Raw genomic sequence first — 121,896 nt, forward strand, 5'->3', positions numbered from 1 at the left:
TCTTTTTCTGAATCTCTCTTTCCTAGATTCTCAGTATCTTAATAAACCTAGACCTGCGTCACAGCTGTACCCTGCTAAATATTACACAACTCTCATCTCTCCACATCCTAAATTGTGGCTTATCTAATGTTCCTACAAAGAGACCAGATTCTAGTCGCAGTCTTACCCAGGTTATACCTATCACTTTATCTCCATCTTGTTTTCCCTATCACCTGGAATAGTACAGAAGCCATTCCTGCCTCCGGTCTTACTCCCTTAAACCATTATTTTATGCTACTAAAGTGAACTGCCACAAATGCAAATCTGACTACCACTTTCCTGTATCACTTATATTTTTAATTTTTATTTTTTGTATATTCTGATGTTTTGACATCTTAAAAAACCTTTCTGGCTGAGGAGGGGCCGTTCCTACTGGGGTTAGTTGGTTCTTAGAAATAACAAAGGGCAGGTGCAGCCAGGAGCATGACTTTGATATGCAAACTAACCAGTCCTAAGCCAGACCTCCTCTGTCTGACCCATACACCCCAGGAAACAATAGTCCTTTGCTTTAATCATCCCAGGGCCAGGTACCAGACCACTGGGTCTCTAAATCCCAAAATCCACCAGAATTATTCACACTAGCCAGTCCTAAACTGTTTACCCTTCCCTGCTTTGTATTTTCCACAGGAACTCCAATAAAGACTCTGGCCTAGACTTTCTTTCTTTTTTTTTTTTGAGACAAGAGTCTTGCGCTGTCACCCAGGCTAGAGTGCAGTGGTGCGATCTTGGCTTACTGCAAGTTCCACCTCCTGGATTCACGCCATTCTCCTGCCTCAGCCTCCCGAGTAGCTGGGACTACAGGTGCTCGCCACCACGTCCAGCTAATTTGTTTGTATTTTTAGTAGAGACGGGGTTTCACCATGTCAGCCAGGATGGTCTCAATCTCCTGACCTCATGACCCGCCCGCCTCGGCCTCCCAAAGTGCTGGGATTACAGGTGTGAGCCACCACGCCTGGCCCTCTGGCCTAGACTTTCTACCCTTGTTACTCTATTCTACCTGCTGACAGTCCCCAGTCCTTTCCCACGTGGCCCTGCGTGGCATGCCATGCCTTTTGTTTCTAGGGATTCAAGTATAAATTTCCTTCATAACTATCACTTCTTAATCACTTGATTAAAATAAATTCTGGGTATATTTTAATATACTTTCTAACCTAATCCTTATGATGGCTTCTTATTCCCATAGGATTAAGTCTCCTTATCACGGCATTTAAAAGAGGTCTTTCATGACAGGTCCTATTTACTTCTCCAGCATCACCTCCCATCACTCCTTTCTTTAGATATATGCACTAGAATCAATTATTTATACTCCCCATGGCCTGTGTATTTCATGCCCCTGAACCTTTTTTTCATGCTTTTATTTAAATGCTTTTCCACTTCACATTTACTTCATCATCTGGTTCGCTCTTTTTAACCCATTATGACTGGACCCAGCAGTCAATAGCAGGAAATCTTCCTTGAACCAACAGATCAGACTCTTTGCCACTTTGTGTACTGTCACTTCTGCTAGATCTTCTCCTTTGGCTTCTCTGGATTTTAGGGAAGGCATAACACTGGGCACAAAAGTAAACAACCTTATATAGAGGGCTTAACCAGCTCCCATAGTTATATAAGATCAAATTCCTGTGATAAAACCCATATTCTATACAATTCCTAATGGTTTGTATTGTTACTATTTTTTATTAAATCTGGATATACAATTTGCTGCTACTAAGCCATGAAGTAGGAGCTTTGGCACTGAGCTTGAGTATAAGTTAGAAGGGCCTTGAAGAGACTGTTAACAGGACCCTAATGTCACTTCAGGAAGCTATTGGTGAAGGTTTAAACAAGGTGAGAGATATTACTGGAAACTGGAAGAAAGGTGACTCTTGTGACATAGTAGCAGAAATTTTAGCAATGGTGGAAATTTATTTTCCATGAAACAGTGGAAAATAAGTAATGCTCAACTGCATGATCTCACTAAAGAGGTTTCTAGGCAATGTTGAAGGTGCTATCTGGATTCTTCTAGCCCCTATAGCAAAAGACAAAAGGAGAAAGGCAAGCAAGAGAAAAAATTGTTCAATATGAAGGAGCCACAACTTTTTGGGTTTGAAAAATACTTTCTTTCATTCCTAACCTCTCCAGACAGTGAATGATGCCAAAATTAAGCAATCTGTTCCAGACAGAGCCAATAAAGGGAACTCTTGAGTAAAATGATGAAGATGAAAAGGCATAGCTATAAAAGGCTTTGTTAAGAACTCAGAAAGCTTGGAGGGCGGTTCCAAGATGGCCGAATAGGAAGAGCTCCAGGCTATAGCTCCCAGCGTGAGTGACACAGAAGACGGGTGATTTCTGCATTTCCAACTGAGGTACCAGGTTCATCTCACTGGGGTGTGTTGGACAGTGGGTGCAGAACAGTGGATGCAGGACAGTGGGTGCAGCCCACCTAGCGAGAGCTGAAGCAGGGCGAGGCATCGCCTCACCCAGGAAGCGCAAGAGGTAAGGGAATTCCCTTTCCTAGCCAAGAGAAACCATGACACACAGCATTTGGAAAATTGGATCACTCCCACCCTAATACTGCACTTTCCCAAGGGTCTTAGCAAACGTCACACCAGGAGATTATATCCCACACCTGGCTCGGAGGATCCCACGCCCATGGGGCCTCCCTTATTGCTAGCACAGCAGTCTGAGATCTAACTGCAAGGTGGCAGGAAGGCTGGGGGAGGGGCGCCTGCCATTGTTGAGGCTTGAGTAGGTAAACAAAGCATCCAGGAAACTCGAACTGGGTGGAGCCCACTGCAGCTCAAGGAGGCCTGCCTGCCTCTGTAGACTCCACCTCTGGGGACAGGGCATAGCCAAACAAAAGGCAGCAGAAACCTCTGCATATGTAAATGTTCTGGTCTGACAGCTTTGAAGAGGGTAGTGGTTCTCCTAGCACGGAGTTTGAGATGTGAGAACAGACAGACTGCCTCTTCAAGTGGGTCCCTGACCCCCAAATAGCCTAACGGGGAGGCACCGCCAATAGGGGCAGACTGACACCTCACATGACCAGGTACCTCTCTGAGATGAAGCTTCCAAAGGAACAATCAGGCAACAACATTTGCTGTTCAGCAATATTCACTCTTCTGCAGCCTCTGCTGCTGATACCCAGGCAAACAGGGTCTGGAGTGGACCTTGAGCAAACTCCAACAGACCTACAGCTGAGGGTCCTGACTGTGAGAAGGAAAACTAACAGAAAGGACATCCACACCAAAACCCCATCTGTATGTCACCATCATCAAAGACCAAAGGTAGATAAAACCACAAAGATGGGGAAAAAACAGAGCAGAAAAGCTGAAAATTCTAAAAATCAGAGCACCTCTACCCCTCCAAAGGAGTGCAGCTCCTTGCTGGCAATGGAACAAAGCTGGACGGAGAATGACTTTGACGAGTTGAGAGAAGAAGGCTTCAGATGATCAAACTTCTCAGAGCTAAAGGAGGAAGTTCGAACCCATTGCAAAGAAGATAAAAACCTTGAAAAAAGATTAGACAAATGGCTAACTAGAATAACCAATGTAGAAAAGTCCTTACATGACCTGACAGAGCTGAAAATCATGGCACAAGAACTACATAACAAATGCATAAGCTTCAGTAACCAATTTGGTCAACTGGAAGAAAGGGTATCAGTGATTGAAGAGCAAATGAATGAAATGAAGTCAGAAGAGAAGTTTAGAGAAAAAAGAGTAAAAAGAAACAAACAAAGCCTCTAAAAAATATGGGATTATGTGAAAAGACCAAATCTGCGTCTGATTGGTGTACCTGAAAGTGACGGGGAGAATGGAACCAAGTTGGAAAACACTCTGCAGGATATTATCCAGGAGAACTTCTGCAACCTAGCAAGGCAGGCCAACATCCAAATTCAGGAAATACAGAGAACGCCACCAAGATATTCCTTGAGAAGAGCAACTCCAAGACGCATAATTGTCAGATTCACCAAAGTTAAAATGAAGGAAAAAATCTTAAGGGCAGCCAGAGAGAAAGGTTGGGTTACCCACAAAGGGAAGCCCATCAGACTAACAGCGGATCTCTCGGCAGAAACTCTACAAGCCAGAAGAGAGTGGGGGCCAAAATTCAACAGTCTTAAAGAAAAGAATTTTCAACCCAGAATTTAATATCCAGCCAAACTAAATTTCATAAGTGAAGGAGACATAAAATCCTTTACAGACTAGCAAATGCTGAGAGATTTTGCCACCACCAGGCCTGCCCTACAAGAGCTCCTGAAGGAAGCACTAAAGTTGGAAAGGAACAACCAGTACCAGCCACTGCAAAAACATGCCAAATTGTAAAGACCATCGATGCTAGGAAGAAACTGCATCAACTAATGAGCAAAATAACCAGCTAACATCATAATGACAGGATCAAATTCACACATAATAATATTAACCTTAAATGTAAATGGACTAAATACTCCAATTAAAAGACACAGACTGGCAAATTGGATAAAGAGTGAAGACCCATCAGTTTGCTGCATTCAGGAGACCCATCTCACATGCAGAGACACACATAGGGTCAAAGTAAAGGGATGGAGGAAGATCTACCAAGCAAATGGAAAACAAACAAACAAACAAAAGGCAAGGGTTGCAATCCTAGTCTCTGATAAAACAGACTTTAAACCAACAAAGATCAAAAGAGACAAGGCCATTTACATAATGGTAAAGGGGTCAATTCATCAAGAAGAGCTAACTATCCTAAATATGTATGCACCCAATACAGGAGCACCCAGATTCATAAAGCAAGTCCTTAGAGACTTGCAAAGAGACTTAGACTCCCACACAATAATAGTGGGTGACTTTAACACCCCAGTGTCAACATTAGACAGATCAATGAGACAGAAAGTTAACAAGGATGTCCAGGAATTGAACTCAGCTCTGCACCAAGCGGACCTAATAGACATCTACAGAACTCTCCACCCCAAATCAACAGAATATACATTCTTAACCTAAGATCAGAGCAGAACTGAAGGAGATAGGGACACAAAAAACCCTCCAAAAAATCAATGAATCCGGGAGCTGGTTTTTTGAAAAGATCAACAGAATTGAAAGACCTCTAGCAAGACTAATAAAGAAGAAAAGAGAGAAGAATCAAATAGATGCAATAAAAAATGATAAAGGGGATATCACCACCAACCCCACAGAAATACAAACTACCATCAGATAATACTATAAACACCTCTACGCAAATAAACTAAAAAACCTAGAAGAAATGAATACATTCCTGGACAAATGCACTCTCCCAGGACTAAACCAGGAAGAAGTTGAATCCCTGAATAGAACAATAGCAGGCTCTGAAATTGAGGCAATAATTAATAGCCTACCAACCAAAAAAAGTCCAGGACCAGACAGATTCACAGCCGAATTCTACCAGAGGTACAAGGAGGAGCTGGTACCATTCCTTCTGAAACTGTTCCAATCAATAGAAAAAGAGAGAATCCTCCCTAACTCATTTTTTGAGGCCTACATCATCCTGATACCAAAGCCTGGCAGAGACACAACAAAAAAAGAGAATTTTAGACCAATATCCCTGATGAACATCGATGCAAAAATCCTCAATAAAATACTGGCAAACCGAATCCAGCAGCAAATCAAAAAGCTTATCCACCATCATCAAGTGGACTTCATCCCTGGGATGCAAGGCTGGTTCAGCATATGCAAATCAATAAACGTAATCCAACATATAAACAGAACCAAAGACAAAAACCACATGATTATCTCAATAGATGCAGAAAAGACTTTTGACAAAATTCAACAGCCCTTCATGCTAAAAACTCTCAATAAATTTGGTATTGATGGAACGTATCTCAAAACAGTAAGAGCTCTTTATGACAGACTCACAGCCAATATCACACTGAATGGGCAAAAACTGGAAGCATTCCCTTTGAGAACTGGCGCAAGACAGGGATGCCCTCTTTCACTCCTATTCACTCCTTTTCACTCCTATTCCACATAGTGTTGGAAGTTCTGGCCAGGGCAATCAGGCAAAAGAAAGAAATAAAGGGTATTCAGTTAGGAAAAGAGGAAGTCGAATTGTCCCTGTTTGCAGATGACATGATTGTACATTTAGAAAACCCCACTGTCTCAGCCCAAAATCTCCTTAAGCTAATTAGCAACTTCAGCAAAGTCTCAGGATAAAAAATCAATGTGCAAAAATGACAAGCATTCTTACACACCAATAACAGACAAACAGAGAGCCAAATCATGAGTGAGCTCCCATTCACAATTGCTTCAAATAGAATAAAATACCTAGGAATCCAACTTACCAGGGATGTGAAGGACCTCTTCAAGGAGAACTAAAAACCACTGCTCAATGAAATAAAAGAGGACACAAACAAATGGAAGAACATTCCATGCTCATGGATAGGAAGAATCAATATCGTGAAAATGGCCATATTGCCCAAGGTAATTTATAGATTCAGTGCCATCCCCATTAAGCTACCAATGACTTTCTTCACAGAATTGGAAAAAACTACTTTAAAGTTCATATGGAACTAAAAAACAGCCTGCATTGCCAAGACAATCCTAAGTCAAAAGAACAAAGCTGGAGGCATCATGCTACCTGACTTCAAACTATACTACAAGGCTACAGTAACCAAAACAGCATGGTACTGGTACCAAAACAGAGATATAGACCAATGGAACAGTACAGAGCCCTCAGAAATAATACCACACATCTACAACCATTTGATCTTTGACAAATTGACAAAAACAAGAAATGGGGAAAGGATTCCCTATTTAATAAATGGTGCTGGGAAAACTGGCTAGCTATAAGTAGAAAGCTGAAACTGGATCCCTTCCTTACACCTTATACGAAAGTTAATTCAAGATGGATTAGAGACTTAAATGTTAGACCTAAAACCATAAAAACTCTAGAAGAAAACCTAGGCAATACCATTCAGGACATAGGCATGGGCAAGGACTTCATGTCTAAAACACCAAAAGCAATGGCAACAAAAGCCAAAATTGACAAATGGGATCTAATTAAACTAAAGAGCTTCTGCACAGCAAAAGAAACTATCATCAGAGTGAACAGGCAACCTACAGAATGGGAGAAAATTTTTGCAATCTACTCATCTGACAAAGGGCTAATAACCTACAAAGAACTCAAACAAATTTACAAGAAAAAAACAAACAACCTCATCAAAAAGTGGGCAAAGGATATGAATAGACACTTCTCAAAAGAAGATATTTATGCAGCCAACAGACACATTGAAAAAAAGCTCATCATCACTCGCCATCAGAGAAATGCAAATCAAAACCACAATGAGACACCATCTCACACCAGTTAGCATGGCGATCATTAAAAAGTCAGGAAACAACAGGTGCTGGAGAGGATGTGGAGAAATAGGAACACTTTTACAGTGTTGGTGGGACTGTAAACTAGTTCAACTATTGTGGAAGACAGTGTGGCAATTCCTCAAGGATCTAGAACTAGAAATACCATTTGACCCAGCCATCCCATTACTGGGTATATACCCAAAGGATTATTAATCATGCTGCCATAAAGACACAAGCACATGTATGTTTATTGCAACACTATTCACAATAGCAAAGACTTGGAACCAACCCAAATGTCCATCAGTGATAGACTGCATTAAGAAAATGTGGCACATATACACCATGGAATACTATGCAGTCATAAAAAAGGATAAGTTCATGTCCTTTTTAGGGACATGGATGCAGCTGGAAACCATCATTCTCAGCAAACTATCGCAAGAATAGAAAACCAAACACCACATGTTATCGCTCATATGTGGGAACTGAACAATGAGAACACTTGGACACAGGAAGGGGAACATCACACACCGGTGCCTGTTGTGGGGTTGAGGGAGGGGGAAGGGATAGCATTAGGAGATATACCTAATGTAAATGACGAGTTAATGGGTGTAGCACACCAACATGGCACATGTATACATATGTAACAAACCTGCACGTTGTGCACATGTACCCTAGAACTTAAAAGTATATAAAAAATTAAATTAATAAATAAAAAGAACTCAGGAAGGTTAAATATGCTGTCTTACCAATAAACAATAGGGTCCCTAAAAATCTTAATGATAATGTCTCACAGCAGTTTCACATGGGAACCCAAGATAGAGGCGGGCCATCCGAAAGAGATTTGTGGGTGTGGCTTTTGTCAGATAGAGTAAATTATAAACTGTTTTAAAAGAAACCCATGAAGTTTTTAAATGATTTGCATCAGGTTGGATTGAAAAGGACAATAAAATGAAAAGATAAACCTTCATGCACTGTTAGTAGGAGTGTAAAATAGTGTAGCCACTGGAAAATCTGCCAGTACCTCAAAAGATGGAACATAGAGGTACCATATGACCTAATAATTCCACCCCTAGGTATATACCCAAGAGAATGAAAACATATCCACATAAAAAGTTGTACACAGATGTTTATAGCAGCATTATTTGTAATAACCAAAAAGTAGAAACACTGTAAATGCCCATCAGCTGATGAGTGGAAATGTAAACTGTGATGTATTCATACAATTGAATATTATTTGACAACAAAAATAAATGGAGTGCCAGTACATGCTGTAACATGGATAAGCCTTTGTATTAGTCTGTTTCGGCAGTTCTGTAAAGAAATACCTGAGACTGGGTAATTTATAAATAAAAGAGGTTTAATTGGCTCAGAGTTCTGCAGGTTGTAAAGTAAGTGTAGTAGCTTCTGCTTCTGCGGAGGCCTCAGGAATTTTCCAGTCATGGTGCAAGGCAAAAGAGAAGCAAGGCACATTTCACATGGCTGGAGCAGGAGGGAGTGGGGGGAGGTGCCACTGCTTTTAAACAAACATCTCACAGTAACTCACTAATATGAGAACAGTACCAAGAGGGAAATCTGCCCCCATGATCCAGTCACCTCTCAACAGGTCCCACCTCCAACACTGGGGATTACAGTTTGATATGAGATTTGGGTGGGGACACAGATCCAAAGCATCTCAACCATGAAAACATGCTAAGTAAAGTAAGCCAGTCACAAAAGTCCACATGTTATATAATTTCATCTATATACAATCCCCAGAATAGGCAAATCTATACAGATAAAAAGTAGATTTATGGTTGCCTAGGGTTGGGGTAAATGGGAGGAATGGAAAGTGATTCTTAAAGGCTTCAGGCTTTCTTTTGGAGATGATGAAAATATTCGAAAGTGGATTATGGTGGTAGTTACACAAGTTGGTAAATATCCTAAGGAACCATCAACTTGTATACTTTAAATGGTTGAATTAATGGTATGTGAATTTTATCTCAATAAAGCTGTTATCAAAAAGGAATTAAAATGAAGAGAGGCCCTTGAACTTCTATGGACAGGAAGCAGACTGAGGAAAATATTTGGCAAACATGGGCTACATTTTATGGAAAAGGAAAGAAATTCAGAGGATGGAATCAGGAGCCCAAATAGGGGAACCAAAAGCTAATCCCAGGCAGTACATGTGGGCGGGGTGCAGTCGCTCACTCCTGTAATCCCAGCACTTTGGGAGGCTGAGGCAGGTGGATCACTTGAGGTCAGGAGTTCAAGACCAGCCTGGCCAACATGGTGAAAGCTTGTCTCTACTAAAAATACAAAAATTAGCCAGGCATGGCGGCATGTGCCTGTAATCTCAGCTACTCGGGAGGCTGAGGCAGGAGAATTGCTTGAACCCAGGAGGTGGAGGTTGCAGTGAGCTGAGATCGTGCCACTGCACTCCAGCCTGGGTGAAAGAGCAAGACTCCATCTCAAAAGCAAAAAACAAACAAAAAATGACAACCTTGTGCCTCATTTGATTTCAGAATTGCTATAAACCAGTGGCTACTTTGTTCCTCTGATTTTTCCTTTTTTTTTTTTTTTTTGAATGGGACTAACTATTGCCTGCCGTTTATTTTACCTATGTTGTATTCTAGGTACATGTGGACAGATAACTTGTCTCTTTAGTTGATAGGTCTTCAGGTCAAGATGAACTGCACTCAAGCTGAACTCAAGGAACTGCCTCAGAGGAGCTTCATCCACCTTCGTACCTAACTTAGATGACAAGATCTTTGGACCTGATGTTCTAAATAGATGAAACTTTTGGGGAAGGGGGTTTTGCAGGAAGAGTGTCTCTGTTTTGCACATGGGAGGAATGTAAACAGCTCATGGCTACAGTGTGGATTGTGGTGGGTTTTAAAACATGTCCACAAATTTTTGGTTACTTGCTTTCAAGAGGCAGAGTCTAATTTGTCTTCCTTTGAATATGAGCTCGTTTCTGTGATTTGGTTCTAATGAATAAAATGTGGTAGAGGTGATTCTGTATGACTTCTGAAGTAAGGTCATGAAAGTAATACAGCTTCCACTCCACTTTCTCTCTTGGGATGCTTACCCTTCAAACCAAGCCACCATGTTGGGAGGAAGTCCAAGCCACATTGGAGAGGCTGCATGTAGAGGCTGATCACCCTAAGGCCCTAGCTAACAAGAAGTGTCTACCACCAGATGTGGGTTAGTGAACCTTTAGATGGTTTCTGCCCCAGACTTTGAGCTGCTATAGCTGTCACTAAGAACTATAGGCAAGCCCTGCCCAGATTAAGATTTGTCAATAAAGGCCGGGCATGGTGGCTCACGCCTGTAATCCCAGCACTTTGGGAGGCCAAGGCAGGCGGATCACGAGGTCAGGAGATCGAAGCCATCCTGGCTAGAACAGTGAAACCCCATCTCTAGTAAAAATACAAAAAATTAGCTGGGCGTGGTGGTGGGCGCTTATAGTCCCAGCTACTTGGGAGACTGAGGCAGGAGAATGGCGTGAACCGGGGAGGCAGAGCTTGCAGTGAACTGAGATCGTACCACTGCACTCCAGCCTGGGTGACAGAGTGAGACTCCGTCTCAAAAAAAAAAAAAAAAAAAAAAAAACAAAAAAACAGATTTGTCAATAAAATAAATATTTTAGGCCATTAAGATGTGTGGTGGTTTGTTTCCCAGTGATAGATAACTGGAACAGGCAGTATGAATAGGATTGATTATATATTGGAAGTAAGGGAGAAGAAACACTCAAGAATGTTAACCAGGTTTTCTACATTCAGCAGATTAACAGAAAGCAGTGTCAGATGGTATTGATTTGTTTACCCACTTAAAGCAGTAACAAATTTCCAGGGTTTGGACAGTGTCAGCTGGGATGCTAGCCACCCAGTAGTTACTTAAGAGGTGATGATTGTCATGGATTTTTTTTTTTAAACAAAGCCTTGTGATCAGTTTGTTTTGATAGTAACAGCTTTATTATTCTTAGGAAACAAATAATATCAAAGTAAAGAAGACAAAGCATAGGTTTGGAAGAGGGAAGGCAAACAGCAGTGATTAAGAAGCTGAAAAATTATTTTATCTGTCATTCTAGCAACTGAAAGTCACTATTAGCACCTCTTGATTTACTGTTATGATATTGATATTCATTATAATCCCTTAAAAAATTTAATGATCCTTTTTTAGAATTCTGGCACTTGCTTTTACTCTCTTACTGGAAGAGGTCTTGTCTCTAATAGCATTCTCTCAGTGAGGCCTTTCCTGGTCATCCTGTTTAAAATTGTAAACTTCTCATTTCCCACACTCCCTATTTCTCTTTTCTGCTTAGTTTTTTTCCCTTGGCATGAAATCACCATCTAACATAGTAGATTTACTTATCTGATTGTTTTTCTTCCCCTACTAGAATGGAATTTCCTTGAGAACAGAAATTTTTATCTTTTTCATTCACTCCTGCAACAGTGTTGACTATGTAGTAGGTGCTCAGTAAATATTTGTTGAATAAATAAATAAAGTGATTTCTGAATGCCAAAGGAAGGATTGATTTCTGTTCAGATCACTTTCAGTGCAGAATGTATTTTATAATGTTTAGGTTTTTGGAAATCCACATCTAAGTGTGTCACATACATGTGTAATCCTAATGCCTCTAAGATGCATCCTATCTGGGTGCTGATGGGGTTGTGATAATAATAAAATGTTACTGGCCACAGCTCCCCTCCCTCTCCTTTTTGTTCCTGTTTTAATGTTTTACTTGGAAATTTTTAAACATATGCAAAAATAATAAGACTAATATAATGAATGTTGATATGGTTTGGATTTGTGTCCCCTCCAAAATCTCATGTTCAATTATAATCCCCAGTGTTGGAGATGGGGCCTGGTGGGAGGTGATTGGATCCTGGGGGTGGAGTTCTCGTGAATGGATTAGCATCCCCTCAGTGCTGTTCTGCTGATAGTGAGTGAGTGAGTTATCCTGAGATCTGATTGTTTAAGTGTTAGCACCTCCTTCCTCTCTGTCTTCCTCTGGCTCTGGCCATGTGAAGTGTTGGCTCCCCCTTTGCCTTCCACTATTATTGTAGGTTTCCTTAGGGCTCCCCAGAAGCTGAGCAGATGCCAGCACCATGCTTCCTGTATAGCCTGCAGAACTGCGAGCCAATTAAACCTCTTTTCTTTATAAATTACCTAGTCTCAGGTATTTCTTTATAGCAGTGTGAGAATGGACTAATACAACCCCCTATGTGTCTATTACTCAGCATTAATAATTATCAACATTTTGTCAATCTTTTTTGATCAGTTTCTTCCACCCAGTTTTCCCCTAGATTATTTTAAAGAAAACTCAAGATATCATTTTATTTCACTTGAAAATTTCAGTATGCATTTCTGAATGTTAAGCACATTTAAAATAAATACTACCACCTTACCATTTTCACACGTAACAGAATTAATTTCTCTCATCTAATAGCCCATGAACAAATTTCCCTGAGATGTTTGTATTCAATTGAAGATTCAAATACAGTCCAGACATTGCATTTAGCTGTTATTTGCCCTAAGTTTCACTTACCTCATAACAGTTTTCCCTCCTTTTTATTAATGCCTTTCATTTGTTGGTGAAACCTTGTGACATGGGACCAGGGACCAGTCCTGTAGAATCTTCCATGTTATAGATTTGACTGAGTGTTTCCCTATAATGAACTTAACTTATTCTCTGGTTCTCTTTTTTTGTAAATCATAGTTAGATCTTGAAGCCATGATTAGATTCAGATTTAATTTTTGGGCAGGAACATTTCATAGGTGGTGCTTCTGTGTACTTTTTTAATTCATTACCTCATAAGGCTTATAATGTGATTGTCTCAATTTTATTGAAGCTAAAATTGATTAGTGGGTTATTAACCTGATCACTTGATTATAAAGTTCCTCATCAACCTTTCATCGAATACTTTTAGTCTCCAATTATGATTTTTGCATAGCTCCATTATTTTATTAGAATTTGCAAAAATTGTCATTATTCTAAAGTTATTTTTTCTTTCTCATTTATTAGTTTTGATTCTTGTGAAAAAGAACTTTATTAACTATTAAGATATATTTAAGTACAGTTTGTACTGGAAGAGCAGAATACATGCTTATATTTTTTCCTTTATCAATTTTCAGACTGAGTTGGTGCACTAGTAATTCCCAGTGTGAGTAATGTTTCTTTTTAAAAAATGCCATATGAACTCAGATTTTAATGTATTTTGATATGTCTCAGTCTACTGTAGATTATTTTTTTCTGATCCTTAATATTTTCCATCTTAGACTAGTGGGAGCTCCTAGAAATTCACTTCTGTGTCTTCATTAATCTCTAATAACTTCAACATTGCGGTATAAGCTATCTTAGGCTTACCTGATACATTTCCTGCCCCAAACCTGGACCAGGTACTTTCCCTTCATATCTTTCACATGGGAAAATAATCTAATGCTTCCCGCCTTCAACATGGTGGATCTCAGAATGTTCTTGCTTCTATGACACACCAATTCTGTAATTAGAGGTTCTAAAGCTGTATAATAAAGAACTCTAATCTCTAATGGTTACCTTCTTTGTTTTCTACTTCTTTTCCAAGATCATGACTGAGAGATTGTTAATAAAAGCATTGAGTGGTGGTAAAAACACGAAGATCATTACTTTGAATGGGAAGAAGATGACAAAGATGCCCTCAGCATTAGGAAAACTGCCCGGCCTGAAGACTCTAGTCCTTCAGAATAACCTAATCCCTAAAGTGTGCCCAGAGTTACGCACCTTGACCCAGGTGAGGAACAGTGTTTTGTTGTTGTTGTTTGGTTTTGAAGATGGAAAACAGGAAGAGAGAAAAAAGAGGTAAGAGACAGAACAATAACACTTCGATCTGTGGAGACTTCGGTCTCTGGAGACTTAATGTGGAGTGTAGCAGGAGAGGCATCAGAAGGCTTTATCCCTTAGGGAATTCCATGTGGTAGGGAGAGGAGTTTCAATTTATTCATGTGCTCTTTGGCCCATGTCTGGAATCAGAGGACTGGGTCTCTGCCACACTCATCTTTCTAGAGGCTGTCATCTGGAAAGGGGTTGGAAACCTGGATCTGCTCATCTACCTTGGGGGCTCACATCTGGAAGTAGTTTTGAGGATCCAGGAGATGATGTTCACCCTGGGGACTGTCCTGAAGCTTTTGCTTATGGAATGAAGAGACATTTAGGATGTAGGAAGGGAGTTCCTTTTCAATTTCCTAGGGCAGGCTGAAACTTTGAAATGGCGTGTTGGCAGGGAATAGGAAGGAAGGGACATTTATTTCTCTTGAAATAGTCTTTAAAGGAAGGTTAATATTCTAAATAAAAAATATTCTTTTTTAAAGAGCAATAGCTGACATGAATGAATCCCAGATGCTTGTGTTAAACCTTTCTGCCTAACAATGTGAAACTCTAGCTGCCAAAAATCTTGAGGTTGAGAGAAGGCAAGGGATATTAACTTGGTAATTTTCTTTTTGTTCGCTTCTGAATTGTCATCAGCACAGGAAGAACCTATAAGCAGCTAAGGCATTATAACTCATTAATTTTGAATTTACAGTTCCAAAAAATAAATCTGTATTTTCTTACTTTCACCGTACCTCATTTCCTTTTAGGTTTAAGAAATTGAGTTTGTAATCTGCAGTTGTATCTTTGTAAGAAATAGGGTAACATTTACAAATTCCCCACTTCATTAGTAATTGCAGAAAGTACACTTGTAGTTACAAGACAACAAGGACTTGGAATTTTTTAATAAGAAAGAGGAGTTTCTACGCAAGAGAATTTGGGACTTGATTGAGTCATGAACCTATTCTCTCCTTCTATTTGAATTTATTTCCATTAAAGTAATACCATTGGTTACAGAGAATTAAATATTACAAAAAGTGTATAACAAGAAGCTATCTTCTGTCCTACTTCCCCTCATCTCCAATCCTGATCTTCATATATAACCACTTTTAACTCATCTATTTTCTTGATTTGTCTATATTTGGCATCATTTTTCTTCATCTTCTAGATAGTTATATTAATGTATCTATTGTATATTGGCCCACATCTGGAATCAGGGGATTAGGTCTACAGGTATCTTTTACATGTAATGTTACTACACCTTTATTTCTTCCTTCATCAACTGCAGTCTCTTTTGACTCCCCACTTCCCCACTTCGTAAGATGACAGTGTCAGCCTCTGTAATCTACCTTCAGCTGTCCTTTCCTCTCCTCCCTCACAAACTCTGAAGTTTTTACTTTTATAAGACTTAGAGCTTTTATATTGTATTAAGTTATAACCATAATTAAGTATTTGTTTTGTGTCTTGGATAACTCTTAACTTCTAAAAATATATATTACTAATAAATAAATATTCACATGGGGTCAATTAATCTATGATTCTATTTTCTTTCTTATATGCAATTTTTGTTCCCTTAGGGTTTCTAATAACCTTTCCTTTGTTCTTGTGCCTTAGCTTTATGGTGGCCTCATTTTATTTCAAACTCGACCATATTATTTTTTTCTGTCAAATGTACTTTTCCTTGAGAGACTTCCCTCTAAGACCCTCCATCCTCTGCCCCAATCTAAGTTGATTGCTATCTAGGTTTGCTAGATACCGTCAGCCAAAGACATTCACTTTGTTGCTCTCTTAAATTGGACCCACTGTTTCCTGTATCCTGTATTTTCCTTTCTTGGCTTGCTCTCTTAGTTTTTCCAGGAGTCTCGAGAAATCATCCTAGTCTGGGTATGTGGTAGTTAAATTGTTTGATCCCTTGCATATCTGAAAATGTCTGTATTCTTGTCTCACACTTGGTTAATAGTTGTTTAGTAAAAAGTTACAGATTCCAGAATATATTTCCATAGGAAAAAGCCCCAAGAGTCTGATTATCATTACATTGTCTTCTTGTGGCTCCCTTTATTACTTCTCTTCTTATTCTTCTATTTAGGGGTAACCTAAATGTTGACTTCTGTTTGTTCGCACTCAGTTCCTTCACCAGGGAGCTGGCTCAGCCCAGTGCTTACTTTTAAAGAGGAAATTACACCATTAAGAATTCAACTGATTTGAAACTAGGCTGCTTATAGTCTAGCCTATCTTTAAAGTACTTTAAAAGTCAGATTCAGGCCAATGGCATATGTTTAGCTGTTCATGAGCTAGCAATTTTTCTTATATAGGGTCTTAGAGAGATTGTGGAATTTTGGAAAAAAAAAAAACTTTTTCCCCTGTGTGATGGGAGTTCTAGAAGCATGCTAGATGAAATGTGCTAGAAACCCTTAAAGAATGGTTGTAGATTATCATACAGTTCAGATGTACAGCTCCATCCCTCTCACAGTTGGTAATAAAGGGCAGATGGCCTGGTGCGGTGGCTCACATCTGTAATCCCAGCAGTATGGGAGGCTAAGGTGGGTAGATTGGGCTCAGTAGTCTGAAACCGGCCTGGGCAACATAGTGAGACCTCCTCTCTACAAAAAAATAAAAGTAAAAAATTAGTCAGGCATGGTGGCACGTGCCTGTAGTTCCAGAGGATTGCCTGAGCCCAGAATATGGGAGGTTGCAGTGAACTGAGATTACACCACTGCACTCCAGCCTGGGCTGCAAAGTGATTCTGTCTCATTAAAAAAAGGAAAGGCAGATGAAGGTTTCAAAGAAAGAGACAGCTTAGAGAATTGAAAAGAGCCCTAGATGAGAGTTTAGAAGTGCTGGCACAACTTAACTGGTTGAACCAGCTATATACAAGGCACTTAGTTTCTTTGGGCCTCAATTTCTGCCTAAGCATTGAGGACCATCTGTGTCTCAGGCACTCAGAACTGGTGATTCAGCGATGAGCAAAACAGATGGAAATCTCTGCCCTCGTAGAGTTTATGTTCTAGTCAGGAGTGATGTAAGAAACAAAGAGGGAAAATAGGATGTGAGGTGGTGATTAGTGTTAAGGGGAAAAATAAAGCAGAGAAAAGGGGCAGGGCGTATTGTGTCATTCAGCTGACCTGACTGATGCCACAGAGTGTCTTGTGGGCTTTATAACTTGGTGATGTATATATCAAAATTCAGTGATTATAATTCTTATTCTAACAGTTTTCTCTAAAATTCCCGTGTACTTTTAAAGTTAATTTGAACTCTTTCTTATGTTCTATAGTCATACCCTTTATCGATAATGTTTAAAGCTACCCATCTACCTATGACTTTTGTTTCATTTTGTTTTATGTCTACTGTGTTTATCTTTTGAAGTAGCCTTTTATCATCATATGAAGCCCAGTTTGCCCCAGTATACTGATTTTTTGGTCACATTTCCCACAGAATGTGAAGTATTAAAATAGTCTTGATTTTTTTTTTAAATTCCTATAACAAAAATACTACTTTTAAATTTCTTTACTCGCAAAATGGTAACAGAATAACATCAACCATTCAGTGGGAGCCAAGTGTAGTATCAGGAGCTTATCATTTTCTACAACTTGCAAGAAAGTTATTACCCTCATACCGTTAATAAAACGTAGGGTTCAGGAAGAGGTTAAATTATTTGTCAAAGGTCACTCAACCAGTAAATATAAAATGAGGTCTCCTTGGAGGTTGCTCTCAGATCTGTTGTTGCTCTCAGCTCTATTGTGTTATTTATTATTCTATATATTTACTGTGAAATTTATCAGGGTCTGGTGTTCAATTTATAGTTCTTAAAAACTGAGTTGCCTAAAGATGACTGCTTTGAACACTACATGCATTGTCCCCTCCTCCCATTTGTTTGCATATTTTTTTTTCTTTTAAGAGATAGGTCTTGCTTGTCACCCAGGCTGGAGTGTATTGGTGTGATCACAGCTCACTGCAGCCTTGAACTCCTATGCTCAAATGATCCTCCTACTTCAGCTTCCCAAGTAGTTGGGGCTACAGGCGTGTGCCACTACCCCTGGCTAATTAAAAAAATTTTTTTTTGTTTGGAGACAGGGTCTCACTTTGTCTCCCAGGCTGGTCTTGAACTCCTGGCTTCAAGCAATCCTCCCACCTCAGCCTCCCAAAGTGCTGGGATTATATGTGTGAGTCACCCTACCTAGCCCATAGTGATTCTTTTATTATGTTTATTATTGTTGTTGTTATTGTTATGATTTTAGAGACAAAGTCTTGCTCTGTCACCCAGGCTGGAGTGTAGTGACGTGATCTTGGCTCACTGCAACCTCCACCTCCCAGGTTCAAGTGATTCTCCTTCCTCAGCCTCCCGAGTAGCTGGGATTACAAGGTGCCTGCCACCATGCCTGGCTAATTTTTTTGTTTTTTAAGTAGAGATGGGGTTTTGCCATGTTGGCCAGGCTGGTCTCGAACTCCTGACCTCAGATGATCTGCCCACCTTGGCCTCCCAAAGTGCTAGGGTTACAGGCGTGAGCCACCACACCCGGCCCATAGTGATTCTTTTAACAAATATTTATCATTCATTTTCTTGCATCTATGCTGTTCCCCAGGATATAGATGTGCACAAAGTGTGGTCCCTGCCTTCATGTTTGGGGATTAAATTAAATGTTTTTATATTTAAAGCTCCATGGCTGGCATGTAGAAGCTTTAAATACATTTATGATTAGTGTTACCATTATGATATAACTAGCAACAATGATAAAATGAGGGGGTAGGAGTTCTTTAGTAAATAACCTACTTTAGATCCTACTTCCATTTTTCTTTGCTAATTTAACTAGTGAAGCTGTGGAAAATTTCAGTCACTTCTAATGACAATGAAAAAAATGGGTTAATGTCCTATAATTTGTGGTGAATGCATTTGGACTGTGACTCTTGAAGTATGGGGATGTCAACAATTTTCAGACAAACACTTTATGAATTTTGAGGGCAAAGATATTGTCTTGTCCCTATTGCTTTTTACTTACTAACTCATATAATGTCAACATGAGTGAAAAGGAAGTAATTTTCAAAGTCCAGCTTAACCAAACACATGTAGGAACAAAGGTTCCTCATAGGTAAAACAAATAGCCATCATCGCTAATTGTGTGCAGCATTGTTGACATGCATCGTAAAGTCCAATGGCAGTGTGGCAAAGTTCCCCTTAAGCTGCTCACACGTGCAGCCGACCAGGACAAAGATATGTTCTGCCATAGCTTTTTATTTGGCCATAAACAATTGACAGTAAATAAGACCAACTCTAACCAGATTTGAGTAGTTTATAAACTTACTAATTGTGTCCTTAATCTCTCCTTTTCATACTTTTGCTGTCCTTAATGACCCTTTAACCCAATCAACTTCATTCATTCATACATTAAACAACTAATTATGTGTGCCTGCAGTGGAGTAGGCACTCTACTAGGTGGTAGCAGTACAAAAAGGATCAGAATCATTCATATGTCCCTATTAGGTGTGGACCACGGAAGCCAAAGGATCGGACATCCCTGATAAAGAACAAGTTATGCAGAGGAATAGGAAAGGAATGACCATGAGCAAAGACTTCCCCTAACTCTTCCTCCCTGGGCATTCTGGTCTCACTTTCTAACCCAAGCAGAACAGAGAAGATCCATGTCCCTTATACTGTTTGTCAGCGTCAAGCCTTTCTCTTCTCCTGTTCCATACACTTAAAATCTGTTCTTTCTTCATCAGTAAGGTAATGCCTCCTATTTCCTAAGCCTTGCTCTCAAAACAGGGATTCATTATCCTGTTTTGTTGTGTCCTTTCCTGGTACAGGGACACATAGTGAGTACCTTCTCTCCAGGAACCGTTCACATCTCCTTTGCCTGTCCTTTCATGTTGAGGCGGGTATTAGGTCTCCTGAACCCCCTGCTGGAAATCCAGTTTCTCTCTCTGCTGGCAGGCATCTAGAAAAGACCCAGGCCTCTTCTTTCCTTCACCAGTGATGTAGAACAACTGATATACTCTATCTGTAGACCTGCCTTGACTCATCTGAAAAGTGGGCCTCGTCATTCTTAGCTCCTAAAGTTGCCATCACTGTTATCTACCTAATATAGAATGCCTTATCCATTTTGGTTCCATAGAAAATTTTAGCTGAACCTTCATTAAAACTTCCAAACACTTAAGATTTTACATTTTAATTGAATGTCATTTTAATTGAATGTTAAGATTTTACATTTTAATTGAATGTCATTTTAATTGAATGTTAAGATTTTACATTTTAATTGAATTCTAATAATTTGAAACTCTTGTCCTTCCTTCTTATTCTTTCCTTATGAAGCTTTTGATGGGATATTAAAAGGTAATGCCTTGATAATCTTTTACTGTTAATGCCAGTAGAAAATCCTCCTTATATTTCATGACACTGAGCTTAACTTTGGGATTTAAGGGGCCAGCAGTAAGAGGTTGTGGGGATCTCCATGAAATATCTAGAAATTAGATAACATGCTGACCCATGGAAACTTCCTCTCAGTTTCTAGTGAAGTTATAATTGTTTTGAGAAATATGACTTTGTTAAGAAGTTACTGCAAAATTAAATAGTAGCTTTGAAATTGGTAGTTACTCATATAAATAAATTCCTTCAGGAAGAGCTGGACTCAGAAGCAGTTTGGCAGTTGTATTGAACAGCAGTTTTAAGAATGCCACAGATTTATTTAAAAAAAGGTATTGATAAGAATTAGCAAATTGAACCTCCCCCATACCTTGGCCATACACATGCTAATTCAAAAATGTAAAATCCAGTTATTATTCCCTCATTAATTTGATTCAATTACTTTTACAAAATAGCTTACAGAACCTGACACATGTATACTATTTGATTATAGTAAATATGAATATTCACTCTTAAGGAAGTTAAAGATTTGTATTTCACATAGTAGTTCAAACCTATTTATACATCTTATAGGCAAATAATCTAATAGTTTATTCCAAAATGGTATAACCATGATTTAGTTTTGGAAGACAGTCTTCCAGATAAAGATGGACATTTGAGAATTTTTTTTAATACTTAGAAAGGTTTTATCTTGTCAGGTGCAGTGGCTCATGCTTGTAATCCAAGCACTTTGGGAGGCTGAGGTGGTGGGGATCCCCTGAGGTCAGAAGTTCAAGACCAGCCTGGCCAACATGGTGAAACCTCGTCTCTACTAAAAATATAAAATTGGCTGGGTGTGGTGGTACATGCCTATAATCCCAGCGACTTGGGAGACTGAGGCAGGATAATCGCTTGGACCTGGGAAGTGGAGGTTGTAGTGACCTGAGATCTTGCCATTGCACACCAGCCTGGGCATCAAGAGCAAAACTCTGTCTCAAAAAAAGACGGGGGCGGGGTGGGGGAGGTATCTAAGTTAGTCAAAACCAAGTAATTAAAATATAAAATAAGTAGCGTAGAGTTTTCTAGTGATAATTAATAGCTACAAACATGGAATAATTAAACATTAAGAGAGGCTGTCTGGTCCAAGTTCTAGGCCTACATATGATATGCACTACATTGAATTGAATATAGGGGTTAGTGAGAATGAGCAGAAGGCTAGAATAAAGAAAGCATGCAGCTCATTAGAAGGAAATAAATCAAGCTGGACAAATTAGAACAGATTGAGCTCAAAAGATATTTGATTTTGAAAATAAAAACTGATGTGGATCCACAGTGACTATTCCATAGTTTGAGTCTTTACAGAGATGATCCAAGCAGGCATCATTCAACTAATATTTATTGAGCAACTATTATATTCCAGATATTGTTCTTTGAATGCTAGATGAATCACAGAGAGACCCTGTCATTGGAAAATTTCCAATTTAATAGTAGAGGTAAAATATACATGTGAATCATGGAATCAACATAAATGTCCATCAATGATAGGCTGGATAAAGAAAATGGTACATGGTACATATATACCATGGAATACTGTGCAGTCATAAAAAATGAGATTATGGGTCGGGTACAGTGGCTTGTGTCTGTAATCCCAGCACTTTGGAGGCCAAGGCAGGTGGATCACGAGGTCAGGAGTTCAAGACCAGCCTGGCCAAGATGGTGAAACCCCGTCTCTACTGAAAATACAAAAAATTAACTGGGCACAGTGGCAGGTGCCTGTAATCCCAGCTACTCTGGAGGCTGAGGCAGGAGAATCGCTTGAACTCAGAGGGTGGAGGTTGTAGTGAGCCGAGATCATGCCACTGCACTCCAGCCTGGGCGACAGAGTAAGACTCTGTCTCAAAAAAAAAAAAAAAAAAAAAAATTGAGATTATGTCATTTGCAGGGATATGGATGGAGCTGAAGGCCATTATTTTTAGCAAACTAACACAGGAAGAGAAAACCAAATACCACATGTTGTCACTTATAAGTGGCAGCTAAGTGATAAGAACATATGGACACATAGAGGGGAATAACACACACTGGGGCCTATCAGAGAGTGGAGGCTGGGAGGAGAGAGAGGAGCAGGAAAAATACCTAATGGCTACTAGGTTTGGTACCGGGGTGATGAAATAATCTGTACAACAAACTCCCATGACACAAATTTACCTATGCAACAAACCTGGACATGTATGTACCTCTGAATTTAAAAGTTAAAAAAATAAAAAATATATATACACAAGTCCTTATAATATAGATAATAATAATTGATAATTGATAATGGAAAGTACATTGTGCTATGCAAATACAAAAGGAGGATGCTTTCATGGGGAAGATGGTAAATCTCAAGGGGAAGCATTAAGCATGAAAATATGTTATAATTATTGGAGAACCAAGATACTGTTAGTATTTAATGAAAACAAAATCCTGAAACACATTATTACTGCAGAAACAATAAAGAATTTTTATCCAGCAAAATTAACGTCCTGCTGTGGCCATTTTTCTCATTCCATGAAAATGTCATTCAGAAGTGGCTGTGACCTGGGACCTCAAAGCCGTGAGCTCTCTGCATGTACTTGTGCTCCAGACCCAGCTCTGCTGCTGCTCTGCATGCACTTGCACCTCAGACAGTGGCATCTCTGTGGCCCTGTCTGGACCGCAGAGGTGGTCCTCTGACATGCCCATTTGCTGGACCTAACACCAATGGGCATCCCCTTGGCCACAACCTCCCCTGATAGAAGGAAAAGAGATCAGCAGCACTCCAGCACCTTTTACCGCCGAGGACCCCAATATATGCAAATCAATCAATGTGATACAACACATTAACAAAACGAAAGGAAAAAAAAACCCAGCTCATTATCAAAATAGATACAGAAAAAGCATTTGACAAAGTTCAGCATCCATTCATGATTAAAGCTCTCAAAAAAATAGGTATAGAAGGAATTTACCTTAACACAGTATAGGCCATATATGAAACTCCCACAACTAACGTCATAATCAGTGAGGAAAAGCTGCAGGCTTTTCCGTAAGATCTGGTACAAGGAAAGAATACTTACTTCTCTACTTTTCAACATAGTACTGGAAGTCATAGCCAACAATTAAATAAGGAAAAAAAAAAGGGCAACCAAATCAGAAAATAAATAATGTTATCTCTGTTTGCAAATGACATGATTGTGAACATAGAAAACTCTAAAGACTCAACTGAGTCTAAAGACTCAATGAAAAACCTGTTAGAACTAACAAATGAATTCAGTCAAGTTGCAGGTTATAAAATCAACATACAAAAATCAATCATGTTTCTATACACAAGGAATAAAGTATCTGAAAAGGGAATTAAAAAATCAAACCATTTACAATAGCCATAAAAATAATAAAGTGCTCACGAATAAACAACCAAACAGGTCAAAGATTTATACAAGAAAAATTATAAGACATTAATAAAGGAAGTTGAAAAAAATACATGTAAATGGAAAGACATCCCTTCTTCATAGATAGGAAGAATTAATATTTTTAAAATGTCCATATTACTGGAAGTGATCTGCATATTCAATGCAATTTGTATCAAAATCCCAATGGTATTCTTCACAAAAATAGAAAAAAAATTCTAAAATACATATGGAACTACAAAAGAACCTGAATAGCCAAAACATTATTGAGCATAGACATGAAAACTAGAGGCATCATACCTCCTGATTTCAAAATATATTACAAAGCCACAGTAAACAAAACAGTATGGCTTAGGCATAAAAACAGACGCATAGACCAATGGGACAGAATAGAGAGCCCAGAAATAAATCCACATATGTATGATCAACTAATGTTTGAAACATGTGAGAAAAAGGGACCAGGAAGGAACTGTGGCGAACTGGTAGCTCATACATGCATAGTCAATAGGGGACATTGACAATAGGGGACAGTCCATCCAGTCCCCAGCACTGGTGAATTTTTGTCACAGCAGGATTGTATATTTAAAGGTTCTGTGGAAGCAAATACTATTTTTTTAAAAATACTGTGTCTATTAGTCATACCGGTTTCTGAGCTAAGAGTTTAGGCTTAATTCAGCAAATGGGGTGCATTGCTCTTTACATACTAAAGTATGCAGGAATATTTCTTTAAACTTTTCCAATCTAAATGTTTCTTAAATTTTTGCCCAAACATCTGGGAAGATATACCAGTCTCTTAGTTTCTATCAGATATCTCCCTTTTTGTAATTTGTAAATCAAAGTGATTTTCTAAATTCAGTCAAATAGGAGAGGAAAATAGAGTTGCTGTTGGTAACTGTGCCTCATAACTATGGTTAGCGAGTTCTGAGGGTGAAACAAAGCTGACCCTGGAGTTGCGCCTTGGCACTGCCAGCAAGACTGCTTCAGGTTCCTTGCCCGTGGTTGACCCTGCACATGGAGATCCTGCCGATCCCACTTATATTTATAGGTGTCACTCCTGCAGGTAAGCCTAACATACATGGCTCTTCACCGTGAGCCAGGTAATGAATATATGTGTGTAATTTAATCATGATTTATAATCTATTAAATTTAATATCCCATGCCTAATAAGAGAGTGCTTGTGAATTTAGAAATATTTGAAAAAATGAGTTAGAAATTAAGAAAATAAGCAGGTTTAAAATTTGAAAACCAGTAAAGTATCAATATGTGTGTACGTGTATATGTGTGTGTGTGTATCAGGTGTTTACTGCATTTCTAGCACCATACCTGGTGCTAATTAAAAGATTATCATTTAATAATATCTGCTGTTTGCCTGGCACTTTATTAAACTGTCTCTAATCCTTAAGACTACCCTAAGAAGTAAATGCTAGCATCCCCATTTTTATAAAGAAATAGAGGCTTAGGAATTTGAGTGACTTGTCCAAGATCACATATCTGGTACATTGCATAGCAAACAGACTGTGCTTTGCCTACTGCACAATACAGACTCAAGAGTGTACACATGATAGGACAAGGATATTTAAAATAAGAATTCCATGTGTTGTATTCCATTTCATTTTGTGAGCATGTGTATGTGTGTGAGCATATGTGTCTGTATACATATATATATATTTGTATCATGTGCATATGTATGATCATTCTGAGCAATAGTAAATTCTTTTTAAAGATACGCAGTATATTATTGAAGACAGTGCAGGGTAGAAGTTAGGAATACAGACCATAGAATGAACCTATGTCATGTTTCACCATAAATCATAGCCTGGACTTCAGATCCCTTTTCTGTAAGATCAGGGTTATTGCGAGGTCCACATTAGACAATGTTCTGCTTGGCACAGTGTTTTATATCTTTGGCACATAATTTATATTTAAATTAAATATTAGCCATTTGTATTGTCATTAATAGATTAATCAGTATGTTTTCTTCTTAAATTTCTTGTCTTCTTCTCTCCTACTTACAAAAAAAATCACTATACATTGAACCTAGATTCTATAATTCAAAGGCATCAATGGACATTGAGATGCTTGCCTCATATCCAAGATGTAAGAGAAAGTGCACATGCCTATTTTAAGGCAGGCCACAGATAGGCTATAACTTTCAGTTATGAGTGGGTCAATACAATCAAACAAATCAAATAAAATTTAGTAAGAGCATAGACAGACAGTATTTGGAGCAAGTATACAAAGACATAGAAAAGACTATCTACAGGGAGGTTAGAAACTTTTAGGATATACTGGGTAGATAAATTTTAGGTTCATCTTTTGGGAAGCTGTTTAGATGTAATCTAACAGGATTGAATTAAGGAAATTTAAGTCATAATACATCCATTCTTTGTATCTTTTGCTATGTAATGCTACAGGCAGGCAGTAATAAGTACTAGGTTGATTGCAATGAGATAGAACTGAAAAAGGTACATCTGAAAGGATTTTTAAAACTAAAATTTGGTGGCAGATTGAATTTAGGTGGAGGGAGGGAAAGATGTTCTAGGTAGCTCCAATGTTTGGCCACAACGGGTTTATGAGAAGTGGCAGAAACAGATCTAGTTTTTCCAAGGGGCATAGTCCAGTTTTATACTTGGAATTTAGAGTGATCCGCTGGAGATATCTTAGAAGCCAAAACTAACAAGATCCACTTTTTTTTTTTTTTTTTTTTTTAACAGGGATAAATGTAAATTCCTACATTAGATTAAGAAATGAATTCAATTGCACAAGTCCAGGATGTGGGATATCTGCTTGACAGTTAGCTTAGGGGTTTTTGTTGGCCACAGACAAAACTAATTATTCACCAACAATGTGCCCTGTTGCTGAAAGAGTACATGCCATGTTAGGCTGCATAATAGAAGTGTTGTCATGCGCCTAAGGGAGACCTGTGGTTCCACCAGCATATATGCTATGAGAGCTGATTTCTTGTCTTACCATAGACTCCATGTTTTCAGAGAGGAGTGCTCACAAAAATTAGAGAGTGGTCAGTATGGTCAGGGGTCTGGAAATTATGTCCTGAGGGAAATAGTTAAGGGGAAAATGGAACAAATTAGAGGGAATATGATAGCAATCTTCAAAACTTTGAAAGATTGTCATGTGAGAGAGAAGGAATGCAAATATTTATTATGATTGCTGTGAGAAGAATTGGGTAGAAATTTCAGAGAACCTAAACATTAAAAATTAGATATAGATAGCTAGATCTTCCTAACAAGATAAAAGTGCTACCCATTAATGGGTGTGCTCATAGGGGAGGTATATAATTGCCCACCTGCATTCTGTATATTGGTCTATGTGACTTGTAAAATTTCCTTCTAGGCAAGGTGTGGTGGCTCATGCCTGTAATCCCAGCACTTTGGGAGGCTGAGGCAGGCTGATCACTTGAAGCCAGGAGTTTGAGACCAGTCTGGCCAACATGGCAAAAATCCCATCTCTATTAAAAAAAAAAAAAATAGCAAAGTATAGTGGCACATACCTGTAATCCCAGCTACTTGGGAAGCTGAGACATGAGAATCGCTTGAACTCAGTAGGCAGAGGTTGCAGTGAGCTGAGATCATGCCATGGCACTCTAGCCTGGGCGACAGAATGAGACTGTCTCAAAAAAAAGTTCTTCTAATTGTTAGTTGCTATAATTCTGTGGCTCATGGGTCTATGAGTAGCAGTGGTGTCTTTCAATCTATAGCAATCAGTAGCAATGCTGTCTTTCCATCTATAACCATACCAATTTCCAAGGGACAGAGAATACCAATAGAACTTCATTCTATATGTAAATTATTGAAGAGATGCAAACTTTAAAGCTTATCAAATAGTTGTCCGTCTTATGACTAAAGCCTTCCTTCAGGAACTACACATAACCATAGAGAATGTTACTAATGAAACACTGTAAATTCTTTCTGGATATCTGCTATTTCTGCAGCTCTTTGTTAGTAAAACACCATTTGAAACAACTTTGTCAAAGCATTCCAAACATCTTACATCAAATATCATCTTCTCAGAGTCCTTCTCTAATGACCCTATCTAGTCCTGAGTTACTTTCGATCACATTATCCTGTTTTCTTTTTTTTCATATTTAAGACTAACTACTAACACACTATTTATTTGGTTTTTTATTTGTTGTCTGACTCACTTCCCAACATAGAAGCATTGTAGAGAGGGATCTTGTGTGTCTTGTTCACTCTTCCTCTAGCATTCAGAAATAGTACCATAATAGACATATCTTAAACGCAATTGAATTAATGAAACATCTAGGTTGGGGCTTGAGGTGTTTCTCAAAGGTAACTCAATCCTTGCTACAGTGTTTCTGGACCTTTCTGTATAATTTAAGTAATCTACACTGAAGCTCTGACGTATTTGCCATGGTGACAGAGTATAAATGCTACTACCTAGTCTTTAATTTAAAATGTAAATTTAAATTTATGAATTTAAAGGCAATCAGTGAATCTTCCTTTGGTTATCCTATGCTATGAACACTATTCCCAGTCCCACTCACATGATTTGAGTTTTGACTCTGAAATACTTTACAATTTGAGGTTTTTATGTGTTCCCTCTTCCTCTTCTCCAAGCTACATTCTTGGTTGCAGAGCTCAGAATTTCACATGGTAGCTTTTTCCAGTCAAAGGACCATGTAGTTAATGCATTATCCAGATAAAATGTCTTTTCCTAGGTCATCTATCCATTTTACAATATCTTGGGAACTAAGTGGGATGAGATAATCAACTGTGGTTGTTGCTCACCCTACTACATTCGCCTAGATTGCCTTTCAAAGTGACCCTTTCCTTTTCCTCAAACCTCCTAATCTCTTACTCTCAGCAGATGGCTTTGTTTCATATTTCCTTGAGAAAACAGACATCATCCTTCAGGAACTCTCTCATGTTTTCATCACAAATTCATCTACTTATCTGATCCTCACTCACCCTTTCTTACCTTCCTTCCTACTACCCTTGATGAAGAGCCCTTACTCTTACCTAAGGCCAGCACCCACTTGTACTTTGTACCTATTTCATCTTCTAAAGGATTTTGATTCTGTGAGTGTCCCCATATTTAAGGCATGAGTTTCTAATCCTTACAGGGTTATTTCCATCAGCACATAAATAAGCTAATCTATCATTTGTCTTGGGCCAGGGGGAAACTCCAACTTCTTCATTTTCTAGTCTCCCTTTATAGCAAAAGTTCTTACAATAATTGTCTATTAGTCATTGTCTTTGCTTTCTCACATTTTCTGCACAGCCCACTTCAATCAGACTTTCTTCCCCAACACTTCACCCCTATTTTCAAGGTCACTAATCACTTTCCGATTGCTAAATCCAGTGGTTATTTCTATGCTTTAATTTTATTTAGTCTTCCCCTGGGATATGTCCCAAATCTTCCTTCTTAAAATACTTTTTTGTTTCTTTTGCTTTTCCCTTGGATTCTGTTACACTATATATCTTGGAAATCCTGAAACATAAGATTTTTGTAATATTGAGGCATTTCTCTCAGAAGAAACCTGTCTGGGAGTGAGGGAATCTGGACAGGGCAGGGAAAGAACCTGAATAAAGTGGTGGTTCCAGGAGAAATGTAGTTTCAGCCCAATCCCTTCAGAGCTTTGGGGCATGCCCTGTAGCACAGAGGCAAAGGGGTTGGGCTGTTATGTCCTGGCATCTGTCATGGTCTAGCAGCTGTCTGGGAGGATGGAGCAGAGGCACAACATTCCAGGTAAAGCACTTCCTTGCAGTTAAGGGAAATTCTTCCAGGAAGGGTGCAGAAGAAAGTCCTCATAGGATAAATTCATGGTAGCTGCGAATGGAGCACTGCTCAGCTGTGGGATGCGGTGTACCAGTTGCTTTAAGTGGCCTATCTTTCCCTTCTACTTCAGCCACTCCTCAGTCACTTCCTCTGCTGGGCTCACATTCTCATCTCTTACAATCCCACATGATGCCTTTTACTTACTGAAGGCTCACAAATTGATTCTGTGTTCTTGATTACTCCAGAAAACCCTAGAATTACATTTACAACTCCTACCTGACATTGTCATTTAAAGATCTAAAAGGCTTCTTAATTTTAACTTGGATAAAACTAAACTCTTGATTCCTTGTCCCTCCTCCAAACCTGCACTTGTCCCAGTTTCCCCATCTCAGGTGCTCAAGTTCCAAGTTTAGGTGTTATTCATGATCTTCTATTTATCTTACATCATACAACATTCTGGCTCTTCATCCAAAGTATATCCCAAACCCATCCACCTCTCTCCAGGTCCACCACCCACTACCTAGCTCAAGCCATTGCCTCTTGCCCGCACCACTGCAGTATTGCCTCTGCGTTCTCTTTGTGTTTCACTTCTTGTTGCCCCTGCAGATTCTGCTGTACAGATGCCAGGATGATCCTGTTAAAACACATGTCAAATAATGTTACACATATGCTTAAAACCCTACAGTCATTTCTCACTGAACTTAGAGTAAAATCCCAACCCCTTACCCTGGTTTATGAAACCATATGTAATCTGGCCCAAGTATACCTTTCCAACTTCTTTTTTGGCTGAGTGTTCCTCTACCTACAGTACTCAGCCACATCAGCTGCATCTCCTGGCCTCCTCTACCACACCAAGAACGTGCCTCCATTGGGGTCTTTATTTTGACCATTTCTTCTTCCTTATTGTCACTCAGATCTCAGTCTATATATCAACTTCTAAGACAGGTTCTCCTGATCAATCACTTTCTCCTCACTCTTTAAATTGTCTCTAGAACACTTAACACTGTCTGTTATTTTTGTATTAATTTGTTTAGCCATTTATAGTCATTGGATGGTTACTTTCTTACTGTGTAAGTGCCTTGAGGGCAAAGATGTTACATGTCTTATGCACGCAATGAATATTTTTTAATGAGTGAATAAATGAATGGCAACCCACCTGCTTTAAGATATATGTATTCACTTAGAATACATATTCTGTGCAGTTTAGACTGCATATTTAAAACTGTTTGTTTATGGATATATTTCTAAGCATCAAAAAAACCCACAAAAGAACAAAACCAAAACCAAAACTGAAACCCACCCTTCTTTACAGTCAAGATTGATTATAATCTGTGATTTCCTTTTGACATACGATGAAATCTAGTTACTATGTACCTTCATATATCTGGGCCAGACCCTTATATTCTGTAAAACACAATGACAAAAATATATCTAACTCATATGTAAGAACTTACCACATAACATGCAAAATGAGCACTGTACGGTATATACCCTCAGAAATACACAGAAAAGCATCGATAGTGTGGGAAATTACAAGCTGTTTCTTGTTTACTTTAAAAATATATGTTACCATCCTTTTTTTTAGGTGATAATTCACCATGAGTCTCACACTTCTGCACATTCTGTAAACAGAGGCACTGACTGGCTTTGTTTTGGACCAATTTTTCCAGTATAATTACATAGCAGACGGCCTTGGAGATTAGGAATAGTATCTTCCTCTGGACTGAAGGGCATGGTTACTGCCCATTATAAAAGATTCAGGGTCCCTAAACTCATTGTTCCTGTTCAGTAACACAGCTTACTTCACATCTAGGTATCTCTTTATGTTCTTTGCATTTTCAGTGCAAAAATAGTAATATTCTGGACACTGCTATTGCTTTAAGTAATAAACGATCCCTTTTATCTTTCCCAGGGGTCTCATGTTTTCTACCAGCATTCACGAAACTGCGGCAGGTTCACTTGTTAGCTTGTAAACTGGGTAAAATCTTGGACCTTTCACAATGCCTGACACATTCTTGCATATCTTGCCAGTCCTCATGGAGATTTTCTTGGGCTCTCAGTACTACTAGACTGCTGTGCATGTTTCACTGAATTTAGGCAAAAGAATGAAATCTACCTCGTTTTGGGAGAGACTTCAAATAGTCACTTTCATAGGCAAATAATGGATCCCCAAAGATGACCACACCTAATCCCCCGATCCTCTGAATGTGTTAGGTTATATGACAAAGGGGAATTAAGGGTGCAGCTAGAAGTAAGGTGGATAGTCAGCTAACCTGGAGAACGGAAGTTACACTAGATTATCCAGGTGGACCCAGTGTAATTATGAGGGTTTTTAAATGTGGAAGAGTCAGCATTAGTGTGATGTGATTTGAAAAAGACTTAACCAGCCACTACTGACTTTAAAGGTACAAGTGGGGCATATAAGCCAGGGAATGGAGGCCAACTCTGAAAGTTAGGAAAGGCAAGCGAACAGATCATCCCCTGGAGTTTCTAGAAATGAACACCAGCTTGATTTTAGTCAGTGAGACTGTTTCTGATTTCTGATCTCCAGAAATACAAGATAAATTTGTGTTGTTCTAAGCCACAAAATTTGTGGTAATTTTTTATAGCAGTTGTGGGAAACCAATGCAGTTACAGACTCTGGATAAAATAGCTACATGAATGTATTTTAACTTCACATTTACAATAGAAGAAGACCTCCAACATGGTAGTAGATGTATTATACTATTATAAATTAGGATAATGGTAATTCTCAGACAAAAGCACATATGCAAGTGAAAACTTTACCATGAATTCCTAGGATGAGAAATTTCATTTTAATATCAATGTATATTTCTTTGTATTAATTTAAATCATTGTCTTATATCCATAACAAGTACTAGGTGACATTTAAATATAAATGGCTTAAATTTTCTTCTTAATTTTTTTGGTTTTATGTAAATTCATTAGTTTGTTAAAACTTCCAAGATTCCTTTTATTTGGTCTTACTGTTAAAATTCTAAAGTATGCAATTGGTAATTAAACCTGAATAGTAAATTATGTTTGGGAGTAAAATAAAAGACTCTTTGTATTTTGGAAAGTACAATTAGATTTTACAAAGAATATTACTATATTTTTGGGAACAATCCTGTCACTGATTTATTGGATTACAACATCAAGGAGGAACTTTTTAACTCCCCTTATGTGGAGTTCTTCCTGGGCCTGACCAATCTGTTCTCTGTAGGACAGATAACTGTAGGGTAGATCTTGTCTACCCTCATTATACCATTTCAATAGTTTCTTTTCTAAATTTTGTGATCATACAGAGTGACATCAAAGTTAAAGGCCCTCCTGAGGCTGTATACATGTAATAGAGTGGTCTTATTGGCCTACATGAGATAGCTCCTTTGGGAATAGTATGTCAGGAGGACCTCAGATCTTTGGCTCTGTTTCTGTTTTCAGTAACTTAGTTCCTTTGCTGAGTGTTTAATAGTTTGATTCTATAAGTCACAAGGTTCGGATACTCTTAAGTTGCTCAAATGATTTATAAATGGATCATCCATTTATAAATTGTGGTTTTACATATCCTTGGGATGGTTTGTAATATAATTTTAATGAACTTAACTGCTCTAATTAAAAATTAAATTGTGTTTTAATTAACATAAAGTGAGCATGAAGCTCAAATGAACTTTATTTATAAACATAATTTTAGGTGTAAGTGAAATAATTGTTTTAAATATTTTGAAGTTTTCTTAGGTTACATAGATCTGAGCAAGGGGGCTTAAATTATTTCTTTTTTTCATTTGAAGTTGGATAATACATGAGTCCATTAAACCTCTATATGTTTGCAGTTGACAACACTAAATCTGGGAAACAACCTTTTAGAAGAAGTTCCGGAAGAGATGAAATATCTTACATCTCTGAAGACTCTCCATTTATCTGGAAATAGGATCTGCAGATTTGCACCTGGAGCCTGTGGTAATTTAGTCAACAAGGAGCAACATTATAGCATCAAATTTAATCTCTCATATTTAATAATATGAAACTGAAATGAAAAAGAATTTTGCATGTTTAGTCTTTTTTTTTGTGGGAGGTATTTACATACTACTCTTGAAATATAGGAGGAATGGCCGGGCGCGGTGGCTCACGCCTGTAATCCCAGCACTTTGGGAGGCCGAGATGGGCGGATCATGAGGTCAGGAGATCGAGACCATCCTGGCTAAACCGGTGAAACCCCATCTCTACTAAAAAATACAAAAATTAGCCAGGTGAGATGGTGGGCGCCTGTAGTCCCAGCTACTCAGGAGGCTGAGGCAGGAGAATGGCGGGAACCCGGGAGGCAGAGCTTGCAGTGAGCTGAGATCCGGCCACTGCACTCCAGCCTGGCCAACAGAGCGAGACTCCGTCTCAAAAAAAAAAAAAAAAAAGAAAAGAAATATAGGAGGAGACAGCATTTTTTAAAAAAGTATTGTATCATATGTTTATTTACATGTAGACCTAAGAAAATAAGTAAGCATCAGTGTTAATGAATTTTCCTCTTTGTAGAATCAATATAAAGTCAGATGGTGAATCTGGGGACTCTTTTCCCGAGCCAGAGATAATTCTGTTGGAAAGTCAAATCAAGTAAAGCTCTACCGTAGCTTTGTTCTTTTCACTTTTTATTCTGTCTTAGATATTAAGTCACACTTTTTGATCAAGATACTAAATTTAAATCAATTTGGGGAAAATTTTAAAGAAAATATATGAGATCCAATAAGTAGCATTTTTTTCTTTCTTTTTCCCATTAAGTAATAATTTCTCCATTCAAGATGACGCTATTCTTATTTAATATTCCTAGAGTGGGCTTAAGGACAAATGTATGACAAAGCGATCTAGATGGCTTTTATAGCTTTATCAACTAATGCAAGGTACTTCACCACTTTCTGTGTTGGTCCTTAGTAGTAAAACTAGAGAAATATTATAAAATTTATAAATTTCTATGAACTTTTGAGGCACAGGTGCTATATATAATCATTGTAATCTTCACACAGAGTTTATTAACCGCATTACCACATGCAGCAATAAATTAGGGGTTATATTTGGCAAATAGCACAAGTAGACTCTAGTACTGTCTTTTTAAAGGTACTTTAAAATCTTAGGTCATATATCTTGGAAAAATATTCTTTTCCAAAATAATAGATGTAACAAACAATTATTAATACTTGAACACATTATATATGCAAAGCCATAGACCAGAATTCAGTTACAAATTTACCTTGAAAGAAAACAGTTTACACTAAAAATGTTAAGGTCATGCAAATCAATAGATAATAATATTTTATGACCTATACTGAGGGGACAGATGTAAGTGCAACCTGATATACATAAACAATATTGAACATACTAATTTATACTAATTAAGGCTCTATAAGGAATTTTCTATCATGTTGCCTTTAAATTTGAGATAAGTTCAGTATATGTATGTCTGTATCTATATCTATATAGATATATTTTATATATGTATGTAAAAATTTTTTGGAGTGCTCTTGAATGTCTTTAGTGTCTATATTTCTTTTTAAAAATAATTTTTTTTAATTGACAGTTAACAATGGTACATATTCATGGAGTACATAGTGATATTTTGATACATATAATATATAGTGATCAGATCAGGGTAATTGGCATAGCTCTCATTTCAAACACTTATCATTTCTTTGAGTTGGGAACATTCTTGATTTGGGGTTGTTGAACTTTGAAAATCCCATGTGATTGACCTAAGTTATGTACTATGTCAGGTCCTGATGATTCAAGGTCAGAAGTAGTTTGATGTCAGGGAGTTTAATGCTGCCCAGCATGGGTCTGAACAAACTTGTTGCATTACATGACCCTGTTTCCCTGACCAGAGCAGATTGATCAGGGCTGGAGTTGTATTCCAAACTAAGCTTGTCATATTTTCTCTTTCTTGGGAATTGTGATAGAGTCTAAAACAGTTTAATTGGTTTGAGATAATTACATGACCTTAGGCAGAGGTTGCAAACTGGTGGCCCATGGGCTGAATCTGGTTCATAAATAAATTGATTCTATTTTGTTGGCCTTTAAAAATCTTTGAATTAGGGGCTCATGTTTTCAAATCAGGAGAGTTCACATAGAAGTCTGGATCTCTGGCTTTTTTAAAAAATCTGTTTTAAAAAAGAAAGATTTAGCAACACTGCAGTTGCATTCCCATATAACAATTGCCAGAGCTGGCTGAATGGTGGTGGCCCTGTCTGACATGGCATGGGATTATCATTTTGATTCCTGTGGACAAGCGAGTTTGAAAGCTCTGTCTTCCCTGTCTGTGAACATTCAAATTCAGAAGTTGTAATATGGTAATGAGTACATAGAAAAATAGAGCAAACATGTTCAAAAGAGAGAATGGAGGGAGGAAAGAGAGTGCGAGTAAGATATTATAAATATGAAAATGAGAGAAGCTGTAATGAAGAACTAAACTATATTTTCTGCAGAGATATTCAGACAGTACATTCTTAGGTTCTGGGTGCCTTTTAGCTTCTGATTCCAGTTTTGATGAGCCTAGTTGCATCCTCATTCCTCAGGCACAGTGATGTGAGTTAGATCTGTAACTTTGTGATAAATCACTCCTTTTTGCTTTAGCTAGTTTAAGAGGGTTTCTGTTACCACCACCAAAAGAGCCTTGGCCAAGGCAATAACCAGAAGGAAAATAAAGGTATGTAGAAAAGTAGAAAGTGACTAAAATTATCTAACAGATGGCTAAAGTGACTAAAATTATTTTTCTAACAGATGGCTTACAAAATTTAATCCTGCTTAATCTGAACAACAATCATCTTATTCAGCTTCCTCAAGAAGTCAGCAGGTAATTTTGTTTATAGCAAGACTTGGTTAACAATCACGCCCCTCCTCTATCCCCACCCTGGTCATTTGAAAGCGTTATGCCTAGCAACAAGTCCCTGTGGGATTTATACATAGCAAAGAGGGATCTGAAGGACTGAGGCAAGCCACTAATTTTAAGCAGATGATTCTTTAAACACTTTGGAGAAATGAGAAACAGCATGACTTGGTAATCTTTAGTGTAAACATTGGACTTTGAAACATAAAGTTCTAAAGCTGATGGTCTCATTGATTTCCCACCTCTGAGGTTCTTGGAGCTTGGATAGCCACAGAATTGGGCACATTAAATGTTATTTCACATGTGTATTGTAAACCATTTTGAGTTTGATGGAAAAGGTAATATAAAAACTAAGGATTTAAAACTGCTATGTCATTTTCATTTTTAAAAACCCCACATTCTATTGTCATTAACCAAAAAAAAAAAAAAAAAAAAAAAAAAAAAAGCTGTTTTTCCTTATCCTGCACATCTGCACAGACAGAATGCCTTTCTGGAGCCAGCTGAGAGCCTTGTCCTTCTGTAGGCAAAACATGCTCTTGGGCTTTTCCTCTGACAGATGGAGAGAGAACTCTGTTCAGGTTTACTTTGGAGACTCCCTTTATTGCCTGTTGAGCAGAAACAGATGTATCACAGAGCAAGAGCATCCAGAGTTTTAAAAGAGAATACAAAACTTTGAACAGTCCTCAACACAGGGCTCTCTGCAGCACCTAACATCTATTCCAATTTACTTGTCTGTACCTCTAGCCAATGCATTAGTTTTTTCCAAATATATTTTTATAAGGAAAGCAATATTTTAAGTCAGAGCAACTAGAAAAGAATTGAATCAATCTAATTTCTATAGAAGATAAATATTTCCAGCAATGAAAATGCCATGCTAATAGTTGTCTGCTTGTTTTTCTATTAATTCAGCTTATCAATTGATTTATATATTGATGATGATATAATTTAAAAAATCCCTTGGGAGATCTTGTGAATGAGGTTCAGGGCATATCTCTGTGCAACTAGATGTATGCCTTTGGGCAAGTAAGTTAACTGCTTTGAACTGCTGCTTTCTCATCTCTGAAGAAAGAATTTTGAATAGATGAACCTCAAAGTTTTTGCAGCTATAACATGTTATGATTTCACAATTTCATACACTTATCTCTGTTTGTAATACAAATTACAATATTCAAGGAATCATGTAAATCTAAGGGAGTATGTTACAAAGATGAAAGAATGCTTTCACTGAAAAAAGTAGGATTGCAAAGTGTATAGGTCTATTCTGTTTTATAGTTAACTCTGGGTTGTCTGTATTCTGGCCGTATCCTATCCTAGATATTGACTAATTGATCATCTGTTTAAGCAGAATTCCATTTTCAGAGCCGAGGAAAGTTTCTTCACCTTTCTATATCTTAACATCTTCATCTGCAAAATGAGGATGATGATAGTGTTTTCTTCATTGGACTGTTTTGATGGTTAAGCGAATTCATACAATATACAATATATTTAGGGTTGAGCCTGGGACATAAAAGGTATTAGGGTTGAGTAAGTGCTCAATGGATGTTAGCTTTTATTATTATTGGTTATTATTTTTATTCTAGCTTCTTTCCATTTCCTTTGTTCACTCATTTCCAGAGACAAAAGAATGACTTCTTAGTGGATTTGGGTGAAGCATTGAGCACGTGTAGTTTGACATTCTCCTCTTTTCCTGCCATGAAGTAAGCAGCAGCCTCAGCAGGAAAGGTTGTGAAGGGGTGGAATATTTAATACAGAGGAGGACTAGCAGGGACTCAGAGTGATCATGTCAGCTCTGTGCTGATGTTTAATTTCCTTCTCTCTAAATCCTATATCTTATTTCTCAATTTATTTAGAACTTAGGAGAGGGAAAAGGGAGTTTTGATTTTTGACTTGTTTAAACTACAGTTCATGGACTTGGAGTCAAGTTTGGGCAGGTAAGAGTTTTACACCTAAACAATTCTGTCATGGGCAGCACTGCACAGGCACAGGAGGAGGACAGCATGGGCATCCTGGTGACAGAATGGGTTTGGAAGACAGCGAGAGAGAGAGAGAGCAAGGGACTAAGTCGGCAGGCTCAGTTCTTTCTCCAAATTTGTCCATCAGTGAAGTTGTTCTTCAATCTCCTGGGGAAGACAGATGTCAAGGAGAAGCTGCAAGTGTATCTCCTGTAGATGTTCTTTGGAAAAGTAGAACATCTCCCTGCTTTGTGGAAATAGAAACAATGGCAGATGTTTGTTTCTCTCCCTCCTCTTTACTCACACAAATGAATGATGGACAAATGAACAATAGGATGAGCTCATTTTATTGCCTTGAAATAACAAAAAAGATGAAAAGCCAACTCCCATGATATAGTAAATCAGATATAATAAAAATAATGATTATAAAAATGATTAATGAGGAAAATTCCCCCTTTCCCCACAGGACCTGCTCCACACATTTTCACTCCATTTCGGTGCTGAGTTGTCCTTCTTTGACCCTTTATACTGCAAAGAACTTCACTTCCTGTTTTCCTGAGAAATTTGAGCTCCCTCAATTCCCTTCTTTCCAGCCTCTTTCTCTCCATTGTTCTATTTCTTTCCTCTCTCTCTCTTGCTTCTTTATTATCTCTCTCTAAAGTGTCCTGTATCTATTGCTTTTGCTTCCTGTGTAACACATTGTAAATTCTCTTCTGTCTTCTCCATTCTTTTTTAAAAATTATTATTATACTTTAAGTTCTAGGGTACATGTGCACAATGTGCAGGTTTGTTACATATGTATACATGTGCCATGTTGGTGTGCTGCACCCATTAATTCATCATTTACATTAGGTATATCTCCTAATGCTATTCCTCTCCCCTCTCCCCACCCCACGACAGGCCCTGGTGTGTGATGTTCCCCTTCCTATATCCAAGTGTTCTCATTGTTCAGTTCCCACCTATGAGTGAGAACATGCAGTGTTTGGTTTTCTGTTCTTGCAATAGTTTGCGGAGAATGATGGTTTCCAGCTGCATCCATGTCCCTACAAAAGACATGAACTCATCCTTTTTATGGCTGCATAGTATTCCATGGTGTATATGTGCCACATTTTCTTAATGCAGTCTGTCATTGATGGACATTTGGGTTAGTTCCAAGTCTTTGCTATTGTGAACAGTGCTGCAATAAACATACGTGTGCATGTGTCTTTATAGCAGCATGATTTATAATCTTTTGGGTATATACCCAGTAATGGGATGGCTGGGTCAAATGGTATTTCTAGTTCTAGATCCTCGAGGAATTGCCACACTGTCTTCCACAATAGTTGAACTAGTTTACAGTCCCACCAACAGTGTAAAAGTGTTCCTATTTCTCCACATCCTCTCCAGCACCTGTTGTTTCCTGACTTTTTAATGATCGCCATGCTAACTGGTGTGAGATGGTGTCTCATTGTGGTTTTGATTTGCATTTCTCTGATGGCGAGTGATGATGAGCTTTTTTTCATGTGTCTGTTGGCTGCATAAATATCTTCTTTTGGGAAGTGTCTGTTCATATCCTTCGCCCACTTTTTGGTGGGGTTGTTTTTTTCTTGTAAATTTGTCTGAGTTCTTTGTAGGTTCTGGATATTAGCCCTTATGGTTTGAGATTGCAAAGTACCTTTCTCCATCTCCCTGCTTCGCTCGGTTCACTCATTTTTTGGGTAGTTTCTTTGCTTCAGCAATTTTAGTTTAATTATCCCATTTGTCAATTTTGGCTTTGTTGCCATTGCTTTGGTGTTTTAGATGAAGTCCTTGCCCATGCCTTGTCCTAATGGTATTGCCTTAGGGTTTTCTTCTGTTTTATGGTTAGGTTCATACTCCATTTAAGTCTCCTAATCCATCTCAGAATTCTGGTCACCTTGGCGCGAGTGCGTAAGGAAGCGAGCCGTTTCAGCTTATGACATACATAGCCATGCTTCCAAAATCGCTTCTTTATTAAATAGGGGAATCCTTTTCCCATTTGTTTTGTTTCAAGTTTGTCAAAGATCAGATGGTTGTAGATGTATTGCCTCTTTTGAGGGCTCTGTTCTTGTTCCTATTGGTTTACACTCTTCGCGCCTTTGAAAGACTTCCATTAAGCTACCAACGACTTTCACAGAATTGGAAAAAACTGCCTTGAAGTTCATGGCATGGAACTAAAAGATCTACATTGCGCCAAGAGATAACTTAAGCCGTAAAGAACAAAGCTGGAGGCATCATGCTACCTGACTTCAAACTATACTACAAGGCTACAGTAACCAAAACTGTCTTCTCCATCCTACCGTAGATCATTTTCAAAAGTCGTTACTGTCCTTTACATAGTCAAATATAATGACCTTTTTTTTCTGCTGAATAAAAATTACATAAAACTATTCAATGCATTTTGGCAAATGTACACACACCAATAACATGTAAAACATTTTCTTCAGCCCAGAAATTTCCTCATGCACCCTTCCAGTGAATTCTTACCTCTCATAAGCAATCAATATTCTGATTTCTGTCTTCTTTACAAATTAGTTTTACCATTCCTAGAACTAAATAAATGGAATCATATAGTATATACGTTTTTGTGTCTGTCTTCTTTTGCTTAGCATATTTTTTGAGACTCACATAACAGTTGCATTTATTAATAGTTCATTGGTTTTTTTTGTTGTTGTTGTTTATTTATTTTTTGAGACAGAGTCTGGCCCTTCTCACCCAGGATGGAGTGCAATGAAGCGATCTCAGCTCACTGCAATCTCTGCCTCCTAGGTTCCAGTGATTCTCCTGCCTCAGCCTCCCGAGTAGCTGGTATTACAGGTGCCTGCCACCACACCCAGCTAATTTTTGTATTTTTAGTAGTGATGGGGTTTCGCCATATCAGCTCGGCTGGTCTCGAACTCCTGACCTCAAGTAATCGGCCTGCCTCGGCCTCCCAGTGTTGGGATTACAAGCATGAGCCACCATGCCTGGTAGTTTTTGTTTATTCTGAGTAGCATTTCATTGCCGGAATATGCCCTAAATTATTCATCTTTTCTCCTATTGATGTATACTTGGGTTTTTTCCAGTTTAGGGCTATTATGAATTAAGTTACAATAAACATTATTGTACACATCTTTTTGTAAACATGTTTAATTTCATTTTCGTTTAAATTTCTAGGAGTAAAATGGAAATTTATTTCTCATAGTTCTGGAAGTTGGGAAGTGAAGATCAAGGTGCTGGCAGATGTGATGTCTGGTGAGGGTGTACTTCCTGGTTCATAGAGTGCCACCTTTCTCACTGTGTCCTCACATGGTAGAAGGGACAAGGAGTTCTCTGGGGCCTTTTTTGAGGACATTAATTACATTTATGAGGTTTACCCCCTCATCATGACCTAATCATCTCCCAAAGGCCCCGTCTGGTAATACCATCACAGTGGAGATTATATTTTAACATATGAATTTTGAAGAGACACAAATATTCAGACCATAGCACTATCATTTCTCTAATACCATACGATCTTGATTGCTGCAGCTGCATTGTAAGTTTTGAAATAAGGTAATGTGAGTCTTTTGATTTTATTCTTTATAATAGTTTGGCTATTCTAAGCCCTTTGAATTTCCATATGCATTTTAAAATTGATTTGTCTTTTTTTTTTTTTTTTAATGTGGGGTCTCACTATGTTTCCCAGGCTGGTCTTAAACTCCTGGGCTCAAGCAATCCTTCCACCTTCACCTCCCAAAGTTATGGGTTTACAGCCATGAGCCACAGCACCCAGCCCGAGTCAAGTCTTACACAAAAAAAAGCTGTCAAAATTTTTAGTTGGATCTATTATTGAATCTATAGATCAATATTAAAAAGTTGATATCTTAGCAATATTTTTCTTTTCTATTCCTGAATATAATGTATCTCTACTTTCATTTAGAGCCCCTTTACATTCTCTCAGTCATGATTTATAGTTTTCAGTGTAGAGGTCCCTCATGTCTTTTGTTATATGTACTCTTAACTATTTCATGAAGGGTTTTTTATACATTACTATAAATGGAAATCTTAAACTTTTATTTTCTAATTGTTTGTGGCTACAATATGGAGATACAATAGATTTTTAAAATATTGACTTGGTAGTTTGTGACTCTGTGTTAGTTCTACTAGTTTTGTTTGTTAGTTTGGATTATCACTCTTTAACATTTAAACTTTTGACCATCTCTTCAATTTTGAAATTTTCTTCTCTCACACCTTCAGAGATCCTTGCTAATCTGGTTCTTCTTCTACTTCTCTGGTCATAACTTTGCTGGGTGCCTTTAATTTTTAATGGTCAGTTGTTTATATTTCTCAAGAATCTTTCTATTGGCTTCCTCTCTTTTCTCTCTGCCCATTTTCTTTTGTTTTTCCTGTCAGTCCCATGTATTCATATGGCTTCTACTGTGTATCGAGAAATCTATAGAATCCTCAAAATTCCCTTTGCTAGCACTGATGACTTCCTAACCTCCAGTCTCCCATTTTCAACTGCCTAAAAATTTAGTTCCCTCATTCTTACATTACTTCAATCTTAACACACTTCAACCTTGAGATCATTACATGTTTTCACTCTTAGCTTTTCAAACAGACACACCTGCATTAGAATTTTGACATTGTTACCTACCAGATAGGTAACTTGGGAAATTTATTTACTGCCTCTAAGAATGCTTTATTTTCCTCACTTTTAAAATAAGAGTAGTAATTCCAACCTCAGAGTTTTGTTGATGATTAAATTTAATGCACAGGCATGTAGTTGTGCTTAGTAATGTTAATTCCCTTCTGCTTCCTTATTCATAATATTTTTTCTTAGCTTACTATTCTCTCTTATTGCCCTATTTTATAAGTTCTTTTATTCAGGGCCAAATTCAAAATGTCAATTCTTTAGAAAAACTTGCAATATGCTTCAGGAACCATATCTGCAATTACAGAATCAAATTTCCTTAACCTTTTTCTCCTTAGCCAATGGTATTTGCTGTTCTCAGTTTATGGCTCTATTTAATATCTCCTTCTAAACCATGACATCCAAAAGGGCAGAATTTGTGGCTGATTCATCTTTGAACTTCCACAGCAATTGAGCAGTACTCATATCTATTTGGTACTAGGTATATTTATGTCTATGTATGCTTATGCCTGTACCTGTATCGATCTGTATACATAGGTGTGTCCATGTTCTCCTTGTCTTCTAGCTTTCTCTTGGATATGAGCAATGTATATGTATAAAGGAAGGAAATAGAATTTTCTTTTTCTTAAATCTAGGTTTTGATTACCTAACATACTTTTAACATAAGCCATCTGATTACAAAAGGTCTTTAAAAATGAAATTTCAGCAAAAACTTTTTATACTTATGATTCACAATAGTTGTAAACACTTGACTGAAGAAAGCTCAGATGAGCTACAAAAAATAAACTTACACATGGCTTCTGCTCAGTTGGGCCTATATAGTGGACTCTGTTATTCTTGTGAGTTTCATTCATATACTTTGGTGTTTTTTTTTTAGATTAAAAAGTCTTACTTACATGAGTATAAATTATAACCAACTAGTCAGCATTCCTAGAGAACTTTGTTTTCTTAAGAATCTTGTTGAACTTCAACTTAACTACAATCAGCTGATATGCATACCTGAAGAGATTAAGTTCTTGAAGAAGCTTCAGAAATTTTTGCTAGCCAGAAACAACATTGGAGTTTTGCCAGAGGTGAGCAAAACGTGGAACCACACCACTTTGTTGTTGGAGAAGAGCTCAACATGATGGGAGGTGGTTATAGATTAGATTTGGGTATCTGAGTATAAGCCACCACTTGCTTTCCCTCAGATTAAATGTAGTCAGTTCCCAAATCCCTATGACAGAGGAAGGCTATAATTTGAATTATCCCACATAGCTAGGGCTGCCAGATTTAGTAAATACAAATATAGAATGCTCACTGAAATTTGAATTCCAGACAAGCAATGATTAAATTTTTTTGCTATAAGTATGTTGCAAATATTTCATGGAATAGACTAAAAAACATATTTATTGTTTGTCTGGTATTTCTTTTCTTTTTTTTTTTTTTGAGACAGAGTCTCGTTCTGTTGCCTAGGCTAGAGTACAGTGGTACGATCTCAGCTTATTGCAACCTCCACATCCCAGGTTCAAGTGATTCTCCTGCCTCAGCCTCCTGAGTAGCTGGGATTACAGGAAGATTACACCACGCCCAGCTAATTTTTGTAATTTAATAGAGACGGGTCTTCACCATGTTGGTCAGGCTGGTCTCAAACTCCTGACCTCGTGATCTGCCCGCCTCGGCATCCCAAAGTGCTGGGATTATAAGCGTGAGCCACCGTGCCAAGCCTTGATATTTCAATTTAAGTGAGCATTATATATTTTATCTGGTAACCATGTATACAGAACAAAATACAAGTTCATTTTGGCTTTGGAATTTGTACTGGCTCTCCTCCTTTTTTCCTTCATATTCACTCTCTGTCCTGCCTTCTGCTTGGGAGACTGACCTGTGTGGGCAGCAGTGAACTCCTTTGTCTTCTGGTTTCCTCTTGGATGTGGCAGATGAGAGGCACTAGCGGGAAGTGACAGGGCAGGAGGATAGCGAGTAGTTGATGGTATTCAACTACTTGAATTGTGGGTTGGCTGTGTGCCTTTCTGGAAGGCCACAACTAGTGAACTAATAACATACTTACATGGGTAGATAGATAGATAGACAGATAACTGGATAGATAACAGGGGATTTATTAGGGGAATTGGCACACATAATTATGGAGACTGAGAAGTCCTACAGCAGGCTATCTGCAAGCTGAAGACCCTGGAGTGCTGGTAGTGTGACTGAGTCCAACTCTGAAAGCCTCAGAACCAGGGAAGCCAATTGTGTAATTCTCAGTTGGAGGTCAAAGGCCTGATTACTGGAGGTGGTGGCTGGAGGGGAAGGGTACTGGTGTAAATCTTAGAGTCTAAAGGCTGGAGAGCCCAGAGTTCTGAGGTCCAAGGGCAGAAGAAGAAGTGTCCCAGCTCCAGAAGAGAGAGGAAATCACTTTTTTTCATCGAAGTCACTAACTGACAGGATGGTGCCCAGCAATACTGAAGATATATCTTTCCTACTCCTTCTACTGACTCACACACCCATCTCCTCTAGAAACAACCTCACACAGACACACCCAAAATAAAGCTTTACCAGCATTCTAGGTATTCCTTAATCCAGCCAAGTTGGCACCTAAAATTAACCAACACACTAGACTTCTTGTAGTTCTATCCCAAACAACTGTTTGCTCTTAATGGAACATCATTTGTTCCAAAGAACTCAAAGAATCTCAGCTTAAACTTCACTTTTTCCAGGAAGCCTTTCCTGACCTCCTAATACCAAATTTTCCACATGTCACTGTTTCCTTAACCCTTCGTAACACTTCTCATTCTCATAGCACAACTTTGCCCTTGCCTATTTGTGAGTTTTTAAACCTTCATTGAATACTCGTGAGGGGTATACACATGTAAAGATTAGAACAAGGCAGCAACAAATATCAACAGCAATAATAGTGGCAGTCATGGCAGCAAAAATGAACAAATGAAAATGAAAGAGTCGACAGCAATGGAAGTAATGCTATGAAGTGTTTTCAAGTAGGGTGGGAAACCCTTATATCATAACATGAGATACTGAAGGAACACATTGGAGTCTGAAAATCTCTGCAGCTAATACAATACAAAGGAGAGTATCATGGCAATGGAAGATTATGTAGGACTTAAGAAGAGAACTCCCTTCAAGGATTTGCTGCCTAGCTGTAGGGAAGGGAATTGCAGACAGCCTCTAGCTGTTAGCTCTTTCAGGGTCTGCCTTAGCTGCAGAGAGCCTCTTTTCTTGCCCAAGGTCATGCTCTTCCTAAAGCATTCTGCATCTTGTGACCTAACAAGGGAGGGATATAAAGGCTTGGCCATTTCTGCCTGATAGAGAAGAATTTGGATGGGCAACAGCCCTCTGGAGCTCCCCACCCACCTAAACAAGATTCTATTGTGTCTGAATCCCACCTCAACTTCCCCATCTGCTCAGTCCTGCTTCCTGACCCTGCCTTTTATAGGGGTGATCCCTAATAAACATTTAGCACCCCAAATTCCATCTCAGCATCTGCTTCCAGAGAATGAAACCTGAGATAACATGTGACAAAACTGAAGAGGAAGAGTACTGGCATGACTAAAGAGGCATATCATCTCCCTAGGGAGAGGTATGATCATCAATATATGAGTGATGTTTTAGAAATATCACTATAAGTGGTTGGGACTGTTTAGTAAGTCATACCTCTATTTTTCCATTTTTAAGTTTTTTTTTTTTTTAATGTTTCCACTTAAAAAGAAATAATACTTATCCTTTGCTTGCTAGTAGAAACACCAGAACCCAGATGCATTATAACAACCGTGTGGTTACTATGGTAATGAGCAGTCACATTTGCCATGTAGTAGAGGCGGTAACAGATCTTCTTTCTTTTATAAGGAAAGGGTTGTGTTAGCACAGGGCTAAGTAAAAGGTAGATGCTTAATAAATCCTGGTGGAATTTTTAATAGAGACAATACTCTAGGATTACATCTGTTTTCTGTTTCTCAACGTCTTTCTATTTTTAATAATTGACAATGTCTACTGAGTGCTCACTACATAGTAGGCCTTTAGTAAGCACTTTCAGATTCGTAACTCATTTAATTAATTCAACAACCATATGACTTAAGGGCTTCTATTAGCATTTTCATTTTACAAATGAAGAAATTGAAGTACAAAGAAATTAAGAAATTTGCCCATAGTTATAGTACCTGCCAGAGGTGAGATTTGAATCTAGAAGTAGTGTAACTCACAGTGGCCATGTTACATTGCCCCAGAGTGGTCAGAGGAAATGAAGAATTCAAAGATATCTGGCAGTCCAGGATATGGGGATCTGCTTGGGAAGATGTACTGAAGAATTGGTCGGTACAGTGATTAGAAAGACGGCTGCCTTCGTCATGTTGGAGCTTTAAAAAAATTTATGATTTTCCTTATGATTTTGAATATTAGATTAAAAAAATCTCTTCTGTTTTCTGACACAGGAACTTTGTGATCTTAAAAAACTAAGAATCCTAGACATAGCTGGAAATATTATTCAGATATTTCCATCAGGAGTAAGTAGAGTCAACTTTCATTATAACTGAAAAATAATGTTGTTTATGCTATTGAGAATAGAAAAAATATGGGCAGACAGTAAAATCTGTAGTAACTGCAAACTTAAATTATACAAATGACTCAAAGATTTGCTTTTAGAATTTCAAAACCTGTTCTCTCTTGTTTCTTTCTTTGTGCTCTGTGCCTGCTGAACTTGTTTGAACTAAGTGAACTCTGATTGCTATCATAAATATTTTAATATATCAGCTATGATTAAATTTTTTGGTTATTACACACTGCTTTTGGTCACCTCTGACTTTTTGAAAATATTACTTTCCAGAGCATAAATTTTTATCCCTTGTAATTAATCCAAGGGTGACACTTTTGTTAGTTGTTTTTAGGCCATAAACAATGAAAAATGCACTTTTTTCTCATTTGAAAATGAATTTTGACCTCATTTTATTTCAAATACGGTGAAACTGTTTGTCTTGGCAACTCCTAACTTTTGAGAAAGAAATGTCAGTTTTCCTATTGCATTTTTATATCCAATTGAACATGCTTAAATTCATGGGAATAATGAGAAGTCCATCTATCCAGAAGGTATTCAATGAATAGTTATTGACCCATTAATTATTTTTCCTGATTTATCCACTCTAAATTGAGGTTTCAGTCTTTTTCTGCCTCCTAGAGCAATATTTTATACTGAAGGTAATTCAAATATAAAAAAATGAGTGTAAAGTCTGTGTTTTAGAAAAAAGTATACAGTTTTTAAATTGTGGCAAAATATACACAACGTAAAGTTTACCATTTTGATCATTTTTACTTGTATAGTCCACAGTACTAAGTACTTTCACATTGTTGCACAACTATTGGCATCATCCATCTCTAGAACCTGTTCATCTTCTCCAACTGAAATTCTGTATCCATTCAACTCTAACTCCCCAGTCCCTTTGTACACCTATTTTAGAAGTTCCTATAAATACTTTGAAATACGATATTTCCCCCCTCCATGGCAACCACAAATCTACTCTATGTCTCTGAATTTGACTACTCTGGGTACCTAGAGTACCTAGAGTAAGTGGAACCAGATATTTGTCCTTTTACCACTGACTTATTTCACTTAGTAAAATATGACTAACATTAATTTATCTTATAGAATGTGTCAGAGTTTCCTTCCTTTTTAAGGCTGAATAATATTCAGTTGTATGTATATACGACATTTTGTCTATCCACAGGTATCTGCCCACCTGTGGGACCTTGGGCTGTTTTCTCATTTTGGCTATTGCTGCTATGAACATGGGTATACAAATATTTGTTCTTTATCTGCTTTCAGATCCTCTGGGAATATACTTAGATGAAATTGTTGAATCATATGATAATTCTATGTTTAATTTTTTAAGGAATCACCACAGTGTTTCAAAAAATGTGTAGATTTGAATGTTTAGTAAAAATAGGCTATTGTTAATATTGACCCTGAAAATGCGACATGGTTTTTTTTACCCTCTGTGTCTTAATTTAACTCTCTGTGTCCTGTGACGCCTCCCTGACTTCCAAAGCAGCCTTCTGGTGCCACTTTTTCTATGGTATCCCTGGTGCCACTGCTACTTCTATGGTACCTTCTGTTGCCACTTTTTCTATGGTGTTTCTATGGTATGCTTGAGCAACATAATGGAGTAATTCATTTCAAGTCTTTCTCGCTTTTGGATGGTAAGCTTCCAGAGAAAGAATACTCTTTTTTTCCTCTATACCTGCAGTGTCTTGAATTTTAACTCAATACATATTTGTTAAATGAACAAATCTAACTAACGTTCTTAAACTTCATTTATTTTTCACCTTAGTAATCTGTTAATTGTTTCTTCTATGAAGTGATTCTGTACTTAACAATTCTGATAAAACATAATTACTTAGATCTCAATAATTTAGAGTAATTTTGACAGATCTGAGTTGGTTTCATCTGTGTAGTACCTATTTCAGAAATTTCTATAAACACTCTAACGTAAGATGATCTGCAAACTCATCTGAGCTTTGGTACAACCATTTCAAATTATTTTGGTTCAACTGATTCAAAATCAAAGTTTCCCACATTAAAAATATGGCACAAGTGGTGGACCTAGAGGATAAATGACTGACTCTAGGTCACACTATGATTATCAGTGAAAGAGAGTAAGTTTCAAAGTAATGGTAGAGAACATTCAAAACAAGCCATACTTTTTGTGAAACAGAGTAGTGTAGAAGTGAATAACATAGACTTTGGAGTCATATACACATGAGTTTAAAGCACTAATTTCCTATTTTCTAAATTTGTGATCTCAATTTGCTTAATTTCTAAGAGTTGCTGTTTCTTCATCTATATAATGACAATATTAAAACCACTAACCTCATAAGGTTGTTATGTCAAGCAGTGACTATGAAGCATTTTGTGCATAGTTGGTTTCCAGGAATGGAAACTATTATATGTTGTGTATAAAATATATACCAATAGTGAAATACTAATAAGTAATATATAATTATAGCAATCATATGCTCTCTACTGGTGATAATAAGAAGCATTAACCTTGTGAAGTACATTTTTAAAAACATTTTTAAACTATGAGAATATTCAAACATACATAAAAACAGACAGAAAAGCAAAATAAAGCTCTGCGTACCCGTTACTTTTAAGTGTATTCTTAACTCAAAGATTTAAAACCGCATTGTGCATAAGTGCCTTTGAGTAGTTTATTTTGCTGCTTTATAACTACTTTTTAAAATAAGTATTTATTTAAGAGTGTTTTGCTATTTTATGATTTAAATAAATTTGGTGTACAATTTAGAAAATGCAATTTTTTTAGAACAGTTTTTTTTCTTTGAAATTCACATGGCATTTGAACATTTGAAACTGTATTTTCTTTCTTTTGAAATGAATTTATTTATACACAAAAGTGAGTCATTTAAAAAAAACATTAAGTAAATGGTGGCACAGGCAGCATGCAGCCCATCATGGTGCTATTTTGTAGCTATGGTGAAAATCATGAAAGAGGTGAATGACTGATGTTTGGAAAACTCTGCTAGAATATTCATTCTGGGTGGTTGGACTGCCTGAGGGAGAGGTCAGGGTCTGCCTGAATTGGGCATTCTTGGTGGGGGAAGCAGCATGTACAGATTAGTGTGAACGTGTTAGGAAGGGTGGGAAGCTCGTATGATAGTGGTGCAGGGTACTGGGGTGATACAGAGGCCTTCCTCCGAGGTCAGGCTATGGACTTTGACTCCCAGGGGGAGAATCCAGGGGCGGATGCGTTGCAGGGAAGTGACAGCAGGCCAGTGTTTATCAGAAGGTTGGAACCACTGCTAGTAGAGATAGTGCTGTCCGGTGGGCAGGGCCCCAGGCCTCCCATCGTGAACTCTTTCCATTCATCCCCAGCTTAGGTGCAGAGCCACGGATCCTAATTTTCACCAGGACTTTTGTATAAGAATATACATTAAATGGAAATTTACAGTAAAAAATGGGACTATTATAAATATTTGTTCATATGTGTTAGATTAAAAGAATTTCTGTGTTATTTAGATATTAAGAAAAAATCTGGCATGATCACATAGTGAATGAATTGTTTCAGAAATGGCCAGGTATGGTGACTCACGCTGCAATCCCAGCACTTTGGGAGGCTGTTGTGGGAGGATTGCTTTTGATTCCAGGAGTTCCAGATCAGCCTGGACAACATGGTGAAACCCCTATCTCTACAAAACAAACAAACCACCAAAAAAATTAGCTGAGTGCGGTGGCACACCCTGTGGTCCCAGTTCCTTGAGGTGAAAGTATCACTCAAGCCTGGGAGGTTGAGGTTGCAGGAAGCTGAGATGGTACTCCAGGCTGGGCAACACAGTGAGACCCTGTCTTAAAAAAAAAAAAGAAATGTCTTGGTTCTGTTATGAACATGTAGTCAGATCTGCTACAGAGAGACTTTAGTTTCTTTCCTTATCTCTTTTTTCCTTTCCTTTATTTTAACTTAAAAAAAAAATTAAAACTGAAGAATTTTAGAAGTTGTACAAGTTCTGCATTCTTCTTAAAATGTCAAGCAAAATAATAGTATGGAATCAAAAGTTTTGGCTGGGCGCGGTGGCTTACGCCTGTAATCACAGCACTTTGGGAGGCAAGGCGGGTGGATCACCAGGTCAGCAAATCGAGACTATCCTGGCTAACACGGTGAAACGCTCACTCTACTAAAAGTACAAAAAAATCAGCAGGGCTTGGGCGGGTGCCTGTAGTCCCAGCTACCCAGGAGGCTGAGGCAGGAGAGTGACGGGAACCCGGGAGGCAGAGCTTGCAGTGAGCCCAGATAGCGCCACTGCACTCCAGCCTGGGCGACAGAGTGAGACTCCGTCTCAAAGAAAAGAAAGCTTCCATTCCAGGACCTCTTCATGTGTGTTTTTAGAAAAGTCTGTTAAAACAGTTTTTTTCACACGATACTATGTCTGGATTGGTTTTATTATATTTAATTGCCCAGTATGATTTTTCTTTTAAAAAAGTACCATCTGGTCAGGCGCGGTGGCTTCCGCCTGTAATCCAAGCACTCTGAGAGGCCGAGGCAGGCTATCACCTCAGGTCGGGAGTTTACAACCAGCCTAACCAACATGGAGAAACTCCGCCTCTACTAAAAATACAAAACTAGCTGGGCGTGGTGGCGCATGCCTGTAATCTCAGTTACTCAGGAGACTGAGGCAAGAGAATCGCTTGAACCCAGAACGCAGAGGTTGCAGTGAGCCAAGATCATGGTGCCATTGCACTCCAACTTGGGCAACAAAAGCGAAACTCCATCTCAAAAAAAAAAAAAAAAAAAAGGACTATCCAAGTGTTCTCCATAAGGCGTTAAAATATATCAATAGCAGAAAGATCAGCAAGAGAAAGCAAAACTCTGGGGGCTATTCTGATCTGATCTATCATTGCACAATTTTAGAACATTCTCAGTTTTCTCATATATAATTTTTTGATACCTAATTCCTGTCAGAGACATACCAAATTATTTATTGTGTTAGTTTGCAAGTGTCCTCAGCTTCTTGAATGAATGGGTATTAAGATTTAAGATGTTGTCTTCATTTATCCTTTTGTAAGTAGCATTTTTCCGGTAATTCATTCATTGTAGAAAATAAGTAAATAAATATAGGAAGAGTAAAATGTAAGGTGTCTTTAAGCTTACCTTCCAGAGATAACACTTTATTGTTTTCTTCAAGAATCTCATTTTTATATTCTCATTTAAAAAACCTTCAATGTATGCTGCATAAAGAAATACGTGTCTTACTTTGTCATTTTCACTTAACGTTATATATTAAGCACTTTCCTTAAATGAATATTCTTCAATATGTGATTTTTAATCATTGGGTATTCTTCTACCTTTTCTTTATCATATGTTTACTTTTTCTGACATTTTTATTTATTGCTGGAATTAGAATTGGATTTTGAATGAACAAGCCTTTGAGAGCAAGGATGATCTGAAATAAAATGTCTTTATTTGTATCTGTCTTTGAGAGAATAACATATCTGAAGTATGGCCTTTAGTGGACACTGGGCAATCTATGGCAACACTGTCAGTTGTTCAGTTAGTGCAGGAAACGGTGATACTTGTTTTATTGGTTTCCTGAGGCTGCTATAGCAAAATATCACAACCTGGGGCTTAAAGGACATGTCTTTGTTTTCTCTTCTTAGAAGGATACCAGTCCTTGGATTGTGGCCCACTCTAATCCAGTATGACCTCACTTTAACTAGTTACATCTACAAAGACTGTTTCCACATAAAGTCACATTCTGAGGTTCAAGGTGGATATGAATCTTGGAGGACACTATTTAACCCATTATACTTTGATAGAACATTGAGTTTATTACTCTTATTTAGAATCTGCAAGGGCAATTGGTATAAACCTCCTTGATGAGGTTTATATGACATTCCAATTCCATAAACAATTCCTGAGTACCTTTTCTGTAGCCAAGCTCTCTTCTAATCTGGGGAAGCAAGTGAAGAAATATGAATGTTGCTGTATAGAAACTTTGGAATTTGTGTTTGAAGAAATCTCTAAACATTGAAGTGGAACCTGGAGATATCATAAGAACAAGATAAATATGTGATTTTTAATGATGGACAGAAATTTAAAATTAGAAAAATCAAAGAAACTGGCATGAATTAGCTTGAACAAAGATGCAAGTCAGGTAGGTGGTAATTTCATTGTTGAGTTCAAAATACTAAGGGGAAAGTGACCTGCTGCCTTCGTAACTTTTGATGATAGGGAAAGAAAAAGCATTATTATTTGCTGCTGAAGGGTTTTGGATAGGCTATCATCGTGGGATTTCTGGGAAGAAAGGATTACTAATATCTCTCTTTAGGTCAGAAAACTCAGTCTCTGAAGTAGTTGTGATTCAGTCTTTTCAACAGAAAACAAAGTAAATTATTGAAATTTTATAATTCCTTTGAAACGGTTTTTTATTTAATCTTTTAGTCACAGGTCTTCTTTCTCTAGCTCCTCTTTCCCTCAGGAGCCCAGTTATTTTTCAAACTGCAATCATTTGAAGAAAAAGATGACCTGACAAAAGTGAGAAAAAGTTTTAATGATCATCACCAGGGAACATCATGAGGTTTACGTTTGATGTGAAGTTTATAACAAAATATCATGTATAAAACATTGCAGACCAAATAGAAAACTTTGCATTTCAATAAGCTCTTAGTTAGAATCCTCCATTAGCAATCTATCTAACAACCTGTACTATTATGACTACTTTTCAAATTCACAAATAGTGTTCAGAGTTATCTTTCTGGATGAATATTTTGCCATTATCTAAAAATTTGCAAGTTATCAAATCTGTTTGTTATTGAATATTTCCTTGAAGAAGAGAGATTTGGTATCATTATTCCTGTTTGGAGCTGAGGACATTGAGGCTCCAGAGTAGTTTGTCTGCAGCAGCGACCCTCAAACTTGAATGTGCATCAGAATCCCCTGGATGCCTTCTTAAAACCCAGAAGGCTAGGCCCTCCTTCTAGGATTTCTGAGTCAGTAGGTTGGGGATCCCACGGGTTTACATTTCTATTATGTTCTTGGGTAATGCTGATGCTGTAAGTCCAGCAACTACACTTGGAAAACCATTGGCCTGAATGATAGAACAGTGGCAGAGCTTGAACTTGCACTCAAGACTTTTGGCTACACTTTCAGGACTCCTCCTGCCTCTGAGGAATCCATTCTTGTCTCAGGTTGGAGCAATCTCTGTCATGCTATACAAATAAGGCATTTCTTTGAGCTCACTGGGAGTTTGGGTTCTGAGAATTTCACTGTGTCCTTGACTAAAACGATACTCAAGGAACATTCTTTGGACAATAGAATTCTTGTACACTCTGAAAAATATTTCACATAGATACTAGGATTTTGGTATGTGAACACAAGGAATGCCTATATAGTTGGAGGCTGAGTTTTATATGTTGTTTAATTCAGTTAGCCTTACTTCTTTTTAGCCACACTGTGGATGTACTTGGTGCGTATATGCCACTGACAAAACTTCTTAAATATTTATTCATCAGCCAATCTAAAATTGGAGAGATTTTTTAGCATGTGAGTTTAACACTAAATTTTATTTTGGAGAAATTTGGGGAAGGCCAAATCTTTATCATGTTACTTTCATTTCTGAGTTTTGCCTTTTTAAAGTTCACCCTTTGCATTGGGTGATTGTAGTTTGGAAGTGAAACTCAAGTGTAGCTAAAACATTTACAAGGATACAGATAAATGTGGCAGCTTCAAGAAAGTGCTTTGCTAAGAGTAGACACTTAAGAAATGTGCTTAAAAAGATGTAAATTATACCCAATGCTACATTTTCCACATGCACTACTTTCTTTCAGTTTCAAATTCATGATATTAACATTCATGTGAATCTGTAGCTTCCATAAACACATTCTGTGTCAGAGTTAAGAATCTTAAGTATTTGTATATCCCTAAGGTTTGTAGGCACATACTGTTTTTATAAGAAAAAAAAAAAAAAAAAGCGGGAAAGCCTCATGCAATGTTGTCATGAGAAAAAGTGTGCTTGGACTATTTATGTGAAATCATAGTTACAGCACCTATTCCATTGCATCAATGCCCCTTTTATCCTTCAAGAATTCTTTAGAGTTATCATAAATAAAATCTGAGAATCTGAAAGCAATTTCCTCTTTTACAGTATGAGAAACATAGGAGGAAAAAAATGGAAGGAACTTTCCCAGAAATACAAATCATTTGAATAGTGAAGAGAAGATTTGAATCCATTTTTCCCAAGCAAAAATTAAATTTGCCTAGCTTAACAATGTACGCATTCTGTGACCTTGGACAGGTAACTCCATTACTCTATGTCTCACTTTTTTCCTCTGTAAGTTGGGGATATTAATAACACTTGTATCATCACATTGTTAGGAAAGTGTCTCACATAACAGTTGGTGGTCAGTAATGATAGAATGAATGAATAATTAAGTGAGATAATATATATAAATTCTTATTAGTGTTTGGCACATGACAGATATTGAATGTTATTTTCTTGTCATTTTAAGGTTTGGTCTGAGATACCTGCCCCTCAATCCACCCCAAATTTAGGGTTGTCTCTGAAAGCTTTCAAAGCCATGAGATCACCTGAATGGTTCTAATTTGCAACTGTTAGTGTAACCAACTGATCTGTACCCAAAGGTGTACAAGGGTGACTGGTTTCAGCAGTACACTCTGCTTCCTATTCCCCATGTTGTCTTTGCCCCTGTTCCAGGTTATTTTCCTCTGCAGATTCCTTTACATTCTGTAGGCTTACCTTCCTTGGGCAACAAAACAGAACCAATAAACTATCTCCCCGAACGGGGTCTCCTTTCCCTGGCTCCTTGCCTTTGATTTTCTGTTTATTTCTGTCTTACCCTTTCCCTCTCCCTTGTGGCTCATTTGGTTTGTTTGCCAGACCAGATTCCTCTGGAAATAGGACCTCTCATTACTGAATTCCCTTTTCTTTAGACACTTCACTTAACTTGTTGCCTACTACTTATCCTGATGTCTCTTCTTTTCTTGGATATTTTTAATTTAAAAGGATTTCTCTTTTTATAGCCAATGATTAATGATTTTGATCCACACCAGTCTAAGCATATCTTGCTATGGTGTCCTTGGTTCCAGACACTTGCCTGATATCTAGCATGGTACATATCCTAGTGTACTGTCACTCTCTGTCTGATACTTGTCTAATTCAAATACTACCAGTATCTTTTGTTAGTATATAAATATTTTTGTACTTAATACCATGTCAAGTGAAGAAAGCCATTTTATTTTTGGATGATTTCTCATTTCCAAATGAACTCATCTGCCTTCAATAGAATGATTTCCATATATGAGCAGTAACACAAATATGTGTACATACAGACAAGCATTCCTAGGAGACCATTTAGTTTTGCATTAACAGAAATATTTCTGTGAAATTGATTGAACATTTGGAGAATGTCTATTTCAAATTTAAACATGTCCATGATCAAAAATGTCCTTAAGTGGTCTAGAAAGTGCAATACAATTGTGGGAAAGAAACTCCTTGGGAAAGTGAAATTGTGATGTTTGCCTTGTATCAAAACTCCTATTAAAACTTTTGAAACTCTTTTGCAAGATGGTAGAAAATAGCCTAGAAGTTTAAAAGTGATACACAGGGAAATGTCCATAAAACTGTGGTCAAGAACATCCTGAATATCTCCACAATATAGTGATTTCCTTGGAACTCTCCACTTTGCTCAAATTGCCATGAGAAATTCCAGTTGGCTGCCTCATTCCCATTGTTGTTCTGCCTCTTTCGATTAGCAACATTAGAGATCCACTTTATTCTTGTTCCCATATGAATAGTTTATTTTCTCTGTTTAATGTTAAGGAAAAGTATACCCTATTCTTGAAGCTCATTAAATGCCTCTCTAAAATTTGACCTTGATTTTAAAATAGTATAATTTTCTTTGGTTGTCAATGCTGCCTTCAGTGGCTCAGTTTATTAGGAGCCATACATTCAAAACAACATTCACTGACCTTTTAAAAAAATGGGACACAAGCCAATGCTTTTCTAATGGAAACCCCTTGTGGGTTCTGTGGTTTTATGTAAGTGATGTAAGCTTAGCTAATATAGAATTAGTGAGTTCCAAAACTTGACTAAATGCTTTCCCTGTCACTACTTTTATGAGAATGAGATCATGTTTTCTGCTGTTCCTTATATGGGGGTGGGTGAAGAAGAGGGTGTTGAATTATACGTTATTGCTTCTTTCACCATTGTAATTCTAAAATTTCAGGGGGTAGACTTTTTGAAATGAAAAGCAGAGAGAAAAAAATCATAAAATAGTATTCTTGATGCAATGGTGATTTTGTTCAAATTCTTGTTTTAAAAATTGAGGGCCCAATTAAGTTAGGGAATACAACTATCTTTCTCTTTTTAGTTAAATTACATAATTTGAGTTCTGACTTTCTACTTCTATATGTGATTTTATTGGAATTAAAGATAGGCTGACCCTGAATGCCTATAAAATATAAGTGCTGCAAAGGACCTGTTTCACATGGTATAGTGGTTGGTGAAATGATGTTCACCAACCACTATCGCTAGCTACCCTTGGAAATTTTATTCTTCTAGCCAAGTACCTAATGAAAGTGATTCAGGAGATAAAGGGGATGCCTTGCTTACCTTCAAAATGGAGATCCTCAAATTTCAGCAACATTCACCTCTCACCTCTCTTGTTGAGAGGTAGGAAGGACAGGCTCATAAGGTCAGAGAGTTGGAACTGCTGTTTTTTTAGTCTTGCAGTAAAAGTGGAGTTCAAATGATTTCAAAATCAGGGCCAATATTTTTCAGAAAGTAAACTTTAAAAAATTAGAAATATTATAAAGAGAGACTGATTGAAATCAAACGTGGCTCTTGTACAGACTGTTTAAGCATTGATTTTCATTTAGATGATTTCTCTCTCTCTCCCTTCCATCTCCAAGTAATCTCTATGGAGGTCGGGGTTTTTGTCCCTTTCACTGATGTATTCCAAACTTATAACAGTGCTTAGCACAGAGTAGGCACCCAATAAATAATTGCAGAAAGGATGGGTAGATGGATAGATTGATGGGTGGGTGGATATGGATTTTACATAACAAACATGATTGCTTTGCTCTTCTGAAAAATCAAAACTAATTTGTGACAATTAATAATTAAGTTGTTTTAAGGCAGTGGATTTCAACCAGGGAAGATTTAGCCCTCCTTCCATGTCCCAGGGATATTTGGCAATGTCTGGAGATATTTTTGGTTGTGAAAACTAAGGAGTGATACTGCTGGCATCTAGTGAGTAGAAGCCAGAGATCCTGCTAAATGTTCTGTAATGCATAGGACAGTCCCCCATAACGAAGTATTACCTGGCCCCAAATGTCCATGTTGAGATTGAGAAACTATTTTACATTCCCACCAACAGTTGATTTAAGGGATTGACTATTTCTTTATGTTCTCCAGGCCTTAATCCTAATACAATACATCTTTATCAAATAGATTTTAGAGTGTATAATAATCAGCAATGTGCTTGTTAAAATGTTGATCCCTGGGCCCCATGCTCATATATTGTAAATTATTGCTAATAATGCTTTGGCTTTAAAGCTTATTTTTTTTCTTGTATGAATATAGCTATATTATATATAAACATATAATATATATTATATATTTTGATTCACATTTACATGATGTATCTATTTTCACTGCCTACTTTCAGCCTTTTTATATCCTTACATTTTAGATGTATATTTTATAAATACCATATAATACTTCATTTAAGAAAATCCATCTGACTGTTCTTTCTTTCTCTTTGTTTGAGATGAGGTCTTGCTATTTTCCCCAGGCTGGTCTTGAACTCCTGAGCTTAAGCTATCTTCCCACTTCAGCCTCCTGAGTAGTTGGGACTACAGGCATGTGCCAATTTTCCCAGCCTGCTGGGTATATTTAATTTGTTCTACTTGTTCTGTACTCCTTTTATCTTTTTTCTTGCCTTCTTTTGAAATAATTGGATACTCTTTATGGCACATTTTTAAAAAATCTTATGAAGTTTTATATCATTTTACTATTCTTATTTTAAAACTTATTTTATTTTAGGTTCCAGGATACATGTGCAGAATGTGCAAGTTTGTTACATAGGTAAACCTGTGCCATGGTGGTTTGCTGCACCTATCAACCCATCACCTAGGTATTAAAACCTGCATGCATTAGCTATTTGTTCTGGTGCTCTCCCTACCTTGCCCCCTCAACAGGCCTTGGTGTGTATTGTTCCCTTCCCTGTGTCCATGTATTCTCATTTTTCAGCTCCCACTTATGAGTAAGAACATGTGGTGTTTGGTTTACTGTTCCTGGGTTAGTCTGCTGAGTATGATGACTTCCAGCTTCATCATGTCCCTGCAAAGAACGTAATCTTATGCCTTTTTATGGCTGCATAGTATTCCATGGTGTATATCTACCACATTTTTTTATCCAGTCCATCATTAATGGGCCTTTAGGTTGGTTCCAAGTCTGTGCTATTATAAATAATGCTACAATAAACATATGTGTGCATGTATCTTTATAATAGAATGATTTATGTCCCTTTGGGTATTATACCAAGTAATGGGATTGTTGGGTCAAATGGTATTTCTGGTTCTAGATTGTTGAGGAATCACCACACTGTCTTCCACAGTGGTTGAACTAATTTACATTCCCACCAACAGTGTAAAAGCGTTCTTATTTATCTGCAGCCTTGCCAGGATCTGTTGTTTCTTGACTTTTTAATAATCGCCATTCTCACTTTTGTGAGATGCTATCTCATTGTGGTTTTGATTTACATTTCTCTAATGATCAATGATGTCGAGCTTTTTTTTCATATGTTTCTTGGCCGCATAAATGTCTTCTTTTGAGAAGTGTTTGTTCATGTCCTTTGCCCACTTTTTGATGTTTATTTCTCTTGAAAATTTGTTTAAGTTCCTTGTAAATTCTGAATATTAGACCTTTGTCAGATGGGTAGTTTGCAAAAATTTTCTCCTATTCTGTAGGTTGCCTGTTCGCTCTGGTGATAGTTTCTTTTGCTGTGCACGGACTCTTTAATTATATCCCATTTGTCAATTTTTGCTTTTGTTGCCATTGCTTTTGGTGATTTCATCATAATATCTTTGCCCATGCCTATTTTCTGAATAGTATTGCCTAGGTTTTCTTCTAGGATTTTTATGCTTTTGGGTTTTATATTCAAGTCTTCAATCCATCTTGAGTTAATTTTTGTATAAGGTGTAAGGAAGGGGTGCAGTTTCAGTTTTCCACACATGGCTAGCCAGTTTTCCTAGCACCATTATTTTCCTACAACCATTATTAAATAGGGAATACTTTCCCCATTGCTTGTTTTGTCAGGTTTGTTGAAGATCAGATGGTTGTAGATTTACCGTCTTATTTCTGAGATGTCTATTCTGTTCCCTTGGTCTAAGTGTCTGTTTTGTTACCAGTACCATGCTGTTTTGGTTACTGTAGCCTTGTAGTACAGTTTGAAGTCAGGTAGCGTGATGCCTACAGTTTTGTTCTTTTTGCCTAGGATTGTCTTGGCTATTAGAGTTCTTTTTTGTTTGCATACGAATTTTAAAGTAGTTTTTTCTAATTCTGTGGAGCATGTCAATGGTAGTTTGATGGGTATAGCATTGAATCTATAAATTGCTTTGGGCAGTATGGCCATTTTCACGATATTGATTCTTCCTATCCACAAGGACGGAGTGTTTTTCCATTTGTTTGTTTTCTCTCTTATTTCCTTGAGCAGTGGCTTGTGAGTGTGCCAAATAACCAGCTAGCATCATGATGACATCATGAAATTCCCACATTACAGTATTAACCTTAAATGTAAATGAACTAAATGCCCCAATTAAAAGACACAGACTGACAAATTGGATAAAGAGTCAAGACCCATCAGTGTGCTGTATTCAAGAGACCCATCTCATGTGCAAAAACATACATAAGCTCAAAATAAAGGGATGGAAGAAAATTTACCAAGCAAATGGCAAGCAGATAAAAGCAGAGGTTGCAATTCTAGTTTCTAACAAAACAGACTTTAAGCCAACAAAAATCAAAAAAGACAAATAAGAGCAGTATATAATGGTAAAGGGATCAACAAGAGTAACTATCCTAAGTATATATGCACCCAATACAGGAGGACCCAGATTTGTAAAGCTAGTTCTTAGAGAACTACAAAGAGACTTAGACTCCCACACAATAATAGTAGGAGACTTTAACGCCCCACTGTCAATATTAGACCAATCATTGAGACAGAAAATTAACAAGGATATTCAGGACTTGAACTCAACTCTGGATCAAGTGGACCTGATATCTACAAAACTCTCCACCGGCAAACAACAGAATATACAATCTTCTCAGTTTCACATGGTACTTACTCTAAAATTGATCAAATATTTGGAAGGAAAGCACTCCTCAGCAAATTGCAAAATAACTGAAATCATAACAAACAGTCTCTCAGACCCCTGTGCAATCAAATTACAACTCAAGATTAAGAAACTTAATCAAAACCACACAACTACATGGAAATTGAACAACCTGCTCCTGAATGACTCCTGAGTAAATAATAAAATTAAGACAGAAATCAAAATGTTCTTTGAAAACAATGAGAACAAAGAGACAATGTACCAGAATTTCTGGGATGCAGCTAAAGCAGTGATAAGAGGGAAATTATAGTACTAAGTGCCCACATCAGAAAGCTAGAAAGATCTCAAATTGACACCCTAACATCACAACCAAAAGAATTAGAGAAGCAAGAGCAAACAAATCCAAAAGCTAGGAGAAGACAGGAAATAACTAAGATCAGAGCAGAACTGAAGGAGATAGGGACATGAAAAATCCTTTAAAAAAATCTATAAATCCAGGAGCTGATTTTTAAAAAAAAATTAATGAAATAGACTGCTAGCTACACTAATAAAGAAGAAAAGGGAGAAGAATCAAATAGGCACAATGAAAAACTACAAAGGGGATATCATCACTAACCCCAAAGAAACAACCATCAGAGAATACTGTAAATACCTCTTTGCAAATAAACTAGAAAATCTAGAAGAAATAGATAAATTCCTAGACACACCCTCCCAAGACTAAACCAGGAAGAAGTCAAATCCTTGAATAGACTAATAACAAGTTCTCAAATTGAGGCAGTAATAAATAACCTACCAACCAAAAAAAAAAAAAAAAAAGCCCAGGATCAGATGGATTCACAGCTGAATTCTACCAGAAGTACAAAGAGGAGTTGGTACCATTCCTTCTGAAACTATTCCAAATAATTCAAAAGGAGAGACTCCTCCCTAACTCGTTTTATGAGGCCAGCATCATTCTGATACCAAAACCTGGCAGACACAACAAAAAAAAGGAAACTTCAGGCCAGTATCTCTGATGAGTATTGATGCAAAAATCCCCAATAAAATACTGGCAAACTGAATTTAACAGCACATCACAATGCTTATCCACCATGGTCAAGTTGTCTTCATCCCTGGGATGCAAGGCTGGTTCAACATATACAAATCAATAAATATAATTCATCACATAAATAGAACCAATGACAAAAACCCCATGATTATCTCAATAGATGCAGACCAAGTCTTCGATAAAATTCAACATCCCTTCATGTTAAAAACTCTCAATAAACTAGGTATTGATGGAACATATCTCAAAATAATAAGAACTATTTATAACAAACCCACAGCCAATATCACATGGAATGGGGAAAAGCTGGAAGCATTTCCTTTGGAAACTGGCACAAGACAATCATGCCTTCTCTCACCACTCCTATTCAACGTAGTATTGGAAGTTCTGACTAGGGCAATCAGGTAAGAGAAAGAAATAAAGGGTTTTCAAATATGAAGAAAGGAAATCAAATTGTCTCTGTTTGCAGACGACACGATCCTATATCCAGAAAACCCCGTTGTCTCAACCCAAGAGATCCTTAAACTGATAAGCAACTTCAGCAAAGTCTCAGGATAGAAAATCAATGTGCAAAAAAATTACAAGCATTCCTATATACCAACAGTAGACAAGCAGAGAGCCGAATCATGAATGAACTTCCATTCACAGTTACTACAAAGAGATTAAAGTTTGTAGGAATATAGCTAACAAAGGATGTGAAGGACCTCTTCAAGGAGAACCATTTTTCTATTCTTTTAACTGACTACCCTAAAAATTAAAAAACATTATTGCATGCTTTATGAAAAGTATTTATTTGGTACTTTTTCTGTCCTCTTAGACAATTCAAAACTTTCCATTACATACCTCCATCTTTTAAAAAAATTTTTAAGCAACACATAATAATTGTACATATTTATGGGGTAGAGAGTGAGATTTTTATACATATATACAATGAGTAATGATTGAATCAGAGTAGTTAGCATATCCATTACCTCAAATATTCATCAGTTCTTTGTGTTGGAAACATTCAACAACCTATTTGAAATTCAGCTATTTGAAAACATACCATAAATTATTAACTATAGTCACCGTACGGTGCTATAGAACACTAGAACACTAGAACTTCTTTCTCCTCTCTAGCTGTAATTTTGTGTTTGTTAACTAACGTTTTCCTCACCTCTTCCCTACTCTTCCCAGCCTCTAATAACCACTATTCTATGCTCTACTTCTATGAATTCAACATTTTTATCTCACACATGAGTAATAACATGGCATTTATCTTTCTGTGCCTGACTTATTTTAGTTAACATAATGTCCTCCAGGTTCATCCATATTGCCTCGAATAACAGGATTTCATTCTTTTTATGACTGAATAATATTCTTTGTGTGTGTGTGTGTGTGTGTGTATGCAACATTTTCCTTATTCCTTAATCTGTTGCTGGATACTTAGGTTGACTACATATTGTACTGATGTAAACATGGGGGTGCAGATGTTTCTTTGGTATACTGATTTCTTTTCCTTTGGAAATACTCAATGGTACTGCTAGATCATACTGTAGTTCTATTCATAGATTTTTGAGGAAACTTCGTACTGTTTTTCATAATAGATGTACTAATTTATGTTCCCATCTACAGTGTATGAGTTTTCTTTTCTTTGTGTCCTCACCAGCATTTATTTATTTTTATTTGTTTGTATTTGTTACAACAAATTCAAACTTTTGGACAAGAGCCATTCCAACTGGGATGAGATATGTCTTACTGTGGTTTAGATTTGCATTTTCCTGGATGATTAGTGATGTTGGACCTGTTGGTACTTGTTGATACTTGTTGGCAATTTGTGTGTCTTCATTTGAGAAATGTCTATTCAGATCCTTTGCCAATTTTTAAATCAAATTATTTGGAGTTTCCTTTTGCTCTTGAGTTGGGTTCTTGTTTATTCTCTATATTAATCACTTGTAGGATGAATGGTTTAGAAATATTTTCTACCTTTCTATAAGTAATCTCTTCACTCAGTTGATTGTTTCCTTTAATATACAGAAACTTTTAAGTTTGATATAATCTTGTCTATTTTTGCTTTTGTTGTCCGTGGTTTTGAGTATTTTTTTAATTCTCTTTTTAAAAAAATTATTATTTCTATTTTGATTTTGGTGTGGGCATAAAATCTTTGCCCACACCAATTCCTGAAGTGTTTCCCTTATGTTTTCTTGTAGTAGTTTTATAGTTTCAGGTCTTACATTTAAGTCTTTAATTCATCTTGAGTTGATTTTTGTTTATGATGGGAGATATGAGTCTAGTTTCAATCTTCTGTTTATGGATATTCAATTTTCCCAGCACTGTTTATTGAAGAAGCTCTCCTTTTAGTGTATGTTCCTGGCACCTTTGTCAAAAATCAGTTGACTGTAAATATACGGATTTATTTCTGGGTTCTCTATTCTGTTCCATTGGTCTAAGTGTCTTTTTTAAACCAGTTCTATGCTGTTTTGGTTACTATAGCTTTGTGGTATATTTTGAAGTCAGGTAGTTCAATGACTCTAGGTTTGTTCTTTTTGCTTAGAATTGCTTTGGTTCTTGGGGATCTTCTGTGGTTCCATATGAATTTTAGAATTACTTTCTCTGTTTCTGTGAAGAATATCATTGGCATTTTGATAGGGATTGCTTTGAATCTGTAGATTGCTTTGTGTAATATGATCACTTTAACAATATGAATTCTTCCAATCCATGAAAATGAGATGTCTTTCATTTTTGTGTGTGTCCTCTTTAATTTCTTTTAGCAGTATTTTGTAGGTTTCATTGTGAAAATCTTTCACCTTTTGGGGTAAATTTATTTTTAGCTTTAGAAATCTTTTGTAGCTACTGTAAATGGGATGAATTTGTTCTTGATGAATTATTTATTACTAGTGTATAGAATTACTACTAATTTTTGTTTGGTTGATTTTGTATCCTGCAACTTTATTGAATTTGTTAATTAGTTCAAACAGGTTTTTTTGGTGGAATCTATAGGGTTTTTTTAATGTATAAGATCATGTTATCTGCAAATAGGGACAATTTGACTTCCTGTTTCTTAATTTCATTGCTTACTATTTCTTTGTCTTACCTAATTACTCTCTTAGGAACTCCAGTACTGACATGGTTTGGTTCTGTGTCCCCACCCAAATCTCATGTTGAATTGTAATCTCCAATGTTGGGGGACGGACCTAGTAGGAGGTGATTGGATTATGGGTGCAGATTTACCCCATACTGTTCTTGTGATAGTGAGTGAGTTCTCATGAGATCTGGTTGTTTAAAAATGCACAGCACTTCCCCCTTCGCTTTCTTTCCTGCTGACCATGTGAAGATGTGCCTTGCTTCCCCGTCATCTTCTTCCATAATTGTAAGTTTACTGAGGCCTCTCCAGACATGCCTCATGTACAGTCTGTGGAACCATGAGTCAATTAAACCTCTTGTCTTCAGTCTCAGGCAGTTCTTTACAGCAGTGTGAGAATGGAGTAATACAAGTATTATATTATGTTATATAAAAGTGGTAAAAAATAGACACCCTTGTCTTGCTCCAGATGTCAGAGGAAAAGCATTCTTTTCCCTGCTGAAAACTTTTCCTTACTCACTATGATTTTACTGTTGGTTTATCATATATGGCCTTTACTATGTTTAGGCATATTCCTTTAATACCTAATTTGTTGAGAGTTTTTATCATGACGAGGTGTAGAATTTTTATCAAATCTGTTTTCTGCCTCTATTGAGATGATCATATGATTTCTACCCTTCATTCTGTTGATATGATGTATCATATATTTACTTATTAGCATATATTGAACCATCCTTGAATCCATGGCCTAAATCCACTTGATCATGGTGTATAATCATTTTGATGTACTGTTGGATTCCATTTGCTAGTATTTTGTTAAGGTTTTTGCATCTATGTTCATCAAGGATATTCATCTGTAGTTTTTCTTGTTGTTTTTGTGTCCTTGTGTGGTTTTGGTATAAGGGAAATGCTGGCCTTGAAGAATGAGTTAGGAAGAATTTCCTCCTTCAATTTATTTTTTTTGGAATGGTTTGAGAAAAGTGGGTGTTAGTTTCTTAAAAGTTTGATAGAATTTAGCAGTGAGGTTATGCAGTCCTGGACTTTTTTGTTTGTTTATTTTAGGAGACTTATTACTGATTCGATCTCATTACTCATTATTGATCTGTTTAGGTTTTCTATTTCTTCCTGGTTCAACCTTGTTAGATTATATGTGTGCAGAAATTTATCTGTTTTCTCTAGGTTTTCCTATTTTTTGGTGTGTAGTTGTTCATAATAATCTCTAATGATCCTTTGCATTCTGTGATATTAATGTGTCTCCTTTTTCATTTCTAATTTTATGCATTTGAATCTTCTGTCTCATTTTAGTCTAATGCCATGTTGATTTTGTTTATCTTTTCAAACAACTTTGTAAATTTGCTTTTTATTCTCTATTTTGTTTATTTTTGCTCTAATTTTCTTTCTTTCTTTCTACTAATTTTGCGTTTAATTTGTTACTTGCTTTTCTAGATCCTTGAGGTGCATTGTCAGATTGTTTATTTAAAATCTTTCTAATTTTTATTAGAAAGGTATTCATTGCTATAAACTTCTCTCTTAGTAATGCTTTTACTATATTTAATAGGTTTTGGTATGCAGTGTTTCTGTTTTCATTTGTTTCAAGAAATTTTAAAATTTTCTTCTTAATTTCTTTATTCACCATTGGTGACTCAGGAGCACATTGTTTCACTTCCATGTGTTTGTACAGTTTCCACAATTCCTCTTGTTATTGATTCATAGTTTTATTCCATTGTGATCTGAAAGATACTTATGATTTTAATTTTTAAAAATTTGTTGAGACTTGTTTTATGTCCTACCATATGGTTTATCCTGGAGAATGTTCCCTGTGCTGGGGAGAAGAATGTATATTCTTCAGCTGTTGGTTGACATGTTTTATAAATGTCTGTTAGGTCCATTTGAGTACTTTAAGTCTGATGTCTCTTCATTGATTTTCTGTCTGGATACTCTGTCCAATGCTGAGAGTGGAGTGTTGAGTCCCCAACTATTATTGTACTAGGGTCTATCTCTCCCTTTAGTTCTACTGATGCTTGCTTTATATATCTGGCTGTTCAGTGTTGGGTGCGTATACATTTACATATGTTATATCGTCTTACTGAATTAATCCCTTTATCATTATACAATGACCTTCTTTGTTCCTTTTTATATTTTTTGACTTGAAGTCTATTTGATCTAATATAAGTATAGTTACTCCTGCTCACTTTTGTTTTCCATTTGTATGGAATATCTTTTCTCATCCCTTCACTTTCAGTCTATGTGTGTTGTTGCGGGTGAGTGAGCTTTTGTAGGCAAAATATAGTTGGGTCTTATGTTTTTATCCATTCAGCCTGTTTAAATCTTTTAACTGGGAAAATTTAAACTGTTTATATTCAATATTGTTATTGATGGCGAGTACTTACTTATCTTTTTGCATCTTATCTTCCTATACCTCTGTTTTCCATTCTTTTGTCTCCCTGTGTTTTATTCTAGATATGTTCTCCTGATATATCTTACAAATTTGATAATTTTTTATTTGGCTTTGTCTACATGTTGTCAAACCTACCCATTAGATTATGTATTTCAGTTTTATTTATTGTTACAATTTCTTATTGGTTCTTCTTCAAATCTGCTATGTTACTTTTTACACTTTTCATCTCCTGAAAATCTTAAACTTGGCTTTTATTTTCCAGATCATGTTAAGTGTGGTTATTTCTATCTTATATTCCCATGGTTGTCTCTTTTGTATTATATAGATCTCAGCTCAGATATCAACTCCTCAGGAAAGCTTTTCCTCACCACTCAGTCAAAATAGCCTCTACTCTATGACATCAAATTTTAAATTTTTCTTTATGGCACTTACCACTGTAATAAATATGTTAATATTTGTTTACTTGCTTATTGTTTCTATGTACCCACCCTCCATGTTTTTAGCATCAATAGAATGCAAGTTTCCATGAGAACAGCATCTTTGCCTGTTATTCATTGCTATATTTTATTGCCAAGAGCAGTCCTTGGCAAATAATAAGCATACATAATAAGCAACAATACACATTTGTTGAATGAATGAATGACTGAATGGCCTTATCATAGCCATTGTCTGATTTCCCTACACTTCATCTAATGTTCACAAGTCACAAACTTTGGGAGGGTCTCAAAAATCTTCTCTGAGCTTGATGTCAGAACTTGTCTCCATCTTGATCCTACTTCTCTCAGCTTCCACTTTATTTGCTTGCTTGTATATTGCTTTCCTGTTCCACTTATTTTTCAGAAGACTTTGTGTTCTTTCTTCTAAGACCACTTTAAAGTAAATCTCTTTAATAGCTGCATTACATTTCTATTATAGTTATATTTCCTTTTAAATTTTATCAGGTAGTTAAAATTATATAAACCCCTAAAAATTCTTACTGCTATGGCTGCCAGGTTTAGAAAAAAATTAAAAGATTATAGTTTTAAAATCAATATTTTTTCTATATTTTGAGCTCTAATTTTATTGGCCACATTTTTCATATCTTCTATTATAAATCACAGAGTTCTTAGAGGATAACATAATATATATTAAAATACAAGCCAAATCAAAAGTAAAAATCTAGCTCTTGACTGAGAAGGGTATCTCAAGAGACTTCCAAAACTCCCTGTAAAAAATTTCAGGGAATTTCAGAATATTTGATTTGTTGTCAGCAGTGAGAGTATGAGGCAAGGCAATCAATTTTTTCATTATTCTTAAGATTTGTATGAAGTGGGATCAAATAAACTTATAGAAAACTGCCTACAACTTTATAAATGTTAGCTTTCTCTTGCTTTTTTCTCCAAGTTCCCATATGTAGAAAATCACACTGTAAATTGGGATTGTGGAGAAGGTATTGTGAGATAGGTACAGTGATTAGAGGCAGTAAATATGGAAGGCTCTAGAACATAATGAGGGTAAAAACTAACTTCTGTGTCAAGAAGACAAGTACCCAAAGGTGTCAGGATACTAGGCTCAGAAAATAGCTCGTTCTTTTGTTAGAGCCACGGCCGCTTTCCTTTGGAAAAAGCTGGCAAGGAAATTCCATAGTCTAGAAGTCTGATGATTAAGGTCAGAACCTTCAAAGATGGCCAAAGTCCATCGTAGAAGGCTACTCTTCAGTCTGGGATATACTCAGAATGGTTAGCTATGGTTTCATCTATCTAGGTCACAGATGCTTGCCGGAAACAGTAATATGCCAAGAAAGGATATGTAAAGTTGCTATATAAAAACAAACAATGATTAATAATATTTTTTTGAAAACTATGCTGGTTTTGTGCTAAACACTTTAAAAAGTATCCTTTTATTTAATTTTCATTATAGTGTCATGAGCTAGGAACCATTACCGTTTCCATTTTACAGATGATAAAACTGAGGCTTTCAGAAAAGATTAAGGTACTTTTCTCAATTTCAGAGCTGAAATTCAAACCTAGATTGCTTCAAAACCAAAAATGCTCTTAATTACTAGTAATGATTTATATAAATATATTATGCCTGATTATCATGTATTGTTCTTGACTGTTTGTGAATATTGCATGTTCTTTTAATTGTTGAGGAAGATTGGCTGAGTTGAACTAGCCAGAGAAAGGACTGATCTGTGAATTCCTTTCCTGCTGCTACATACCTCCCTAACTCCTATAGGCTCACTTTAGAAACTAGAAGTCAAGACTCCTACGAAGGTTCATTTGAAATGGGAAGTTGGTGAATAGACATTTTGTGCCTGGTAATTAGGAGGAACAATTGGCAGTATCTGTAGTTCCCCCAGAAAAGGAAAATTTTGCCTAATTTTTGAGAGGAAGAAAGGATATTCTCTGGCACAGTATCTTAGAGTCTTTGCTGGCATTCCTGTAGTCTAGGATAAAATGGGAATGTCAAAGAAATTTCAGGTGTGGTTTTATAGGAGGACACATTAAAGAAAAGCAGAGCTGTAAGTCAAGGAAATAATTCCAAACAGAAGGCACTGGATTAGTAAAAGACTTAGGCAACTTAGCTGTGCAGGGGATGTCATGCAACTGAATCACAAAGGGGGACACACCAGGTGACCCTGAGAAAAGCTGATTGTGTCACTGTGGGGAGACCATGAGGTTTCTGTTATTGTAGTTGCTTGTTTCAGAATGCAAAAGTTTTGCTTACTTTCCCTTTCTTTTACTTGTAAGAAAGGAGTTAGTGCTAATATATTAAAATCATCTAGTGGCAAGATTTCTCAGGTGGTTTTGTGCATATTTGGACCTGAGATTTTTTCTATGTGCATCTCTGTCATGAGAATTATAGCTGCTTAAAGTCACATGCACAACTCTAATAAAGACATGTAGTTAATGGGTTTTCTATTTTTGTGTAATAGATATATTTTAATTTTTTTCATTAATGGAAGAAATATGATGGGTGAAAACATCAGATAGAGTCTGGAATCAGACAAACTTGGGTTTTAATTCTGACTCTGACACTTATGGTTGACGTTTTATGATTCTTGCAGATAACAGCCATTGCAAGAGATCCCTGAGTTGGCTATAGAAGAAGGCATGTTTTTCTTGGTAGATTTCTTTACAAATTAGCTTTCCCAGGGAAATCTAGTGAGCAAGATTTTGGTAGTAACCTCTTTTTTAGGTCATAATAGAGTGAAGGGCAGCCAGAGTGCTGACTTGGTTGGGGCAGCATTGTGTAGTAGAAAACACATGAAGTTTAATGTGCTGCATATGAATTCCAGTTTTGCAACTTTCTAGCTGTGTGACTTTGGGAAAATTTTAATTGACTTTGAACTTTAATTCCTTTATCTAAAAACTGGGATAATAATACAAATGATACTGTCTACCATGAGGATTGACTGAGCTAAGAAATATACATCACCAGAAACATAGCAAATACTTTGTATATTACATTAGTTCTAATTCCTGTCTTCCCTTGTCACCATCAAAGCACCAACATGTTCCTCCACCTCATACACACTATTACAGTGGTGTAGGACTGCCACCATAATGTCAGGACCTTAGACAAATTCTGCTACAAGGTGGTATTATTGCTTTCTCACCACTCTTTTCTCCTTGGGCTACCCTACATATATGGGAGTCCTCTGGGACAATCTAACCTGGACAATGAGAGAACAGATGGGAGGAGGAGGTTGTATAATAAACTGGAAAAGAAAAAACCTATGAATACCTGAAAATCCTAATATTAGCAATTTTGAAAAACTTTATGGCAGGAAGAGGAATTATAACTTATATTCCTTGATCAAAGATATGCTCTGTAAAGCAAGAAGAAAACAAAATAAAGCAAACATATAGCTTGTATTAAATACTAGCATGGAAGAGGACACTTTATGAAATTGTTTTATGGGATACATATATATTTGTTTCTCAATTATTCACTATTTTAGAGTGCAAGTTCCACTGAAAGTGCCCTGGGGAATGGCAAGTAGAGTCAGTCTAGTACTACCTATCCTCATATAAAAAGAACAAGATTTATGCCTCCACAGAGGAAGCTCAAGACTGCCAGCCAAACGCTGTTATTCAACAAAGGTTCTGCCCCTGGTCGTTTTCAGACACAGAACTGGTTATCGATTCTGTTGTTCTTTTCCACACCTACACTCCGGTGCCTTTGCCCACTTTGCTTGCTGGATAGTCACAGTTTTTAGTTACAGTTCTTGCCCCACCCCCTGTTGGGCTGTGATACTTGTTCAAAGATTTAGAGATTTGGAGGGTAAAGAAAGCAAGTAACAGGAGGGCACCATGCTGAAAACTCAGTGAGTACTACGGGAGCAGCAAAATAAGGACTGCTTCTAGGGAGGGCTGTAGTAGTCTGCTCTCACTCTGAGACTGGGTAATTATAAAGGAAAGAGGCTTAATTGATTCACAGTTCCATATGGTTGGGGAGGCCTCACAATCATGGCAGAAGGCAAGGAGGGACAAGTCATATTTTACATGGCTGCAGGGAAGGGAGAACTTGTGCAGGGGAACTCCTTTTTATAAAACCATCAGATCTTGTGAGACTTATTCACTGTCATGAGAACAGCCTGGGAAAGACCCGCCCCTATGATTCAATAACCTTCCACTGGCTCCCTCCGACAACACATGGAAATTGTGGGAGCTACAATTCAAGATTGGGTTTGAATGGGGACACAGCCAAACCATATCAAGGGGAGACACTGGAAAGCACAGGGAATGCTTTCAGCATTCATATATACAAGGAAGTGAGATGTGAAATATCCAGTATTTTGCTAGTAAATGTTTAACACAATCAGCCCCCTGGGGCGGCAGAATGGAACCCTCATTTGTAGCATCTGCTAATTCCCATAATGTAAATACTCCCACCATGGCCTGTTTCAAGCTACCAGTATAATGTGACTAAAAGCCATGTTGGACATTGATGCTCAGAACTGGCTCTTCTGTGTTGGTACCAGTCAGCACACCAGTGATAGTAGCCTTAGAACCACTGACTGAGACAGGGAGGATATGGTAGAGAATTTTAAGAGACAGTATTCCTTTTGTGGTGATAGAAATTCTTAAAATATTAGCTTTACTGCTTTATTAACTATGACTTTCTGTAGAGATCCTTAAATTCCCCAAGTCTCAATTCCTTATTTATTAATATATTTATTCGATATACATTTTCTGGAGTTTCTTTTGTATGCCAGGAACTTTTGTAGGCATCTGGATACAGAGGTGAATAATACAAATTCCCTGCCCTTTTGGAGCTTATAATCTAGTAGGGAAGACTGATAATACACAGGTAAACAAATTTAAGGTAGTGTCATGAAGAAAACGCTTAGGGCATTATAAGCCCAGGAGGGGAGATTTTGTCTGTTTGGGACACTGCTGTGTCCTCAGTGCTTATGACATTGCAAGAATGATTCAGAGTATAAATGAAGGCTCTGGTACTCTAATTAGGGGTTTTGGAAAAGGCTGAGGGGCCAAAACATGACCAGAGATATGTGATTGATATACAAGAACAAATGTGGCAGGTGCGGTTGGGTAGCTGCTGACACCCCCATCTCGAGCCCTCCTCTCCTGAACTACTTCCAGTGGGAGTGGTCATGTGTCACAGTTCTGGCTAGGGAAAAATAAATGGAAATCTTTTGGGTGGGGTTTCCAGGAGAGCTTTTGTTTTTCCTATAAATTGGACAGACTTTATCTCTTGCCACTTGGTCTTTCCTCATTTGTGTTGCCTGAATTTGATTGAGAATTGGCAGCCATTTGAGACTGTAAAGTGCAGGCATGAAGACAACAATCTACCTGCTAAGCAGGATGGACCTCTGGCAGCAGCATTGCACAGCCTTACTACTCCTGGCCTGCTCAACTTGTGACACTTGTTACATGAGATAAATGACACTGTGTTGTCTGTTTTTTTTTGTTTTTGTGTGTGTGCGTGTTTCTTTTTTTTTTTTTTTGCAATTAATATAGCAAGCCAGACCATAAAAATATAGAAAGAATAATGAATACTAAATAAGTCATATAAAACAGCAGAATTTAAGAAACGTTGCTGAAAAAATGTTGCTCTTAATATCATAATGAACTCAAGTAATGAAGAATCATTACGTACTTTTGAGTCCTATCCTGTGCTTTATAATAGGAATCATAATAATGTGAGCAATTCCAGAGTCAAATACAAAAAACAAACTGTGAGTTTAAAATCTTGGGACTAACGTTAATAGCTATCAGTTCACACTTCATCAACAATTCAGACACTTATATTTCAAAACAGGAAGCAACAGAATGCTTGGAAAAAGGTCCCGGACTTTATAAAACATTGTCCTTTTTAGAGCTGGAGGCCATAATCCTAAGAAAACTAACTCAGGAACAGAAAACTAAATACTGCATGTTCTTACTTATAAGTAGGAGCTAAACATTGAATACACATGGACACAAAGTAGGGAACAACAGACACAGGGGCCTATTCGAGGGTAGAAAGTGGGAGGAGGGAGAGGATTAAAAAACTCTCTATCAAGTACTATGATTATTACCTGGGTGATGAAATAATCTGTATACCAACCTCCATGAAATGCAATTTGCCTGTATAACAAACCTGCACATATACCCTTGAACCTAAAATAAAAGTTAAATTTAGAAAATATTATCCTTTTTGGTATAGAAATTTCAATATAGAAGCAAATTACTGAAGAGTTTCCTGACACAAAGGAACATGAGTACATGTATATATGTGTGTATATAATTTTCTTAAAGTAGTCAATTCTGAGACTCTAAGGAATGTAACAAAAACAGAATGTATGAAAAAAAGAATTTGGGTTTTATGTTCCTATAGCTGAACCGTGTTTCTCAACCATTTTTACATTATTGTTTCCCTTCACCCTGGACACTTTTTAGACTTTATTCCTCTGATAACCTCCTCCTACCCACCCCATGAAATTTTAATATTAGAGTTATTCCATATATACATTTATATTGTCAGAGTTGAGCTTTGGAGGGTCAAAAACAATTACAATATCTAAGATTTTTTCATCTCCCCCATAAACCAATTTTTACATCCTTGGGGATGATATCACCTCCTCCTGCTCCCTGATTAAAATGCATAAGCTGAACCAGCACTGAACTTGAAAACATATTTCTTACTTTTTTACCTCATGGGCCAGATATGTGGGAGAGTTTTCAAACTTCTGAGAAAATCTTAGAATCAGCACAGATGTTGATACAGCTTTCTTGAAACTCTTGAAATATTTTTAGCCCTGGGAAAATTGTATCCACGTTGGGAAGCTGTACTTTCAGTCTTTTGAGCAAGTATAGGAGGAGTCTATCTCCTAGTATTCCCATTCCCAAATGTGTCTTTGAAAAATTTACAGAATGGTGATCAGAATCAGGGTGATGTAAATTTAATGATTCCTGGAAAAACTTGTAAAAACGCCTTTTCACTGTAGATTATTTGGAAAATATAGGTAAGCAAACAATAAAAGCCAAACTACCCATGGTCTGACCAAGGAGGTATGAACAACATATTGACTTATTTCTTTACTATATTTCCATTTTAAAAATGTGCATGTGAGTGTGAGTGCATGTATATACATGTGCATGGAGTTTTTTTTTTTTTAAATGGAATATTCAGACATGTTAATACATACATATTGATGTATTATTCATACATGCTTTGTAATGTATCTTTTACATTTTATTGTAAACATTTCTCCATGGTAGAGTATTTTCCTACATCACTATTTCTACTGGCTGTTTAGCCTTGATATATGTATATAATTAAACAGTCCCCTATTTTTTGACAGGTAGGATTCTTCACACTTCTTACCACAATAAAAATGCTTCCATAAATTTCAGTGTGGCTACTCTTTGTACATACCATTAGTTATTCCCTTAGCAAATATATCTAGAAGTGTAATTACTGTCTCAAAAATTATGCACACTTCTACTGATCGATAACACAGCAATTCTATGCTCACAGAAAGCTTCTATAAGTCAACATTTCCACGTTTTCTAATTGATCATTATTTATCACTTCTTTTTCTTGCTTTATTTAAGCAATAGTTTACATATTTCTTTGAAGATATTAATTATACTAATTATTTTATAGTCCTGTTTTATCAGCTCTATTTCCTCTGGTATAAACTCTTTCTTTTCTTTTCCTTTTTGAGACTGAGTTTTGCCTCCTGCTGCCCAGGCCGCGCAATGGTGTGGATCTCGCTCACCGCAACCTCCACCTCCTAGTTCAAGCACCTCCCAGCCTCAGCCTCCTGAGTAGCTGGGACTACAGGAATGCACCACCACACTTGGCTAATTTGAAGTTTTGGGAGGGACGGCATTCCATGTTGCTCAGGCTGGTCTCGAATTCCTGACCTCGTGATCAGCCCGCCTCAGCCTCCCAAAGTGCTGGGATTACAGTCATGAGCCACCGCGCCTGGCCATAAACTCTTTCATCTATTATCCTGAATGGTGTTAGAGACTGATGATAACTGACTATTTCATTTTTAAAATTGCAGCTTATGTTGAATTCTGGGCACAGGAGATTCCCTGAAAGACTTATGGCTGTTTTTTCAGTTCACTTTATAGAGAGGAAAAATGTCTGACAGGAGATTGCTTTGGTCAGTGAGTGTGGAAGTACAATGCATCTTGATTTCTGCTGCTACAGCCAGCTGGTACTTTTAGCTCCATTTTGATTTCCTCTGTTCAAAGCACATCTCCTGAATTCAGGGCCATGGCGGAAGTTGGAGGATGTGGGGAAGAGGGTGAGCACAGGAGGAATAGTGCGGCTGTTGGGTGAGAGAGGGAAGGAGTTTAGTCCACAGAGCTGCTTGGTCCTGAGAGAGTATAGTAATCCCTCTGTTGTTCTCTGATCCCATTATTCTCTGGAAGGACTTCACCACTCCTCTGTGTTTGAATTGCCTGAATATTTTTGCAGCCTTCCTTTGGGCTCAGATATTCATCCTGGGTCAATGCTTCCTTCCTCATTTTGATACTACTTCCAAGCATGTGGCTTCTTGGCCTGTAGAATTTTATCTTTCCTGTATTTAAGTGGCTATTTATGTATTATTTTAAGTTATCCTCTTGGTCAAGGGTGGCTCACGCTTCAATCCCAGCACTTTGGGAGGCAGGCCGAGGTAGGCGGATCACAAGGTCAGGGGAGATCCCAGACCATCCTGGCTAACCCAGAAACCCCGCCTCTACCTAAAATACAAAACAAAATTAGCCTGATGGCTATGGCGGCACTGTAGTCCCACGAAGCATCCGAGGCTTTTGAGGCAGGAAAACACGGAATCCAGGAAAAGGAGAGCCAGTGAGCGCCGAGATTGCTACTGCACCTGTACTGGCGACAAAGCTTAAGACTCGGCTCCAAAAAGTTATCTCTCTGATTACTATTTCTGTTTTAAGCGAGGGAGTATGCCTAGTTTTACCATCTTAAAACTGAAAATACTTGTATCAATTTACTAATACACTTGCAGTATATATAAACACCTTGTATTTTTAGTTCAGAGCCATAAAGTGTGTTAAATTGTCTTAATCCATCTGGGCTGCTATAATAAAATATCTTAGACTGGGTAATTTATAAACAACAGAAATTGTTTATAAATTTGGGATGTTCAAGATCAAGGTGCCAGCAGATTTGGTGTCTGTTCAGGCTTTGTAATTCTGCCTTCTAAAGAGAAGTGCCTTCTGAAGCTATGCTCATGTGGCAGAGAAAGGGCAGATGATTCTTTTGGGAATCTTTTATAGAGCACGCATCTGCATTCCTGAGGACGGCACCTCACAAACTTAATATGGTCTCCCAAAGGCTCCCAATTTCTGATACTATATCATATTGGGGATTATTTCAACATAATGCACTTTTCAGGACAGCAGGGAATACCGGGAAAAAGAAAAAACAAAAGCTGATCCTAACAAGGCCTTTTTATTGAAAGAGAGTAAGAGACATGACTTGCCTACTTTAGACAATGAACTACATGGTGGTGTAGTACCTTATTTTTCTACAATGCCTTGAAGTTATTTAAACATCCCTCATTTGATCTTCACAATTCAATGAGATGGATATTATTACTTCTATTTATAAGATGAGAAACAGACTCAGGTACTCTAAATGATACGTTCAGAGAGGCTGTGTGGAAGAAATGAATTGAATCCTTTCCCCAGCCTATAAGTCCAGTGCTTTGTCTGTAGTCTACTATTAAGTACAGATAAAGTTATATGAAAAGCTAAAAAACAGTATTCTTTTAGTTACAATAGTGACTTAAAGGAAGGTGAAGAAAAGCATTCAAGAACCACTTTAAATATATAGTCTAATACAGAAGAACGAAAATATACTAAGTGAAATTAAAGGTGCTATGCCTTTGAGAGGCTTTATTTAGAACCACACTGGGCCTTGTATGGAAACCAAATCATAAGCTTCAACTGGCATTCTTTCGGCAGTCCCCATCAAGAATCTGACCACTCAAGTTTTAATTTCCTGTCAGATAAGATAAATGGAAGACAAAATCTCACAATTAGGTTTCAAACTATAAACAGCCTTCACGAAATCTTTGAATATCTTTTGTCTAGTTCACTGCTATGAATTGTTGCCTGGTCTGAATACATTTTAAAATGGAATTCTTTAGTTTAAATTGTAGACTATTCCAGGACAGAGGCTGGGAGCTTTCATATCTTTGGTATTCCCTAGGGAAAGTGCCTTTTGTAGAGTCTGGTTACTGCTCATTCCAGCTTTTCTTTGTAACCAGTGCTGCAAGGTTTACAAGTATGGTTGAAAGAACATCTCTAGGTATACGGCTGTCCTATCCAGTGAAGAGGTACTAACTGTATAACTGGCTTTTAAAACCCGAAAAGACTATTTTTAAGGAATAAATGACTAAGGATTGGGAGTCTTAGTCAGATTGAGAGAAGAGAGAGGTAGAGTTTGACATTTTGCAAAGGAGAATTCGCTAAAAAATACCCATGAAGGTTATTTGGAGCAATTTAGAAACATTGGAGTGACTTATCTATCTGCCGAAGGTGGAGCAGGAGAATTCTATGACATGTTGAAATTGCTGTGCGTGTTTTCTTTTAGTTCTCTGGTTGGAACATAAATGGAATTTAATTAAAGTTGCACAGGGAGGAGTAGGGAAAATCTCTTGGAGACTCAAACAGGAGATAGGGTAAGGCTGGGCAGAGCTCAGAGGTACTGGAGTTAGCATGTGATTCTCAGTTCAAGGAGGAGCTGGAATCCTCAGCTGCATGAATATTTAAGTCATCATACCTGTTACACTTAAATGAAACATATCTTAGCAATGTTCCAAATGCTTCTTCTGCTTATACCTTTTTTCTATCCCTTTATAACTTCGATGTGCACATAGCCCACTGTAGACTCTCCAGTCCCTGACATAATACCTGTTCTATTTCAGCTTCCAGAGCTAAATATCAAATTATTTCTATATTTCTTGGTTTGAATTCCCAAGGAGTATATGATTAGGCCAGCCCTTTTGTGGCTAGGTGATTGAATCAGAATTTGTGGCCAGGGTATATTGGTTTTCTTTGGCTCAAGAGTCAAGCTCTTGTTCAGTTAGTTCAGTTTCCAAGCAGTAGAATTATATGGTGTAAAATCTGCAGATGACAGGGTTTCTAGGTGGGTGGTTGCACTTAGAAAGGGGGCATCAATGGAGTAGGAAAAGTTTGGTGGTCCTATTGTATGTTGAATAGTATTCCTGACTAATTTTTAACTATCTTGAAAAGGACTAAGTTCTGAGTGAGACATGACACCACTGGAGTTTTATTTGAGCAGAGGAGTCATATAAGTGGACATGCTTTAAAGGACTGCTTTAGATGCTCTCTGGAGATGATCACTATTCACATTTTGGTGTATTTCCTTCTGGTCCAGTGTAACAATATTGCTTCTACTGAATCTTCTCTTTTCTCTCATGTATGAGCCACTGCTCCCGGCCTCTATGATATATTTTAAATAGATGTATTGGGGTCTGCCAGAGAAACAGAACCACATTTTTGTATTAAACTTATACTAGATCAGTAGATACAAAGAACCTTTGTATCCTTTTGTAGGTATCTCTATTACAGAATTTATTTCATGGCATCCTCTATTTCAGCTGCATTTCCATTGCCTCTTTCCTTAGTAGTTTATTTGGCTTATGTTTTCAGGTACCATCATATATATATATATATATATATATATATATTTTTTTTTTGAGACAGAGTCTCACTCTGACACTAGGCTGGAGTGCAGTGGTACAATCTCAGTTCACTGCAATCTCCACCTCCCAGATTCAAGCGATTCCCCTGCCTCAGCCTCCTGAGTAGCTGGGACTACAGGCGTGTCCCACCATACCCATCTAATTTTTTTTTTTTTTTTTTTTGTATTTTAGTAGAGATGGGGTTTCACCATGTTGGCCAGGATGGTCTCAATCTCCTGACCTTGTGATCTGCCCACGTAGGACCTCCCAAAGTGCTGGGATTACAGGTGTGAGCCACCGCGCCCGGCCTCTATGATATATTTTAAATAGATGTATTGGGATCTGCCAGAGAAACAGAACCAACATGATATCTCTCTCTCTTTCTCTCTCAACATATTTATATAATAAATTGGCCTACATGATTATGGGTTTGAGCAGTCTCACTTCACTAACTGCTGTATACAAGCTGAAGGCCCAGGAAAGCCAGTGGTACCCTTCCAGTTCAATCATGAAGGCCTTAGAAGCAAGAGAGCTGATGGCATAAGCCTCAGTCCCAGTACAAGAGAAAACTGATGTCCTAGTTCAGTTAGACAGAGTGAATTCTCCCTCCCTCTACCTTTTTGTTCTAGTCATGCCCTCAACAGATTGGATAATGCCCAGTCACACTGGGGAGAGCAGTCTGCTTCATTCAGTTCATCAATTCCCTAATTTCATCTAGAAACACCGTCAAGGCACACCAAGAAATAATGTTTAGCCAAATTTCTAGATACTCCATGGCCCAGTAAAGTTGACACATAAAATTAATCATTACAGTAAATAAGTTTAAATGTATTTGAAATATTGTTATATGTTCTGTTTAATTTATTTACTTATGTTTATATTTAGTTAACTGTGTGGTCATTTTATTAAAAATAGGTAATTATAGTCTTTTTTGGGGGGAGGAATCAGATCTGAATTACTTTATTTATGACTACAATATCCTTTAATCAAGGACTGACTGATTAGCACATAAAGAATACACAGTTTAGAACCATAGATGGCAATTTTAAATGGATCATCTCAAAATTATGCTGCACATGTTTATATTTATTATTTGAACATCAAGTCATTCAGGAATAGTATAAATTCTAAAAAAGGGTAAATGTTATCAGAGTTTTAAGAGAAATTTTGGTATTCTCTATTAATTTATTTGTAAAGGTATTCTAGGAAAGATGTGACAATCAATTACTGTACTTTTTCATCTCATCTGATTCTTAGATATGAGCTCAGGCAAATATTCAATAGACCATTCTATTTTACTTTATTTGTATCAAATATGACAAGTGTCAACTATATATATTGAAATATGTTTAAGAAGAATTATAGTTCTACATAATTATATAAATTCACTTTAATATAATAAGCAAAAATGACTCTTGATGCCAATAGTATTAGGCTCCTATATAGGTATGAATGAGCACTGTTCTGAAACACTGCTGCACGTGGTACTCAACAAATGATAACAAATCTATTTGGAATGCAGAAAATTTTCTTTTCAAAAGCAGAAAGCGAACAAGGGGAAATGGAAATGAATAGTATCAACTATTCTGGAGAAACAAAAGTCTGTAGGTTCTAGCAGTAAAATTGTAGGGTTAAAAACCTGTATTTCTTTCTCTTTTTATCTCAGTCTCTTTCCAAACCTCCTAGGTTTTATTCTCTAACACTAAATGTTTTCTGCTTTTCAACTCCAATTCTTGTGCTATATGTTTATCAGATTTCTGTGATGGATAAAATGTGATGATATATGATAGATGACAGAGTAATAGTTGGAAAGAGTCCAGGCCTGGAGGCCTATTTCATTTCTGTTTGCAACAGCTGAAAACTTGTGTGCTACAGTTGTTATGGCCCCTTCTCTTTCTGGGCCACTTAAAACAACAGCTTTGATAACTTGTTCTGAGTTATCTTTTATTCCATGTAATTAACTTAGATGACTTTCTTCCTAATAGATGGAAGAGCTTCAGGGGCAATCCAGTAAAAAGGAAAATTTTCCTAAATGTTCAGACAGTACAATTAATATGTAAAATTGAGGCAAATATTTTGTTAGCTTTTTGCTTTTATCTTCCTGTTTCCCTTTGTCATGTACTAGACAACATTACGCTGGTACTCACAAGTTTTATAGACTCCTGGTAAAGATAACAAAAGTCCCTGAAAAATGTTTGCAAAATGGTATCTTTTGATGTAAGTCTTTACATTTCAAAGAACATTCAGAAATTTCAGCATATACATGATTCAAGATATGAGAGGTTTGGCAGCTGAGTCCTTTCACATTATTTGAAGGGACCTTAGAAACTGGCTTCTAGCAACAGATCTTTCCTTAACTCGTGTCCCTAGGAAGCAGGAGTACCTGAGAGGTGACCCTGGGACAAGATTGGCAGGGGGCCATTGCAGTTTCATTCCTGGATGTTTATGCGTACAGGATTTTCACTACCCTGAATGCTCTTTTTTCTTCTGTATGATTTCTCCTTGACTTTTAAGGTTCAGATGAAACATTTTCCCCATGTAAACTTGGCAGAGTTCTGCTAATTCACCTAGCTTTTACATTCTGCATCTGTAAACAGAAGCTAGTAATATCCTCTTCACTGAGGATTAAATGAGAACTGGGATTGGAACCCACGTCTAGCTAACTCCAAAGTCATTGCACTTAAACATTGTATTAAGCCGTTCTTGCATTGCTATAAATAAATACCTGAACCAGGGTAATTTATAAAGAAAAGCAGTTTTATTGACTTGCAGTTGAGCAGGGTGTACAGGAAGCATAGTGCTTCTGCTTCTGGAGAGGCCTCAGAAAGTTTTCAATTGTGGTGGAAGGCAAAGGGGGAGCGGTTGTCTCACATGGCAGGAGCAGAAGCAAGAGAGAAAGAGCAAGAGGGAAGGTGCAACATATTTTTAAACAACCAAATGTCATGAGAACTCACCATCATGAGAAAAGCACCAAGGGAGATGTTGCTAAACCATTCATGAGAAACATCTCCATGATCCAGTCACCTCCCACCAAGTCCCACCTCCAACACTGGGGATTACAATTCTACATGAGATTTGGGCAGAGATACAGATTCATAACATATCAAACATAATGCTCAAGATATTTTAAGCTACTACCCACTTTGTTTTTTCCTAATCTACCATTTGTATAGCAAACATTCATTCTAAAGATACCCTTATTTTCTGCATTGGTCTTTTGACCCTAGGCATTCACTACCTTTTATTGATAAATATTATTTTTTGGTATGGATAACTGAGCATTTGTTGAAAAATATTTATTGAACCACATTTATGTATTAAACTTATACTAGATCAGGAGATACAAAGAATAAGAAATCATTCTTATGAAGGGATTCAAAGACAATGTGAGATGGTCTTGTAAAAAGTAACGTTGAATTGTAAATTGGGATATTACAATGCAATGTGGTATGTGTAGGTCTACAGCTTGAAACTAGGATTTTCTGTTTCCAACAGAATGTTAAGCTTTTGAAAGCAGGAACCAGTCTTCTACTTCATTCAACTTTTTCATTATTTTTAGCTTAGCATCCTGTTCTTAGTAGGTGTCAGGATTTATCAATATATTTATTGATTTGCTTTAGTAAAATAGAAACTCTCTATTATATATTAGTTACTTGTTGCTGTGTAACACATTACCCCAAAACCGAGCTGCTTAAAGCATCAGAGATTTGTTATTTCACACAGGTTCTGAGGATTAGGAATCTGAGAGTGTCTGAACTGGATGATTCTAGCTCAGGGTCTCTCGTGAGTTGTAATCAAGTTGTCAGCTGGAATTGCAGTCATCTGAAGGCTTGACTGGAGCTGGAGGATCTGCTTCCAAGATGGCTTACTCACATGGCTTTTGGCAGAAAACCCCAGATTCTTACAATATGGGCTTCTCGACAGAGCTACCTGAATATTCTTACATCATGGCAGCTGGCTTCCTCCAGAGTGAGTGACTCACAAAGAAGAGAGAATAAGCAGGAATTGCAATGCCTTTTATGGTCCAATCTCTGAAGTTGTACACATCACTTCTGCTTTATTCTATTCATTAGAAGTGAGTCACTAAGTCCAGTACACACTCAAGGGGAGGAGAATTAGGCTCTACTTCTTAAAGGAGCAGTAACAAATAATATGTGGATATATCTTAAAGTTACCACGGTGCACCAACAACACAAAATGTACTCTATCATTATTTTCTTTTTGACCTTTGTAGACTGAGGGAAAAGCTTCAGAAAATATATGGAAAGATGAAGGCAGGGAAAATAAAGAGGGACTAGGAGAATGCACAGGAGTTTAGAGGGAATGAGGGTCTGACATAGGGCAAAGAATCTACACAACCTGTGGATGTTATGTTCTGATGTCTTAGGTATTCATAACAAGGGGGCTAAAGAGAATGACAGTGAGAGATGGAAGTGGGGAAAGAATGAAGAACAAAATAACTGAGAGAAAACAAGGATAATTGTGTAGAAAGTGAAAGGACAAGAGAAGAAAATAAAATAAAATACCTCTAAGAAAAATACTCTGGAATCAGTCAAAATCTGTTGCCCAGTTGTGAAGCAAATAAGCCCACTGGAACTGTCCAGAGGGGCTATTTTCTAAAATCTTTATTGTATAGTATCTGAGTATGACTATTTGAGACATTTTTGTGGTGATTCAAGTGCCAATGCTGAAGACAATGAATTAACATTCAAGAGTAGAACAATTTATAATTATTTTAAAGAAAATATATGGAGAAAAAAAGATGAGAATTGCTAGAAGTTTTTTGTATAAATGATTTAGAAATAAAGTTGTTATCAGAGATAATAATTATATAACTGAAGAGTCATTGCTGGGTAAATTATGAACACATTTGGGCTATGAAAAGTGAAATATAAATGTGTGATGAAACCAAGGCAAGGTGGAATTAAAATTCCATCCTCCCTCATTCCCCTCCTAATTACTTAGTGGGGGAGAGAAAGTATTGAAGTCATTCATCTTTTGTCATACACATATAGACAAATTTCATTATAATATTCTGGCATGTTTAGATATCAGAGATACAACATGTGGAACTGACATAACATACATGCAAACTAAGTGGTCAGATAGATTTATTGCTTTAGTTGTGTAGGATAATTACACAAAGACAGTTTATATGACTAGGATATTATTTAGAAGGAAAAGAGAAAGACTCATACAAATAAACTGGCAAAACTTAAGACACATTGTAGGGTTTAGATAATGCAAAGAGTTAATAGGAAGAGGAGTACCTTAGAAATATCAGTAGGAGAAAGAAGCAATTGATGAATGGAATTAGGCATACGATTTAACTTGGCAGCAATGGTCCTCATGAGAAGGGAGTGTCTAAAATAAGGTAAGTTCAGGGGATGTAACTAGATTGTTAAAAAGCAGAATACAGACTTTAAAGAGAGTCATTGGAGGCCCAAAATGGGGATTTTTGTCTTACTCTTTAGCATGAACTCACCTAAGAAGAATGATGATGATTTTTTACATAAAATATGAAAAAATAAAAGACTATCAGCTTTGTTATTGACAACCACATTTTCCTTCACATTAGGGGGCCTATTTTTGGTCTATTTTCCAACATTTACATAAAGAAAGGGTTTTCTAATATTTCTTTTGCTTATAGAAATAGTTTTCTGAATTGGAAAATTTAGGAAAATACAAAAGTGCATAAAATAAATTACAACTATACAACCCATTGACAACGGTTAATATTTTAGCATATTTCTATGTTTTGTTTTAATATTTATGATTTAAAAGATATTTTTTAAAAAGTTTTGCATACTGCTTACTTTACTCAATATCATATCAGGACAATTTTGTCATTAAAAATCTCTTGTAAACATCATTAAATTTATTACCTTTTAAATTTTTAATAAATTTTAAGGGGCATAGGATATTTAATCCTAATATTTACTAAAACGTTATAACACAAAATAGAAAATAAATGATACATGTTTAAATTATTAATGGTTGAAACTGTTGACTACCTACTGTGATAATAACAGCTAATACTAATTATTTACTATGCCACAGGAACTGTTCTAAGTACTTTGTATGGATTATATCATTTAACAATCATATTAACCATTATGAGGAACTTGTAATTCTTATTCCCATTTTACTTAAAGAGGTTTAGTAATATGGCTCAAGTTCTCACAGCTAGTAAGTATGGAGCTGAAATCCAAACAAGGCAATCTGACTCCCAAGTCCATCTTTCTAAATCTATACATTTTGCATTATATGTTTAAGCTTTGCATTAGGAACTGGAGATAGAATGATAAGGAAACCATAGAGGGTCTGCTCTTTCTGAGCTGTCGTGTGTAGAGAAACAATTATTACCAAATAATTAACATTTTAAATGTATAATTACAAACTGAAATCAGCACACTAAACGAAAGGAACATAGATCCATGATAGACAACAGGAGCCTGACTAAATAAGTAAACTGGGGAAGGCTTCCTGGAGGAGGTGACACAAGCTGACAGCTGAAGAATGAATAACAGTCAGTGAGGTAAAGGGGAAAGATACATTCCAGACAGAGGGACTAGCATGCGGAAAGGCCCTAGTGTGAGAGGGAACATGAATGTTCAGAAAACTGGAAGAAATTCAGTGTGACTGGGGCTCACAGATTGTATGGGAGCAGGCTGTGGCCCAGGAATGTAGGGTTTGCTAAGGATTTTGAACTTCAAGGACAATGGAAATCTCAAAGAGTTTTATGTAGGTGGTGACATAATCAGATTTATTTTGAAAAGATCTTTCCATCTGAAGAATGGCAGACATACTAGAGAGAGGCCAGAGGGTATGTGGGGTGGATTTCTGTAGACTTTTGCTGAAGTCAAATAAGAAATGAAGATAACTTGGCCTAAGGTAGTGGCAGGAAAGGTGGAAAGACTTGAACATATTTAATAGGTATTTAACAGGTAAATTTGAAAATGGTGATGGAGTTAGTATGTTTTCTATGGGCTGAGATAGACAATACTATAAGAAGACCAAAGACCAAAATTTAGGAGGGCGGATCATGAGTTCAATCTTGGAAACAGTGAGTTTGACATGTGAATATTTTGAGTATGTAGTTGCCTATTGAGTGTGGAACCAGAGTTTTTGCCATAGAGATTTAATCAATTTGATGAATATGGGTAAAAAAAAAAAAGAAGAAGATAAAGTGAAAAGAGAATGTAGTGGGCTCTGGGGAGCACTATTTTATGGCTGGGCAAAGAATTATGAGTTAGCAAGGAATATTTAGTTAGAAGAGCATGTTAACTAGATTGGAATTGTTGGCAACCACTGAGGGTATACTTGAAGTTGGTGATGATGAATTTATGGCGATTCTTGTCTGCCCTGAGGTGTAACTCTGCCAACAGCACCACAGAGGCGAGGAAGCCTGGTGGCAAGAATGACCCGGAAAGATTTTGTAAGATATGTGAAATGAGAAGGTTAAATGTCAGAGGATTCAGGCATATGATAACATAATTTACTATTCTTTTTTTTTAACATAGAAAAGGGTTTTTTTTAAAAAAAAAAATTAGGCTTGGCACATGGCTCACACCTGTAACCTCAGCACTTTCGGAGGTCGAATTGGATGAATCACTTGAGCTCAGGAGTTTGAGACCTGGGCAATATGGTGAAACCCCGTGTCTGCCAAAAATACCAAAAATTAGCTGGGTAGGGTGGCACGTGCCTGTAGTCCCAGCTACTTGGGAGACTGAGGTGGGAGAATAGCTTGAGCCCAGGAAGTAGAGGCTGCAGTGAGCTGAGATCATACCACTGCACTTCAGCCTGGGTGACGGAGTAAAACCCCACCTGCCCATCCCCCCCACCCAATTTAAATAATTCTGAGAAATATCTTTTATGCACAAACATTTGTCTCTTTTAAATGTTTCTTTTGGAGAAATTCCTATAAGAATTACTCAAAGAGTAAGAATAACTTTCAGCCTTTTAAATGACATTGCTAATTTGTTTCCAGATTCCCCAATCTTATTTGCGTGGGGGCAGTGGCTGTTCTAATTTTTATTCTTTGTGTTTTGACAGGCTAAAAGAATGTATCCTTCAAATTCTTCTTTCTTTCTTACCGTCTTTCAGCTGCTGTGTCATGAGTAATTTTCTTCGGTTAAGGTGCATATCTCACACACATATGAGAAGGTCTTCATGTTGCTTTGGAACAACAAAGAAAACTTTCTGGTTATTGAATCTTTGGGTCATAAGCACGTCCCTTCTCAAACCACTAAAGATCTTACTCCATTTTGTTGTGATGTTTTATGATACGAACAAAACTGATACCAAATTGTTCCAAGAAAGGGAAATGCAAAGGTCCCAAGGTGGAGAATGCTTGGGAAGAAAGCCAATGTTACCACAGTGGAAAGAGACAGAGAGAAGTGGAGAAAGAGTGAGAGAGCAAGTACTGGGAGATGAGGCTGAAGAGATAGTGCAGAATCCAAATCATAACCAAGTCCTGTAAGCCAGGGTGAGGAGTGTGCATTTCATTTTGAGTGAGATGAGAAACCACTGGGTGGTTGTAAGTGGGGGAGTGAAGTGGTGTGATTTGCATTGTAAAGCAATTGCATGGTTAGGGTTGGCACACACAGGCAGTGTGGAAGTAGAGGCCTCTTCGGGCTACTGGTTCTCAGGTAGTTCAAGGGCAGAAATGGGGTCTAAAGTAGGCATGAGGTGAGGACTGTGCGGTGACACAAATAAGCCCTCCCAGATCAGTTTTTTCTATGCTGATGTTTAAATGGAAAAGCCTGAAGAGGACTCTCCCTTCAGCTTTAAGGCCCAGGGTACTGGGCGGGGCAGGGCCTGGACTTGGGGGCCTTCAACTGCTTCTCCCTAACTAGAATGAGGAAGGTCTCAGCATCTCTCTCTCTCTCTCTCTCTCTCTCTCTGTCTCTCTCTCTGTCTCTCTCTCTCTCTCTGTGTGTCTGTGTGTGTGTGTGTGTGTGTGTTTATAGCCTGAGAGTTTAGTTATCTGTTTCCCCCCAGGCTTGGCTCTTAGCCTTTTCTCTTCAACTCCCTCTAAGGATCTTCTCTTGGGACAAGTATTCAGCAGATACTGAAGGATTATGACTCTAGGTAACTTTCTGACTATTTTCCCTCCTTTTCATGCAGGGTGTGTGAGAGAGGGGTTCCCAGTACAGATTTTTTGGCTTTCTTATGTTCAGATGATATCATCAGGCTAATTGCTCTACAATTCTGATTAGATATCAAATTTATCATACGGTTTTTTGAATTTCCCATTGGTCACAAATAGTATTCATATCCTTTCTTAGAGTTATTAATTAAATCTAAGTTTTGGATGCCTTAGCCCCCACACTTGAATCTTATCCTCCCTCCCCGAAACTCGACCTTAAGCCTATTTAGGAATCCCAGTTCTCATTAAAGAGTAACCCTGTGAATTTTGAGATGCTTTGAAGAGTGCACAGGAATTTGTCATACTGTACTTATTTGTTCTATTTTTGAGTCCATGTGAAATCTCAGCTTCCTCCCTCGCCCCCAGTTTACTTTATAAATGCTCCTGCTAATCTAGCCCCCTTCTGATCTCCCTCATTACTTTGGGCTAGTCTGAAGCAACAGAAGGACTTGCTAAATTTATATATTCTTCCTGAGGCCTGGGGCTTTGTGGGAACAATTGTAAAAATTTACCAAGTCTGGAGAAGAAGGCTTTCGCAAATCTTGAGTGTGCAGGGAGAAGCGAATGTGTCTGGGGTTTCTGAGAAGATATTTGTTTATTCATAAATCATTTATTGAACATCAGCTCTGTACTAGGCATTGAATTTTGAGCTTGCATTAGTCATGTAAGTCATAGTTTTTAAAGAGACCAAAGCCTGATAGATGAAGACAGACTTTTCAACAATGATTGTCTCAGAGTATTTATAGGTAATATGATTCATTTATATACCAGGCCCAATGAGGAGACAAGGAAACATTTGATAGAGGTTGGAGAAGCTTAGAGGGGTGACATTTTAGTTTTGAAGAGATGATCCAGGTGTAGGATGAGTTAAAAGGGTATGACATGAGTCATAACTGTGAGATAAGACACAGGCCTGTCATGAGATCTCTAAGTACCTCTGAAAGCTTAAAAGGGTAAAGATGGTGCTTATTAGGATATATTGTTAGAGAGTCAGCCAAGGAGAGCCAAGTATGACATATGAGGGCTTTGAATTTATCCTATGGACAAAAGAGAACCTTGAAAGGTTTTAAGCAAGGTTGGTTATATGACCAAATTTTCCTTTCAGAAAACCATTTCTTCTGCAAAAGTTTGCACTGAGATGAATTCAAGTACCATTGCAATAACTCACATAAGACAAAGGCCTCCAATGAAGGTGGGGTGGGTAGTGGGTCGGGCCAGGAGTAGGAGAAGATTGTGTGGGGGTGGTGAGGAGGTGGATGGGATGGAAGGTGTAAATAGAGGTTTCCAAGTCTGGAGAAGAAGGCCTTCTTTTTCCTTAAGAAGGTAGAATTGACAGGACATGGTGAGAGACTCAAAGTGGGTGAGGAGAAAAAGGAAAAAGCATAATTTGGGGGGAAACATGAGTTTAGGCTTAGAATTTAGAACTTTAGGTGCCTATGGAACTTCCAGCTGGAGAGGTCCATTGGACAGCCATATATTTGAGACCATTACTCAAGAAGGCAGTTGACACAGACATCTTAGCCTCAAAGTTCCTTGAATCCTTCATTTTAAGGAGCTTCCTCAGCCTTCACTTCAGCAAACCATATCTACAGTCAAATGTAGATCTTGACGTCACCTTCACATGCTCTAAATTTGAAGAATTAAGGTCTGGTAATGGCAATTTGACCACTGATTCCTTCTATGTTCAAGCTATATTGCTTTATATCCATATCTTTTACTTAATGACTCAATGACATGAAGTCACTCAATGAGTCATTAAGTCAAAGTCATTGAGACTTCCTGTCTTGCCACATCTTCTTTTCTCCTAGTCCATCAGAGCTGGTATTTTTATTCCTTTCTGTAACCAGTCTGGACTGAAAGGAGCAGTCCTGCCCTTTAATATTTAGTACACACAACTTGCTCATTCTTCTACTTTCTGACATACTTATGCTGCAAACTCTTATGTTGGATCTGGGAAGCTGAATGCTAAAGGGAAGCACATAATTGTGCAGACAGGGACCACCACTAATGTGTAGATTATACTGGTTCCCTCAGCACTTCTGTATAATGTATTTATGTGGTTCTGTCCAGGTTCCTTTACTGAAAACTGTGGGACATTTCAAACCTTCACTGCTTTCTTCCTGTCTCCATTCACGCTGATACCCTGCTTCCAAACTCAACTGACATATGATCTTATTCTCTGCTTCAAACAATTGAAAGGACTATGTCTGATTCCTTCAACCATCCAGTGTCTTCAAACTTATCCAGGGGTTCACTTAAATGCCTTTTCCTCTGGTCACAAAGGACAAGATAATTAAAATATATTAATATTCTAAGATCATTCTGTGTCCTTCACCTGCTCAGTTCTGTTTTACTTATTCCTTCTTTCTCCTCTACATTAATCTCTCTGTATTGGTTTTTTTCTTAGAGGACTTGGAGTTTAGTATAAATTATGGAATGATATCCTTTAGGACAAAAGAGGGAAGAATGGTGGTTATATAGAATGAAGCACAAGGAATAACCCTTCTCATTTCAGTACACTAAGTACTGACTTAGAACTGCCATTGGGTTCAACTCTCTAGGTTGTGCCCTTGAGATGGTTAACATAGGAAACTGAATTAAGAAAGTTAGAATGTCTGTTTTGAGACCAGGACTCAAGGTGATACCAACATAGACTTGAGCTTTGTATTTTATTTAAACATCTGCCTGTGTTGTGTAAACTTTCCTGTACTTTTGAAACCTAATGATGTGATATCCCAGATATTTAAAATCAGTTGTTTTTAATTTGTTGCATGCTTGCTATGTTTCAAATTCTGGGCTCAAATTATGGAAATATCTCTAAATTCCCTATAAATGTTGTGAGATGCAGTGGTGTGGAGCCACCTCACCCAGGCTTGCAAGAGCTAATTTTGCACATCCCTTCCCAAACTCTGTGTTCAGTGAATCAGCTATAGCAGGACGATTTACACTGTGCGGTCAACACTCACTGCAAATTGAGGCTTTTTATTTCTTCATTTCAAGGACCTGGTTTACCAGCATGCTACTTAAGATAGGTCATATGTCCCCATTTTACAGCTGAAATTTAGGTTCAGAGAAATAACTCCCTAAATTAGGTTAACTGCGAAAGCTACATGAGTTTTTGGGAGGCAAGACAAAATATTCTGTAAGAGAATAAGACATTGTCTTGTCTCTTCTTATTCTCTTCTTAATCTTTTCTTTTTCTACTGAAGTTGTAGAGTGCAATTGGATTTAGACTTTCTCCATAGAAGTTTAAATATCCTTGTGAACTGTATATCTTCCATCTTCTGTTTTTGTTTGTTTGTTTTTGTTTTTGTTTTTTTGTGAGACAGAATCTCACTCTGTCGCCCAGGCTAGAGTGCAGTGGCACAATCTCGGCTCAGTGCAACCTCCGCCTCTGGGTTCAAAGGATTCTCCTGCCTCAGATTCCCGAGTAGCTGGGATTATGGGCATGCACAACCACACCTGGCTAATTTTTGTATTTTTAGTAGTATTTTCAAGGTCCCTAATAAGTTATAATGTGAACATTTTGATGTTCTTATATTTCTTTTACTTTCCTCATTTAACAAATGGATCATAAGGCAGTCTTTGAGATCTAGAGGTTGGTGTCTGTTAGGATGTTATTTTTTGTTATGCTTGGTTTTCTGATAAATATATTTGCAAAATGTTCCCAGCACTCAATTTATTAATGCTTGTTCTATTGCTAACCAATTCTATAACCCTAAACAAGTTTTCTCAATTGTTCAGGATGGGGATATGACCAGTGACCCCTAAGGTCATGGCCATTCATGGCACTATTAAAATTCTTATGCTTCTGATAAGTAGAGTATACCCCAGGGTGCCCCTAAATTACTTTATTTACGACTTAAATCCACATTAGTATTTACTGTGGAGTTTTAGTCCTAAATAAAGTAATTTCAGTTTAATTATATTAAAGATGTAGCTTTAGAGGTAGTTTCATTATTTTGTTGTGCAATAAGGTTTTTATTTTGTTTGAAAAGTTTCAGGATCTAAAGCTGAGGGAATTCTACTGTGAGGGAAACCCACTGTTCCTGAAGCAGCCAGTGATTTCTACACAACGGGAGAACGTCTGGAGTCTACAGGTAAAGGCTTACCTCTTTCACTTAAGTCTTCAAACTAAAGCCACAATTTAAATTTTAAAGCGTCTTCTTTTAAAACATTCTTGCCAAGCCAGCAAATGATTAATGTAATCCCAGTCCATTGGCAATGTGGATCCTATACATAATCTTTTTGACTTGCTTATAGAATCCAGTGAAATCCTAGGTCACTCTGATTCCCAGAGTGACGTAATTCAGAGAAATGGAAATATTTTGTAGGATGAATAAAAGAGAGAAATTTATTTTCACTTTAGCTTTTTCAGTGTTATTTAAAGATGTATTGATTTGTTCTTAGTGGAGTCTTTACTTCTTTCCCTCCCTTTTTACTTGTCTCTATCCCTAGTGGATGAATGAATATGATCCAGAAAGTATGTTCACTTCAGCAAAACAAGTTAATGGTATTAAAAGAAGGAACAGGAAAGCATATTAGAGGACTCTTTGTAATAGCCAAGTCAGAGAACATAGATCCTTTCACATTTGACTGTGATTCTCCATCATGAATTTAGATTCCTGAGATCCATTTGGATCTGTAGCTAATGTGCAGGATTGTCATTAAGACTTTTAGGATTTGTATGGGATCAACTTTCCTGGCTGCAGGAAACAACCAATCTTGTCCAGTGGCTTACTTTTTCTTAAAATTAAATTATTGTATGAATAATACCTGTTTATTACAGAAAACAATAAAATACAGATGAGCAATGAAGAAAATCAAAATTTCTTATACTGACTTTTAAAAAGTCTCTTATTACAAAAGTAATACAAACTCCTTTAGAGACATTGAGGAGAAAAAAGCCAATAGAAGTTAATAAAAATACTAAGAAATCAGGCTGGGCACGGTGGCTCACACCTATAATCCCAGCACTCTGGGAGGCTGAGGCGGGTGGATGACCAGGTCAGGAGATCGAGGCATCCTGGCTAACATGGTGAAACCCTGTCTGTACTAAAAATACAGAAAAATTAGCCGGGCACGGTGGCAGGCGCCTGTAGTCCCAGCTACACGGGAGGCGTGGCAGGAGAATGGCGTGAACCTGAGATCGCGCCACTGCACTCCAGCCTCAGCAACAGAGCGAGATTCTGTCTAAAAAAAACAAAAACAAAAACAAAACAAAACTAAGAAATCAAATTAGTACTCTTCTCTATGGCATTTATTCTTTTAGAATTTTTTATGCTTTCAGAATATTTTTGTAATTAAAGATAAAGATGAGTTCAAACTCTATACACTATATAGAGTTGTTTTTCCACTCAGTTATTGTGAATAGCTTTCCAATCAGTAAAACAAAACAAAATAAAACCAGACCATGACATCTTTTTTGATAAATACATCGTATTTTGTATATGATAGTATCATAATATTTTTAACTATTTCCCCACCGTTGGATGTTTAAATTATTAATAATATTCTGGCCTTTCGGCCTTTATAAACAAAGATACAAGGCTGGGCACAGTGTCTCATGCCTGAAGCCCCAGCACTTTGAGAGCTCATGGCAGGAGGATTGCTTGAGCCCAGGAGTTTGAGACCAGCCTGGCCAACAGAGTGAGACCCCATCTCTACAAAATTTTAAAAACCTTAGCCAGGCATGGCGGTGTGTGCCTGTGGTCTCAACTACTCAGGAGGCTGAGATGAGAGGATCCATTGAGCCCAGTAGGTTGAGTCTGCAATGAGTCGGGTTCCTGCTACTCCACTCCAGCCTGGGCAACAGAGAAAGATCCTGTCTCCAAACCCCCTCCACAGTCAAAAAGCAACAACAACAAAACGCAAAGTGATAGTGACCATTCTCATAGTAAATTTCTAGTTCCTGTGCATATTATCCCTAAAAATGTAACTGCTGCCCCAAAGAACTGACATCTTGTATAGTTTGATTTACTTTTTTCAGATTCCCTCTCACAGAATATTTTCACAAACAGCATTATTTCCTACTCTTCTGTAACAGAAAAACATCTCATTTGAAATTGAGTTTTAAATGATTTGAGTAACTGTTGTATTTAATATTTTACTCCTTTATAACTTATTTTTTCTCCTTTCATCAATCATTTCGTATAATAATAGTGGCTAACACTTATTTTATGCTTATTATGGACAAGGTACTGTTCTAAGCACTTACACAGGAATAAACTAATTTAGTCCTCTACTAACCCTAAAAAGATAGGTATCATTATTGACCACTTTTTAATAGATAAAGTAACGGAGATCCAGGGAAGTCAAATAACTTATGTGAGGTCACAGAGCTACTAAATGTTGGAACAATGATGCCAACTTAAGTGGTTGGGTTCCAGAGTCCCAGCTGCAATATTGGTTCAGAAAGGGGATATAGGGAGCTGAGAGAAGTAGAGACAGGGTCGTCCTGGATTGGAGGAGGTTCTGGTTTGTGGAGGAGGCTGAATTAGCAGTTAACCCAATCTGGTAGCTGTCTTACAGAGAGCCTTCGAGGACAAGAACCTTGTCTGTGAGGGCTGTGAATGAGAGAGAAATTGTTCTAATTTTCAGAACTGTTGGGTCCAGGAGCACAAACGTTAATTTTTACAATACATTTAGTGGAAGTTGGTATTTTTGCCTGTAATATGTAAATGCTTTGGGTAGTTTTAAGAGTATCTCTGGAATTTTTCTCAGAAAAGTGACTTAAATTGATTTGTACTTAAAGTAAGAGTTATTTCTACTGGGCAATTAGTCAATGTTACTGATTAAACTACTTGCTGTGTCAAAGAATTCCAGGAACTATGATATGGGTTATGCCTTGGTAAAGATTTTAAAAACTTTACCTCACCTCAGAGATTTATGAAGTAAAATTTAATGCTAATAACTATATTATAGAAAAATTAGCCAGAATATACTGCATTAGTAGGTGCCAGGCTAAATGGTTTACCATTTTTATGTAATTTAATTCTCTAAACTCTATATGATAGTATTGGAAAAGATCCCAATTTTACAGATGAGGTATTCAAGATCAGGGAACTTAAGGGTTCACCCAAATGTGATCACACAGCAGATAAGTCATAGAGCCAGAATTTACATCTATGTTTGTATTTGACTCTGACTTTGAATTTTTGCTCTTGATGCTATGTTTTAGTGCTTATTATACACATCATACACCTGATTATACAGTAGTTCCAAAATGCATCACTCCTGAGGATTCATATTTGTTTTTACATTTTATATTTTTCATATTATATAATTTTATGTGTATAATTTAATAACTCAAAAATATGTAGGGAAAAATAGGACATATAAAATTAATTTCATTTGTGATGAATTATAATTAACTTCCAAATATTCTAAGAAAATAGCATATAAGCTATCTAAAAGGAGCAATTTGGGTATTTTGAAATATTTTTATAGACCATTTTGGTCTATAAAAGATTTCTTGACTTTTAAATAACACTGGATTAGACCATTGTATATTCTCAAAAATTGCATTAAATACATCTCTAAGAGATGTCCTAAAAGATACCATTGGTCATGCCAATAGTATTTTATTTTATATATACTCATATTTCCAAGTAATAACGTTGTATTTTAATGGTGTATGTTATCCTTCCAAAGTAACACATTGGCAACAAGTAAAAGAAAAATATAAATAATAGGTGATGTAACAGCGGTCAGATATACTGAGTGCAACAAACATGTTTGGGTCCAGAAATCATAAATGGAAAAAGTGATCTATATGAACCTATTTTTAGGTCCTTTGTATTTCAGCAAATGCTTCTATCATCTGCTATTTTCAGTAGTGAATCCTTGTCCATGAGTTTTCTACAGCTTTACAGTAAGACTTGGCCATTGAATTCATGTAACTAAAAGCCTACCTATAAAATCAGTATTTCTTTAAGAATCACAAGCTATGCTCTGCTTAAGTAGTTGGAGAAAGGGTGATAATAAACATCTGATTTAAGCACCCTGGTAATATTAGTGTGAAAGCATGACCTCAGTCATGCAACCACTCAGGAGAATGAGCTTAAGTGGGTAGGAGTTTGTGCTGTTGAAGGATCAGACAAATAAAGAATCTATGCTCAGAGCTGTTTACTGTATAAAGGCAGCTTTCTCGGGTGCTTGTTAATTGGGAGGGATAGGGTAATAGGAAATGGGCACAGCAATTTATAAGATTTTGCTGTTATGTTTTCAGTTTTTAAAGAATTTAATTGGGGTGAATGTGTGAAAGATTATGTGTGTATATATGTATTTTCAAAAATTCCTATCAGAGCTTTATGTGGACTATTTCAATACTACTGGGAAATCTTTCACTTATGTCAGGAAAAAATGTACCAAATAAATCATCCCCAAACATGATTGAAATTTCAAGCAGTGTTTTTGTAACATTTATACAGGACTTCCATGCTACTGACACAAACTGGAGAAAATTTAATGGATTCAGGCAAATGTTTATTTATTTTCTTTGCTTGGTCAGTGAAGATTTAATTTTATGCACTATGTAATATATTTTTATTAAGATGATAATAGCCCTAGTGAAAGGCAACTTCCATTTTCTTACTTCTTCCCTTTATTATTTAGTATTTTATTACTATTATTGCAAGTCAATTTTCTGAACATATCTAGGTAGATAGGTTTAACTAAGATTAAATTCAGATATTTGGTTCATATAAATCATTGCTTTTTTGATGGCACTATTCAGGTTCTCAATGCAGCAAGGAATTTAGGCCAGTGCTTCTCAAATTTCAATATGCATATAGATTACCTGAGGAACTAGTTAAATTGCAGATTTTGATTCAGTAGGTCTGGAGTGTGTCTGACATTCCGCATATCTAATAAGCTCCCATGTGATGCATTCTGTGAACCACAGTTTAAGTAGTTAGGATTTAGACCTTAGCTAATATGACAAAATTCATTTTTGGATCCAGTCTGAATGTTTGTACAGTCTTTGCTTATTGTAATGAGAGGTGCCAGATTTAAACCTAAACTATGTCTAACTTTATAAAATGTGTAATGCAAATGTATTATGACTTGTAAGAGATGTAGAAATAGGACAAGGTAAGAAACTTATTATTCTTATATTGATGAAAACCAAACTTATTTGCAATGCCAGTCATTTACAACACAATTCATTACATACACTGCAGAATCTTAATTTAACAGAATCTAGATAATAAACCATACATTTTATCCAGTGAAGTAGAAATCAATGTAATGTAAAATAGTTTTGAAAACAATCTGCGGAACTGTATTTTTTTTTCAATTTAGGAAATAACATCAAGATTTGTAATGAATCAGCTAGCAGAAAATAACCCTTTCCTAATGGATGGCATAGAACGGTACCCACAAGTCAGGAGCATGATCTCTCAGGGAAAAACATGTGCAATATGTGGGCAGCACTTTATAACCGTATGGCTGGAATGTGTTCGATTTGTTTCTCCACCAAAGGTAAATGATGCTTTTTGTGCGAATATGACCATAATACCTATTCCTATCCTTTTTCTTATCTAAATCAGTCAATACTAACTAGATTTGTACCTATGATTGGCTTATAGGATAGTATGCTGTAAATTATGGATCGACAAATTTGGATAAGTATCTGTAATAATCATCATCACCCATTCTATTTACATTCATAGATGCCTAAATTTATCAGAATACATGCATTCTAGCAACATCATGAAAGTTGAAAGTTTTTAATCAGTAAATCCCTTTTGTTCATCAATATTAATAATAAAACCAGAACTATATTCTTCTCAGAAGAAGAATTGGTCAATAGTCTGTTGTGGAATTCTTGGTGTAGAAAAGGTGAATGTGCTGGCTAGTTTATATCATGATGGTGTTCTAGAACACTGAATATGCATGAATGTGCACCTGCAACATTATGTCACTCAGGAGTTGTGAATCCCAGGACAGTTCACATAGCCCATAAGGCATGTTCTAGACCAGAGCTCAGCAAACTCCTTTTTCTGTAAGTGGCCAGATAGTAAATATTTTAGGCTTTGTAGACAGTGTGATCTGTGTGACTACTACTTGACTCTCCTTTGTAGCATGAATGTAGCTCTTTACATATTACATATTATAATATGTAAATAAGTGTAGTTGTGTTCTAATAAAACTTTACTTGTGAACTTAAATTTCATATAATGTTAACATGTCATGAAATATTATTTTATTTTGATTTCTTTTTCAACCATTCAAAAATGTGAAAACCTTTCTTAGCTTACAAGTCTTATGAAAACAGGAGGTGGGCCAAATTTGGCCCAGGGACCATAGTTTTCTCATACCTGTTCTAGACTATCCAACATTTGCTTTTAATACCAGAATTCCTTTCTACTCTTGGTGAGTCCTTGGTCTTTCTTCGGCTAGCAGAGTATAATATTGGGGGATAATTTTAAATAAATTAATAAAAACAGCTGCAGTTTCTACCATTCTGAAAATTATCATCTAGTGAAGGAGACAAACAAATAAGTAAACACAAATGTAACATGAATTGTGACTAACATGACATAAAAGAATGGTATATTAGTTTGCTAGGGCTGACATAACAAAGTACTACCAACTAGGTGACTTAAAATAAGAGAAATTTAGGCTGGCTCTGGTGGCTCATGCCTGTAATCCCAGCACTTTGGGAGGCCGAGGGGGGTGGATCACCTGAGGTCAGGAGTTTGAGACCAGCCTGGCCAGTATGGTAAAATCCCATCTCTACTAAACATACAAAAATTAGCTGGGTGTGCTGGTGGGCACCTGAATCCCAGCTTCTCAGTAGACTGAGACAGGAGAATCACTTGAACCTGGGAGGCAGCGGTTGTAATGAACCAGTGTTGTGCCACTGCCCTCCAACCTGGGCAACAGAGCAAGACTCTGTCTAAAAAAAAGAGAAATTTATTAAATTTATTGTCTCACAGTTGTAGAGGCTAGAAGTTTAAAATAAGGTATTATTTAATTTGATCATCTTGGCAGAAACACAATTCAGCCTATAACCAATGGGTTTTACAAGGAAGAGTATCAGGGAAGCCTCTCTTTAAATCTGGGATAAGGGAAGTCCTCACGGAGGAAAGGATATTTTAAATGACACCTAAAGGAAAAGAAGGTCAGGTAGAATTGTGGAAGAGTGTTTCCAGGAAACTGTTCCAGTGGGAACAGTGTGTATTAATGGGAAATCACTTTTTGATTTGAGGAACTGAAAAATGGTTCAGTGTGATTAGAAAGTATTAATCGACTAGGAGTTGAGATAGGCGGGAATTAGATCACAAAATATCATGTAGTTTACATTAGGAATTTGGCTTCTATTCAATGTGTGATGAGACATATTTGAGGAATTTTAAGTAAAAGAGTGGTGTGTCCTAATTTACATTTTGAAAAGATAACATTTGCATAGAGAATGAATTAGAGGGCAAGGAAGTGAGATTAGGCAGTGGGCTATTTATACTAGACCAGCTGAGAGATAATGATCATAGTGGCAGTGGAGGGAAATTGATGGATTGGAGATGTATCTTGGAGAAAGAAGTGATAAGACTTAGATTTCCAGGCTTTTTTGGCCTACAGAACTGTGTGAAGCAGATTTTAAATAATTAATTAATTAATTAATTAATTATTTAACTAAAATAGGAAAGACTAAGGGAGAAGTAGGTTCGTTGGGGAGAGATAGAAGTTCTGTTTTTGCACATGGGTAAGTATGAGACTCCTGCAAAATTTGGGAGCCTGAGCAACCCAGAAGCCATAGACTCCTATCTAGTCTGTTAGGCATACTGAGAAGTCTAGGACTCATTGTTAGCTGTGAGTGTGTGTGCCCGCGGATGGGAAGATTTTGGTAGGGAACTAGCTATATGACCTCTAATATCATCTCTATCTCTAAAGAGTTTGATTCTAAGTCCTGTTGTTTGAGTGATTTAGGGTATCATTATACTCCATTAGTCTTTGTGCCAATAAAGGATCTGAGTTGTGAATATGCTTATACCTATCTTTTTTTTTTTTTGTATCTTTTTTTTTTGTTTTTCTGAGACAGAATCTGGCTCTGTCACCCAGCCTAGAGTGGTGGTGATCTTGATTCACTGCAACCTCCATCTCCTGTGTTCAAGCCATACTCCTGCCTCGGCCTCTTGAGTAGCTGGGATTACAGGTGGCCACCACCACACCTGTTTGTTTGTTTTTTTTTTTTTTATAGTAGAGATGGGCTTTTACCATGTTGACCAAGCTTGTGTCGAACTCCTGATCTCAGGTGATCTGCCTGCCTTGGCCTCCCAAAGTGCTGGGATTACAAGCGTAAGCCACTGTGCCCGGCCTCAGTGTATCTTATCACCAACCACTCACAAAATTTACCAAAGAATCTTTTAAAGATTCTACTAGACCTATAAAATCAGAGTTTGTAGCCTTAGGATCCTGAGCATCCACATTTTTATGAAGATTTCTAGTTGATTTTCATGTATAGTCAGGGCTGGGAACTGTCCCTGTTTAGGGCTGTCCGAGTACCACAGGGCAATGGCTGTGTCTTACACACCTTAGTAAGCAAGGCCTACTTGGTTTCTTACACATAACAAAAAGTTGTATATAGAAAAAGTTGAATGAATATTCACTGGTTGAATATATGAATTAATGAATTGTTAGTGACAAAGGTGTAATATAGCTAATACTGAAAAAAGAAAAGGAGATGTTGGTGAAGGGGTAAATCCACTGTGGAGTACTGAAAGATGACAAACATCTTAATATGGCCTCTATGCTGGGGAGAATTCTTACTATGGCTGCCTTCAGGCACACTCTAGAGTTTGCTCTGTTAGTCTGCTTCTTAGACTCTATGCTGAAAGTCTTTTATTTTACTCCGCTGTAAGCTGAACAACGGCTTCTGCATACAAGTATGCCATGTCCCCAAGAATCTCCAGAGCCTGGATTAGGCCTTTCACCTTTCACAGCCCATAGCTTCCCCAGGGCAAATCTATGAGCGCGTGTAAATGCTGATAATGTATTCTTACTAGCATTGTTAGTTGTTTCGTAAGTTTACATGTCTAACTCCTGGATGAGATCATCACTACTTATGTTCAGAGATACATTATCTTTCTCAAAACTGTAATTGTGAAACTTCCTTTCATGAACTTCACTATATGTGTTGTTCATGATGAGGTTCAACAAGGACAACTTTTTTCCCACCAACTTTTTAGTTTGAGACATTGGAAAACAACACATAACTTGAATGAATAATACAACGAACATTTGTATACACTTTACCTAGAGTTGCCGATTTTAAATGTTTTTTTCCATTGGCCTTGTCTCTTACTATTTTTTGCCTTTAAGGCTGCATCTTGTCCAAAACAAATTTAAGATTGAAAGAAGCCAAGAATGTAGCCTACCTAGAAAGATTGTATTATTACTTTCTAGGGCAAAAAATAAAAGAACAGATTCTAATTATCAAAAATATGAATGAATAAATGAATGAATGGATAAATAAATCTATCCTTCATACCAAGTAGAGAGCTTTTATCAAGAGTTACAATGAATAATACAATATTTATGGGCTAGAAAATATGTAGGTTATTTTAGCTATACTAACCCATGCTTAGGACATGGAGGCTCACATTACTGGCCTGTTTACTTTCCAAGAAGCAAAGTACAGATTTTACAACAGCCACTTTACGTAGTTCATTTATAATCCTGTAGAATGAAATCCACAAACAGTCATCGGAGTTCACATCACCTGATGTCAGGTATTTACACATCACCTGATGCCAGGTATTCACATCACCTGATGTCAGGTATTTACTCTGAACTAGCTCTGCGGATCCTGATAGACAGCCTGATAGACAGTATCCACAGAGCTAGTCCAGAGTAAAAGATCTAAGTCATCTATGGTTGTGGTGTGGAGCTACTATGATTTTTCTCACAATGTCCTTTACCAGAGTTTTTGACACTGCCAAGTACTGTAAAATGTTGCATGTGAATTGGGAGACTAAAAGGAAGGCTGGAAGTGCTTTCCTCTTGATCCAGTATGTACAAATTATGTTTGTACTAGACATATTTATGTGTGCTTAAGACAAAGAAATAAAAGCGGAAGAATCTAATCAGAGAAATCATTCTCAACTTAGTTACATGTATATTGGGCCTTAGTGTAGTGGTTGCCTATAAAAGTTCTCTATGAATAAGAAACAGTGATTTAAGTTGTTCAGTTTTTCAATACCTCAATGCTCTTGCTATGGAAATGTCTTTGTCAAAGTTGAGTTGGTGTTTACATCAGAAAGTTTTGAAGTCTTCATGGCATTTAGCAAAATTTGTAGTAATCGATTTACTTGGTGTTGGTGTCTGTCTCTACCATTGAGTACTAAGCTCAAGGAATTCAAGAACCATTTTGGTTTTGTTCATCATTATAGAGAGAGAGCTTGGGACAATACCTGATAAATATTTTATTTCTACAGGATGATAAATCAGATCTAGATTTGAATACCAGCTCCTCCTTTAATTAGTTTGTCAACATATTACACCTCTATGTATCATAAGAAAAATCTGGCAAAGGTGCTGCTAAGGAGGGCTAATGTTAAGATTTTTAAAAGCCCAGAATCTAGAACTAACCAGGTAGGCAAAAAGAACATTAAAATAGTGGTTGAGCAGGAATTTGAAACTTAAAACCATCTGGACCTTAAATACAAAGAGAAAAGAGAGCTCATCGGTGGGAAAATGAGGATAGAAATGTATGTTGGTCCTCAAGATGGGAGTAAATATGTAATCTTGATCACATATGTAGCTATCTGTGAATCATTCACATTATCATCTGGAATGGATTGTTATATTCAAGGGACATTTAATGAGTACAGCATGTCAGATTACTTGGAAACAGTTTTCAAAACATCCTGCTTTCCACTGGCGATGTTCTGAACACCTTGGACAAGTTGCCATGTTTAATTGTGCTCTGACAGATTCCTCTCAAAACCATCTGATGTGCTGCTACTCTTATTTCATATCTCTCTTTCAGAAACTACAACCTAATACAAGCAACAGCAGCCAGAATTTATTGGTACTGAGTGTGCGTCTGGTGCTCTGCTAAATATGTCACCTGGAATACCTCAATTAATGTCCAAAATAACCCCATGACACCTATAAGAAATCCCAGGAAATGAGAAATCAAGTAATTTTGCCAATTTCAGAAAGCTGCCAAGTAGAGGATATGGGCAGGGAACTCATACATGTTATTCCTGATCCTTAACCAGAAGATCTAGGCTATGTTTCCTATGCCTTTCCAACCTAGTTATTCCCCATTTACTTCAGCTGAACTTAAGACATTTATGTTAAAGATCCTTCTTCTGTCATCATTTATTTCTCCACTGAAACTTTTAAATTTTTTTCTAACTATGTGTTAGGCTATTTGCCAGGGCTGGGAATACAGAACCCTGACCCATGAGAAACTCACATGTTCCCAGGAGAAGTGGGATAATAAGGACTGGAATCTGACAAGTTAGGTTTGATGTCCAGCCCTACCACTTGCCACCTGTGTCCTCTTACTTGCCTCTTCAAGGCTAAGCTTCCTCATCTGTCAAATGGCAATAGTAATAATACCCATCCCACAGAAATGTGGTTAGGGATCATGAGGTAATGCATAAACAGTGCTTAGTACAGTGGGTGCAGTGGGTGCTCAACGGAGGTAGCATATAGTAGGTGCTTAATAAGTATAATTTTTTATGTGTGTGTGTGTGTGTGCGCGCATGTGTGTTTTGTAAACCAAGGCTTTCAAACAAGAAAGAGAGAATGATTGCATTTTTGTGATAAGTAGATGTGAAGCTGCACAGGATGCTGTGAGAAGAAGGCATCTCCAGTAAATGGGATTGTCCCTGGTTTAACCTTGGTGCCTACCACAGTGATTGTGTTTGGAGAATCCATAATAAATGTTAAGTTATTTTAAGAGGCATTTCTTAGAAATGTGCTTTGAAGGCTAGGGAGGCATTTAGAATAGATAAAGAACTAGTGGATAGGCATTTCAGGCTAGGCCATTGCCTGTGCAGAGGTAATATTGTGCAAATATAAATTGCACAATGAGTACAGGGAAGTCACGGAAGGTGAGGTATGGGAGATGAAGTTGGAGAGAACAGCAGTGTGAGGTTACAATGACTCTTGTGTGTGAAGTTTGAGCTTAATTTCAAAAGCTAGTGTATAAGTTGCTGGGGCTGCATAACAAAGTATCACAGACTGGGTGGCTTACACAACAGGAATTGATTTATTAACAATTCTGGAAGCTAGAAGTCTGAGAGCAAGGTGCCAGAAGGGGTTGGCTTCTCCTGCAGCCTCTCTTTTTGGCTTCTACATGGCTGGTTCCTTCCTGTGTCTTCACATAGTCTTCCTTTGATACATATCTGTGTCCAAATTTCCTCTTCTCATAAGGAAGTCAGTCATATTGGATTAGAGCTCACTTTACTTGACTTCATTTTAACCTAAGTACCACTTTAAAGACCCTATCTCCAAATACAGTGACATTCGGAGACACTGAGGTTTAAGATATATGGATTTTTGGGTGACGCAGTTTAGCCCGTAACAACTACTTAGAGTTGTTGAAGTAGGGGTTAGCAAAATGACATTTTTGCTTGACAAAGAGAGGTTAGACCTGGCGATGTGGATTTAAAGATTGTTTATATAAATGTGACACTCGAAGCTCTGGGAATGAAGATTACCCAAGGAGATCTACCCAGTAGGGTGAGAAGACCAGAAGGACAGAACCTTGGAGGACAATATTATTAAAAGGTGGCAAAAGCAGGAGTCAGCAAATGAGAATGAAAAGAAACAATCAGGGGCAGAAAGGCAAAACAGGGAGAGTGGCACGAATTCTTCAGCCATAAAACACAGATGCGCAATAAACAGGGCTTTCTTGCTTTTTCTTCTGCTGAACATAGCTTTTATTTGGGCCCCCATTCTACTGGAAAATTTACCTAGTTAATTTAAGGCTTATGTGGTAATTTTAGGATTTCCTAACTCATTTCAGGTTTTATCTTGATCACTTAGAATTTCCTTCCCCTCCGTTCTCCCTATATTATCTAATTCTTGGAGTTTTTAAGTAGTGTCATGGTATTAGTCGGTAGGAGCCATATGTCCTGCCAATGTCCTGTTTCATGTTGGCATCCTCTGGGTGTATGATCTTCCTATCTAGATCGAAGCTCCATGGTGGTTTCTACTTCCCATTGGTCATGCTTCTTCTTCCATGTACCCTGTGTCTTCTTGTTCTGATGTTGAAGTCCCTTTTGTTTGCTGCTTCTCTTTCAACCACTTCTACACTATTCTCTAGGTGTAAGAAAATTTTGGCTGCTCTCTTACTCTATTATGGGCTCAAGAATGAGCTGACTACAGATGCCAAGTTGACAAATCCAGGGCTGAGGAGAAGAAATAGCACTGAAAAATTAAAAGAGGAAGGTGGTGTCCTTTGTGTCATTAAGTGGCAGGGCTGGAAGCAGGTTGCATTGGTAAGAAGCCTGATGGGGCCAGGCGTGGTGGCTCATGCCTGTAATCCCAGCACTTTGGGAGGCTGAGGCGGCTGGATCACCTGAGGTCAGGAATTCAAGACCAGCCTGGCCAACATGGTGAAACCTCATCTCTACTAAAAACACAAAAAATTTAGCCAGGCATGGTGATGGGCACCTGTAATCCCATCTACTTGGGAGACTGAGGAGGTGGGAGAATCACTTGAACCCAGGAGGCAAGGTTGTAATGAGCCGAGATCATGCCATTGCACTTGCACTGCAGCCTGGGCAACAAGAGTGAAACTATGTCTAAAAAAAAAAAAAAAAAAAAAAAAAAAAGCCTGGTAAGAATACAGAAGTGAAACCAGCAAGTCTTGACTAATCTCCAAGAAATGTAGCTGTAATAGGTAGGAGTGCTATAGAATATTCTTTGGAGGGTGAGGAAGGCTTGAAGAAAGATTTTGAAAATGGGAAGATATGTGCATGATTGTAGGCTGTGGAAAGAGCTAGTAAGGAGGATGTAATATTAGTCTGTCTTGTACACCAATTCAGGAAAAGTTTAATGCTGTGATTAGGTACTGCTACTTTAAAAAATTAATATAATTTTCAATAGAATGTTACTGCATGATGAGCCTTATCTATTCCATCATCTTAAGGGAATGAGTAAACCAAGAAGAGGAGATATGAAAGGTTTTAAACAACTAGAAGATGGGTAATGGTAGTGGTTTTCCACTTACAAAATGCTTTTTCCATATTTTTTTCTTTGAACATCTTTATTGAGTTTGTACTATATGCAAGGTACTGTGCTAAGCTTTCTGGATCCAAAGATGAGTAAGATGCAGTTCATGGCATTGAGGAAATCACAGACTATTAAAATGTAATGTTAGAAGCCTTATCATAAAGCATTATATACCCATGCTATGGAGTCGCAGACAGAACAAACAATTACTTTGGTGGAGGCTTAGAGGTAACTTTCCTCAGGGGATGACATTTAAGTAATAGAGTTTCTGGTCCTCATATTAACTTTGTGACTTGGTTTTCATTGTCTTTATTCACAGTTGAGGTAACTAAGACTAAGCAAAGTTAAGCAGTTTGTTCACAAATTTCAAATCTATCAAATAATAGAATTAGGACTTTAGCTTACCTGACACCTCCTAATACTACCTTCTGTCTCTTTTTCCTGCACGAGAACATGCACATTTTCATTTTGAATCATAAGAGAAAGTACAAATAAATTTATTGATTGATGATGATACCATTATTCCCAATAGCTACCTTTGTATGTTTGAAACACTGTCATGTGAAAGAGAGATGAAGCTTTTCTTCTGCTGACTTGCAGAGTAGAAAATAGAACCACTGGCCATTCAGGTCAGATAGATAGAACTTTCTTACAGGATTTTAAACACAGACATGCACACACAGAGACACACACAGACATACACACACACACACACAGGTTAACATCAATCATCACTGAGGAAACAACAAACTTGGAAGCAAGAGTAGGAAAATAAGGAGAATTGATATCTATATAATTTCACTTTAAAAATTAAAAGAGAATACATTTTTATAAATTAAATATGACTGAGGGCATTATAAAAACATCAACATAATGGCATAAGAATATAGCATGAATTAAAGATATAATGGTTAAAAGAAAAACCCATTAGCTAGGATCTACACCCTTTGAATGTCCTAGCTAATGGCAGAAAATGTTCAAATATTGAAAAAAGACAATTTCAGATTGAAAAAGCACTTTGAGTGCCAAGCACAACAAACAAGAACAAATCCATACATAGACACATTTTGGTAAAACTATATACCACCAAAGTTTAACTATTAAGAGCTAAAGATGAAATGTTAAGAAAAGATAGATCACTTACAAAGAAGCAGCAATGAACTGACATCAGATTTCTCACTGACACTAATAGATGCCAGAAAAAACAATGGCATACTATTTTCAAGCACTAAGGGAAAATAACTCAAAACGTAGACTTACACATGTAGATATATTGATAGGCAGAAGGCATGGGAGTGTCAGAAAATCATAACAAGAAAAAACTTTTAAAGGAAAATAGTTTTGCTTTGTAAAAGCCATTGATTTTAGACAGTGCAGAGCCACGGGGGCCGCGGCCCAGAGTCAGAGTCGGAGTGGTGGTGACCAGCTGCAAGCATCTGCGTTGCGTCCTCCTGGGGAAGAGGAAAGGCTCGGTTGGAGCCAGCAGTTTCCAACTCCCTGGAGGTCATTTGGAGTTCGGTGAGACCTGGGAAGAATGTGCCCAAAGGGAAATCTGGGAAGAAGCAGCTTTTCACCTGAAAAATGTTCACTTTGCCTCAGTTGTGAATTCTTTCATTGAGAAGGAGAATTACCATTACGTTACTGTATTAATGAAAGGAGAAGTGGATGTGACTCATGATTCAGAACCAAAGAATGTAGAACCTGAAAAAAATGAAAGTTGGGAGTGGGTTCCTTGAGAAGAATTTCCTCCTCTGGACCAGCTTTTCTGGGGACTGTGTTGTTTAAAAGAACAATGCTATGATCCATTTAAAGAAGATATACAAAGGAAATCATCTCTAGGTGGCCGAGAAGAATTCTTGGTTTTCTTTAAAAACACAAGAATAAGGTCTGGTTAGGGAATGAAAAATGTCTACATTTCAGAACAACTCCATTTTATCTAAAAAAGATCTTATGATTGCCAATTTATTTGCAATCTCTTAATGTATCCACCACCCTTTCAGCCCGTACTTGAGAAAATTTTTCTGAAATATGTCATTGAATTGTATTCCAGACACAGCATATATTATATATACTGATAATATGGGTAATCTGCTTTCCATATTTACCTATGATATTTACTGTACAGTTTGTCATTACTAGCTTGCATGGAGTAGGATGCAGTCGAATTTGCATTAGTGTTTCTGTTCAAATAGAGACCTGAATTCAAATATTGTAGTTTAGGTTCAAACACAGTATGCCTGTTGCAAAATTTAACAAATTTGTTGATTACCTCTTTTATTAAAGAAATGTTGGGGAGAGGGTAATAAATATATTGTGACAATCTTTGCAACTTACAGGGAATAGGACAGGTCATTAGGGTGTATTTCCCAGGTTTCCAATTGAGAACCTAAACCAAGAGAAATGAGACAAACCATCTAATGTCTGTATCCTCCTATTAACAGGCTGTGTGATGTTGAGTTTCTCACTTACTCTCTCTGAGGTCCAGGGTCCTTATACGTAAAATGAAGAGATTCGTCTAGAGCATTGGTTCTCAAAGTGTGGTCGGGGGTCCTCAAGAGTCTTTCAAGGGTATTCTAGGTCAAAGCTGTTTTTATAACATTTAGACATCATTTCATCATTTATAGTTTTTCCTTTTTTTTATTTGAGAAGTAGTCTTGCTCTGTTGCAGTGACACGATCTCAGTTCATTGCAGCCTCCATCTCTTGGGTTCAAGCAATTCTCCTACCTCAGCTTCCTGAGTAGCTGGGATTACAGGCACCCACTACTACACCTGGCTAATTTTTGTATTTGTAGTGGAGACGGGGTTTCACCATGTTGGCCAGGCTGATCTGGAACTCTGGAGCTCAAGTGATCTGCCCACCTCAGCCTCCCAAAATACTTACAGGTGTGAGCCACCACGCCTGGCCATCATTTATCTTTTTCACTCATTTTTTTCATGAGTGTGCAGAGGAGTTTTTGAGAGGCTATCTGGTGTGATATTGTAAAAGACTGAATGCAAAAGCAGATATGAGAATCCAGCTTTCGTCTGTCATCAGACATTGAAGAGATTTGGAAAAATGTAAAGCAGCAGTACTCTTCTCACTAATGATTTTTGTTGGTGGTGGTTAGAAAAATGGTTATTTTTTAGTGGGTTTTAATATGTGAAAAAAATAAAAATAGCTATTTTTCAAAAATGTTATTTATGTGTTTATACATAATGGGTTTTTGTTACTTGTAAATGATTAATAAAAATTTTAAGAAAAAAACATTGATTCTAGCCTTATAAAAATCATTAAACTAATAATATTTAGTAAGTATATGATAGTAAAAAAGTATATGACAATGGAATTAGAATAAATGTGTACAGCTTGTTAATCATGCTAAATAAATTTAAGGATGCTTAACATATTTAAAAATTGATAAAGAAAATTGAGATTTAAATATATATTACTAGATATTAGCAATTAAAAAAAATTAAATGCCATTTTTAAGTTTCATGTTTCCAGAGTTGAAACAGAGTGAAAACATGCACAGAATACTTGGGGATGATAATCAGATTAACCACACTGGTAAACAATTGCTTTTATATAGCTCTAGATTTTTATGTTAAGTAGACAGCAATTATACAAAAAAAAAATAGTTTGCCTGGAAGCCTTTCTTTCTGTTAAAAATTTTTTAATTTGTTAATTATCTCTTCAGAAACTAAACTTAGAGACTGCTGACCTTTATAGCAAATGCTTTATCAGGAAGGGAGAACATATTTGATAATGCCAACGTCTGGTTGCCCCTGTTGTGCTTTACCCAATGTTCTGCTTCTTAAGGGGTTTACACTCAAAGGAGGGAGACACTGGATGATAAATGGGTCTTTATTCTCAACATAAAACACAGAACAACCAAATATCAAATTATAATTGCTTCTATTCAGGTGAATGTAAAATTATGTCATGCTTGCTTTATGAAATAATGAGATGAGGATTGGAAAATAGTCAAACAATTTTATTCAGTCTCAAATATCAACCTTGATCATAATTTCTCCAGATGCCTTTGTCTTTTTCTAAATGCTATAGTTCTGCCATCAAAGTTGAGTTAGTCCTTAGCAATTACAAAATGATCAATAATTTAAAGGTAGTTGATATTTCAATATTAGCTACTAATGATATAAATCTTTGAAATAGCAACAAAAAATTATCCTTTTTACTTAGTACTAACTTTGCCTGTATTTGAACAATGACTTAGACGTAACCTAAATAGTCTCATAAAATTCTTTCCAGACACTTGAGTGATCCTGTACCCAAGACATGCATTTAATAGTTTTCATTTCTTATAGTCTCGTTAGTTGAACTTAACATTTCCCCAGATTCCTTTAAAGTTGAATAATTTAGGGAGGGAATGGTTTGGAACATGAACTCTCAACCCTGTGTTAAATGATGTAATGTAATTAAAACTACCCTCAAAAGAGATTAGACTGAGTAGGTCTCCCTATACATGAGCAAAAAACGTTCATCTACTTTATGAAAATAAATGAAAATTTGTAACTTTAATTCCTTTTTTATGACAAGCTGCCGGTAATGAAACATAGGATTACATTTAATAATTTTACTCATTACTTACAAAGTAAAATCTTACTTTGCAGTAAAAGGTTATTACTGTTAAGATACCACTGACATTCATTTATGAAACTGATCATTTCAACCAGTCAGCTGTGAAAATGAATGTAGGTTTTAAAACATTTATGCCATGGTTGGTCAAGTTAACATACATTAGGTACTAAGAGGATCAAAAAGCATTACATTTCTAATTCTAAACAGCCATGAAAGTCATAAGTATTTATTGTTTAGAAAAATTAAAATGGATATATATTTCTTATTGTTTTATTCCAAAAATAGCAAAATAATTAGAGCATAAATGAGCTCATACACTGTGTCTTGATTACTTTTACTCCTATGAGAACTCCTCGAATACTCTTACCCTTTCAGAGAACTCTCTCTTTTGTTCTTAAACTGCTGGATAGAGTCACAGTAGTATTCTGTATCTACAATTTTCTTTCTTCTAAATAATCTTAAATTGTATTCAGCTTTAGTTTAGTTTTCTGAAGCTGTATATCATCAAAATGTTGAACATTCCTTGTGAAATTCAGAGGATATTGATTATGCAGAGGGTGCTGTGGGAGAGCAGGACCACTGTGTCGGGGAGGGAACGCTGCTTAGCTGGCTGGCTGGCTGGAACACGACGGGATTTTCTTTGTGGTTTCTGTTCTTATCACAGTCCAAATGGCCCTGAGGGTGGAATGACCATATAATGTATCATCTAAGCCAAGATGCTTTTGAGAGTAAAAGTGGATTTTATTAGTAGCTAGAAAAACAACAGGAAACAGGACTGTCCTTGGCAAATCCCAATGTATGGCTACCCTTGCTAAATGGAGTAGTTAACTTCAGAGCAGTGCTCATGTCACTTATCACCGTGGCATGGCAGTGACAAATTATATTTAGTCATTCCATAAATTTTTGAGGGCCTGCTTTAAACAGGGAACTGAATGCTAAGTACAATGCAAATAAGTAGGGGACCTAGTCTGTCCCAAATGGTTTAAAATCTGAATTTAAATGCTAAAGATGTAAAAGATATTAGCAATAAAATCTAGATGTTAAATGAGTGATAGAGACCAATTACTTTAGGATTCAAAGCGGAAGATGAGATCACTGTAGGTTGTCTGGTCTGGGAAGAGCCCAGAAAGACGCTGGGACTTGTATATAGCCTTGAAATAGGTGGAATTCAGATACATGGAGAAGACAGCAAAGAGGACATTTTAGGAGAAGAGAATGGTAGGGAGGAGAATAAATCATGTTCATAGGGCAGTGAATCAGTTTGGTTGGTTTGTGGATAGGAGTGGCCGGAGGAGACATTATTAAAAAATTGAGGTCACATGCCATGAACCTATCAAAGGATTAGACTAAGTAAGGGGTTTAAACTTGATCTTGATTGAAAATGAAACCCTACTGAACATGTGGGGGAAAGCTGGTGATAAAGGTGTGTTTTAGAAAGAGTCACTTGGCAATAGTGTGCTGGCTTAATTGAAGTTTGAAGAGAAGAGAAGCTGAAGATAAGAGGCCAGTTAGAGTGGTTGCCTACTGTGGGTGTAAGGTGTGATGGTGGAAATGCAAGGAAGGAAAGTATCATAAGGAAGGAAGGACAATGTAAATCGTTGATTGATTGAGCATGGGAAACCTCTGAGGGGTATGAAGGAGAAAGAGGAGTCCAGAAGGGAGCTGGTTTGGAAGGCAAGACCCCAAGTTTTATCTTAGACATGTTGAGTTTCAAGTGATGCCTGGATAATTCAAGTGAATATGTTTAACCCTTAGTTGGAGACAGATTGGCATAGAAAAGAAATGTACTTCTTCAGTATGTTATTTGAAAACATGTGCACTTTCCAACAACTGTTCGTTCTTCTAAACCATTCTGTAGTTGCTATTAAACTATAATAGAAATCCTCATTAATGAAAAAGCCTGGGAATCATACAATGACTAACACTAATCTATAATTTAGTGAACTTAGATTCTAATCTTGTCTCTACGTTGCAATATGAGGCCTAAGGTAAACCATCTACCTTCTTACTATATCAGGACTAATTTCCTTACTTGGACAATGAAGGGGTTAGACCAGTCTCTTCCAGCATGAAAATGTCTTGATTCCATAAGCAGGGAGGGCTGCCATTGTTATGCTTTTCAGGTCCTGCTAATTTGGAACATGATAACAGTATTAGTTTTCCATTGAAGCTGTTAACAAATTCCCCAAAACTTGGTGACTTGGCAGAAATGTATATATATATTTTTTACAGTTAAGTAGATCAGAAATTAAACATGGGTCTCACTGGGCAAAAATCAAGATTTTGCAGACTGGGTTTCCATCTGGAGGCTCCTGGGGAGAACCATTTTCTGGCCCTTGACAGCTTCTAGAGGCCCCCCATATCCCTTGGCTCATGGTTCCTTTCTTCCATCTTCAAAGTCAGTATTGGCAGATCTGGGCCTTCTCATATCACCTCACTTGGACCTTCTCTTCTGTCTCTGTCTTCCACTTTAACAACTCTTGTGATTACATGGGGCCCACCTGGATAGTCCAGGATAACTTTCTTACCTCAAGGTCCTTAATTTAACCCAACCTGCAATGTCCCTATTGCTATGTGAGATGACATGCATATTCATGGATTTTAGGAATTAGGATGTGGACATCTTTGGAGGGGACATTATTTTGCCTACCGAGATACCTTTTCCTGAGAAAACAGGAAACCATGTTATGCTATTTTTCTATTCCTTGTGCTTCATGTAATATTGAAATCCTATCCAAACTTTTTACTGTGCCATATAAATATATATTGCAATAATTTTTAATTTCTCAAAGTTTAAAATACGGCAGTGATGGTTACCAATTACATTGAATGATTTTAAAAAATTTCTCAATTCTACCACTCAACAAACATAAAACTTAGCAAAGAGTGATATTTGAATTTAAAGTGGAAAACTACTTTTTAAAAAATATGTAGAGAATATAATCATGTGTTTGTTTGCTTTAGAAAATAATGCAAATATTAATGAGTGAAAAAGTAAACTGTATTATAGCATTTCACTTTTTGAAGCTTTTTGCTAGAATGATATTTTTTTCAAAATAAAAGCATATATAATCACAGACCAACTCCTTTTCCTATTCACTGACCTTGACTTGACAGAAAGGATATTTCATTGAGTGTTTTGATTTCTATCTATAAACAATGACAAAAGCAGTATTTGTCTTTGACAAAATCATGAGTTTTTGTTAATTGAGGTTTGTGAAGAGAGGTCTTCTATAACAGGGAGTGTCTTTATTCCTTTGTAACATGCTCATTTCAAATGGACATATGTCGTACCAGTAGATACAGTTGCAATGATGCCACAAATAGAAATACAAATTTAAAAGGGCAGCAAGTGGTAAGGTGGTACGAGAATTTCATGTCATGCAAACATTACTAGAGATTATTAATCTAGATGGAAAAGTATAATACCGAGGAATTATGCTGAGTTGTTTTTCTCAGTTAAGTTTCTAGAAAACAATTCATAGCCCTGAAAAATATTGTATAAGAAATAGAAATTATTAAGTTAGAGAATAATCAACTTCAAAGTTTCATGTTCACTATACAACTAACAATGGGCCTTTCGTTAAAAATCTCAATCTAATCTAAAATATCAATCTCAATCTAAAAATCTCACCAAAATATTCATTTTATTCTAATTAACTAAACAATGTTTCCCCCAAGAAGGGGAAAGAGGGACACAGACACTTTGCATTCCTGCTTGCAATAAGAGCCAACCTAAACTCTGCCCATGCAATGTCTTAATGACACGAGGGAAATGGCTAAAACCACACTGGAAATAGAAAATGCCTTTAATACTTTCTATTATAAACTTTTCACCTCATGAAGAAACTGGACAAAGCAAATCAGATGTCTAACTTGTTTCCTTAGTTTATATTTGTTTCTTTCTCTAACTTCCTCCTGTTGGTTCCTGGCTCTATTTTTTGTTCGGGTTTCTTAAATAGGAGCTGAGGAAAATGTATGTAGCACAGTTTATTTTCCATAGTTCTTTAATTCTGGCTAAGATATGTTACAGAAGTAGGCAGGATGAACTGGTTGGGTGAGATGGTTGTCTAGTATATGGAAAAGGAAAAGATCATATTTAGTCTCTGTCTTTTGTCATTTGTTCTCCAACCACAATTTCATCACTTAATCATTATCATTATAATCTAGTTAGGGAATCAATATTATATCTTATAGAGTAGATTTGAAATATTATATGTGTCTGTCATTCAAAAATACTTATGAAATCTTTTTACTTCTTGACTAATGTATTGTTGATATTCCATGATTTAACATTTTATGGCCTATTTATAGTTTATACTGTATTGTTTCTCCAATACAATGTGCACATTCTCGAATTTATGCTCTCATAGTTCACCCTTCCTGAAATGTCCTTTTGGTTTCTCCCCAGGCAGATACATTCTAGTCAACTTTCAAAACCCAGCTCACCTTTTTCTTATATTGTGAAATCTTGCTTAATATGCAGCCTATGGTATCTCCTTTCTCTGCATTCATGTAGAACCTATCTTTGGACTGAGCCATATGTTTCTATTTGTGTGTGTGTGTGTGTGTGTATGATTATTGTCTTTCCAACTAGATGCTAAGATTCCAACTAGATGCTAAGAGGCAGGGATTGTTTGCGTATATCTTTGTAGCCTGACACTTTGCCTAATGTTGTGCAGATTTTAGGTAGATTATAATTTGTCAGGACTCTTGGTTGCAAGTTAAAGAAACCCAACTCATACACCAACTTAAGCAGTGAACAAGGTCCAGGGATGAATCTAGTCGAAGATTTTGTCATGTCTAAATTAGTTTTCCAAATTTATCAATGGGAATCTGTCCTTTATTTATTATCTCTGCATTCCTTTGTTTTGGCTTTGTTTTCCAGTAGCAGCTGCCTAAATTGTGTCTTTTGGGAGTAAAGGGAGAGCTTCCTTCTCTCAATAGATGCAGAGAAAGTCCTGGGGCTGATGTTCATTGGCTTCCTTGGACTGTCTTGCATTATGTGCTTACCCGAGAATAATCACCATTGTCAGAGGGAAGCAATTGAGTCATTGCCTGGGCCTGAGTTGCTTGGTCATATACTGAGCCAGGGAGTGAGAAAAGTTGCTCTCTCACTCCCCCAGCATATACACTGAGATTGGAGGAGTGGTAGTTGCCCAAAGGAAAAACAGGACTTTTGTGCCAGTACAATGGGAAATGGATCCCAGACAGGAAAAACCAAGACATCCACTGAGGAGTTCAGTACCTGTTTGCTGATTGATGAATTAATATCTTTGTAGGAAAGAAGTCAGGTTTGTAGATATTCTGTACCATTTTTCACCTTCATCCAAAATATTTTACAGTTAGAATAGTGCTGTGTATCCTCTAAGTGCTTCACAGCCACTGTTGGAGATGGGTGTGAAGGGGATATGACTTATGACTTTGGCTCCCTGCTGATATATCACCAGGGTTAAAAGGCTGTTACTGTCTCAAGGGTGGATTAATAACTGTGCTTACCTGTTTGAACCTTTCAATAGGATCTAAGAGTTCTTTTGTGGAAGAGTGAACAGAACAGCCATCAAATTTCTCATTGTGGGTTGTGATGGTATTGGCCAAATGGTTTCATGGTAAAACTAAGTAGCATTATCAACCAATTAAATATTTCCTAGTTACCAGTTGTGGGAGTCTTTTGGATTCTCTCACTGAGAGCTGTGTTGATTTCGGAAGATGATTATAAAACATAGAAATGGTAAGCTTTTGAGGTTACCATTATTTCAAACATAAATGGTCAATATATGTACACTAAATTGGCTAACAGGGTTTTGACTGCTTATTTTGTACACTAAGAAGTAAGATTAGAAATATTTGAAGTACAAAAATTTAATTCATGTATTAGGCAACTTGCTTGAGACCTAGCCAGTGAAGATCTTAATGAGTAATGCAGACAGTGAACAAAGAATTTTAGGAAGATTAATTTCCATGGGAACTACATGCTGGGCAGGTAAAACCAAGATGCCCATTAGGAAGTTCAGTAAATATTTGCTGATTGATCAATTTAATACCCCTGAAGGACAAAAGTCAGGTTCGTATAGATTCTGTATCATTTTTTCACCTTCATTTCAAACACTTTATGGTTAGACTACATAATGACATGTTTGAATAAAAGCACACATGATCTTTCATCATTTGGATTTTGTTTAGCATTTGAGTATGACTTTCTTAGCTAGTTAAGTTTGCGTTTTTATGTGTGAGAAAAGAGCAAATCAAGCATAAATAGAATAGTGCATCCTTTAGAAATCAATGTTCTGAAACCTCTGAGAAAGCAAATATTTATTTTAATGAAAAATATTTATTGAACACTGACTAAATTTTATTTTTAATCTTTACTTTTTAGGACTGGAAGATAAGCAAGAATCTGCAGTTGGTGCCTCTCCGAGTGTTAATTTGTTCTTACAAATGTTTTACTCAACGTGACCCTAACCTCTTTGGAATTGCTCAGGTTTAGAACAGGTGAGGTGCTCCTTCATAGCCTCACTCAACTTGCCCTGTCAGCTCTGCATACACAGATTATGCCCTACTTAGGATACTATGCTGTGCCTGTTCTCTTTGTCAACGTATTAAATAAAGGAAGAAAAATAATTCCATTATGATGTTCCCAATCTAAGCACTACAATCTGCCTTTAGCTTGCTTAGATTCTAGGTGTGCTTTTTTTGGCTTAAAAAAAGTAAAAAAAAAAAAAATTGAAAAATAAAGATTTGTGTGGCAAGTGAGTTATTTTTTTCCTGCTATTTTATGACTACCACTCCTCTTTTTCTAGGTGAGTATTAAGAGACTTTGATGGGGAAAAGTATTTATTTTATGAATGTTTTGCAATTGAAAAGGAATCACTGTTTTGTGCTAGATAGTCATATTACATTTGTGTGATTTCATCTGAAGCACTAATATCTATTGATCTTCACACAAAAAAATGAGTAGAGCCTGGAAACTCTGGTTTGGTAACCTGTAATATCACTTTGTGACTGTTTTTAATTTTTTTTCTCTTTTTAAAAAAATTTTACATGACAAACTGCCGAGGCAGTAGTGCAGAAATGAGAATTTTGCTCATTTTCTTTGAAAGACAACAGAAAAGTAGAAAAATAAGTTATGAAAATATGTGGTATGCTTTGCACAGACCAGTGGTTCTTGGAAGTGTGTTCTATTCAGCACCATCCACATCAGTTGAGAACGTGTTAGAAATACAAATTATCTGGCTCCATTCCAGAACCACTGAATTAGAAACTTGGGGAGTGTGGCCCAGCAATTGCTATTTTAACAAACCCTCCACGTGATCTCTTTGCATGCTCTAGTGTGAGAACCACAGGATAGACTTAGATAAAGCTGCTGCATGTTCAGAAAAGTGAGAAATGTCATTATAATTTTATATTTAAACCCCACCAGAAATCTATTTCTTCTTGTCACTACCTATGGTCCTTCTGGTGGAAAGCTGAGTGGAGTCTCTCATCTTCCAGGTAGTTATTATCAGGTTACCTTCCTAGCAAGGCCTTTTGTGAGTTTAATTCAGGTTCTTTATGTATCAGAGTTGCCTCTAGCATAACTGAGAAATGAAATCAATGGAGCACAACAAAGAGATCCTCAAACCAGAGAGCAGAGTTCAGGCCCCACTGAGACAGAGGTAGGGCCTCAAGGTAACTTTCTAAAGGCTCCATTAACCAAGAATGCAGCTTAAACAAAAATAAAAAACCAAGTACAAATGAAAGACATAGGAGCTCATCAAAAATGCATTACAGGGGTAAAGTCTGCATGCTTATTTTGAGGGAAAATTGCTCAGTAAATTGATTTTGATTAGGGAAATAATTTCTTATAACCTAAGCTGTTGAAAAAGTGTTTTTGTTTTTTTTCTTTATTTCTTCTAAAAAAAAAAAACCAAAACTGGGATACATATGCAGAACATGCAGGTTTGTTACATAGGTATATGTGTGCCATGGTGGTTTGCTGCCCCTATTGACCCATCCTCTAAGTTTCCTCCCCTCATCCTCTACCCTCAAACAGGTCCTGGTATATAATGTTCCCCTCTCTGTGTCCATGTGTTCTCAACGTTCAGCTCCCACTTATGAGTGAGAACATGTGGTGTTTGGTTTTCTGTTCCTGTGTTAGTTTGTTGAGGATGATGGCTTCCAGCTTCATACAAGTGCCTACGAAGGACATGATCTCATTATTTTTTATGACTGCATAGTATTCCATGATGTATATCTGCCACATTTTCTTTACCCAGTCTAGCATTGATGGGCATTTTGGTTGGTTCCATGTCTTTGCTATTGTAAATAGTGCTACAATAAACATACATGTGCATGTGTCTTTATAGTAGAATGATTTATAATCTTTTGGGTGTATACCCAGTAATGGGATTGCTGGGTCAAATGGTATTTCTGGTTCTAGATCCTTGAGGAATCGCCACACTGTCTTCCAGAAAGGTTCAACTAATTTATACTCCCACCAACAGTGGAACACTCACCAACAGTGTAAAAGCATTCCTATTTCTCCCCAGCCTCACCAGCATCTATTGTTTCCTGACTTTTTAATAATCACCATTCTAAGTGGAGTGAGATGATATCATTGTAGTTTTGATTTGCATTTCTCTGATGATCAGTGATGTTGAGCTTTTCTTCATATGTTTGTTGTCCACATAAATGTCTTCTTTTGAGAAGCATCTGTTCATATCTTTTGCCCACTTTTTGATGGGGTTGTTGGTCTTTTTTTGAATTTGTTTAAGTTCCTTGTAAATTCTGGATATTATACCTTTGTCAGATGGGTCGATTGCAAAATATTTTGTTCCCATTCTGTAGGTTGCCTGTTCACTCTGATAATAGTTTCCTTTGCTATGCTTCTAGAAGCTCTTTAGTTTAATTAGATCCCATTTGTCAATTTTGCCTTTTGTTGCAATAGCTTATACCATTTTGTCATGAAGTCTTTGCCCATACCTGTGTCCTGAATGGTATGACCTAGGTTTTCTTCTAGGGTTTTTATGGTTTTAGGTCTTACATTAAGTCTTTAATCCATTTTGAGTTAATTTTTGTATAAGGTGTAAGGAAGTGGTCCAGTTTCAGTGTTCTGCATATGGCTAGCCAGTTTTCCCAGAACTCCTACTTGAATAGGAGATCTTGCCCCATTGCTTGTTTTTTTTCAGGTTTGTCAAAGATCAGATGGTTGTAGATGTGTGGCATTATTTCTGAGGTCTCTGTTCTGCTCCATTGGTCGGTCTGTCTGCTTTGGCACCAGTATGATGCTGTTTTGATTACTGTAGCCTTGTAGTATAGTTTGAAGTCAGGTAGCATGATGCCTGCAGCTTTGTTCTTTTTGCTTAGGATTGTCTTGG

At 37.1% G+C, this 121,896-nt stretch overlaps 1 protein-coding gene and 1 pseudogene across 2 annotated transcripts; both read left to right on the forward strand.

The window, feature by feature from the left end:
- The first annotated feature begins 13,833 nt into the window (after positions 1-13,833).
- On the forward strand, positions 13,834-119,181 carry LRRC69 (leucine rich repeat containing 69). Of its 2 annotated transcripts, XM_017962163.3 has the most exons (8): positions 13,834-14,077; positions 33,495-33,621; positions 36,421-36,493; positions 43,968-44,163; positions 47,515-47,586; positions 93,761-93,862; positions 99,066-99,245; positions 118,917-119,181. In XM_017962163.3, exons 1-8 carry the CDS (start codon positions 13,856-13,858, stop codon positions 119,025-119,027), a joined length of 1,083 nt encoding a protein of 360 aa, XP_017817652.1. In that variant the 5' UTR covers positions 13,834-13,855; the 3' UTR covers positions 119,028-119,181. The 2 variants fall into 2 exon arrangements, with proteins under 2 accessions (XP_017817652.1, XP_009211565.1); XM_009213301.4 differs by lacking the exon at positions 47,515-47,586.
- Positions 105,840-110,623, forward strand: LOC108587110 (annotated as a pseudogene).
- Positions 119,182-121,896: the final 2,715 nt, after the last annotated feature.

The sequence above is a fragment of the Papio anubis genome, chromosome 8 (assembly GCF_008728515.1).
Source record: "Papio anubis isolate 15944 chromosome 8, Panubis1.0, whole genome shotgun sequence".
In the NCBI taxonomy this organism is placed as follows: domain Eukaryota; kingdom Metazoa; phylum Chordata; class Mammalia; order Primates; family Cercopithecidae; genus Papio; species Papio anubis.

Bases quoted from the DNA above. Each gene is read 5' to 3' on its own strand.
- LRRC69 (XM_017962163.3), top strand. From the start codon at position 13,856: ATGGTTACCTTCTTTGTTTTCTACTTCTTTTCCAAGATCATGACTGAG. The intron at 33,622-36,420 runs GTAATTTAGTCA...TTTTTCTAACAG, and splicing joins ATTTGCACCTGGAGCCTGTG to ATGGCTTACAAAATTTAATC. The intron at 99,246-118,916 runs GTAAATGATGCT...TTTACTTTTTAG, and splicing joins GATTTGTTTCTCCACCAAAG to GACTGGAAGATAAGCAAGAA.